Source organism: Crocodylus siamensis, chromosome 7 (genome assembly GCF_052110815.1).
Source record: "Crocodylus siamensis isolate JL-2025a chromosome 7, ASM5211081v1, whole genome shotgun sequence".
Taxonomy (NCBI): Eukaryota; Metazoa; Chordata; order Crocodylia; family Crocodylidae; genus Crocodylus; species Crocodylus siamensis.
The window spans coordinates 94,795,041-94,933,883 of record NC_143401.1 but is presented as its reverse complement, the minus strand read 5'-3'; the positions used below and the strand labels follow the sequence as shown (position 1 = coordinate 94,933,883).

The 138,843-nt window shown below is 47.4% G+C and overlaps 2 protein-coding genes across 3 annotated transcripts; one reads left to right on the top strand and one right to left on the bottom strand.

The window, feature by feature from the left end:
- Positions 1–1,027: 1,027 nt before the first annotated feature.
- ITPRIP (inositol 1,4,5-trisphosphate receptor interacting protein) lies at positions 1,028–24,979 on the bottom strand. Of its 2 annotated transcripts, none has more exons than XM_090057861.1 (2): positions 24,872–24,979; positions 1,028–3,362 (listed from the first exon to the last, which is right to left on the bottom strand). In XM_090057861.1, the coding sequence occupies exon 2, from the start codon at positions 3,347–3,349 to the stop codon at positions 1,700–1,702; it is 1,650 nt and encodes a 549-aa protein (XP_089913987.1). In that variant the 5' UTR covers positions 3,350–3,362; positions 24,872–24,979; the 3' UTR covers positions 1,028–1,699. The 2 variants fall into 2 exon arrangements, with proteins under 2 accessions (XP_089913987.1, XP_089913989.1); XM_090057863.1 differs by having other exon boundaries at positions 24,782–24,919.
- A 12,648-nt stretch (positions 24,980–37,627) lies between these two features.
- On the top strand, positions 37,628–113,485 carry CFAP58 (cilia and flagella associated protein 58). Its single transcript, XM_090057160.1, has 18 exons — positions 37,628–37,684; positions 40,098–40,379; positions 44,894–45,042; positions 46,293–46,449; positions 49,880–50,074; positions 52,974–53,111; positions 55,537–55,696; positions 56,708–56,790; positions 57,775–57,966; positions 64,289–64,450; positions 67,349–67,495; positions 71,441–71,581; positions 72,688–72,911; positions 76,222–76,333; positions 78,513–78,617; positions 104,020–104,139; positions 108,087–108,220; positions 112,294–113,485. The coding sequence occupies exons 1-18, from the start codon at positions 37,676–37,678 to the stop codon at positions 112,412–112,414; spliced, it is 2,631 nt and encodes an 876-aa protein (XP_089913286.1). The 5' UTR covers positions 37,628–37,675; the 3' UTR covers positions 112,415–113,485.
- Positions 113,486–138,843: the final 25,358 nt, after the last annotated feature.

The following is a 138,843-nucleotide window of genomic DNA, read 5'->3' as shown; positions in this document are numbered from 1 at the left end:
GACTTTCTCCTATGGCTCTGGCCAATTGCCCCTCTCCCTCCTGTCACTCCCTCCCCACTTTCTGTAGCAAGCCTGGGTGTAATGGCATGGGTAACGGTGTAGTTACACACTTGGGTAGTTACTCAGCAGCTCGTTGCAAATGGGTTCCTCTCTCTCACCTGGGACTCGTGTAAGCTATTAACATCGCTGCCCTGCCACCCTATATGTCTGTGTCCCACAACTCCCTCGTCCCTGGGGAGACAGCGCTGCGCAGCTGTCTACAGAGGTGCGGCAGTGATTTGTGCTTCAATCCTCTTTTGAAGGTCTGCTTAATGGCAAGCTGGATAACAAACTCCTACCAGGAGGCATCACCTTCAGGGTAGTAGGATCAAACCTATCTTCTGTGTCTGCCATATATGGGTCAAGTGGGGAGGTGCAATAATATGGGAATTATAGTAATCAGCTGTAGGATGGAACAACCAGTGCTATCCATGCCGCCAACCATGGCTGCGACTTCCTCTTCCAAAAGGAGAACAATGAAAACAGTACACCCAAGTTGAAGAGCTCTGCTTGATTAAAACATCACTAAAAGCTCATATGGTCATGCAAGACTTTCTCTCTCTCTCCTACCTGAAGGCCAGTAGTGGCTGAACATTCGCTACGGTCAGGTCTCAGATGACTGCAGGCCATGCAGCTTGCTCTACCTGACACTCCTAAATGCAACCCGCTCGAAGCAGCAGCACTAACGAGGTCTAGAAGGAGCCTTGTCTGGATGCAGGCAGATACCCCAGATTTCCCCTATGGAAGATAAGACAGACACGATGGAGGGAGTCAGACTGCAGCACTGCTGCAAAAACAAAGTTTGCCAGCCACCAGTGTGCTCTGCCCTCTCCCTTAGTTACAGCACTTTTACCTGCCCTGACCACATTAAAAATGCACTACATGATTTGTACTAGATTTTGAGATCAAGATCTACTCCTTTGGCATCAGCTTATTGCGACTGGGTTCATTTCATAGTTTTTTTGGTGAGTTCCCTCTTCTCATGTATCATCTGGTTACATGAAGAGCCCAAACATTTATCTCTTGGCATCTGCCGTTTTACAGTTTTGTGTCTTGGAGGAAGTATTTTTTTCTTTTTTCTTTTACATCTGGTTTCATCCAGAGCAGACATGGAAAACTGCCATGCAAATATATTCACCCACGCACAAAATCTACTCCCCTGGACATTATCATTATGACTATACAAAAGACTAATAATAGTACGGTAAGAATAACAGCAGTCACAGAGCTGTTGCCTTTCAGAGAAGAGGACTCTTCCAGCATCCTCTTTTATCTTAGATTCTCCTCACCATTTTATTATGTCCTCTTTAAAAACAAACTCAATATTTGGCTTGAGACGCTGAACAATTGCCAATGTTTTTGCAATGCAACATCTGTATAAATTACATCTGTTGCTTGTCACCACCACAGTCGGACTAGTGCATAGTAAAAAAATATATTCTGAGTTGCATAAAAAATAGCTAACGCACTGGTGGAGTAGAGACACTTTCACAGCGTGTGCTTTCCAGTTTCTACCCATTCTCTTTCCTCCCTGACTCTGGGTAAACTAGGCCTGAATTAGCTGCCATGAAAGGTGGAAATCTCTCACGTCAAAGTCCACTGCCTCGATAAGGCCTGTAAGCCTTGTGCATAGAGGACAAGTGTTTCTCAGATGTCTTGGCTAAAGACATTCTTTGTGAAGCCCGTTTGTGTGCTCCATGGGAACGTGCACCGTGTACTCATTTATCAGAGCAGATGTGTTCCTCAGCATCTCATGAAACGTATCCACCGTCTTCTGGTAAATGTCCCTGTGTAGCACAAACGACCGGAAAAGGTTGAGGGGCTCAGCCTTCTGGAATATCCCCGGGAAACCTAGCTCCTCTGGCACCTTACGATTTCCAATGAAGAAGTGGCATAGCTTCTTTTCCTGCAGGCTTTTCTCCAGGAATTTCAGCATGTCTTGCAGCCTGGCTTCCAAGTTTTCCGGGGCCCAGTCCTGACGGGGACGGGTCTGTAACAAATGCAGCATTGCTGTTTTCAGGTGATAGTTTGTGAGGCCGCTTGGACCCGAGAGGCTACATTGCTTTTCGTGCAGGAAGGAGAGGATCTGAAGGCAGCTGAGGTGGCAGGCATTGGCAGGCAGCGTTTTGGAGAGGGAATGGATGAACCGTCTCTCGTACACCGCGAACGTAAGAAACCAGTAAGTGTTGGAGGAGGGATCAGCTGTCAGGCCGCTGCGGGGAAAGTGGGAGATGAAGTAGACATCAGAGTCTTCGCACTGCACCACGGGGGTGATGTTGAAGGCGATGGACTTTCCAGACCTGAATTTTATCTTCAGGGCACCTGGGGAGTCCAAGAGGCTGAAGGTGAGGTCGAATTCGTACTTGTGGGATATTCTGTTCCAGGCCTTGGTGATGGCGATCTGGAACCACTTCATCACCTGGTCAGCATCTAGATACTGGGTGTTGTTAAAGCAGAGCAGGTCCTCCCTCTCGCTGTTGTGCCTGGTCTGGCTGGCTTGGCTATGAAGGAGGCACAGCATGTCTTCACCCAGCTTAGTCTTGTCGCAGATACAGCCTGCCACATCCTCATCCCTCCGGCAAACCCTGATGGTACCATAGCCTTGCTTATCTGGGGGGATGGAGTCCCCGGAGCACCACACCTGGGATCGGAAACGGTAGGGCTCTGGAGGGGTAAAAGGCACAATCAAGTCGCACACATATGGCTTGCGCACCCTCCAGTTTTCATACATGCTCCCTACCCCTATGCACTCCTCCACCTCCATGTCAGCATCCCGGTTACACACGCTCCGCAGGGCTTCCAACAAGTCGTCTGCAAAACCTTCCACCATCTCCCGCATCCGGGCCATCTCACCAGTGACACCCACGATGCACCTTTCATAGAAGTTGGTCAAGGTGGCCTTATTTGGCAGGGCCACCCCCTTAAATGCTTTCCCCAGGATGGCCATGTCATCCTCCTCACCGGCCCAGTCCTGCCAGTTCCCATCCTGGAAATCTTGCCTCCAGAGCTCAATCAGTAAGAAGACAACCATGGACATGGCGCTCCACAAGTCCCAACGCAGAGCATCCTCTTCGAGCTTCTCCTCCAGCTTAGGGGCCTCTTCCAAAGCCTTCTGGGTGGACTCCTGCCCTGCCATCTCCTGCTCCAAGCGTAGCTGCTCCAGCCGGAGGTTCTCCTCACGCTCCTTCATCCTCTGGATGATTTCCTCCGTGTCCTCGGGGACAGTAGCATTTTCTCTGGGGAAGAGGAGTGGGTGGTTGACAATAGCTGTTATCACCACCAGGCACACTCGGAAGATCCCTGCGGGCATGGCAATTCCTTCCCTGCAAGAGAGAAAGGCAGAACGGTCAGAAATGAAACAAAATCATTAATGCAACCACCCTTTGTCTTTTTTCCAAGTCTGATATTGTCACCTGCAACTGGGAGTTCATGAACAAATGCCTCAGCCCAGGAGGTTCCCTGCCAGAGTGCTGAGGGACTCCTTGTCAGAGATGTAGCTGTAATGAGGAGAAAAGCAATGGACTGCAGTAGCAGCCCAGGTCAGGGGCCTACTTGAACCTAGCAGATGCAGTGCTAGGCTGGTTAGGTCACAGCAGTTCCTACAGCGCATTGCATGTGAGAGAACGACATGATGACTATGGCTGGTACTTCTGACTCCCCAGCCGGGATGACTAGCAGGGTTGACCAGTGACAGCCTTTGCATAAGCCCAGATCAGGGTTCAAACTCACAACTCTGGAGTCATAGTGAGAAACCACTTTAATATTATCATAAACCATAGCCCGTCCAAGAAAGATGAGCAAGAGGATCCAGCTATAGCCACCCATGCTTCTGTTGTTCTTCACCCAATGTGACTGCTATTTGGGCATTAGTAGGCCCTCCCCACCCCACCCACAGGGGAGTGGGTGGAAACAGTGCCCTCCCCTCCTTTAGGAAGACCCCTTCCCATCTGAGAACAAGGTACAAAGGGTAGACAAAGAAGTGCTGGCAAGCTGCACCCCCTCCCTGTTCTGCAAGCATCCACTGCCACCCCAAAATGCACATAGACCTTCAGTGCCAGGTGTGAGGCCAACAGATTAGAGGCACAGCCGTGGGAGGGGTATTGCCATCTGAAGCACCCTCCATGTGGGGCATGCCAATGGCCTGTGGATATCTTCACAATCAAGCACTGGTCATTCACATCTGGACTGAGACCATGGTTACAGAGTTGAGTGCCTCCAGGAGGGAGGCCCCTAACAAACTCTTACAACTCAGTTGAAGTACCACAGCATCAAAATACAGCAGGGATCATGCTATGACACATCCCTTCCCAGTATACTGGCACCAGCATATGATAGCCCCTGAGAAAGTACAGGGTCTGCCACATCGCACCTTTTCATTGGCCTTGCTTTAACCCAAAGACAGATGGTTTCAAATGCATCATGCTACTTAAATTCTGTGCTTGCTATGGCTACTAATCTGGACAATCCATGAATACACCTCCCTGCCTGGATCTAGACAAACACCTCCCACACACATCCAGAGCCACGGTCCCAGCCCGCTTGCTCTTTTTTGAAGTGCCAAGGGCATCAGTGCAGACATGATTCTGGAGTACGTCCCACTGCCAGACGTGTGCCGCTGCTCGTTTACATGCCGCAGCATGCCAGCGTGAGCTGCTGCACGTTACCTCCTCCCCGCCTTGGCATGGTTGAGAGACCTCACATGATTCTGAGTGGGCTTATTTGCTTTATTCATGATAAAGTATTGGGTTCCCAACCTGCATGCATGGCCAGTGCCCTTGGATGTTATTTGTTTCACAATGTACCAAGACTCTGTTAAAAGAACATAACCTCTAGCTCTGCTGGGCACAATCCTATTGCTGCCGGGGCATCTACCCAGCACTGTTTAGGTCTCTTGGGCCACATCCACATGAGCAGGGGCGTGTGTTTGCAGCAGCATATATAGTAACGGCACGAATTTGTGCTGCTACTTTGTGCTACAGTGCATGCCTCTTCCCGGGGGCTTTGCACCGGGGCACATTGTCCCGCTGCTCCATGGTGGGGGGGGAAGTGGCTGCTGCAGAGCCCCCATGCTGGGCACATGAAGCTCCCATCTCGAGGCACGCTGCTCCCCAGGCAGCCAGGAAGCAGCCAGGGCTGCCTGCTCCCCCATCTCCACATTTCTCCTGGCACACACCATCTGGGTGTGCTTTGAACTGCTTTTTTATTAGGGTATTTTTGCTCCTAGGAAATCCCAGTAGCAAATTTTGCCCCAGCACCGCAAATTAGTAGCACTGTGCACAGTTAAATGTGCCGGACATATGGTTTGTGGCACTGCGGAGAGGTTTCTGGCACCACCCACCGCACGTGCCGGCATGTCTGGATCTGGCCCTGGAGTTTTGTTTTAGCGTAAGCTGTGCTCCAGCTGTTGAGGCTGCCAAGGTGACATTTTCTTTGCTTGGAAGTTGGTTTCTATTGGTGCTTAAATGTCTTAAACTCCCTTCCATGGCAAGACCATCCACTACAAAGATGATGAATTTGCCAGTAACTTCAGCTTCACAGTACTGTGAAGAGAGCTGCAGGGTGAAGGGGCTCAGTTTTGGGTCTGGCCGCACAGGAGAATTCGGGAAGGGCTTGGCCGTTTTAGTTTCACGTGGAACATTTTGAAAGAGACCTCTCATACATGTGGGCGCACAAGAGAAGGGTGTGCCCGGGAAAAGATACTTGTTATGAAAATTTAATTGTGATGAAAATATGTTAAAAAATGAAAAAAAAATCACGCAAAACCAGAGGGAATGAACTAGGTCATAAAACAGCTAGTGTAGCTCTACAAAGGTATTATGGTGAGCCCATCACCATTGTGTTTAGGCAACCGTAGTAGCCTTTTCTTTGGCATGAGAGGCTTTCTTTATGTACAGTTCACAAGCCGCCTATCTTTATGGTTCCTCAGGTCATAAATCCATCCCATGGAGGGAATCTACTTATACCGTACACCTTAGTCACTGAGCTTTAGGGCAGCAGAGAAAACACAGCCCAGAGAGCAGTCCCAGCCCCAAGAGCCCCAAGGCCAATGGTTGACGAGGACAATCTCCATTAGCCATTAGAAGCATGGGCCTGTGGAGCTGCATCCCATCCAGCAGCAAACACAATCACAGACACGCCATTCAGATCACTGCAACCTTTCAAGCTGTAAGACAATAACCTTCCATTGCAAATATACAGTCACTCTTCCACCCGTGGAGACTGTCTATACTTAGGTGATGCCATCCCTTACTAAGTTTCTGCTAGAATATTGTAACATGGCACCTCTACACATGTGCTTTACTGCTCATTAGTTGAACTTAATGCACAGTAAAGTGTTACTGTCTGCATGTGTGCAGTAGATTAATTTACTCCAGCACAGGATAGTAATTATTGCACTTAAATGCATGTGTAATTGATGTCAGGATTAGTTTACTCCAGCTCAAATTGAGCCAGAGTATATTCAGCTGCATTAATTGCATGTGTAGACATGCCCACAGGCTACCCTTGCAGCTCCACTCACAGTGAGCACCATTGTTGGTAATTTAGCTAGATGGAGCTAAGCACTGTTGTGGCTTTGTGCACAGTAGTCTTACCCCTCTTGAGATCACATATTACTTTACCAGAAAATACAGTGAAAACGTGCTAAATAGCCTTTTTGTTTGAGACCTGGCCCATGCCCTTCATTAAGGCATCAAATAATTAGTACCTGACTGGCTGCAAGCTTTTGAGGGCAGGGACCTTGTCCTTGCATATTTCTTAAGCCCTCCACGGTTAAACCAGCACTAATTGGCAACCAGTGGCCTCTGCTGAAGAGTGGGCTGGGCTGGGAATAGCAAGCAGGGGAGGGCTGCAAAATAGAAGGGCCATTTGCAGAACTATGCAAAGGAAGCTTACACAATACTCAAAACAATGCCACGGGCCGGGCCCTTCCCTCTCAGCGTCAGTACTTTCACTTGTGTTGCACCTTCTTTCGCACAACACTTACCCATGCAGCTTCTGGGGGAAAAATAACATTTGTCCCAGAATATCCTTATTTCTGCACCTCCCATTAATTAACCAGCTGCAGGTCTGGGAGCTGCCGTTATTCTGTGAGATTCATGCCCTAGTGTGGTTTAAAAATAATCAGAGGTCACCTTGTACCTTAAGGGTTTTTATCAGTTTGCAAAGGAAGGGCAGGAAATGCCGCTGAGTTCCTTTTTTCAGCACTGTGCTGTGTTCATTTTAAGATTAAAAATAACATGGTCATATGCCAGAGCCCGGGTGTCTGTCTTTGCAGGCAAGGTCTGCGTTATTAGCATTGGTATATTTGACTAACTTACTATTATGATTCTTAGTACTGGGGCAGTTGTAACAGCAGAATGATGCCGTATACCAGGAACTGCTCTACTTGTGCATGTCACTGTTCTACCAATGTCATTTAATTCATATTTATGCAAGGGGGGATTCCACTGCTTTCACTTTACCAGCATAGTTAAAGCCGCACAATTTTCTAGCATAGTTCAGACCTTAGATTACAAGTATTCCAGACTATAGTGGGATGTCTGGCTTTGATTATACCATAGCTTATTGCAGGATGGCATGAGTATCCCAGGCCTGCACCTCTTCACGTGCAACTCCTGTGGCTAGTATGGAGAGAGAACTATAGGTGAGGCTAGAAGCGCTACCCGCTAGTAAGACCACTCAATGTTTCCCACAAGATATTGGTGTATTCACCAGCTTTTAGCATTGCCACATTTCAATCATTTAAGCTGAAATGGTTAGTGTTCATCTCAGGTTTAATTTCTTTGTGGGGGAGGAGTTCAATCAAAATGGTTTAGCTTCGGAGAATGAAGATAGGGAACAATACATTGTTTTCTTATGTTAAGAAATTCTGGTAATCCATCTTGGGACAGTTTTAACCAGGGGTTTGAACCACGGATTAAGAATTTCACTAGGGAGGCTGCCTGTCAGAAATATGCCTTTTAATATGTCCATGTTAAAAAAAAAAGCTTGCCCAATAGAGCCATTTCCAAAACACCGTGGCGGCAGATGCTCAATGGAGACTTCTTAGATGTTAACATCTAAAATCTTCAAAGAGGCCATCTGAACTCAGCTGTTTAGTGAAGGAGACTGCCTTGCACTAGCCTTTCCCTAAGTGGTTGCTAATCCTCATTTTCTGGGCATCTCCGAGAGGGCACTCAACGTTAGTGGATCCTTTGAGTCTTAATCTTTCTGGGGAAAAAATGGGAATACTGTGTGCTCTGAGTTTAGCCCCACTCCAATCTGGAGAAACCTGGTTCTGCTGTAAAAAGCCTGGGTTGGAGCACGCTCAGCCACTTTGTGGGGCTGATCTACGTGTAGTCTAGTTCATGTTGGCAGGTGTAAAAAGTAAGGATGCTTGTGCAGTGGTAATGCTGGAATTTCCTAGTAGGTAAGGGCTTGATTTTGCCATCATAATACCCTACTGGGGGTAGTTTGGGCACAGTATGATTATATGTCAGTCTTTAAAGCATCCTGCAGAGGAAGACAGACACCAGTAAGTTCACATCATAGATGTGGAAGCTGCAGCATAGAAAAAGGAAGTAACTTATCCAAGGGTAGAAGGGCAGAGGCAGATGTCCCAAGCCTGGGTCCTGAGCTCTCTCTCCTGAGCCTTTTGGGCCCAACAGAGATGCAAGATGCTCGACAGAGCTAGACACATTCCTCTATGCACACGACAGAAAGCAAGGGAGCGTGGGCGTTTGCCAAGTAAAAACATCCTTCTTGCTCCACACCTGGGCAAAGCATCAGCCGTGACAAAAATGGAGGGTGTTTTTGTGATGCGAGCCTCAGACTCGATTCGCCTTTTGTGCAAATGCCACGGAGACAGATCGGACCAGTGATACTAGCAACCAGGACTCAGGCTTGGAGAAGGGCTCCCAGCATGAAACCCAAATGGGCTGCCTCGGTGCCGGTGCCTGTCACTGCAGTATTTAGACCAGGGGCTATGCGTTGTGGTCAGCATGTTTGTGGGAATGGTTTTGCAGAAGGGGTTGTTACCTTGCTGGGCTGCTTGCTCTCGGCCTCCTCCGGCGACCTGCGTCAGGAACCCATGCTGACCTTGCTGACACGAGTTTTATTTAGCGCTGTTGTGCATGCTGCGGCGGTGCTACAGTCTCCCCTGGTTACAGCGGCTAACTTTCCGCTAAGCCTAGGCTTCCTTCCAGCCCCCTGGCTTGAGCCACCCTCTTCCACACCACGGCGTCAGAGGTCCTCTCATCCAGAAGGGCACAGGCACACGAGACCGGTTCAGTCGCTGCAAAACCCAGAGCTGTAGCAAGACCCGATCGAACAGCCTACACACAGGAAGCTTCAGCAACGTGGGAGCTCCCTGCATACTTCCTGCTGTGCAACGGCTGCAACGTGGCTCCCAACCACCCACTGCACATCTTCCTGTCCATGCGGAGAAGGTGGGTGGCGTGGTGGAGGGAGAGGTCAGGTGCCTAGATGAAAGCCTGAATATAGGACTGTGGAGCTGGCTGGCTGGCTGGAAGCTATTTGAGCCTTCTCCCAGCAGATGCAGCAGCCCCGCTGTATGCCCGACGCTGCAGACAGACAGACACACGGCAAAGCTGCTAAGGAGCAAGACTGACTTGTGGAGCTGAAAGTTGCCTAAAGCTGCAGCCCTTGCACCCAGGGCTCCATCACCTCTCAACCTCCAAAGCCCACGACTCTTCTGCACACCCCCTTCCTGCTAATGGCGCTTTTCTCCTGGAGCTGCTCAAAATAGGCTCTGCTTTGTCTTGATTTACATTTTGCGTCAAGGGAAGCCGAGTGACCCTCAGCTCGTGTCCAGCGGTAGGGAGCAGAATTAGTAGACAATTCAAAACTGAACGCGAGGGAAGTTAAGAAGTGAAACCCTCAAATGTTGCCCGGCAACAGACTAAGTTGGAACAAAACCTCATTCACGACACCCTCAAGTGGTTCCCTGAAATCAGATTAAAGATGAATAATAGTGGCGATTTCATTGTCTTCTGTTCTGATGCACTAGAAAGACCCAAGATGTTTAGGAAGGTTATAGCAAGGTGGGAACTTTGTAAGTGCAAGGTTTCTAACTGAGAAATGCCATTTGTCAAGCCCAAGACTTCATAGAGACATGCCACTTCAATGAAACTGTCACCTGGAAGATGTCTCAGGTTGAGAACGGATTTGCTGGTCAAAACTAGGGAAGGAGACTCCAGAATAGCTGAAGGTCTAGTAGAGACAACACCCTGCTTGATTCAAACTACAGACCCGCGCTCCCACATCCCAGCTAACCTCCTCCGGCTTGCAGCTATTCTTGGATTTCTTTTCTTTTCATGAGACATGTTAAAACCTTGAAATTTGCCATAAAGCATAACTCTTGTTTTCTGGCCAGATCCAGTTATAACTGAACAGATTAGTCTTTTTTTAGGCATTTGGTTTATGGAAGGGTCCAAAAATAAATCGGGCCTACTGAAGTCTAAAATAAATGCACACAAAAGGGAGAAAGTTGCACATGGTGCTTCAAAGCTCAGGGTTAGTATTTTTTTCCCTTAAAGAAAGTGGCACTTGAACCAGTAATGTCTGAGAAGTGGTTTTCTAGGTGGTGAGCGTGCATCATGCAACAGAGTGGAATCGGACCAGGATGGACAATGAGCTCCCTCCCCATTCACCCACCTCTGCTCTATCAAGCACCCAATATATGCAACTTGCTAAGCACTGGCAGGTCTTCTAAGAGATCACGTGGCATTTTGCTGTGGCTCTAGAGTAGGGCGGTCATTGGTCCCATTTTATACTGGGCCATCCTGTTTTTAAATCCTCTGCCCTCAGGCTATTTCTAAACGAGCAAAAGTCCTCTTTTTCAGTTCGCTGGTGGAAATGCATGTCAATCATTTGTCCTTATGATTTTATTGGCTGTGCCTACAGGTAGGAAGTGCAGACAGGAGGAGTAGGGTTCCCAGCCAGCCAGGGAGGGAGGTGGATTTTTTATGGTGGTGGCCCCACCCCTTGCTACTGATTGGCCAAGGAGGTGGCAGTCCCGCCCCTCATTGCTGATTGGTTGTGGGGGGCCATCCTACCCTAGGGGCACGAATTCAAGCCTTGCTTGAGTTGTGCTTTGCATGGCCCCAGACGAAGAGGGGTAACTGGTCATTCTGGTGTAATGAGAGCCATGTCACCGCCTTGTGTGCGCCTGGGAAAGAAAGAAAGCAGCATGCCATAACAACGGGGTGTCGAGGTAGAGGTGGACATTTCCCCTTTTTGGGAAGGGAAGGGAGCCACTTGTCTATGGCCTGAGCTGATGATCCCCTAGGTCAGTTATCAAATCATAGAAAATGGGAGTTGGAAGGGGTCTCAGGAGGTCACATCTAGTCCAACCCCCTGCTCCAAGTAGGACCGATTCGTGCCAAATATAAGCTTTCATCAAGAACAGCACAGGTTTGATGATCGTAGAAACTTTCTATAGGTGAACAAACGATTAACTATTGCAGCACTGTCTTCTGAGTCTGCAAGCACCCACCAGAGCCTCCGTAGCTGCTCCTGGTCTTGACCAGCTGCAGGAAAAAAAGATGAAGTTAAGCCTGACCATTCCCCCTACTGTTATTCACAACCCAGTGGGCGGCTGTGACTTGCCAAAACGCACATCTGTATCATGCTTTGGCTTCTGAGGAAAGCTTGAAGCATGCCCTGGGGCAGATGAGTCCAGACTCCACCAAACAGAACAGCAGTTTCAAGCTCCCATTGCCAAACCATCCTTCTCATGTCAGGCAGGAGGTACAAGTCTGAGTGGGGAGACGGAGACGGGTGTTGAGGGTGGGAAAAGACACACCAGGCACGTCTACATGAGACTTTTACTGTGCAGCAGACTAGACTAATTATCTGCATCTATAACGTTGTGCATCTATACATACACCCCGATTAGGCTGGAGTAAACGAATTTACTGTATAGCAGTGCATGTATAGATGCTGCACCAGCTGGCTGGGGCATGAGGGTATGTCAGTGTGGGGGCTGCCCACTGGCTAGCCCCATATGGGCACACTGAAGCACCCCTGTGCCCCAGCCGGGCTCTCTGCAGCATGTTGAAGCAAAGTGGGCAGCCCCCAGGCCCCCTTCCAGTTGGGGCTGCTCTAACCCAGCTCAACCCGCTGCAGTCCCAGGCGCACAGGAAGATGCAGCACCTAGGGGCAATAAACTCTGGAGCAATATGCTTCAGAGTTTATTCATGTGCACTAATTGCATGTGTAGACGTGCCCACAGAGAAGTATTTCTCCTTTCTAGCAGCCAGGAATGGAGCTTCAAAGTTAAGACACCTGTTGGCTTGGAGCTTATGCAAAGGCAGAGAACATAGCTATACTCCTACTCAGCACCAATTCTAAGGGTCACCTTTAACTAGTGCAAACCCTACATGCTGCCCCTCTCCATCTATGGGTTACCCTGCTGCAGCAGCATACCAGGCACACAGAAGAGATGAGCAGTAAGCAGACCGATTGCTAGAAGGGCTCCATTTGGCACCATTTGTCTTTCCTTTTCTGCGGGGCACCAATTCATGGCAGTAGTGATGGGAAGCAGAGTACGGAAGAGCTCAAAGCCAAGTGCTGGCAGACTTCCAGCTGTCCTTGGATGAATGCTGAGCACCTTGCAAGGAGAGAGAGGCTAGAGGGAAGCTCAACCTCAGGCTCTGATGCTAAGGAGAGCTTCCGGCAATAGTCAGTGTGGAAGGTCATTAGGTCTCCGCTAGAGGGCTGCCCTGAGGACAGGAGCTAGTAACAACACCCCCCCAGTTCCCAGCAGCTACTAGTATGATAGTCTGTACCACGGCTGAGCAAGAAACAGGTTTATGAATATTTTTCAAATGTTTCTTTTTCTGCATTAGGAGGAACTCAAGACCTTCCACAGGTTCCTCGGTGAAAAATCAGAGTATTCACATCTGCAGAAAACCCCCTTACATTGGGACACTCAAGTGGGCAGGCGATACCTGGGTTTAAATCAACATTGTATGGCCTAGTTTGGAGGAGGGCCTAAAACCCTGGTCTCCTACACCCCAGGTGAGTGCCATAGCCACTGGGATATAAGTCAACCTCTCTCTGGCCAAGTGAACGTTTATTTATACGAATGCAACAGCTCCAGAAAGGACCCACTGCAGAACCTCTTACCTCATGGTAATTAGTGCACTCACAGGGTGCATCTACACAAGACGTTTACTGCAGAGTAGGCTAATTAGCCCCACAGTAAAATGTCTCCTGTCTACACACGTGCCCCTGTTAGGCCGCAAGAAACTAATTAACTCTGCAGCAGGGTAGTACTTGTAAAGACAAGTACCATCCTGCCATGGAGTTTTTCCCTCCACCACAGCGCATGTGTTGACACTGCCCTGGCTGGCTGGGGCACAAGGGTGTTTCAGTAAGGGGGTTGCCTGCCGGATAGCCCCGCAATGGAGCACCCTTGTGTCCCAGCCAGGCCCTCCGCAACATGCGGAGCTGAGTCAGAAAAGCCCCGGGGTGGCAGGCTGATCCCCTGGCCCCTGTGCCAGCCAGCACTGCTCTAACCCAGCTCAACATGCTGCACTCATGGGTGCACGTGTAAATGGTACACCTGGGAGCTTCCCAGGAGCAATAAAATCTGGCGCAAGTTTATTGCTCCGCATTAATTACACGTGTGGACATGCCCACAGGGTGGTAGTTCAGGCAGAGCATTTTAACTCAGCTTTCCTAAGGTGAGTGCCCTAATCACTTGGCCATGCTCATTTTGGAGTTCTGTCTGGTTCTGACCAGAAATCTCCTTGTAGATCTGAGAAACCCTTTGTGATAATAAAGCTTTTGCCAGCACATTCCATGAATAATTTTGGTTTCAGATAACCAAAGACCAAATTTTGCTGGAACATTTCTGGGTGGCTTTAGGTGAGCTTGTTTTCAGACTCACCCTGGGCCTTTGCCAGGAAATAAATTCCACACCCACCTCCTGTCTCTACCTCTGAGCTAGGAGATTTAAAACTTTCCACCTACTAAACCCCCGGTGCATTCTTCCAAGCTCCGATTAGAGAATCATTATCAGACTGGAATTAGCTTGCAGAGCTGCGTCCTGCTTAGACGTCTCACAAAAGCTGCTATATTTTAAGAGTGGGGCACAACAAGTCTTATCAGTAGGAACTCTCCACTTAAGAGCTGTGTCACGGCAAATCCGTCTGGCACGTCACAAAGGCCTTGGGATAAGTGTGGTGGCACTGGTAGCATGTATTCTGGGTCTGGGTGGTACGTCCAAACATACTTAAAACTCAATATTTACATATACCCTTTCCCACTTTGCCTACACCTGCCAGCTGGATCAGTCAAAGCAAAGCAGTACACATAGCATGGCTTCAGCTTCAATTTAAGGAGGCTTTTAGTACAGACCCCATTAGAATGAGGATTTCCCAAGTTAATCCATGTTAAAAACAAATGTCAACTCGAAGAGCGTGTCCCTGTAGGACAGACCCACTTGAGACAACAGTAAGTTTTAGTAGGTGAAACAACAATCAGATCTTTTGAACTGCTCCGTCAATAGTCTCCTTACAAAGTTCTGCCATGTCCATTTCACAGCTGGGGAAACGGAGGAACAGACATTTTAAGTGACTTGCCCAAGGGTACTACCCCTCGATGAAATAGGGGTAATTCACAGTGGTGCAGATTCCATTTACTGCAAGGTAAGAGCATGTCTACAAGCATTTACTGTAGCTAATACCTGGTAAAACCCTGCCTTCTTTCCCTGATAATGTTGTTTATGGAGTAAAAGGTAAGGTGTCCATGCACTAAATTGCTAAAGGACCCAGTCTGCAGGCCCACTAACTGGAGGTGTTATTTGCAGACTAGCTAGTTTGTTCCCCTGTGAAACACTAGAACGGTTTGCACCAAAACCGGCTTCTGGAGTCTCCACACAGCCAGAAACAAAGAGATGTCATCGAATTGTATGTGGCCACTTCCCCATCTCACTGAGACACTGGGAGGGTTATAAAGCTAAAGCATCACAGCCTCTAGAGTATGTGAAGAGCTGAACACAGGGGACCACAGTTGCTCAGCAGCTCTGCTGTAGATTGTCTTATTTTTTTCCTATAAGAATTAAATGAACAGAGTAAGAAAAGAAAAGAAAAGTAAAAAAGAAGTTGGATCCCTGTAGGGTTAAAGTTGTCTTAAAAGAGATCCCAAACATTAAAGTCCCTATGTATTATCATGGGGGTGGGGAGGGAAGGATGTGCTAAGTGGCATGCCCAAGGTCACATCGAATGCCTGTGGCAAAGAAGAACTTGAACCTGGATCTTGCATCTTCACTGATGGCCAATCTCCCTCTCCCCTTCCCTTTTCGACTCCCACTTGGACTGCAACACTCGCTCTGCAAAACAGGACAAGATTTACAAAAGACAGGAAAGACTCATTCCCCAACCCCTCCACTCTTTGTATTTACATCACAAGCAGAGGTCAGAGCACTGCCTGGGAAACTCCACCCCTGATTATTAGCTCCGCTCTGCATAACTACCTGCCAAGGGCCGTGGCCCAATGGCTATTGTTTTGCCATTTGATGGAGAGCGTGCTGCCTTTCGTGGAGCCTATACATCCTGCCTAATTCTCAGTGCCAAAGCAAGCAGTCACGTGGCCAGTGTCGGCCGTCCTGCTCCCGAGCTCTGCTGGGGAAATTAGGAAGTGATATATTTTTACTCCTCTAGCCACAGAATCGGGGTATTTGCAAGGAAGAGCCGATGTTCAATGAAGTCCCTCCTCCCTTCCCTAAACAGACTGATTCTGGTTAAACCACCACCAGCCAAACCGGTTCAAATGTCTGCACTCGAGGTGGACACAACCGAGTCCAGACGGCTCAGCTCCAGGCAGAGCCTTTTTTCAGATGATCCAGAGCCAGCATTTTGCTCACAGAGCCAGGCCTCTGTACTGGTTTGGATTTGGAGAAAAAATAAAGCCTGTATAAGAGAGACGTCTGGCTTCCTTTTCAGACACTTGTGCCATTTGGCCCAAACTCTAAGAAAAGTGCTACTTATTGAATGATCAGTCTTATCAGTTGGGGGGGAGGGGTGTCATCCTGGTATTTTTAAGTCACCGCTCGCCATGCGCCGCAGTGCAAAAGCTCCAGTCTGTTCTCCTATGCTGTCACCCTCGTCCTTTATCGAGCGAAGAGCCCCTAATCTTGGCCTGGGCTCCATCACATCTGGCGCTGCACAGATCCAGACCAAGGAGGCAGATGCCGCTCCAAAAAGAGCTCGCAAACCAAGCGTCAGACCAGACAGACAACAGATGGAGACGGACAGGCAGACAGGAAGGGTGCAAGGACGCAGCGAGACAGTGCTGGTCAGCACAACAGCGGCCGTCTCGGCAGGCCATCTGCCTAATCACTGTGGCTTCGTCTGGCAGTAAGAACCTGTTAGCTGCATTAGTCTCGAATCAGACGGGAGGCAGGGCAGATATGCACCTTGCAGACTAACTACATCAAACATATAGAGAGCAAGCATTGGTGAACCAGAAAGGACCGTGCCAGACAGCTTTGTTTCTGGAAAGGAGCCTTCTGAAAATGGCTCGAAGCAGCTCAGGAAGGCTTTCATAGCACGCGAGCACGTTGCCTGCCAATGCTCCCCACAATAGACGTGCAGGGGGAAATATGCACGCAGCTCCCACCTGCCCTACCACCTACCAAGCGGCTGTCGACACCACACAGCCGGGGAACAAGCTGGACTGGTGTTCGAGTCAAACAAACCGGACCTGTGGATGAAGAGAACAGCTGCAACAGAGCCAGCAAGAAATCCTCTGACCCACCGACCTGGGCAGAAGCGATCACTGCAGTCATTCCCACCTCCTGCACCAGCACAGGTGGAAGCAGATCACGGACATCCCTCCCCTGTTTTATTGGCTCCCCTGGGAAGGTGCATCTCTACCCTGCCTTCCCACTAATAACAATATATGCGGGGAGGGCGCATACACGCCCTGCCTCTGGGTTACGACCACGCTGGGATCTGCTGACGGCGTCTCTCCCATGTTGATGTGACACCCACTTCCTCCCCACCCTGCAGGCAGCGACGGATGACACATCCTGCATGTCGCGTCATCTGGCAGAGGAAGGGATGAGCTGAGCACGTGCGGAATATGCAATTATCTGCCGGTATCTCCCCACATACAGACAGAAGTGGCCCAATGAACCCGTTTTCTAAGCCACCAGTGCATAAGCAAGTGATGAAAGTAGTAAAGCACTGGGACGGGTTATCCAGAGAGGTGGTGGCAACTCCATCCTTGGAGGTGTTTAAGACCCGGTCGAGGGGCCTTAGGGGTAACACAGCCATCCTTAGGGACCCTGTCCCATGACAGAGCCTTGGCTGGGATGATCTAGTTGGGGCTGGTCCTGCTTTGAGCAGGGGGATGGACTAGACGTGACCCCCTGAGGTCCCTTCCCACCCTATTTTCTGTGGTCATACCTGTGTTGAGATGGGGCAGCCTTTGGCAGAGGGGTTTAACCTCCCACCACTGGATCTGTAGCATGATGCACCTTATCCTTTCTACTACTACCCTTCTCCCAACATGCTCCCTCAATTAATACTTAACAAGGAAAAAAAAAGGTAAACCAGTGAAAGTTAGATGTCCATAAGCTGTTACCTCACCAACAACACTTACCCTTTTACTTCCCTGGCTACATGGCCAGATTTTTCCCTATCTACCATCCAAGGCCATTTTTTTCCTTTTTAAGGTGTTTTTTAAAATTATCTCTCTTTCTCTCTCTCACACACACACACACACACACACACACACACTTTAAGGAATTCCTACACTGATTGGGGATTTTAAGATCACATTGGTCACCTCTGCATTAAAGGCCTGATTCAAAGCTGGGTGAAATCACTGCAAAGATCTTCGTTGTCATCCCAGGGGTTTGGTTCATAACAAAAGCAGGGACTCAGCACTACAGTGGTCTGAGACTTTCTACATTGTATTTAGCCCTGAATCGGGGACATGATGGCAGTGCTAGATCCGCTTGCACTAATTCTGAAGTTTGGTTAAACAGAGCTCACAATGAAAGGTGGGACTAGCAGCTTGCAAGTCACTGGACTCTCATTTTGATAACCATTTACAGCTGTTGCTCCACATTCATTTGACCTCTAGGGTTATTACACTGAATATCATAGTGAGAATCACGACTACAGGAAACAAAGACTTTACTCTGCCACCTGAAACCCCAGTTTTCACACGGTACAAAAACACCCAGAGAAGAGTCTCCCCTATCTTACAATCGGGTCAAGATCAGCTCATTGAAGTCCTGCCACAACTGACATGAAGGGTATGCGTAGGGAGAAGCAAGTGGGCAATCCTTCACGCAGGGCAGCTGCATCACCCCCCCTGTAATGAGGTGCAGGTCTCAGGGGCTGGATCCCAGGTGCAAAGGGTGAAGGGGATAATAGCCTACTTGCTGCAGGACGCTAGCTCAGCTGACAGAGATGATGGCCTGGGCTCAGAGGAAGTTAAAAGCTCCCAGGAAGGGAAACTGGGGAGAAAGAAGGAGATGGGTGCTCAGAGAAAAGCACAGGGACTGGTATTCCTCCAGGTCTGAAGGAAGTCCAGAAGTTTGATTTTGTGTTTATTCTTTGCACCCATACCTGTTTTGTTTGCTGTTGTGAGATGCTTTCCACATGTATGGTAAATGGACTGCCTTTTTTGAGGAAACTGGCTCCTGAGTCTGCTTAGGGGAGTATCGACCTGCTACACCCCCTTTCACAAAAATGCAAGTTCCCGAGTGGAGGTTCAGGCCCCAATACTGTATTATCTATTTAACTTTTCAACAGCTGGGCAGAACCATGTAAGCACTTCCAGAAGCAGAGAGCTCTTCCAAGGACTGTTTATAAATGCAAACTAAGAAAGCAGCACATGTACGTGCATGCACTCATACACTGGCTGAAAAGTGTATTTTGCTAATCTCTGCTTTTAAACCAGCTTCACCTGTAGAAGCCAGATGATAAAACAAGCAGACTTGCTGATACAGAAGGTGTCTAATCCCTGTGTAGCTAATGCAGCATCTTGCTTCTGGACCTGAGGCCATCAACTCCTGGGTAATTTCTGCCGGAGTAGCGGAAAGACAAACCTATTGCAAAAGGTCCCAGCTTATCTGGGAAAACTTGAAAAATTTCCCCTTTTGCATTCAGTTTTCTCCTCTTCCCCAAGAAATGCTTCCATTTTCCCTTCCATGACTGTTACAAATTTAATGCTGGAAAAGGAAGGTCTGGAAGGAAATTTTAGTAGGGTAAGAGATGCAACATGCATTGCTGTGGAAAAAAAGCACAGAGTCCAAGGTTGTGCAAGTGTTTGGGCTCTTGGGCCATGTGTTTCTCATTTGGGACATGTGTGTGGCCAACGGGAAAGCTTGTTTCCTTTATAACATGAGAATACAACAAAGGAGGGCTTTGTTTGGGAGCCAAGTGACAGGCCAGTGCTGCATTTAAAAGCTAATTGCAGTGCCATGGGAGTTATGAATCACTGCTTTAGGGCCCCCACTGGTGGGCATGAAATCCCCACTGCCCAAACAGCCTATGTGCTTGGCTAGGGAAAAAATACAATTGTACAACTCTGGGCAGGAGGTGAGAATACAGCAGTTTGAATGCATGGAGGGCTGAGCCAGGGACCCAACTCCAGAAGCCTTGGTGATGCTGATCAACCACCTTCTGCCTTAGCGTTTCCTTCACTAATTGCTCTGGAATTAGATACATAAGCAACTCCATTTTTGAGACACTGCAGCAGTTATTGGATCTTTTTCTTTTGCATACTTTATTTCCCCTCTACACATCATTCATGTTGCAGAGCCACACAACTGCTTTGTCACCGATGCTTGCCAGGTCCTCATCCTGGGGATGTGGGTATGCTGCATATGTAAACTATTGGGTGCATCTCCTCTTTGGGATCGCCAAATCCAGCTGGGCCAGACATGCACAACTTGCAGTAACATTTTATCATCTTTCTGAGGAAGTCCCAGCCGGCTGATTGTGCTGAGTCCTTTAGGTGAGGCCTTAAGCAAAGGTTCTCAGCTGATGTTAATGCACAGAATATCACTGTCCCCTTCCCAGCTGAAGATCAGCTGGGCCCTAAATATACACACCCCAGAGCTATTTGTGCAAAGAGCTAAGCTGAAGTCTTCCCCCTCCAGCCGCAGGCTGTGACTTCACAAGCAGTGCTATTTTGGTGAATTCTCATGTTTTAGAAAATGCTTTCTAAAAGGGTCAGTATTAAGATGGCTAATTTCCAGTTGACATCAATGGGAGTTAGGCAGCTAAACCCCTTGACGATCCTGACCTAAACAATTTAGGAGCCCAAGTCTTTGCTTTTCATTGGGGGGGAGACTACCCTGGATGCATACACGTGCAGCCCTCCACAGATAGAGCCATACCGAGAACAACAGCATAAATCAGTACTCCAGTGTCAAGCCAGTAAGCCTGCGCGTGTGCCATTCATTCTGTCCCGGTACCCACAGACAAGATGTTTTACTCGATTGTATCCTGCAACAGTCGTCCAGTCTTGGGTACAGCCGCACATACCCATGTGACATCTTGTCACACTTCTTCTTTCCTCTTCATCATGGTCCATTGGATCTCTGCTGAGAACACTTTATAGCCTCGTCTATTCTCTGCAGATCAGTTTTTGAACCTGATGAGCACTGACTCCCCCACGTATTAGTAATTGCATGGGGTTTGCTTTCTGCATTTGATTTGCAGCTCCCCACCATCCACTGTAACACTGGTGCCCAACCTTCTGGTCCCAACAGCTGGATGAATAACATGGGGTCGCTCCACAGGCTGGATACCAGGTGGAGCTGGCACATAGGGTTGGTCCAGGGGTGCAATCCTGCATGCCCAGATCCAGCCACACACTGGCCCGAACCCATGCATCCAGAATCAGCCATGCTCTGGTACAGTTAGGTGTACAGGGCCTCATTATTTGGCCCTCAGGGCTCCCCATGGGTCAAGAAGTTTGGAAGCGCCAACTAGTGCAGTCACTGCACCAAGTTTCTATACCACCGGCGAGTCCCCACAAGCCAGATGATAATCAGTAGGCTAAATCTGGCTCAGGGGTTGTGAGTTATTCAAGGAGAAGAGGCAGAATGCACAGATCTGAGAACCTGGGTTAGCTCATGCATAGGTGGAAGACCCTTCATTACAACACCAGACCCTACACGTACAACTCATGAAGGCAAACACTGAATTTATATCTAGTGCCCATCATGACTCTACAGGTTAGAAACTGTACTGAGAGCGCCCAAATTCTGCAGAAATTAGTATCTGGCCTCTATTCTTGCCAGGGAAAACATCCTGCCTGCTAACCAAGTAGACTTTTCCATGTACGTGTATGGCAACTTAGGGCAGAAAATGTTCTGTCACTGCCCATGTTGAAAAAGTATCTTTGCCCCTTGCTAACGTTTCACCGAGATAAGTAATATGCTGGTTCAACCAGGAAAAAAAAAACAACCTACCTCTGAAAAGGGGTAATAATTAAAATGATGGGGAGGAAAAATGTTGGCCCTGGCTGCACGTGGGAGGAGGGCCAGAGGCCAAATCTCATAGCTTTGATCTTGGCAGGTTGGAAGATCATGGAAAAATGCTTTGCTAGCACCAAAGAGCCATATTAACCAAAGAGCAGGGGCAGACCCATCTACAGATGTGAATCCAGCACCAAGCAGCCATCCAAGAGCAAACCCTGAGAGCACCAACCTCCCCCTCTCTTCTAAACCCACAATCGAAGGCCACTTCCAAAATGAGGCCATTATAGAAAATCATTACTGATACGCCAAATGGGCTCTGCCAATTCAATCCAAACCACACTGAGGATTAGACATGGGAAAGGATCGTTACTGAAAACCAAACCCGTGATGTTTTCCTTACAGCATGGCATTTTAGAGAGTTACTTACAGTCGTGGTTGACCATTCCCAAAGGAAAGGTCTTCAAGTGACATTTACTTTTTCTAGATCGCCTTAACTCGGGAAACTAAAAGGCTGCCTGCAGATCTCTAGACAAGCCCTTTGAGGCCAGGTTCGCGGGAAAGGGCCGTCAGCCCTGCCATGCACTTCCCTCTTGCTTCAGGGGTCCGCTAGCCTCTGAAACATGGCCTAACCCCCACCTGCTTTATTGAGGCCCTTGCCTCCAGGGTGTGATTTCAAGGCAGGGTTGCTTTTACTGCTTTGTTCATCTGGTCTGGGTTGGGACAGCTGAGCATTGCACTCAGCATCCAGGGATGCACCAAATAAATTGCTTTCTCTGCAGTTTCCCCATCCTGGCACGCTCCCCTCGGGCTGCCCTGCTTTTGGCTACTGGCCTCCTTTCCCATACCTACGCTGAAGAAGCATGTGGGCAGAGCACTTTGCTTGCACAGCTGAGCTGGCATCTTGGCGTTTGGCTAGATGTGGAACAGGTGTCCCGGCCTCCCAGGGCAGCACCTCCACCCACAACACGCCCTGTACCTACACACCAGGATCTCCACCTTCCCGCACCACCCAGCAATTATCTGCCGTGCTGGAAAGCATGCAGCCCGCAGCACGCACAGCGCTGCACTATTTAAAGGGACGCATGGACATAAATCACGACAGAGGAGATTCGGGTCCCTCACTGCGAGAGCAATTAAGCACGGGGACAAACTGTCTACAGAGCTTGTGCGATCTGTCACTAGAGGTATTAAAAGTGCAAGTTGGACGAACACTGTCCTGGATTTTTTAGATCCTGCCTGGAGCGGGGAGAGATCCCATCCAGCCCTTTTGCTGGAATAATAAAGGCAAGGGGTGCCCCTTAGGCTATTTTAAGGGTAGGAGTGTTTGTGCCTCTCCAGCCCTTCCCCTTGCCCCACATACATCACAGCCCCCAAACCGACAGCCTATACTCCTCTGGTCTTGAGTAGCAGCGAGTGCAGGGCAGGATACATCACTAGTGGAAGGATCTGCATGGTTTCTGTCGCAGAGCAGCCCCCTCTGTCCTGTACAGGAGCCTCTCCTAGGGCTGTCCTTTTACAGCAAGGCTGGCTTTACAGGACTACCACAGTTAGGAGTGTGTGAATAGGGAGTCCTACCTCCAAACCACAAAGCTATGTCAGCAGAAACCTGGGTTTGGATGCAGTTCATATTGGCAGGAGAGTGCTATGGCCACGCTCGCTTGCTGTTTGAGACAACTGAGAGTATTTTTCTTTGCTAGTATAAAGTTGCATCTCCACTATGAGCAGCCCCCGGGGCAGCAAGCCCTTTTAAGTGCAGGCAAACCCGGAGAGATTGGGAAGGGCTTGGGAAAACTGGTTCTGCTTTGTGGTGGTTTCTGTCTTGTGCTCGCACCCAGCATCCTGTGTTCAGCTTCACGTGCTCTGTGAGCAGGAGATGCATCCAGGAGCACAACTGTAGACACAGTGCGCAACTACACTATACTTTGCAGTACAACCACCAGTAGCAATGGGAACTTTTCCCTGGGTGTCTAATCCCCTCCAAGTACACGTAGAAGGCACCATGGAAAGAGTGCCAAGAGCAACACAACCACGTTTTCACTAGTAGGTCCACTGGTGCAACGATGACGGGAAGACGCCTTCCCTTTCCAAATTCTAGCACAAAGAAAGCCCCCAGATGTTGCCACCAATGTTTTGCAGTGAAGCATCTCCCGATTTGCCCTGGTGAGCGATGCCAACATATTTTAGAAAAAAACAAAACGCACACAGTAATGTTCTTATAAACACGCAGTCCCCGCTGCCAACCCGTGCGTCGCAATCCCCTAGGAATCTAAAACAGCCTGACAAAAAAAATGTTGTTAGTGGTAAAACCCAGCCAGCCCTGTGCGACCTGAACCAAAATTTAAGCTTTCAGAGCATGCCGTTCACATTGCTACCATCTGACAGCGTCTGTGGGCTCCTCGATGCGTTTTGTATAGACTAGGCATGGAGGATGAGACGTTATGCACTGGGACTCGGAGCCGACCGAGGTTTCTGCACGCGCTCAGCTTTGTGCGCTGCCAATAAACCGGCTTCAGGCTGGCGGCTCGCAAGCACGCTTCACCACATGCACTGAGTTTGCAAGATGGGGTCCCACTGGCTGCTGAGGGGAGCGGAAACAAAAAGACCTGATGGTTTGGTCGCCGCTGGGAAACTCTGGCTGGCTGAGTCACATGTCTGGGGTGCAAGTCACTGTGATAGTTTTTATATCCTAGCACGGTCAGAACGATACTGCATGCAAGTGCGGTAACAAACTTAATGCAGTTAGGGACTGGGCATAAGTTATATCGGCAAAAGCGCTTTTTGGCCACTAAAAGCTGCATCTTTCTGCTAGAAAAGTTTGCCATTATAACCGCACTGGTGCTGCTATCCCACCCCATCTCCTCTCCCGCAGGCCACGGACACGGTCGCTGGGAACTGAGAAACGCCGTCCGTAAACCTTTAAAAGGCCAACAAGCAGCAGCCGCCGTCTCGCCTCGGACACAACCAGCCCCTTGCACAAAAAAGCGTGACAGGGCAGGCGTGCGGAGAGGTGCGGAAGCAAAGCCCATGCCGACACAGGCCGGTGTTGAAACTTGGCTTACGACAGCCCGGTCCGTAACCAGCCATAAAGATGGAGGGCTTGTATTTGTGGCAGGTCGCGAACACGGCCGTGCCCCCAGCACCTCCTAAACATGCACGCCCGTGCGGGTTTGTTAGCCCCCCCGACAGCAGCCGTAGCCCCATGCACGGCTCCCACCAGCGGGGAGAGTTCACCCCGAAGTCTTTTTTTTTTGGGGGGGGTGGGGGGGGAGATCTGATCCAGACCTCAAATGGCAGCACGGGAGGGGAGCAAGTGGTTGCGGGCAGCAGGCTGCGGGAGGCCGGCCCCCCCCGCCCGCGCCCCCGCGCACTCACCGGGCCCGCGGGCGGTCAGCGGCGCGACGGGCCGGGGGCTGCTCGGGGCAGCATGGTCCCTGCGCCGCCCGCCTCACTTCCTCTGAGCAACTTTTTCCTCCATCTGAGCACGCCAAAAAAACACCCCCACAAACCAACTTCCCGCCTCCCGGGGCCCTCTTAAGGAGGCGCCGCGGCCTGCCCGAGCGGCTGCGGCCGGGCCCGCCCAGACGCCCTTAAAAGCGGCTCGCTGCCCGGGCCCGCGCCCGGACCCCCCTGCGTCCCGCCGCGGCGCCGTCACGCCCCGCGTGCAGAAATATGTGTATACATTTATATGTATGTGTGCGTAAGTGTGTGTGTATAAGTATGTATGTGTTAGACCTGTCTGTGTCCTCTCTGCTTCCCCCGACAGCCCAAAACACACCTTTACGGTGACACCGTTCTCATTCCTGTCACAAAACCGCACCGCGCGCCCGTGCCCGTGCACCTGCCGGCCCATCACCATCACCTTTAACCCTCACCCCTGTGCAACCCTCTCTTCTCCCAGCTTCCCTGCCTGTTTCCCCACTCCTGTCACTCGTCATGGTACCCACCGTCATCATGGGGGGACCTGCCTCTGAACAGCGTGTGCCAGTCCCCTGTGATGTCTGCCATCTCTTCCCCGTCATAGCACCAGGACCTCTCTGGCAGCCCGCCGCGGTGTTCAGGAGGAGGCTCCTGGCCTTGCACAGGGAGTTCCCGGAGCAGGAGACGAACTGGTCGGCGGAGGCCGTCAGGGTCCCTCGCTGCTTGGCCAAGTGCCCACAGAGAGCGGCCTCCCTGGTCAGGGTGATGGCCCCGGTCCGTCACACCCCCTGGCACACGGACAGTGCCAGAGGAGGCCGATTGCTGCCACCTTCCCCCAGCAGGGTTGCCTGGGGCAGCTTGATGAGCCTCTCTGCCCCGTGCTGGTTTTCCACGCCCGCACAGGGAGTGCCAGTTCAAGTCTCCGTGCGCCTTCTCCACGGCCTTGTGCAAGATTTGCTCCCTTATAGCCTGGGTAGTAGGTCCACAGGCAACACAATGTCTCTTGCCCTCGGGGCGGGGGGCAACTGGGGCAATTTGCCCTGGGCCCCTGCAAAGCGAGGACTCCCTGCCTCAGTTCCCGTGTGTACCATTGTCCCCCGTCCTGCGACATTGCCACAAATCTTGGGATTTTTTCATAAAAAAAGAGGAAATTGATGCTTTTGGGTGTAAGGTGACACTCGATCCTTCTCCACGTGTCGTCGTGATGTTGTGGGACCCGTCCCTGACCACAAAGTAAATATTGCACCTCGCTGTGCGAGAACAGATGCTCGTTTGAGGCTGGCGGGGTGTTGCGTTGATGTGCAGGGGGAGTCTAAACCGCTCCCGGGGAGGCGACGCTGCTTTTTCTCCGGGCAGCCATAGAGACAGGAGTGATCGGGCTCAGGACGGGCCGAGCCGAGGGCCTGGGCCGAGCAGCCCGGGTTACAGGGCGCGTTGTGAGGAGAGAAGGAGTGGGGAAGGTTTGCCGAGGGATCGGTGCCAGACCCAGCCTGTTCTTGCAGAAAGACCTCCCGGGGAACGCGTTCGAGTCGTGACTGAAGGTCAGCGCTTTGTCCTTTGAATGAATTTGCAAGAAAATAATAATTAAAATGATATATGTTGTTGTCTTTACATTTGCCAAGGAAAATAACAATGCTAGACATAGCACGTGTTCAGGTTCACGTATTTCCCCACTTCAAAAAGTACTTAATGCAAAGTGTCTATAAAAGTCTGACCCCCTAGGCAGGGGGTCGGACTTGATGATCTGTTGAGGTCCCTTCCGACCCTAGCAGCATCTGTGAATCTAAGTCTTGTGGGGGGGCGGAAAAATATTAAAGTCCTTCCTGACTGAAGAAGCCTGCGCTCCAAACAGCAAATCTTGCTTTCAGTATTGCGGAGATGACTTGCTCTCTTCTGGCCCTTCAGACAGCGGCGGTTGATTACTAGGCCCATAAGAATACGAACAGTCTCACAACGCCCTTGATCAAGGGGTTAAAGGCTAAACATACAAGTTTATTCTCCACCAACAGTACGAAGACTGTCCTCCTTCCTCTGTCTACTCTCTCTGCAGTTACTTTCTTTTGCCTTTAACAGGGGCAGGGTCTGCTTATCCTCTGCCAGACCCGCAAGCCTGAACCAAGCACAACCCAGCTTATAGAGGTTTTATGAGCACCTGCTAAAATTTCCAGGCAAGGTCCCACTGGAGAGTCATTTTCTGTGGCAGGTACCACAGGGAAAAGGCCTAGGAGTGGGGTGAGGCCAGGCCTTAAGGGAGGAACCCCTCCTTCCTGAGTAGAGGCCACAACAAGGAGACCTGGGAGACTGAGCCAGGCCCCAGGAAAGTGGTAGGAGAGAGAAGCTCTGCTGGCAGGAGTTTGGAAATTGGAGGTGCTCAGGAGAAGCACAACCCGATTCCTATCCCCTTATCCCTGTGTAAGAAAAAATGAAGCACACCTATCAATCTGGGGCATCCAAAAGAAGGGAGACAAAGGAGGAAAAAAAGCTTGGGATGGAAAGGGGAGGCAGGCACTGGATCGGTTTGGCTGGGTGGTGAAAGGAAACGAGGAAGGTGGTGCAGGTGGCACACCACTTGCAGGGGATGAAGAATAGTCTGATCATGAAAATATTACAAAGGAAGCAAGCAGTGATGTAGGAGAATGTGAAAATGAGTCAGGTTTGGTGGTGCAAGCCGAAGGAGACATAGCATCAAATGAGAAAAACTGGTTTCCGGATCTGCGCCTGAGCTGCACCAGGAAACGTACTCTAATGACCCAGGCACCTGGGGGCGTCTCGATAGGTTGCAAAGGGATCTGATTGTGTCCAAGGGCCCACCACCTGAACGGGCAAGCTTCCCATGTGATTCCTCCAAACGGTCATTCTCTACATCTGTTTTCTGCAAGGCTGTCCAATGATGAGAGTGGCTTATTTGGAGCCACGAGGCAGCTGTCCTGTTCTGCTCTCCATGCTGTCTCTTCCGAGATCAGAACAAAAATCAAGCCCTTTACCATTCCAGTTTCTGCCCTGGGGATGTGAATGATAACTGGAGAAAACTGTATGACAAAGTGAAGAGTCACAAGTCACAAATTCTGGTCACCTGTAACATTATTTGGAGTGGAAAGATCTTGCAAATGCTCTTGGCAGAAAAGGACCCATTGATAACGCTGTTGAAAAGGGTATACATTCAGAGAAGGAAATGCGGCGTAAAGTGTTGCGAGGTCTGGTTGACGTTACCCTGTTTCTGGCAGAGCAAAATTTCTACCCTGGAGCTGGAGGACTGCGGGTTGTTCCTTTCTCCTCCACAGCTCATCAGTAAATACAGAAAAGATCTGAACTGCCACCTTGAAACTGTTACGGAGCATCGAATGGCTGGGGAGTGAGTGCACGCACACTACATGTCCTGCCATAGTCAGAATGAGTATTTGGAGGTGTGTGCCAAGAAAGTGCTAAATATGATTCGTGAGGAGGTGAGAAATGCTCGCTACTATGGACTCATCCTAGATGGGACACCTGATGTCTCGCATACTGAGCAGTTGGTGTTTATCACGAGAGATGTACATGAGAGAGATGGAAAATGGGATGTGCAGGAACGATTTCTGGAAATGGTGGACTGCGATCAAGAGAAAGGAGGAGCAGATAAAGGAAGTACTGGCAGAGTGTAAGGTAGAGTTGCAGAACTGTAGAGGCCAAGAGCATAACAATGCTTCAGCTATGTCTGGGAAATACCAGGGTGTAAAAACTAGGATACAGGATGAAAATCCTCAGGTGTTGTTTTCACCCTGCAGCAGTACCCACGCCATGGAGAAGAGCCCTGAAGTGCAAACTTATTTTGGAAATGTACAGAAGCTGTATACTGTATTTTCATGTAGGCCTGCAAGATGGAAAATTCTTCAGGAAACTGCAGGACTCGCTCTTCACTCTGTGTCTACAACTAAACGGAGCTCAAGAATCGATGCTGTTCGCCCCCTCGTGAAAAATCCTAAAGGGATGTTGAACTCTCTCTTCAAAACAGAGGAAGAATTGGATGTGACAGCAGAAACCCAGGCTGATGTTTCAGGTCTCACTGAGTGGATGCGATCCTTTGAGTTCACCCTTCTGACTACAGTGTGGTACAAGATGTTGCAGTCCATCAATATCTGAAGCAAGCTTGTCCAAGGATCCAAGCTCACCATGGAAGAAGGGGTACAACATGTCAAGAGCCTCCTGGACGAAATTCAACGGTTGCACGATTCCTGGCCAAGTCTTCTCGCGGAAGCTGGGGTTAGGTATCACCACCGAAGTCAGGAGAACACATGGATGAATCCGAAGGACAAAGCATTTCCACGATGAGCCAGGCGATACAGGACACACCCTCTCTTCCCCTGAAAATAAATTCAGGATTGAAGTGTTCATCACAGCCATGGATATGCTCCTCTCAAATCTCCGAAGCCTAGCTGAGACCATGGGGAAAGTCTCAAGCTTGTTCTCACTCATACTTGACCTACCAGCTGTTGCAGAGGATGAAGAAATTGCCAAGCTTGCGGAGTCCCTGTCTACCACATACCCATGAGATGTGAACAAGGATGAATTTCAGGAAGAATTTGGCCTGTTTTACAAAGTCAGGTTGAGCTTCTCAACCCGGTTTATGGCTAAGGTGTAGAATCTGTGTTCCCTCAGATATGCATTTGCTTGAGCATGCTCATTGCCTTGCCAGTCTCTGTTGTCTCCAGGGAATGCACTTTTAGTAAGCTTAAGATTATTAAAAATTACCTGTGGTGGTCAGTGATCGGGGAGGATAGGCTGAGCCATTTGATCATGCTCTCAGTGGAGAACGTGCTTGCAAAGCAAATAAATGATGGTGATGTAACTGATGACTTTGCATCCACAAAGGTGAGAAAGAAATACTTAAACTTTCCTCTTCTCATTTTGTTCTGGAGTTCCTAACTTTGTAGCATAAGTTTAATATGTGTTTCACTTGCAAACTGTTAATGTCATTTTGGCTTAGTAACCTGTCTCCAAGGTAAATTCTCTCTGCCTAGCCCTCCTTGCCACGGGAACAAGCAGGGAAAGCCTGCTTGTTCCCACTTCCCAGGGCAAGGGAAGGAGGAGCCACAAGTGAGAATCCTCACATGATGCATGCGTGCAAGAATTCTTGCACATGGTCCCACAGCTTTGTACACACGCACGGGTCCTTGTAGGGGTCAGTGGTGGGGCCCCCAACATCACACCTGCCCCAGGCCCCGTAAACTCTCTGGGCGGCCTGCTTGCCCTTACCACCTCCTGCATCTTACGGTGGTTCAACAAGGTCGCCGGGGCCTTGTTGTGCAGTTTCTAGTTGTTCCGGACGCATTTCAAGACCGCATAAAACCATGGTGACTCCATGGTTTGCAGGCTTGTGCTGGTCATTTTGGGCCCATCAGTCTTTTGTGCAGTGCAGCAGACTGAAATAAGCAGCAGACCTGTTCAGACAGCTGTGGGCTGTAAGACATAGTTCAGAGGTGGCTAGCTGTGTTCATACGAAATCAGGCAAAAGGTGGTAGAACTTGACCCCATCATGCCCCTTTGAACCAGTCAGTCTCTAAGGTGCCTCCCTGCTTGGTGAAGCCATGGCCACAGTTTGAGAACTGCTGTGCTGCACCATGCTCAGTAAGATCAGTGTAAGGTGCTTGGCGAGAGACTTCGTTAGGCTTTCAGAGAAGCAAATTCAAGCCGGACAGTATCCATGCCTGTGGAGTCAATGGAGGCACAAAGCTCAGTGCAGTGGGGATGTCATCCATGATGAGGATATTTAGGTGCTATTACAAATAAAAATAACAATATTCATAACAATCTATGACACTTCTCAATACGAAGAAAGGAACCTGGCCACATGACTCAAGTTTTGGGCCAGTTTCCCATTTATTATCAGTTACAGTGGAAAGGGGAGGGCTTCCTTTTTACTATTAGCACCCTTCATAATCCACTATATTGCAATGCACTATATTTCCTCAAGCAATTAAAAAAACTGCATCAAATATTGCACAGGCTTTACAAACAGAAACAAGGGGCTCATTAGGGAAGTCCAACAACAAGCCTGGCACCTGTGGAAGAGACCTTAATGCAGCCCTCTAGCTATCACCTCTTCACTAAATGGCTGGAACATACGGTTGCCTTGTTGGTGCAGACAGAGGGATTCACATCATGGACAAAGAAAGCAGGAGCAATAATCCTGCTTATTTCAGGCCTCCTTACAGTTCTGAACTTAATATTGCAGCTGGCAATGAAAGCATGGCTCAGGGTACAGCAGGATGGTGTTGCAGTAGTAAATGGAATAGCCTTATTTTTCTGTCTCTGTTTCCTTGGATGCTGGTGTCTTCACCAAGTGCCCCGCATCACCCACTTCTAGCATCAGCACACATATCCTTGCATCATGCACTGGTCCCTTACTAGAGTCCCAGGGCTGATATTTGCTGCTGCAGTGAGTGGCCCAGGGGGCAGATGCACAAGGAGGATGGGTTGAGGATGCCATCAACCGCTGAATTTTTCGTGATTCTTAGCTAGGGTACAAACAAACTTGCGGTAAGCTCAGGTCACCTTCTTCTGCCTTCAAGCTGGCCATCTGGTGTCCTCATCTTCCCACTTCTACCTGACCTTCTAAATATCTTAAATCTTGGTGATTTTACAGCCTGTCAGATATTAAAAAGGGGAGGTATCTTTTTATAGGGTCTCCTGGGGGACAGAAGTGTCAAGCAGTGAAAGATGCCAGGCTAATTTATGACTAAGAAAAGGTTTGGTGGCAGTGAGTAAGGAGGCAAGGGAATAACATATGCATGGGGAGGGAGGGGAAATCAGAGACCGAGACAGGGAGGGGATACAAGAGTGAAGAGTGGGGCAGGTGGTTCTCGCTAGTTAGCAAATGAGAAAATTGAATCGAAGTCAATATAGCACCCCAGAGGGAAGCTAAGTGGAGCAGAGGTGGGGAGTCTGGGGGGCATCCAACATATAGGGTCCTACATGAGTTGCTGCTGCTTGTGCCCCCCTTGATCTCTGGTGGGGGTACAGGAGTTGAAGGGGCGCTGCATTTTCTGAGTGCAGTCCCTTCTTCCATGAAGTAATGTTCCGTAAGGAACACAGCCAGCGTGGGAGGCGATGATCCCTAACAGATTCTCCCCATGCACGTGGAGGAACCCATTTAATCCCTTTTTGCTGTGGCGCTACCCCACCTGCACTGCCTGAGACTGCCGGTCCGAGAGGTGCAAGGCCGCATGCTCCCCAGTATTCAGTGAAGCCCCTGCCGGCCAGAGAAAGGCAAGGAGCTGCCTTTCTGCATGGATATTTGGGAGTCTTCCACAGAGACTGACCAAACACATGCCTAATCCCAGCGGAAAGAGCCCTGATCTTGTCTGCTTTGACTTGTGTCAATAGGGGCTTTTGGGATCTGAGTCAACGAGCGAAGAAGGAAGGTGGAACCTGGTACAGCTATAGCGTCAACGTCAAGGCTGTTTGGTTGCCCTTCAGACAGACATTTGCAGTCTCTTGGTAGCTTCTTAATGAATGGTAGGTCATGTTTGTTGTCAGGATGGGACTCTTAACTTTACTGGGTGACTTCCAAAGTTTTTATTATTATTTTTTTTAAATAAGGCTTGCTGCTGTCGACAGTGTATAGAATAGTACTTCTCAGCCTCACTTCCTAGCTGGCCAGGTTCTTCATTTGGGCAGACCTACGCAATATTCTAGCAAAAAGGCCATTTGTTAGCTATTGTGGACTGTTGCAGAATGAGTAGGAAGTGTCAGTTCAGGTTCAAATGAATTGGCGGTCACGTCACAAAATGAACATTTAATTTGGAGATAGCAGAAATGAGATTTAAAAAAAAAACGAAGTGAGAATATAAGCAAAGAATCTACAACTTTTATTCATGGCTGGAAATAACCAAGTCCTATGTAGAAGTTTCCCTTCCTTTTAATGATTATTTTATTGTTGCAAAGCTGATGCAATTACAGGAGAGCAAGGTGGATTCTAGTCTGCCATGTGCATAAACCCCCGAGTGCTACTAGAGGTGCTGCATGTGGTCATGGGGATGTGTTTGGACATCCACGTGGCTGCAGAGCTTGGGTTGCTTGCATTAGAAAAGTTGTTTTGTTTAGTAATTTGAACAAATTTCTCACCAAGCCCTGTTTTTTGTATTCCCATATATCCCAGCTAATCCCCCATTCATCTATTTCAATTATTGCCATGAATAAAATGAACAGAGCGTGTGCCCAAAATGGAACCTCAACCACCACTGCATATGAAATGAGGTTATTACCTCTGTAGTAATGACTAATGCTTGTATCATGCTCCAAAAATGTAAATAGCAGCCTGGGTTGAGTAGGCTTGTTTTTTTGGTGGTAGCCCACCATACCGTTGTGGAAGCAGAGTGCCACCTAGTGATGTTTTTGCATTGCAACCATAAGGTGTAAAAGAAAATAGACAAACATCCTTCTGATTTCCATTGTTATTTCTTCTCATTATTATTTCACAGTGCCCAAAGGGGCAAAGCACACTTTAATGAAGACATGGAACATCACGGTTCCTGCCCCAAATTGCTTCCCAGCTCCTGGGTGATGTTCTGAGAAGATTTTACTGTATTTATTTATAGCTCTGCAGTAGCCCATAAATCCTACTGTCAGTAAATAACAGCTTATCACTTTTATGCCAGTGTAGTTTAATTGTGGCCTTAATTACGTCCTAGGGGCTGTGGCCTCCAATCAATCAATAAGCAAATATTTCTATTCCAGTTGCCCTCCCTCACTGAGTATATTGCATGCAGACGCGCACTTGCACGCAAGAGTCGCAGAGAGAAATGTCCTGCACATCTCTTTTATGCAGTTAGGGAGAAGTAGCTAGTGAATCAGCTGATTCTATCAACTGATCATATAATAAATGACTGATATTATCTGAATCAAGCCAGTGTTGTTACAGGAGGAAACAAACCATAACACTTCACATGAAATGAAACACTTGCACCAGGTTTGTCCCTGGGCTTAATGGAATTGCATCCTCACCAAGACCAAATTGGCATCTTACATTTTTTTTATCTGTTGTCAGGTCAGACATTTGACTCTTAGGAGCATCGGTTGTTTCGGAGGGAAACGAATGGAGGGAAACATGAACAGTTCATTTAAATGCTGGAGTGAGAAAAGATTGCAGAGGCCCCCACCAAATGTTATGATCCGAGACACCCTTGTGAACATACAATAAGAGAGAGTCCAGGCACAAAACCCTGCAGCTCAGATAGACGAGGCTTGAGAAACAAGACAAGATGCAATGTCAGCTCTTTCAGACTGGGACCCTCTTCCAATACATTTACATGGGACCTGGTGTCATAGCACTTGATTGGGGCCTCTAAATCTACTAATAGTAAATGCTGCAATTATTAGTCCAAGGTTATGCAGTGAGTGGCACAGCAAGGGTCTCATTTAGTTTCTAGTTCAGTTCCCAGGTTCTGGACTACGCTGCCTTCCTTTATAACACACTTTTGGACAAAAAGTTTAATGCGATTCCACCCAAAAAAACTGTTAAAAGAACATGATTATAATCAGGAACACTATGGGCACATTATAGACATGCCTTTAGTAGCTTGTGATATACAGGGAGTCAGAATACATTGACTAAGAGCACATCTTGGCCTTAAACTCTGTGAAAACATGCTTGATTTACTGCATGTTGTAGCAGGCCTGCTCTGAAGACACAGTGCTAATTTTCCCATGGGCTTTTGTTTGTGCTCGTTACTATAGCATCCCAACGCCTCACAAATATACTTAATATTAAAAGGACCTTTTATCAAGTGAAGAAAGGAATGATCCTGGTAAGAACTAAAAGCCGAAGCCAGACAGATTCAAAGTAAAAAAATAAGATGCGTTCTTTTTTACTAGCGAAAGCGACTGACCCCTGGAGCAGGCTATCGAAGTGGTGGGGGACTCTCTCTCTTTGGAAACCTTCAGATCCAATCAGAAAGATATTTGAAATTCAAATCGCTGGGCTCCGCAGGGGGGTAAATGAGTAAAATGTAATGGCCTGTGGTAAGCAGGAAATCAGATTAGATGATCTAGGTCCCTTTTAGCCTTAACTCAATGAACCGCATGGAACTGGGTGGCTATAGCAGGGATGGGATTCGTTCCTCCTCGGAGGTGTTCGGGGAGCCTTCGCCACGGCACCATCCTCTCTCTTCCTCACCACGCACGGTCCACTTTCTGCAAGAAAACGAGGCAGGAATGAATGGATTCATCCCAAGATGAGGTCCTTCCTGTGCACCGAACGAGGCAGGTGTCCGGTGAGAAAGCAGAACGTGCTCAGAATACACCTGCAGCTGACGGGCCACCGTCATTCTGGAATTTCCCGAGTGCCGAGTACTTGAGTTTACCACCGTCGTACCACTGAATTTAGTTTTTTGGGAGAGTACTTTTTCCCCCTGATAAGTCAACATTTAAAAAGCAGAAACTCCATTACATGGAGTCATAATGGTGATGGTGAAGTATTGGAGCGGGTTACCTAGAGGGGTGGTGGCATCTCCATCCTTGGAGGGCCCAGCTCGACTAAGCCTTGGCTGGGATGATGTAGCTGGGGCTGGTCCTGCTTGGAGCAGGGGGTTGGACTAGATGTGACCTCCTGAGGTCTCTTCCACCCTCATTTTCTATGGTTCTGTAATGGCCAACCCCTGGGACCACAGCAGGATTTGAACCACTAGCTCCAACACGCAGGCCTCTGCTATCTCCGCTGACAGAGCAATGGCTAGACATTCTCTAGCAGACTGGGACTTGAGAGGGATGAGGCTCACACATATTTCACACATTTCACACATATCTGGTGGCAGGAGAGGGAAGCTTGGGTTCCAGTTCATGTTCAGGAGGGGAGTGCACCCAGTGGTCACAGCCCCTCTCCTGATGGTCACCGCACCCCGAGGCTCGGCCCCCGTCTGCTCTAACCGGTCTTTGACCTACTCCAGTTTATTATGCACCCCGACTCACGGTCTCGGGCCCATGTCTTCTTCTCAGCGGCTTTCTCACCCAGGCAATCGGAGTCTCCCTTCTCACATCTTTCTAGTAGCACTCCCTCCAAGCTCCACGTTGCTTCTAGTCTCAGACTCCTTGCCTAACCAGCCCCAGCACCCGTGCCTGGCTCCTTGCTCTCTCTTTCCTTTCCCAGGCAGTCCCCAGCCTCCTCTCCTAGACCTTGACTAGAGTCAGGGGAGAGGGAGGAGGAGAGGCATCTTCCCCCTATTTATGTCCTTCCTTAACTGGCTCCTTGCAACAGCCTCCCTTCCCAGGGCCCTCATCTGATCTTAGCTTTCATCCCCTGCTCTCTCTCCCTGCCTCGGGAGCTCAAGCTCTTTTCACAATTAGTCCCATTCCCCCCACTGACAGTCTAGCAGCTCATTACATCGATCTCCCTTGCCCCACTCCTATCTCCCAGATCCAGTCTCCTGGTCAACCTGTTTTCAGTCCTTCTCCTAGGTCCCGGTCCCCTCCCCAGCTCCATTTCCATGGCCGGCTTCCCATCCCAGCCTCTTCACCCAGGGATTTGTGGCTTGTTCCCTTTCCTTCTCTGCCACTGGTTCCCAGCTCCTGTCCCTTTCCCAACCAGTCCCAGCCCCTGTCCCCGTCCCTGTCCTTTTGCCTTTCAGTCCCTGCTGGCTTTTCTCTTTCCCCTCCTCTAGTCTCAGCCTCATCAGGACCTACTCATTCCTTTCCTTTCCCCAACTTTACTTATTTCCTTTCACAACCAGATCCCATTGCTGCCTGGGTGCCAGGAGGGCAATCATTGAAACCAGGTCTGATAAACCTCATCACAAGTCGTGTTTTACCTGCAAGAGGAAAGCAAATGCTAGCGGGAGCACCTGCCTTGGCGCTTCCAGCCCATGCTGTGAGGGCTACAACAGGGCAGTTTTTCCTTTTATTTTTTACAGAAGGAGGCACAGGTGCAGCTGCCTCAGCACGATGGGGCTGGAGCTCGCTCAGCGGGGACATCGTCTTCCACGGGTGTGCGATGCTCCCAGCCGCCTTACGGAGCAGGGGCAAGCCCAGTTTCTACCAGTCTTATAACTCGGTCCAACGGGGACATGTCTGGAAACAGCTCCCGACACGAAGCCCAGCTCTTGCCAAACAAGTCCGCCCCTGCGGCGTGGGGCTGCTCCAGCATCTCAAAGAGATAAAAATAAATAAATGCAGGTCACCTGAACTGTTTAAAGAGCAACACAGTGTATTTTTTTCCTGCCCCAGCTCTTGCCAAACGAGCCCGTCCCTGCCAGCATGGGGCTGCCACAGCATATCAAAGTGATTAAAAAAAAAGAAAAAAAGAACTGTTTAAACAGCAACACGGTGTGTTTTTCCTGCCCCAGCTCTTGCCGAACCTGCAGCACGGGGCTGCCACAGCATCTCAAAGCCATTATATAGATATATAAAAAGACCAGTTTAAATAGCAACACGCGTTCCCCGGAAGGGGCAACCCAGGGGTGGCTCGGACTCCTGGCCAGGAACATTTCCACGAGAGCTGTTAACACTGGGCTAAACTAATCACCAGCAAGCACACAGGGCTGGCGGGAGCTTTCCAGCCTCTCTCTCTCAAGCCAGTTAGAAAAGTAGGAGGACGAATTAAATAATGCAATCACAACGCAGCAGCAGACACGCCCATTTCACAGGCGGCAACACCGAGGCCCCCGCTTCTCCACGTGGACTCCTCGGAGCCCGGCCCCGCCCCCCCCCGCCGTGACGTCACGGCCGCGCCCGGGCCGTTGCTCGGCGACGCGGGGCGGCCTGTACACAGCCGGGCTGCCCGCGGCCGCAGCCATGAGCGAGGTGAGGCCCGGAGCCGGAGCCCTCGCTGCCGGCGTGTGCAGGGTCGGGGGCTGCTCTGCGGGAGGGGGGTGGGGGCAGCAGCCTTCAACTCACTGCATTGGAGAAGGCGAGGGGGGCAGGGGTCGCATCCAGCGCGCCCCCCTGCTCCCCCCGGCACCAGCTGCATCCTCCTCCACCTGGGTCTTAAACACCGCCAAGGGTGGAGAGGCCGCCCGCCACCTCTCGGGGGGGCTTATTGCAGTGCGTCACCCCCCTCCCAAGTTCTGGACCCAACCTCCGCTTTCCTTGCTGCAGCCTGCGCCCATTGCTCCTTGTTGCCGGCTGCCGCCACTGAGAACCGGTCCTCTTTGCAACCTCCCTGTGGGGAGGTGAAGGCTGCTATTCAATTGCCCCCCCACCTAGACTTGATCAGCTCAGGAAGGTGACCCCCGTCCCCTTGCACCCAGAGCCCTGCAAGGGGGGTGGCAAAGACTTTCAAGCTGCGTCTTTCCAGAGGCAGTGACGACAATTTCTGACCTAAAAACAGTAACTGTGAGTTTGCCAAAGAGGGTGGAGCGGGGGCAGACAACACAGCAAGGAGCAATGGGCTCAGGCTGCAGCAAGGGAAGTGGAGGTTGGATAGAAGGAAATACTTGTGAGAAGGGCAGTAAAGCACTGGAAGGGGTTAGCTGGAGAGGTGGTGGCACCTCCACCGCCGGGGGTGTTTAAAACCCAGGTAGGCAAAGGCCTGGGATGATATAGCTGGAGCTGGTCCTGCTTGGAGCAGGCGCTTGGGCTGGATGTCAGCTCCTGAGCTCCCTTCCCACCCTCATTGTCTGTGATGTAATTTCACAAAGACATCTCCCAAACATTTTTACAACATTTCCCAAATATCTAACTTCAGCTTCCCTTATTGCAACTTGGGGGGGCACATCAACTTGCAGTAAGAGACACTGAATTTAGATATTAGGAAAACATTTCTCATGAGGTGGGGAGTAAAACGCTGGAACAGGTCACCCCAGAGCGGTGGTGGGAATCTCCATCCTGGGAGGTTTTGAAGACCAGGCTAGACAAAGCCATGGTGGGATGGTAAGAATAAACTGCAGGAAATAATTTACCAATCTAAATCCATAAATTAAGATGTTAAGCGTCGAATGATGACACTGATTTAATCAGTCATTGTTTGCTTGCTTGTTAGCGTCTTTCAAGATGCAGACAAAACTATTTCTGATGTAAAAACAGTAACTGGAGTCCGAGATGTGAGTTAGGCTGTATTTAGAAAAGAATCGGTTAGGGATACTGGAATGAGCTAACAGGATGAGGTTTGGTGTGGACAAGTGCAAGGTGCTGTACCTCGGGGAGGGGTAATTCAAAGCACAAATACAACATGGGGACACCTGGCTGGATGGCTGCACTATGAAAAAAAAGACTTGGGAGTCTTGGTAGACCACAGACTCAATACGAGTCTGCAGCAGGATGCAGCCGCACAGAAGGCAAATGTGGTTTTGGGATGCAAAAAAATAAAAAAGAGATCCTTTCCAACAGCTTTTGGCCAATACAAGATCGTTCCCTACATTACATGCTAGAGCGTTCCCTCAGCCGAATTTTAAAAGAGCTAAGTAATGGACTTTCCACTCCTGCGCTTCAGATGCTATTTCATACTGCGCTCTTTATATTTCCTTTCCTAAATTTCATCCCACAATTCCTACATGGAGGATTAGGAGCCGGTCTTCTAGTTGAGTTTGGCATTGATTTATCTTCATAATTTAGCTGGTTTTTTTTTTTACCATAAGCCATCCTGAGCCTCTTGTAGGACAGGCGGTATGTAAATCTAATAAAGTTTGGATCCAAATCTGAACTTTTCTAAAATTCGGAGGGTGGGTGAGAGCCTGGTGTTCCCGTTTCTAATGTCAGGTTGTCCAGGTATCTTGAGAAATATATGATCCTCTCAAGCACTTAGGCTTGATAAAGGAGATGAATCCTGTTGGTCTTATTCACTAAGTTTTCTCATTTAAATAAGTTGTTTGGGGGAAGGCAAGCTGGATGAGTGATTTGAGCTGGCAACCCACGTACCCGAGGTTTGGGACCGCAGCGTGTCGGTACCTTCTACGCTGCAGAGCAGAGCAGAGCAGAGATTCCCGAGCCGGCTTTAACCCCCTTAGCTTGGGGCACTGGCAGCAGTCTAACTTCAGCAGCTCCAACTATTAAAAGGGCAAGTTATTTCAGTGACATTTGTAGCTATCTACTTGAAAAACACGTGTGAATTCATGTGGTAGAGAGGCAGCTGCTTGCAGGGAAATTTTACTCATGGTTATTTCGTGTAGAGCTGTCATACATTCATTAATATATTGCTCTTATTTTTTCTGATAATCTGTGACCCTACCTAAGATTCGAACTCCTTTTGCTAATTGATTATGCATCTCACCTCATGCAGGAAAGGTATGACAAACTGTGCATAGAAGAAAATGCCTTTGAAGCGCTGGAAAAAGACTTCCAAGAAGTCCTCAATGAACTCACGGGGGATAGAAGTCTGGAGAAATTCCGGATTGAATATGAGAAGCTCCACACGGTTATGAGGAAATCCTATGAAAATGAAAGGCGTCTCATGACAAAATGCAGGGAGCTGAACGCTGAGATTGTGGTGAATTCGGCTAAAGTGGCTACGGCTCTAAAGCTGTCTCAGGATGATCAGGCGACAATATCATCGCTTAAAAGGGTAAAGTTTTTTATATATATATATATATATATATAGCTAACTGTAAGGAGGAAATACTTGTTAGACGAAATGGTTGTGAACCAGGGAAGAGCTTTCTTATAAATGCCATTCTGAAAAATGGGTGTTCAAGTGGACTCAACGGAGTCCTGCTATCTTCTAATTTCTGCTCTATTCCTGAGGTTTTTTTTGTTGCCTTAGCACATCTCTTAACCTTTGTCAGTCATTTTCTGCACTCATTTATACCAAGATAATATATCTGGACTCGCTTCACTTATTTCTAAGTAGTTACCACATCTCTGTATCTAAGGGTTCCCCATCTCTAAAATATCGATCGCATTACATACTTTACAGGGACTCTTTGGAATGAATTAGTGAATATTCCTGAAGAGATATATACATGTTAAATATTACCAGAACCTGAAAACTTTACTTGCTTGTTGCAAATACGACTCTTGCTTGGGGAAGCACCATCCGTTTCTGTAAGATGTCATCTTAAAATAAAGTTTGCCCTCATAATTGCAAACACCTTCCCTCCCCACTTTGAAGTGTGATTGATCTCAGTATAAACCAGGGACCGTGCATTCTTATGGAGTCTGCAGAAAGACCGCTCTTGTGCCTTTGCTGCAGTCCAGAGTTGACTTCACCTGCAGCCAAATGAAAACTTTCTAAAATCTTCCTGGTTTTTGGTAGTGCTAATCAGAAATTTGCGGGGCAATGATGAAATAGATACGACTTTGTCATGATTTTTGTCAGCTTCGCTCTGGTAATACGTGACAGAGCTCTAAGTAAGAGTGGCAGCAAAGGCGAACTGTGGAGTTATTCATGAGGAAGAAGACTCAAAAATTGAAGCTGGGGAGACAGCAGAGTTGCAGAGACATCCCCAGACAAGTGCTGTAAAACTTCAGAGGAGCAGCAAGTCTATGTCCTAGCTGATGTCAGGAAGCATGAGGCTTAGGGGAGGTACAGAACAGCAGCCCCCTCCTCCTTTCCTTGTAGCAGCCAAGAGGCATTATGGTGGGATGGGTGCTTGGCAGTATGTTGCTGCTGCATAGGGTGTTCATTAAAAAGCATGTAAATACTCTGTTTTAAAGTACAGGGGTTTGGCTTTTGGTTGGATGCATAGTCCCATTTTGGCTATGCTGTTTTAGACGTGACTATAATAATGTTAAAATTGTTCTAGCCATGTCTTTGAGAAGCTCTTCTGTTACTATAGATTATTTTCAGCACTCCTGCAGCCTCCTGCTGTTTTCCTATCTGGAAGGGAATCTCATGCCAACTGTAATCTTTTACTGTAATTTGCCAACTGGTTGCTTTGAAAAGAAACGGTGCATGTGCATAATGCATATTGCTGAACGGGTTCAGACACCAGTGCAACATTTTGTCTTTACTCAGTTAAAACAAACAACAAATAAGATTCCAGCGTGTCATTGCGTGTTAAGGAAAGGAGAATGACATCTCTCATTTTGAAGACATTTTATCCCAATGGCACCACTGATGGTAGGATGGGTCATTGAGGTAGTGGGTTCAGAACTTTTGCCTTCTACATTTACTGGTTTGAATCCCAAAGAAGGCTGAATCCCAACAAGCAGAACCTTTTCTATGGCCAAGTCCTTTTAAAAGAAAGCTTTGCTCTGAGGCAGGAGGCTGACTATACAGAACAGATACTCGGGAGAGGGGACCAGCTCAATAGTCATCAATAGTCTTTACCATGTGATAGCTATTCAGTGCTTCATTTTGTCATTTCAGTCCATTTTCTTGTGAACACTTCACATAACAACCCCTTGTTGACAGTCACATTAGAGAAGCTAACTGCTGGCTTGAACCACAGAGAATGAACTCCTTTCTTACCGCTAAAGATGTCACTCGGCCAGGTGAGGGCAGAGGGCCACTAGCAGAACAACGTGCAGGAGCTTGTGCTGGTCTTGCTGTGGCAAACAACAGGATCTCGCTGTCCAGGCCATCAGTCCAGCACAGTATTTGCGTTCAGTCTTTGAACAACCAAATTGCTTCTGTTCGTTAAGGAACAATAAAACGAAGCAGCCACAATTTATGAACTGTCTGCTTGGCGCTTTCCAGAAATCTTTCCCACAAATTTTTCTGAATGATTATTATTACAAACAGCATGTGTCTGTCTGTCTCTGGAGTTAATTATACAATAGACTGCAGCACATTTTTAAGTGCCAAGCTATATGCTGTAATTATCTAAAAGATTCTGACACATGCTGCATTCTCGCAGTCATCGCTTTCTGTGAGTAATAAGTGATTTAAAAAAATAAAATAAAGGGTTCTATCATCAGAAGTTTACTCCCCTTCTAATCTCGACTTTTCTGCCTCCCTCTGTATTTAAAAACAAACACCAAGAACTAGGAACATTTCTGTTATAGCTGAAGTCAATGCCAAAATCTCATTCAGGATTTCACCTGTTAACTTAAGGTCCTCGAACTGTGTGCAGGCAAATGCTGTTGATTTCAGATGCTTTGTGAAAGCAAGTGAGAGCACTGTAAGCAACTTGCTATAACCATTTCTTCCAGGTGACCTACAGTCACTATTTATTGAGTGGCCCCACTGAAATCAGTGGGCCAGGTATATGAATCCTCATCTATCTGAATACAGTTTGCAAGTTCAAGTCTAAAGACCCAATTCAACTTCCATTGAAGCCAATGAAAACATTCCTCACATGATGGATTGATTAAAATCACCAATTCTAATTGCAATTTTAATCAGCCAGTATGAAACCTTGATCAATTTTAATTTAGTTTGGAATTTGCATGCTTTAGTATTTTCCTAAAAAAAGATTGCTTTTCATCATTGGTAACCATTAAGACACATCTATTTGCATCTAAATTTGATGCTGCTTTTGCTAACCTGGAAGATACACTGACTCGATACACATTTATTTAAGCAATTTTGTTGCTTAACATACATTTATTCAGACTCTTAATTTTTACATTTTTATTATGTTAGAAAATGGCAAATGAGTCATTTCTTCTTTACTAGATGATGATTGTTTTTTTTTTCCACCCGTGATTAGTGTTGAGCTACATTTGGATAGAATTTGGAATTCAATTAAATGTAGAAAAACAGCATTTTAGAATTTATTTGGTATTCATTAAATCTACCTTTATTGTGCGGGAAATGTAAGAGAAAAGTGAATTGATTAAATGATGTTTTGCATTTAGAAATAAGTTATTAATCAAAAAACACATCTTGTGGGTTAGTGAATTGAACTGAATACTTGCAGTCACCATATCCTTCAAGATGTAGACTAGCAAGTCCCATACTTGCACGCTTGCTTTTTATTCATAGATGGGAGGAAGAAAACACTGAGCCCTCTAGTTTCGTTGTTGTCTGTTGTGTCCCTCTTCCCTCCCCGGTAGCTGCAGACAATACGGTTGTGCCCAAATCACTGGGCAGTCTTAATGGTTTTGAACTGGGGTTTAACTGACTATACGTGGAAAGCGTAACAGCCACATTGCACAGCATGCTGTTGAAGTAGACAAACGGGAGGGAAAAACCCCAAAGTAGCATCTGTTCCTCACCATCCTAATTGCAGTTGTAGTTGATACAAACTATTCATTTATCTCAAGTAAATAAAACATTTCAAGATAGAAATATGTGTGAGGCAAGGATGTTTGTGGGTTATATCTTACTGGACCAACTGCACGCTTGGGATGGGAACTTGAAGAAGAAGGCACTGCTTTTGAAAGCTTGTGTAAGCCATCCCATCAGTGCTGTTAGTCCAATCAAAGATATCATCCATAAAGATCCTTTCCTGGATTATCATGGCTACAGCATCACTTCAACATTATAAAGACAGAAGTATAATTTTGATGGCCGTTCAGCAAGCTGTATGAGTTTTCAGCCACAGATTTTCCAAACCCCCACAAAGCCAAAACCCCACAAAGTGCACCTATCAGGGAAAATGTACCATGTTCTGTGGTGGTACAAACAGCTTAATTAGCCCTATATATTTTATAAGCAGTAGCCAAATTGGGTAGTCTACCGGGGAAGAAAACTAGTGCAAATTTCAGCATAAAAGAACACAAAACCGTTCCTTATGGAAGAAGTTATATCTTCTATTGAACCAACTCAGTGGTTTGTATAGGCAAGCTTTTGGGTATCACAATCCCCTTCTTCAGGCCTCAGAGAGAGAAGCAGACATAACTGAGCTAAACAGATGCAACAAAAGGTTGGTAAGGAGTGTCATAATTATCTGTGAAGTGCAGAGGTTAGCCAGTATCAGGAGGATTGTAATGAGCCTGTCCTGAGAAGCCTGAAGAAGGATCCCATGATACCAGGAAGCTTGCCCGTGTCTGTACCAGCCACACCATTGGTCTAATAAAAGATGTCACCCACAAGAACTCTTGCGTATCTCCTGGACCATCATGGCAAGAGCATCACCCCCATGCTCACAAAACCTGGAGACCTTAATTAGCCAAGGTGAAATAGAATCAGTTTTCTGTTCCTTCTTAATCCAGTGTAATTTTTATACTGTTTTCCCCTGTTGTCCTCAGGAGATTGAAAAGGCCTGGAAAATGGTGGATGCTGCCTTTGAAAAGGAGCAGAAAGCAAAGGAAACCATTATCGCCCTGAAAGAGGAGATTACCAACCTGACTAAATTAGTGGAGCAAGGATCTGGGTTATCGCTGGGGCAAGAGTACAAGTAAGTCACCCTCCCAAGGGAGAAGGATGGCCTAATTTCATGCCCAGTGCAATCACTGTGTCTCGTGCTGCATGGCCCTGCACTTTGTGCCTTGTGTGATCACTTATTCTGGTGTAAAGTGAGTGGATATCAGAGTAACAAATGCACCTTTTGCTGGGGTAACTGGCTGTGTAAAGTGTGCGGCAAAGTGTTCGGCAAAGTGTTCAAATTTAGCGAGTTCACTTAGTATTGGGTCAGGCCCAGAGAGATCGAACAACATAGAGATGATTTGTTTTCCCAGGGTCTGCAGGGCTATCTTGTTGGGAAACATGTCTAATTTGAGTGGCCGTGTCTGAAAACACATGCGTGGGTGAATAGCACCAAGGTTCAGGGACCTGGGAGCCAGGAAACCTGAACTCCTTGTCTTCAGATTTGCTACAGGTTTGCTGTGCAGCCGAGGACAAGTAACTTCTGTCATTCACTGTGCTCCTCCCTCTCCTTTTTTATCTTGTATATTTATATTGTAAAGTCGTCCAGACAAAAATCGTGCATTTATGTGGTGCCTGTCACTAGGAGGTTCTGACCTCATTTGGAGCCTCCTGTAATACAGTATAACGACAACAGATCATTCTGTGTAGCTGCAAAACTGCAATTGGACTATTTAATTGGAATATTTCCAATAAATTTAGTGTGTTCAGGATCAGGGCCTCAGGTTGCCTGTGCCTTTGAAGGTGGGGCAGGGAGGGATCCTAATTAGAGACTAACTGTTCAGAGACATGAGAGCTTTTGTAGCCAACCACTTGCTTTTGTCAGTTCATGCGCCTCTGAACTAGTTAGTGTCTAAGGTGTCCCCATGCCCTGCTTTCTGCTTGACTTCAGGTTAATGTGTCTAACGTCCTATGTGTTTTTGGACAAGAGAGTATGTTTTATTTACACGTTATATCTTCAAGGCATCATCTGTGTAGGCAGACAGATTTCAAGGAGCCTGGATATAGCAGTGTGGTGAACCTGGAAATGAGTATAGAAATAGGGTGGCTGGATGAGTTTCCAGTACCAAGAGTTTAGATTTTGCCATGGTGGTGACCTTTTAATGAGTGCTGTAGATAGATCATATAACATGATTGCTAGCTGCAGTGGACTAATTCAAGAGGAGTTTAAAATGGAATAGGCAACATTTAAACTCTAATTAATTGCAAAAGAGCTTGTTCTGGACTCAGAGGGGATGCAGGGGGTCTTTGATACTGCTCCACTATTATTTCTTTTTCTTTCAGTATCCAGGATTTGCTAAAATTTAAGGAAGAGGTAACAAAGGAGCGAGACCATCTCTTGTCAGAGGTTGTGAAGTTACGTGAAAGTCTAACACACGCTACAGAGCAACAGCAGGAAACAGAGAGTGCAAAAACTGAGGCAGAGCAAACCATCACTCAGGTCTGTGCAGCTCACTGGGTTGCAAACGCAGGCTTTGTCCAGAACTGTTCCCCCACCTCTGCAGTTGAGAGCTGTGCTCTTCCCTGTCATTTTCCATTCCCCACCCTTTCAGGGCTGCTCAGCAAGGGGTCTGTCATCAGTGGTTGTCATGTTTTGCTTTCTTTCCCTCCTGTATTCTTTGCCAAGCTGCCTGTTATCTACTGACTTCTTCCTCAGCTCCCATATTCCCTGAATTTGGCTAGAGCCTCCCATATCCAAGTTAAAATTCCCTCTCGGTTTTGGCATGGCCCTCCTTGCACTGGGAACCTCCAGGTCTGCAAGACAGGAACGTCAAATGTAGGCCTGGAAATGCCCCTTTGTGTTACCAACTCCAGCCCCTTGCCTTCATAGCCAACCACATCACACGGTCCTTTTCATAAAAGGATCGGAGTACCTCTTCACACTACTTAGGAATTTTCCCTTGCTGCTCCTATTTGGAGCCTATTCTAGAGCTTCGCTCTGCTCCTGATCAGTTCTTTCCTATCCTAAATTTATTCATGGCCAACTGATACCTATTCGCTTTGGGACATTCTTGCTTTTATCTTAAGTTGCTCTTTTCCCTCCTTGGTGCTTACCCCCACTTAAGTATTTATGGAGAGCAATCCTATCCCCTTGAAGTTTATGTTTTGTAAGGCTGAACAAACTAAGCTCTTATAGTCCCTCGTGAGAGTTGCTGTTCATCCCCACAAATGATTTAATGGATAGATCTTCTGTCCCTGAGGGGTCACCAGCTTGGGTTTAGCTCTCTCTTCCTTCATATGGTAGTTGAACATGTACTGGGTTGGAGATCAGTGAGAGGATTATTTGGAAGTGAGAGAGCAAGAAGGCAGGAGGAAAGCGGGGTGGGAAACTGATATACAGAATGGGGAGATATAGTTGGAGAATGGGAGGGGAAAGAAAATGATACGAGTGCAGGGGTGGAGAGGGAGAGCAGGAGGGAGAGGCTAAAGACAGATGGCATCATCCTACTTGCAGTAGACCTTATTAGTCACAAACTGGAAAGCAGGCCTGGGCTACTGCTTGGCACAAGATGTAAGGCACTCAGGTTACCCATCTTGAGCAGAGAGTTGGGGCTGCAAAGCAGAGGAAAGGTCAGTATCTCTGCTGGTCTGAGGGAGCTGTGGAAGGGCATCCCTGCCACAGCAAAGGGAGATCAGTGAAACACCCATCAGACTTTACTGTCATTTAAATCTTCCCATGTAACTTTTAATGTTCCAGCATTTCCTGAGAAAGATCTTCTTGAGCTCTGAATCTTACAGAAGGTTTTACTCTTCATGCAGTCGACTCCCCATGTCTCCCAGCTCTCACCGTAGTTACATCCCACCCTGCAACACATCTTTACATTCTTCACACCCACCACCTTTTCAAGATCTCATTGAAGGGCTTGTCTGTTCTGGCCATCTTTCATCTACACAGTAGCTGTTAGAAACTAAAAGCAGTGTTTGTATGCTCCTAGACCATGCATTGCCATGGAGGAGCAGTGTCTGAGCTTGCATCAGATCTGAACTTGGAGCATTCAGCAGAGCTGCCGGGAACCATAGTGATGTTTGCAAGCATAACCTATGCACAGGGGAGAAGAATAGGTCAGATGTGGGATCTTCATGCAATGGCTGCAGCCCATGGGAAGGGGCGCTGCTGTCTACTATTGCAGATCCTTGTGCTGGGAGAGCACCGTGGTCTGTTAGAGGTTGGTGGGAAGGTGGTGACATGGGGGGCCATACAGATAGAAATGGACCATAGAGATAGAAGGGAGAAAAAGTGAAGCTGCAGCAAAAACCTTTAAAAATATGGTGTGCTTAAAATAGCACCAGATCTTTGGTTCACTGGCTGTCTTCACTGATCAATTTAACCATTAACTTTGATATGAAATTGTGGGCCACGTACTGTGCTTTTGTCCTCTCAAAAGCACAGCTAGTCAGGGAGGGCTCCATCCTCAGCTCTTTATTGTCATATCTAAGGGGAGCGGCAGTGGTGGCTCTCGGTAGCTTTTCTGTTGCTGTTTCCACTGAGCTAACTGTGCATACAGTTTAGAGCAGCCACAGGGCTTGTCTGCTCTATGCTGGTGAGAATGACCCCCTGTAAAACACCCCATCGTAACCCTCCCCTGTCTCTTCATGGTCCTGACACACCCACCCATGAAGATCAGATACAACTAGAGCATTTACACAATGGGTTTTCCCTTTAAAATATTATATAAAGAAGTAGCGTGTCAGAGCAGTTGTTAAAATGAATGTTAGCTTGATGGTCTGGTTTCCATCTCTTGCTTTACTCTGTGTGTAGCAAATGAGTTAAGAATACCTTCATGAGTGATTTACAGTAGGTGAATACCCTCGTAGCACAGCTCTGAGCCTGAGTTCATTTTTACATTGTGACCATAAACAGAATAGCAGCAAAATTACAAGCCCCCCTGCATCTCCACGAGACTGCGTTCTCATCTGGCCCCAGGGTTGAAATCATTGTGTTTGAGCTGCAGGACTCATTTAGTTAGGGCACCACATCTTTGGAACTTACTTCCTCTGTTGAGTCCATCAGCTCGCCCCGTCTGTGGCTTTTGGCACATGATGGTTGATACCGCAGAAAACCTTGCAATCAAATAAAAGAACTCGGTGGCTGCGTCTGCACGCAACGCTTCAAGTGTGGTAGCCTAATTCAACTGTGCATTAGCACAGTGGGAAAAACCCATGCTAATGCACTCATGCACAGTAGATTTAGTCTGCTATGCGTGAATGGCACACAAAGACTGTTCGTTTGCGCTAATGCGCAGTAGTGCCGATTACGGTGCATTAAGTTAGCACCTGTTATTTCAGGGCACTTACACACATGTGAGGAGCTTGCTCCTATGCACGGAAATTCAGCATGTCAGAGCAGGCTTAATTAATCGTAAATTGACTTGCTTGGGCAGCCTCATGCATCACATGTATCCGTGGCGCTGTGCACCTCCACGCTGAGAAAATATCAGTGGTGTGCTTTGAACTGCAACATATTCGATGCGCTTTAGTTCAAAGTGCGCCATTGCCATTTTCTGAGCTTGGAGGCCCGCTGTGCTGCTGAGTACATGTGCTCCTGATGTGATGCTAGGTGCTTTTAATTAGCATGGCTCACTAATTAAAAGTGGCCAACACTACATTGGGAGCACGTGTAAAATGGCCCACAGATACTAAACTTAATGCGCCATAATTATGGCCCTGTAGATGCCCTCAGTTCCAAAAATGCTGATTTCTGTCCAGTCAGTAGGGGAGCAGATCTGACATATTCCATCACTTTTCCATAAAAGCCACACACTGCCACTAAAAGCTCAGCACAGTAACAGGAAACTGTATGCTGTTTGCCTACTTAACTGGCAGACAAAGCCCTAACAGTGCTCTCCCCACCCGTCATTATATGACTGCAGCTCCAGCAAGAAATCCAGATGCGTCAGAACGAGGCATCGCGGGAGTCTCGGAAGAAAGAGAAACTGGAGAAAGAGCTGAAACACCTCATATCCGACACAGACAGCAAGAACACTGAAATCAAGACGCTTCAGCAGCATGTGCAGAAGACCAGAGAGGAGCTCCTAAAATTGGAACAGCAGCTCAAGGAGCAGAAGGTACAGTTGGTTGTTCTGTTTCCTCTAACACGTGTGTGTGCACGCTCGCGCACGTGCACCCTCCCCCCATTCTGTGGGTAAGGTTAGGTCTCAATACAGAGGAAATTAAGTTGTTCTTCTAGCATTTTCATAATAGGACTTGAGAATGCGGAAGTGATCTTTCCATCACTGGATGGATTATTATATCATCGGACATTTATTAACTAGAAGTCTCCATTGGGTTTGCAATGTGTTGCGGAAAGGTATTGGCATAGGATTGTCACCGGTGCTCCAGGAAGCCTTTTGGTCATCAGACCAGGATGCTGTGTCTATGAACTATGTTCTGCTTCAGACGCTTGGGTGCATTAGATTGGTATACTCAGCTGAGCCTGAAGGAGGTAGGTTTCCAAATCCCTGTGCAATTTGTTGGGATTAGAATTGGGTATCTTTGAAAATACCAGCCTGGGTGTCTAAATACTAATTTAAAGAGCAGCACATGATAGCACAGTTTTATTTTTTTATCTAATGAACATGCATCTTTTTCAGACTTTAAGGCCTTTGCTTTCCTGTCTGTTATGTGATGATGATAGTAGAACTCTTCTTGAAAAGGCAATAAGTAACGAGGAAACAGCAAAGAGCATGTGTGACCTAGTAGCCAGAACAGGAGACCAGCAATTTAGTATTCCCTACTCTGCCACTGCCTTGCTAGATGGTTCGGGGAAAGTCTCTTAGAGCCTGTTCCTCTCTTTCCCCATCTGTCTAACGGGAATACTGAACTTTACATCTCTCTCAAGTTTGCTCTGAAGTTTAGGTAATAATGGTTGTAAACATCCTTGGATAAACGTTGCAGTAGAAGTGCAGAGAATGGCCTTCATGATTCTTTATGTTGTTTTGAAGTCATTTTTCTGGGAAACTCCTAAAACAGTGTTTTGCAACTAGTTTGTATCTTTAGGTTTTCAGTCCATTTCCCCCAACTGAGATGCCTCCAGAGAAGCAATTTAAGCACATAACAAAAGAGAGTCAATAATTGTAAAGCAATGTTACCTTGAGGAAACTTTCTCAGGAGTTGCGTGTATCTTGCAAATTCATGGTTGCTTTCTTCCCTTAGGTCCCTAAATCAATGTGGGTAGAAGCCTGTGACAGTTACTTTGTTAATTCAGTATGCGGTATATATATCTCACATAAAGAAATGGAGGAAGATTTGACTCTTTCTCTGCACAAGACTGGGTTTGGTGCAGCCCACAATGCAGCTCCAGGACACACCAAATGTCATTCAGTTTTGTTAGCTAGGATATCCCCAACTCCAGCATGCTGTCTCCTGCCTTTCCATAATATAGTAAAACCCAGATCACTCATATTCACATCAGGTCACTGATTCAAGGGCACGGCTGTTTAAAGGTGTGTACAGAAGTGCTCAGTGAATGTTTTACAGCTCTGTAATTTAGAGCACTTCTTATAGCACTATGAAGTTTCAGTGCTCTGAAACATGACAGAAGTTCAGTGTTTGTGGGGGAGAGGCGTGGGGAGAGGGGGCTTTGAACCTCCCTGCAATTTTCAACTCTGGAAAGCGCTCTGCAGCTTCCTGGGGCTTTTTCACTGGTCAGAAACGTGACCAGCATACAGAAGTGATTAAAAGTGCCAAAGTGCTGTAAAATACAGCGCTTCAATTTTAATACCTCATCATTTAACAAGGGTTCATTTGAAGTGCCGTACCCATTTTTAAAGTGCTGTGAAGCCATGCGCTTCTGTTAAGTCACAGCAAGAAAGTGCTTTAAATGGTGAACAAAGCAACTTTTGTACACACCTTAAACACAGTTTCTACTTCTAAGGGCATTTTTCAGTCCTGTGCAGCTTTTTGCTGTGGCTGTGTATACACCAGTTTGATTTACAAATCCTCATCTTTGTATAGGTTAAGGACCTATTCATTATCTCAGTTCTCCTGTATTGGCACCTCCTTGCTTTAAGCCCCTTCTAGGATTTTTCAGTTTGGGATGTAAGGAGACCACATGGGGTGGCACTTCATAGCACAGGTTGTTCGTTAGTCTGAGAGCAAGAGTCAGAGAACCACAGGAGCCGTCTGTGCCCTGCAGGCTGAGCAAACAATCTTGACTCTTTACTGAGTCAGAGACACTGCTCTCATCTTTATTCTGTGTTCCCACCATGCATTTGAGTAGGGCAGTTCACCCCTCCCCTTTAGTTTTAAACAGCATGACTTTATATATTGACTTTATCAGTCTGTCACACATGGATGCTTGAATCCAAAAATACGATGACAGTTTTTTCCCCTCACTTACGAAGTAATATCTGCCAAGGGAAGTCCCATCAAGCAGAAGAAAAGACTGGCAGTTCCAATATCAAAATATATGTTCTCCATATAAACCTTGAAACTGCTGTTCCGGGCTTTTGACTGAAGACGGATTAGAACGGGAAACGGTTGTGCCCTGATGTCAGCAAATTTTGCACTCAAGGAAATGTTATAGCCATATTAATGTGGGATTTGCTTGCGAAGATATAGAGCTCCCCTGGTCCTCAGCTGATTAAAGCTGTTTGAATCTCCTACTCATTTGCAATGATTACAGCGCGGCGTTGTTGTGGATGTGATGCCTGCCAAATGGCAAACAGGCATTAAAATATTTATCCACCACCTGTGAGGGAGACTTACAGAGCTCCCCCCAACACCAAAAAAAAAAAAAAGAGGCTGGCTGCAGTGTTCATTAGAAGTTGTCATTTCCCTTAGCCATTGAGCATTCGTCCTATTTCTGAGCACATTAGTCATTTCATCAGGGATAAAGTGGGGTATCTATCAAAGCAGGTCTTTCCCACCCCACCCTGGGGACGACTCAAGGTGCTGCCTATGTGCATATGTGCATGGCGTCGTCAGATTAAAAAGAATTAAATGGCTTGCTCTGTAATCTAACAGATCCTGAACGAGAGAGCTGCCAAAGAGCTGGAGCAGTTTCAGCTCAGAAACGCCAAACTCCAGCAAGAGAATGAGCAGCACAGCCTGGCCTTTGAACAGGTGATGCAGGAAAACCAGCAGAAAACAGTGGAGCTGAAAGTAAGTACTGGGCACTGTTTGGATCACTGTGGGGACTGGCATCTTGTCAGCGGTCCCAGGTGAAGCAGGGGTAACCCTGACCAGCACTGGGAAGGGGAGTCTAAGTGTTTCAAGAATAGAGTTGGCCATCCAGTTGTTCAGCCTTTCTTCTCCGTCAGCACTATGCAGCATCCAAGCATAGCGCTAGCTTGTGCCGTGCGGCTGGAGGAGCTGCCTGTCAGAAGGGACATTCAAGTAAGTGCCTGACCTCGTCTGGTCATTAAGGATGCCATAGTAATTTTCATGTGGATAAAGTCTTTCTTAGACTGTCAAACCTGTGGGTGTAAAAAGCTTGTAAAAGCTGTGCCTCCCTTTACGGTTTTTGTAGTGATTAGCACTCTCCAAGTGCTATCAGAAGCCAACAATAACTAGCAATAATAACCGTGCTCCAGCCAATTTCCAATACACTAAATCACCTCCTGCATATTTAAATGTACCTACCCTTCAACATCAATTGGAGAAGCTCAGCACAAATAAATAAACTAGTGTTTACTTGCTGATACACACAGGTTTCTTGTGCTGTTAAATAGCTGTTTTCCCCATTCTAGATATGGCTGTATTTCAGCGGTGAGGAAAGGGATCCTCAAAGTTTTTAAAGCCCTTTGAGAGCCTTTGGGAATAAAGAGCATTGTATAGGTATTAGATATTATTACTGTATGTCTGCTGGGCCATGTGTTTTGTATCCTGTGACATTGCTGTGGTTACAACATTGGTTACGTTAGAGAACTGGACAGAAAACCAATAGCTTATCAAGCTTTACTAAAGTACAACCAATTCCCTTGAATAAAAGAAGTCAGTTGCTGATAGAGAGCTTTTGTTCAGCCGACCCTGCTGGTTAAAAACAATGAAAACAAACCACGAGCAGACATGTTAGAAGATCAGCGCTAATGGAACGGAAAGATCCTACCGTATTTTGGATCCACCATGAGATTGCAGTGTAGGAGTTTTGCTTTTCGGTTGTATAGCCAGGTACACTGGAAGGACATTTTTATTACCCATTAAAAAACCCCAAATGACTCTGTCCTCCAGGTTAGCCAGCATGATCATTATTTCCAGCAATATCATCTTCGTGTAAAACTTTACAAGCAACACATTCAAATGGGAGGCAAGTACAGGACTCTAAGGAGTGAGGAGGGAGCGAGGAGGAGGATTTTAGTTTAACAGCCAGATCCTGATTTCAGTGAAAGTCAGTGGAGCTCATCACTATGTCAGATCATGCACAGCGTGGAAATGCTGGAAGATGCTGTCTGGTTGTTGCTTCTGCATATTGAGAAAGTACATCAGAGCCCTAGTCAGGGAGCAGGACCACACTGCTGGAAGCATTTTAATTGCATCCTAGTCCCATAGTATGCCAAACAGCTTCTGTGTTGGGTACCCGCAACTCCCAGTGAAGTACATCTTGTAAACCTGTTGCAGCTCAGTGTTGGTCAGTAGTAGTTGAGGGCAGTCAGTTCCTCACAGAGGTACTCGCACATCCCGATACTGGGCTTCCTAATAATGTCTGATTCTATACAAAACAGCGGTTGCTGACATGGATGGCTTAAAAATACAATGGTGATGCTGGAAGCGTTTGTATTCATTTCTCAGTAGTTGTAGGGACTATTTCTGTTGAATTAGGTAAGTTTAGTGACTAATGATTCTGGTGTCCGGGTTGTAGGCATATTGGTCTAGAGGAAAAGGCAGTCAGGACTCATAGTAGAGATGCTATCTTTTATTAGACCAACCAAATTTTTGCAGAAATATTTCTTTCATTGCAAGCTTTCGGGCACAAACGCCCTTCATCAGGCATTGGAGAACAGATCGTGAAAGTTCTCCTGGCTCGAAATGAAAGTTCATATTTCATACGATTTCACAGAGGAGTCAATAGATGGAAAACTCCTCTGGGCAGGCAGTTCATAGCTGGTATGGAGCCTCTCACCTCCTGCGAGGACCTGTGATGATGCAGATTACCTTGAACTAATGATTAGTACCTGTAGCATTTCAGCCCAGAGTCTAGATCAGGCCAACAGTACGCTGCTTACAGCAGTTACCAGTGCCTTGTGTTGCAAAGGAAGGCGAAGCTGCTTGCATCGGGTCTGCTGAGCCCATTGTGTAGCGCCGCGCATGGGTTGCACTTGGGGATTCTTTATTGATCGTTTTATGCCCTGAACCATGAGATGTGATTACCCTTCTCATGGCCCTAGCTGGCTTTGTTTAAATTGTTTTTAATAACACTGCAATTATCCAATCTTTTTTCTAAATCCGCCCACGGTATTTCTCACTGTTACCTCTTGCCCCGCTGAATGCTGTAGATTACCCATCTGCTGAGGAAAACAGTGTTTCCTCTTTTTGGCTTCTAAACGAATTGCTCTTTGTTCCCCCTTCATTGCCTCTTGCTACCACTCAGGTCAGAGAGGATGAGGTGACTCAGATGCATCACGAAATCTCCAAACTGTCCAAGGCAAGGGAAGTCATCCAGAGGAAACTGCGCGTTGCCGAGGAGCAAAAGGTTGAAGCAGAACACGAGAGGGATACCCTGAAAAATCAAATCTCCGGCTTAGAGAGAGGTAGGGACCTACACATGTCTTGGATCCACTTTGGTGAAGGTTAATTCAGTGCATGACTGTCACGGTCATGGCCTTTTGGTGCCCAGGGCGGGACCGTGGGAATGGGGGCTGGTGAGTTGCTTACTGAACTGACTTTACGCACAATACATGAATTCTTTTGTGTCACAAAATGAGGCCAGGTGTCTTTAATGTATGCATCTCCGTGACTATGAAAGCTGATGCTCCCTCTCATAGACTACAGCCAGGCCTTTTACTGGGAAGGAGGGCAAAACAAAAGAAGTGTTGCTGAGCATTGGAAAGCATGAGTATGGTAACAAATATCAATATAGCCCTTGGCAACTTCGAAAGTTTGTTCCATTTCCGCTCTCCTGAGCCCAAGCCTTCACAATATCACCTGGACACTTATTTATTTTTCTGTTTTGGTTTAAGCTCATCTCTTTTTACTTTTTAAATGATCCTGTCTTCTTTACATGTAGATGAAAGGCTAATCTGGATCTGTTTTCAGGTGGAAGTAACTCCGTGGAAAGGAGTAGAGCTGCACTCTTTAACAGCAGGACTGGATTTAGCCCCGATTGACTGGTACAGCTTTGAAGTCTTAGGCCAACATTTTCACAGGTGATGAGTGCGTTTACACGCCCTCACTTTTGGGTGCTCAGTTGGAGGCTTCTTAGACAGACTGGACTGCTCAGCACTGTCTGAAAATCCAGTTCCTTTATGTTGCCTCAGATTGGGTGCCTGAAAATGGAGGTTCCCAATGTGACCAGTCATTCTTGGAAATGTTGCTCTAAATCTCAGTCATAAGTGCCAAAATCTCATGCATGTTCCTATTTGGATAATATTAAATAACTCTTTTTATACATTGTTGAGGTGGTGTAATAGCTGTGATGGTCCAGGAAAAAATCCTTCTCTCTCTCTTTTTTTTTTTTTTGCAACTTCCACTGCCCTATCTCTTTATTTTTCTAGCTGTAGAAGTCAACCTCAGGGTTTTTAATGTTTTTATCTTCCCTTTAGAGTTGGAGGTTGCTAAAAAGCAGGCAGAGACTGATAAGAAAGCTATAGATGAGCTTGTAAGAGAAAGGGACATATTAAACAAGGTAAGCTTGCACCCGTAACTTTGGTAAACAAATAACTTGCCTTGAGAATGAGATGTCTATAGCTTAAACCATGCAGAGAACTGGCAATACAAGGAGAAGATGATGAATAATGGCCATCAAGCTTTTTCTAAGCAGCTGCTTACACTCTGTTTTTTTTTTCTGTGAATTGAAACAGCATTATTACCTGCAAACACAAAAGGGACTTCTAAGTATTAGCATATAAAACAGCAGGGAGTTCAGAAGAGTTAAGTGCTTTTGCCTTTATTGCAAACCTGTTATTTGGTATTCTAAGGAGGTGATTACATCTCTGCTTTTTATATTGACACCATATAAAGTTTAATGTTAATCTAGGCAAATTAAAGCTGTGCTAGTAAAAATAAAACCACACCAGTGTGTTCACTTGTCCTATATTTGCATGTCAGGCTTATGTTTTTTTAACTCCAACCTTTCCTGCCTCCTTTGTGATCCGTTTGTTGCACTGACCATTTTTCATGTGTCCGCAATTCTCATATTATATGAAAATAGCTTGTGTTAATGGTAAATTAACCAGAGATTGGTAAACGTGACTCTAAGAGGTGATTCTTGAAATTCTTGTTCAATTTACAAGTTAAATTTGGCAACCAGAGAATGAAATTGGAGGGTGTTGGGGTCCATGGCAACTTCCCTGGCTTTTTCTGGTATGATTTTAAGCCAGGAGTTGTTCCACTGCCTTCACTGAGTCACTTCATAAGCAGCAGTCCTTCTATAATGCAGAATTAATATTCCAGCTTCCATAGCAAATGTAGAAAAAGTGCTTCTGCATCCTTTAGTGACTCTGCCCGAGTCCTGGAGAAATTCTCCTGTTTTTGGGATTGGCTGGCCTAATTCAACAAAGTGACTTGAGGGGGTCTGTAACCCACTGCTGCAGAGGCTAATGTTTGCCCTGGTAGGTACAGTACAACTTTCTGAGTTGCTAAGATCTCTGCCTTGGGATTCTCTTTGCAGAACTTGCTTAAAGCTGCCAGTGCCACACAAAAGCAGCTGAACCTGGTGAAGCTCCATGAACAGTCCAAGAGAAACTTGGAAGAAGAAATCCAGAACTACAAGGATGAGGCTCAGAAGCAGAGGAAGATTATCTACCAGCTGGAGAAGGAGAGAGACCGCTATATCAATGAAGCTAGTGAGCTCACCCAGAAGGTGTGGAAGCGTTCGTCTGCATGCACGGTTCCTTTTTCTCTGTCATATAGAGAATTATAGAGTCATAGAGAAGTCGGGCTGGAAGGGACCTCCAGTGGTCATCTTGTCCAACCTTCTGCCTTAGGTAGGATCATCCCTATCCAAATCATCCTATAAAATCCATGACCTACACTCTACACAAGACTGCCATTAACCCTGAAACAATATAGACCTAATGCCCTAACCTGCCACAGGTAAAGCAGGGGTCCCATGACAGCCAATGCCTTGCTGCTGTGACATGTTGTCGATATATGCTCTCTGTCTTTTACTTTCAAAATTGGAAAGACGTGTATTCCCTTCCTGACTTTTTAGTTGCAGCTAATAGGTGCATCCTATCAGTGGTCTTCAGAGAATATCTGGTGGGTCGCAGTGAAGGCTGGTCATTGCACTCAGCACCACTTTATACGTTAGTGCTGTATTTTAGGCTAGCGCCATCTACTTTCTCCCTGTTCCCCCATGCATTTGAGAATGCTTCCAGCCATGTTTGTCTTCTGTTAACTTTTCCTCATTTTATTCAGCTGTGCTTTGCCAGCATGTCCTGGGGAGCATAGGACTGAGCATGCCCTCCCCATCAAGTCCACTGCAGGGTTGGATGTTCACTAACGAGTCCACTTCATGCTCATCTCCAGTGCCTACTCTTTGTCTTCAGGAGGCCTGAGGGTGGGCACCAGGGATGAATCTGGAGTCGCCCCAGTATCAGGCTCCCAAGGCCAGAGTGCGTCAATAGATCTGGGTGTGTAGGGCACGCTCAGCCCTGTTCCCTCTGGTCCTGTTCTCTCATCTGCTGATGTGGCTGAGACAGGCCCAAGGTGCACCAGTTCCAAGTGGGAGGTCTAGTGAATGTGCCCTTGGTGAGACTCGAGGTCAGGTGTCCTGTTGGGATCTGGTTGTGCATCTACTGCATATCTCTCACCAGCTCTGGCTCAGAGCTTGAGACTTAAATCTGGGTTTCAAACCTTGTTCTCCTATATTTGTTACACTGAAACCATGGGGTTGACCTTTTTATATTTAATTATATCTCAGGGTGCAAACAGATGGTAGTTTTATGCTGGTATAACATACATCCGTTTGCTTACCCATGTAAAATGGAGGGTGAGGGGTTTGGTTTAAGGCTGAATTAGTCCTGACTTCCAAATCAACCGAGCCGAGCTCAGTTGTTCAAGTCTGCATGGCTCTACCACTGGGCAAGTCTCCTCTCTCCCAGGCCCATCAGCTTGGGACTTTGGATACTCCCGAAATCCATGGCAGGCATCTTATGTGCAGGCCCCCAGCCCAAGGACGTTGGAGTTTGGATGCCTCCTAGTCATGCTTGCTCCTAGCTAAAAGGGGGAAAGCACAAACACAGTCCTCCATTACCACAAAATTGTGCAGTCAAGTTTCCTGCATTTGGGAAACTCCTAAGGGTCACGCTGCCCAGAGTGCAATGGACAGGTCTCATCCTGGGAAAACCTGTTGATCGTGGTATTGGTGCAACCCATCAAAGTACGCTGGCGTCTGAAGCAGTGGAATAGAAAGAGAGAAACAATCGGCTCTCCTAGGTTGTTGCCTGGATTAGGCCTTACCATTTAGTGAAGGAGTGCTGATAATAACCTGTTTGCATTGAGCAAAGGCTGCCTTGGGAGCAAAGGCTTCAGCTGTGGACACACAACACATACACTAGTATAACTTGCACTGGTATATTGTTACTCCTGACTGCCTGAGAGGTAACTTTATCTTGAAGTGGATGTGGGGCTGTATGCCCTGTGCCCCTTCCACCCATGTACTTATACTGGAGTGCGTTGTGTGTCCACACTCTTACTCTTGCATGGCTTTGTTTAATCTTCAGAGGACCCACTACTGCAAGCTAACAGCACCCAAGAAATCTGCTGGGAGCTGAGGATGCTTGGCATCCTCTGAGGGGCTCAGCACCACACAGGATTGGACCCTTTACTTGTAAAATCACCTCTGAACATCTGAATGCAGCCCAGCCTATTATACCTATGTTGTTTCAGTGCATCTCTGCAGACACTCTGCAGAGAAACACTGCAGAAGCATTTGTGTTGTATTCATTGCCTCGTATTAAGTGCAGCCCTATTTCTGAAGGTGTACTTAGGAGCATGATTGTAACATGTTCCATTAATTGCTGAAGATCACATTGAAGAGCTCTCCAAGAAGCTCATTGATTTACTGGGAAGCTAGCTTCAAGCTGTTTCAACTTGCAAGTTATTTGCTGCCTTCTCACTTTATAATTACCTTTTATAGCTTTGTGCGTCCAGTGGCTTCATATCTTTGAATGATACAGGCCCCCTTGTCTGGGTGACCTTGTATCATTTCTCAGGAATAATGTTCCTTTTAAGTGAGATCTGTCTTCGTTCCAAAGTCATATTTTACATCATCCCCTTCCCCTCTCATTGCATCTAGTAGGAGAGGTAGGAGGAAAGTATGGCTAAGCAGCAAGTCATAGCAGTAACAATGGCCAGGCTCTGGCTTTAGGACCATTCATTTCTGCTCAATTTTTATATTTAGGGTGAAAATACCGTAAGTTTGTTGGGAGGGGGGAAGAGTGTATGGGATTGACTCTGGAGATCTTTGGGTACTGATGCAAATTACTTGTAAGCCTTGACATTTTTTAAGTCCCTACCCCAACACCTCCCTGCCTGGCATAGCACAGTGGGAGGGGAAGTCCATGCATTTCTTCGACCCTCTCCCAAATGTCCCTCAACCACCTTCCAAACCCCTACATTTCCCCACTCTCAGAGCCTGGCAGTTATGCCTGGCAAAGCCTGATTAAAGGGGTGTTGTTCTCACTGTGGTGGAGCCTCAGAAAATAGGATCTGGCTCTAGGGCTGTTTGTGTAGGGGGCCCTGCACTGTGCCTGCCATTTTCCTGGGGATTTTTTTTTTTTTTTACTTATTTGATTTACTGAGGGACAAATCCTGACTCAGTCTGTAGCTACAAAGGCACTTACTACTCCAGGACCCATGCTGGTCTGTTTTACAAGTTGCACAGGTTGCTCAGACCAGCACGCAGGCAGTCCCCGTGTCCAGCTACTCCTTGGTTTTTGAGGGCAGAGCCGAGAAAGATCGGAAGCGAGACTGGTGCATGCAACGATGCATAGACCCATTGCCTGTGCTTGTCTGCAAAGAAATCTGTGGAGCTGTGGCAGCTGAGGGAAAACCATCACACTGCTTGGAGAGGAAGCTTCTTTCCCCATAGGATTTCCTTGTGGCCTCCCACAGCTCTGTCATCCCCTTGCATCAGCCATTAGAAATAGCCTAGGGAATTAGAAATCGCTTGGAAATAGCCTGGAAATAGGCTCCCAATGTGGTGCACCCTCAGAATGATGGCACAGCACCTGTGCTGTCTAGGACCTTAGCAGCTTGCCCAGCTGATGCCCAATATCTTTCAGATCCCCTGGTCATTGCCGGGCCAGATCCCCTTGCTGTGCCACTGACCCTAAGGCAGGGCCATTCATTCAAGGTGCGGTATTCCTGTTTCAAAGCCATTTCCTATGAAATCTATCTTGCTGGGGTGATCTGATCCCAGCTGACTTCCTGTCCCTTGGGCAGGGGGCTGGACCTGATGATCTCGGGAGGTCCCTTCCAACCGTAATATCTATGAATCTGTGAAACCTATTAGCAAGCAGTTGGATTAATATCATCGTTAGAGCAGTATCCAGGCTGACGAAGGGTTGTTTTAGAGTGAAAAGTTTCCATAGACTCACTGTTGGGATCACTGGGCTTGATTCTTTGCTCCTTTTTCTTTTTTAGACCATCCATTGATTTCAGTGGCATTACTTTTGCTTGACAGGAGCGAGAGAGTGAGAATTGGGCCCGTTTCCCACGTAGCCTGTAGTAGTTTCTTCCCAATGTGAGTGGAGTGCTTCTTGCATGAAAAAAGAGGCTTTTATCACCTGAAGCTGAATTACTGGCACCTCTGCTCCCTTTTGCAGCTTCAGATGTGGAAAAGCACACCGTTGATTAAGCCCTTCAGTCTCGCTTGTCATTGCTCCCTCCTCGTGCTGAACTAGAGGCCATGGAAACAGATCCTCTGAAGTGTTGGTTTTCCAAAAGCCCATCATGAGTTTGACATCACATTCAGGGAAATTCACAACTCTATTTCCTTTTTAATATGCTTTGTCTATAAGATGCCCGATGCTGTGATGCTATAGACCTTTAAGACCTTTATAGACCTTTAAGTCTTCTTGAGACCTCACAGTGGTTAGGTGGAGTGTGGATCCAGTGTAGCCCTCTTAGACAGGTTAACTGAGCTGAGCTAATTAGGAAGTAAATAATAGCTAAATTTACACACAAGAAGGCAAGGTCATAGAAGAAAGCTGTCTAAAGCGGTCTGATATTTTATGCTAAGAGGTGGCCACTTTGTGCCCAGCCCTGACAAGTGCCAGATGCTTTCAACCCAGTTAGAAGGTGGGGGCTTAGCCCCTTAGAAATTGGTCTCTGGGCTACATCACACATGCCTTTTCTGTATTTCTGACGGGGAGATGTTTGAGGTTCATCGTTTCAGAAGCAGCACTGTCAGCATTAAAACCACTGACACCAACTTGGGAAACTTAATCCCAAAGTTTATTGGACTTGCATCGCCTCAGGTCGGAGCAGGAAGGTGACAGATGCAATGACCTACTTTTGCATCTTGCTTCAGCCTTGCTGGTCACCAGACTATGCTGTAGATTTAAAACATGCCTTATTGATTTTTTTCCCCTCGCTCTTATTACTATTGGCAGCTTGTTTTAAAAGAAAAAAAGAGGCAGGAGCAGATTATAAACTGGGACTCTGCTTTCATATCGCGTTGTAAGCGGTTTCTGGGCTCCTCAGCAGTCGGCTCCAAATGTGCCGGCAGTCCATCCCCACTGCTGTAATAAAACTTTCTATATTTAGATATGCACTGTCTCCAGAGCTGGTTGGAAGGATCTGATAGAATAATCAATTAATTAAGCTCTTGCCCCATAGCTAGCCCCCTAAAGACCTCCCAACATGCTCACCCTGCTCTAACATTTACAGAGGGGATGACTATGCTGACAACAAACTCTGCTGCTATTGAATATGTGCTCAAACATGCTTGGATTATTTTTTCCTTTGACTTCACATGAATATAAATTCCACTTGAGCTTGAACTACTGTCTTCAAGGAAGGGAGACACAACTGGTGGGTGTGAATTGTAGTTAGAAATTGCCATGTATTCCTGCTATGAAGCTACATTTTCCTTGTTGTTTTTATACCCCTTGATCTTTGTGCTGTCATTGAGGATGGGGTTCTTGTCTCCGCTTGCACGACAAAGCTGGAAGCAGATGTTCCTAGCGTGCGCGCTTCCCCCTCTTCATTCTCCTTCCGTACAATATTTGGTGCATCCTTGCTGGATAACCACACAGCTCTGCTTGCTTTTGCTGATCTTTTGTAAAGCTTTTGCTAGCAAGTGGAAGGGGCTGGTTTTACTTAATGCATCATTAAAAAGCCCAGCCAAAATCATCAGGCAAATCACGTTTGCTGTCGCTTCTATTCTGTGGGATTTGCTATTCCCATTGCAGTGATGTGCTGCCAACCTTTAAAAAAAATAATAATTAAAAATGAGTTTAAAAAAAAAATTCTTACAAAAAGTCACTTTCTACCTCCATTGTAAGTGGGTGTGATCTTCCTTGGGCAAAATCTGTCCCGCTCCTACAAAACCCATCCACTCCCATCCCTTTCAGTCCAGCAGACTTCCCTGTTTCCGGCCAATCACAGGTGCTCCTATGGGCAGTTTCCTGCCTGCCCATTTACAGCAAGTGTAAATACAGTTTATTGGTTTCCCTATTATTGTAATCACCCATAAAAAATTGGGATTGTATTAATTCCAAAAACGTATTGTTCTATATCTAGTTGTAAGTTGTTGGAACATATCACACACTTTCTTTCTGTTTGCTAGATAGGTGATGGATGACCATAAATAACTTAGTAGTTTTCCTCTGACCTCTGCTTTGTCTTAGTCTTTTAAACCTGTTTATTGTCAGGGCTCTCGATAGTCTGTTTTTTATTCTCCCATCTTAAAGCACTTGTGTGTTTTTATGCATTCTTCTTTGATATCTGAGCCAAAGCCCTGGCATCATGTAAAAATCACATTTTCCCCTAAATCCGCACCCTAGAAAGGTTAAATTTCCCATTTGGACTGAGCTGATGGTGACTGTAGCCACAATTTTCTTATTACAGGGATTTGCAGCTGTCATCCAAGATAAAAATCACAAAATTTTATCCCACCCTAATAGTCTTGGGAAGGCAGCTTAATCTTGTTCATTTCCTACTTTCCACTCCAGGTCCTCCAGCACATGGAAGATATCAAAGTGCGGGAAATGCAGATCTTTGACTACAAGAAGAAGATAGCAGAGGCCGAGACCAAATTAAAACAGCAGCAGAACCTGTATGAAGCTGTGAGATCAGACAGGAACCTGTACAGTAAAAATCTGATTGAAGCTCAGGTACAAGACTACATTTCCCCCCCAGGATTTTTACTTTTTTTTAAACTTAGCTTTTTCTGAAGTGAGAGTTAGAGAAAGGAATTTGCGTGGGTGATTTATACGCACAAGTGCATGCATGATGGCAGTTTGTTAGGTGGCCATTGCGTTATCCTGACATTTGGATTGGGAAATGGAATTTATTGTCCTCGTATAGCAATATTTCACTGCTCCATAAAGACCCTGGCATACTGGTGACACATTCATGTCACTCCTTGTCTTTCCCCTGCCTCCACACTTCTCTGCCCTCTGCTAAGTTTGGTCGGCACATGCAGCAGACATGACATAATGAGAATGACATCCCTTTCCCTGCTTCCTACGTACACACGCTGCTGTGACTCATGGATCAGAAAGCTGTAACAGAAGAAACCCTTTCAAGGTGAAGTAGCAATTTTCTGGCAGACTTTAACATTTCCATCTAGGCTGGAAGTTTTGGGAAGCGTGACAATTCAAATTCCTCCCAGCCACGCTTTTCCCTGCATGTCTCCTGAGCAGTATGAGAAATGATGCAAACCACTTATTTAAAAATATGCTGCATTATTCTTCAGTAATGGCTGAAATGCTGGGGGGATCCCGGGGTATGCTTCAGGGATGTGAGCAAGGACTAGAGCCTGGGGTCCTTTGAGAGAACAAGGAGATACATGATAAACCTAGAGACTAGGGTGTAAATTGACAATCTGACTCAAGGAAGGGGTGCAGTGCAGGTATACTATCCCAGGAGGGATGCACCGTGCCTAGGGGCTTCTGAGTCTTGCATGCCTCCCCATTTAGTCTGGAGAGGAGTAAGTGACACTGTCAAATAGCTTATATGCTCCCTCTGTGCATCCTATGAGCTATTCCGGCTACCTCTGGTTAGTGGTGGAGCTAGGGCTCCTGTCATTCCTAAACTTTTTCTTCCCGCACAAAGTTTCAGACTCACTGCCCCAGCTTCCCTCTGCATGTGGAGTTACAGTGGGAAGTGGGAGTGGAGGCCCTGCCTGCTCTTCCCTGCTTCCCTCCATGGGCAGGTAAGGGCTGTGCTATCATAGCTCACAGCAACAGGTGAAACACAAGTTCAATTGGATGATGGACGTCTATGTGTGTAAAGTGTCCACAGGAATAAGGATGGTGCATGGTGAGAACCCAAAATGACTTTTCTTTTTTTAACTTTTTAAAGATATGATAAAAACTTGTCACCCAAGTTCCTTACCCACTTCTAGAGAACTGGCAGCTATGACCTGAGATAGGCTAATGCATTCAATTCTTCTGTTCAGTAGGGAAGAGGCCTCACCATATTCTGTGTATATATACAGTCCTTGCAGGGGTCTCTGCAGGATACTGCCTACTACAGAGGCCATTTGCTTACCCCTTGCAGATTATTTGAGGTATAACTTGTGTTGAATGAAATATTCTGTGTCAGACGACAGCTACTGTGAGAGCGTCCTTTTGGTTATAATGACACCACTGGACTGTGTGCAGCAATAAAAAAAAATACTCATTCATAGTTCAGTAGCAAGCCAGCCAGCCATGAAAGAAAAAAATTGGCTTGTCTTAAAAATTATGCAAAATTCTCATTCTCTTGGGGAGTAAAATAAATTGGCAAAAACTTGTTTAGATAGAGCAAAGCTGGCTGCAGGTATTTTTGGATTGCTTAATAAGAAAAGGTCCCCCGTTAGCCTGCCCTGCCCACATTACTTGTGGTCTCCAGGGCGTCGTAATCTCCAGCTCAGTAAAATCTCCTAGAAACGGATTTCTTGGCTGGGTTTCAGCAGGACATATTTGCAAGCATGCTTTCAGCTTCGGGGTCCTTTCCAGCCTCGGGAACTCATGTGTTTATTTAAATATGCAGGCTCAGATTCTTGTCTTCTGCAAATAATGTTGAGGCCTCTCTGTCCTCTCCCATTTAACAGAGCAGAGATGCATTTGGGTGTGGGCCTGAGATCCAGATTTTAAAATACCTGGCCTCTTTCCAGAGTATTGCAGAGATTTATGGGCTGTCTAGCAGACTTTGCATTTCATTTATTCCTGTAATGTTCTTATAACAAAAACTTTATGTATGTGCACACGGGCAGTCTCAGTGACATCATTATTACAGTCTTCTCTGGCTTATTTGATTAATAAGTACCAGAGCTCCGAATAGGGAGTTTTGTGGATATAAAGCATGTTCCCAACTTCCCCAGAACACACCCTGCTTCATGTATCTGCCAAACATGCATGGCATCCACTGGTCTTTCCAGCCATTTATGACTCTAACGTGTGCTTGTCAGTGTTATTTCTGAAGGGTACCGTGACTCGTCACCTTCAGTCTCACGTGATTAATTCTGTCCTTGCCAGAAAACCAGCCGGAGCTCAGAGTTGGAGGACTTGTATGTTAACTAAAATCTTATTGCAGGAGGCACGCCTCTACCAAGTGAATTCACACACAGCGAATCTGCTGGTCTTTCATTCTCTGCCATGATTCATACCATCACTATTGGTCACAAAACAAGAAAGGTGTGAAAACAGAGGGACAGGATCAGAATTGGGATAATAACTTAGATCACCTGTTTGGGCTTACGGTGTTTCCAGTGCTCTAAATAAATAGCTTATTCTTCTCACTGTTAAATCTCATTATTGTTGTCAATGTTCCTTTTCATTGTCTGCTTACTGCAAAGCCAGGCTAACATAAACAGCAGATTGTCATTTTTAATGCTGTAGCTTTTCTTCTGTAACATTAAAAGAAATCTCAGGAAGATGGGGATCTCATTAAGGATTGTCTCCTCTCAAGCACGGTGGCTGTATTTCCTGTCCCAGTGTTCCTTGAATTACTGTGTGCAACATTGCTTTATTTTCTTTTAACCCTGTTTGTGAAGAGTTATGGGGGTTTTTTTTGGGTCCCATTAGGACGAGATCACAGAAATGAAGAAAAAGCTCAAGATTATGACCCATCAAGTGGATCAGCTGAAGGAGGAGATCACGACCAAAGAAGCTGCTCTTGTGAAAGTGCACCTGGAGCACCAGCGGATAGAAAAGGAGAAGGAGTCTTTGAAGGTAAGAGTTATGACTGGTAGGAGGCCCTCCAGCATTTGCTTTGAAGAAGAGGACATAGTTTCAAAGATTGGGTGATGATCACTCTGCTGTACTCTTAAAGGACTACTCTGTACCTGAAGCCCAAGCTCTCAGCTGCCTTAACCGTCATTATTTACACAAGTCTTTATGAATTGGATAGAAGAGGAGTAGGTCCTTTTATTCCTCCATGCCTACAACTAGATTCATCAAATTCCATAATCTCTTTTCCTCTCAAAACTCCATCATTGTTTCTACAAGCTCTTGTTTGCTTGCACGAACACAAGCTTTTGTTGCCGCAATGACCGCACCAACCTTTTTTAATATTGACCCATTGAATTCCTGTTTTGATTGCCTTTAACTTCTCTGTCCATAGCTTTCAGTGCTAACACAGTGCTAGCGCTTTTCACAGCCCTGTCGTGTTGTGTGACCCGCAGACACAAGCCTGCTGAGTACAGGGCAGTTTCTTATGTGTTGTCTTCTCAGAAAGACACTTACTTTCCTATTGTGTATGATATAAAGCAGGAAAACCTGTGTTAAATCACAGGGAAGTGGAGCTCTGAGCTCTGGTTCTTTTACTCAGCACTGACTGAACCCCCGCCTGCCTCTGACTGTATGACGTACTAAATGTGCATTGATAGCTTAACCCAATTTGCTTCTCTCTTCCAAGATTGTAAAGGGTTAGTGTGTCCATAGCAGGTCATTTTTATGTCTTCACTTAGCACCAGAAAAAACCCCCTATCCCCTGCCACTTTTCACAAGGCTTTCTTTTTTTGTCAATTTATTGCTATGCTCCAATGACTCCTTACATTTCCAGCCACTGTCAGCACATTGCGGATATGACAGAACGTCAATAGAGCTTTGTAAAGAGGTGATGAATTCGAGTTCCTCTACCTGATCTGTCTCCAAGTTGTTATGACAGGGATGGAGAAGTCAAACACTGCCTCATTTTCCATGTGCTGCCTTCTGCCTTAACTAGTCCCCAAACCTGTCTTGTCATCTCAGAGCCATCCTCCATCAATTTGACAATCCCCCTGATTGCTGCACTGTTTTACCCACTCAATTATTTACTAGCTAGTGTGTCCCTGAACTGACATCATATTAGTGAGTGGCTTCAGGGCATTGTGGTCTTTCACCTGATTGTCTCTGCTGCAAGCAAGGGTAAAGAACTGAGAGGGCTGACTGGCACAGGCACAAAAGAGCCCAATTATTCCTGTAGCACAATGACTTCAATTTGTCCTGCTTGCACTAATATGAAGGAAGCAGGCTGTTTCTGAGAAATCACTTTAAATTTAATTGTGTAACATGGGCAACTTAGACTCGCTCAAGTGCTTTTCTTCAAGTACTGGGTTTATGCTTGGTACAGCCAACATAGATGGCTTACCCAGAGATATTTTACACGTATGCACCCATGCTGTGTATCTGACACCTAGAAGAGCCTTAACGATGTACAGCTTCTCTGGAGGGTCCATACAAAGAGCGGGTGCTGAGTTTCCTAGCACCCCCGGGGCTGATCCCAGGCAGAAATCCCAGCAGAGTAGCTTTCTTGTGGCGTTACAGCATGTTGTCTCCAGCCTCAGATGGAGATCGGTTCTCACAAAATTCCCTCTCCTGAACACTTCAGCACCTAATCATGTGTTGGTTTGAATCGGTGCCAAATCTTGGCAAAAGTTCAAGACAGTTTTTAATTCCTGCAAAAATGGGTTCTCCCTTTTCTAATATTCTGGGTAAGAACCTCATTTGTCTTCCAAGGCACTGTGCTAAACCCGTTGAGGGATCCTGCCCTTTAAACTACAGGCAACATAGCTAGACGTGTATCCTATACTCGTATTTTTCTGTCCAAAAAGTCCCAGAACTGTCACTATTGAAACCACTAATCCCAAACAGACTCCTGCAAGAGTTTGGAGGGTCCCTGTGTGCCTAGCAGTGGTTAGATTCATTACTGTACTTGGCAACCCAGATTTATATGTACTCAATGCACTCTAGTGTGGGGATTTGTTTATGTCGGTGTTTGCTGCCAATGTGTAATGCCACATCTTGTTTACAACTTATATCTTCTGTGACATAAGGGGAATGCAGAAGTTTGCTGTGTTAAAAAAAATAGCATGCTGCAGTGCCAAACGCGCGAACAGTTTTACATTTGTAGACAGCTTTTACAGACTGTTGATTGTATTTTAATATACAGTGGCTTACGTTTTTGTTCCACTGATGGATGCAGATAAGCATCCTGCGCTGAGTAACAGAGATATGAATGTTACACGTAAAAGTTTTATTAAAGGAAACAAGAGCAGAACAAGGTGTTTCACTATGATGATGGAATTGTTGTTCTGTCGTCTTAAATTATTGCTTTCACCTAGTCTGACGCTCTTTCTCAAGAGGCAACTTGAGCATCTCCATTTACTGCGATCAGATCTTTGCCAAAGTTTTTCTTTTTCTAGTGTGCTGGCTTAGAAGCTTTTGAACCTGCATAAGCAGATCTTCAGACAGCTCTAGATTGCCTAGAAATGCTAGAAATCTCTTTCATAATCTGGCAGGATTTTATTGCCTTTTTTCTGGGTCCAAGTGTTGAATTTTACTGTGCAAGCCAATGAGATGTGAGGAGCTGATCAAGTCACAGATGTAGAGCAGGTGGATGGCATGTAAGTTCTCTCTACATAGCTCTGTAATGGCATATCACTCCATTTATTATTATTTATTGTTATTTAGCTTAGGATGATACAGTGGTCACAGAGCAAGGAGAAATATATTCACAATTTTATGTCCAAATTTTGCAGCCGGCTGATTGCCTGAGGTGTCGTGTTGTGCAGATCCAGTGGAGGTCTGTTAAATGCAGAGATAATGTGATTTAAAGTTTGAAAAGGGGCACTACAGTCACAGTTTGGTGAGCTAGTCCAGCCCAATCGATATAACAGATCCATGTCTGCCATGTCCTGTCCTGATTCGGTTTAGAGAAGACCAAAGATATCTAGGGAGGTCAAAGCCAGCTGGGATTTGGAATAATAATTTCTGTATCAGGGGGTAAATTCAGCCACTCTTGGATCCAGGCAGCTTGGATGTTAAATGAGTCTTGCTTGAGGCAAATTGCTGTTCTCCACGTGGGATGTCTAGATTTTAATTTTGGCCATGGTGGGTTTAGAAGAGCCTCATGTATAGGTGGCTGTGGGTTGTTTTTTATTTTAGCCGATAATTTAGTTAAGGCATTTTTCCTTCTTAATGGGAGATGATGTGCATTACTAAGATGTATGTTACTATCACTCCTGATCAAGGGCATCCCCTGCTAATCCAGTTTTCCCCTGCTCTCTAAATTTGGCCAAAGCACTGTAATTCAGATTTTTAGAGCCTTTTTCTATTCCATGCCTGACTGCCACCCATTTCTGCTTACGTTTGTTAATCCTGACATGCAACACCCCCTGTTATTTCAGTGCTGGTCATCATCAGTTCATGCAGACAGCTGCTGTGAATTGTCCGAGGTATCATGGATTATCCTCCTTTTAACCACTAGAATGAAATCATCAATCTTCTATTAACTTGTCTCCCAAGTCAGCATTGGACCTGCGTCTCCTGTGCTGTAACAGTAGCCCAGAAACAACTGAATCCTCCCACCAGAAACATCTTTCATTTTCCTTTATTTCTATCACACAAAGCACCCTGAATTACAAAACCAACCATTACTACAAATATGAAAAATCCTTTCAAATTTCTCCTGGGCATAACACGCACGCCAGAAATATCTGACAGGTTTTTTATAGCATTTTTTACGGCCTTTGTTATGTGTTTGCTTGCATTACTTATTTGTGCTCAACAACTAGCAAAGTCTGTACAACTTGGGGAACTAAATGGAAGTGCAAGGCTGTGTCTAAGTCCTAATCCTAAATTACGTAGTGGGGAGTTATTACTAAACACAATGTACCTGTACCTTTGCTTCTGCAGGCTGAACTGCTTAAGATGAAACAACAAGCCCTGGAGACCAAGCACTTCATTGAAAAACAGGAGGCAGAAGAGCGAAAACTCTTGAAAATAATTTCTGAGGCTGACACTGAGAGGCTGAAGCAGAAGAAGGAATTAGACCAGGTAAGAGTCTTTACCAGAGAAGGAATGTCTCCTCCCATCAGGCCATTGCAGCTTACAGGAGCTAGGACCTTTTTCCAATATCTCCTCCCCTCTTATTGAGAGCCATGAAAGTTGACATCACCCCGTTGAAGCAAACTTGTCCCTGTATTAAAGTCAGGGGAACTACAGGTGTTGAGATTAACTGGGCATCTGACCCGACGCTGCGGGGGTGGCTCTGAGCCTTGTCAGTCTTTCAGTCACCAATAACAAAATCATATTTTGATGCAAATGCTCCAGACTGGGAAAACTGCATGTAATAGGCTGCTTTGCTAATGAGAAAATTGCCTGGCAGTGGGGTAGGCAGTTAATCCTTTTAGCCCGGGGGTAGCCAAACTGTAGCACACATCACAAGTGGTATGGTCAGCTTCCATAGGCAACTGGTAGGGGGACCATGGGGGGGGCATGTGCCCCCTGCAGGGCTGTTGGCAGCTTCTGCAGGTGCTTGCCAGCCCCACCCCTGACGCTGATGCTGACACCGGCTTCCACGGGTGCCCCCCCAGACTCAGGAGGCACCAGTTGCCTATGTCAGCTTCTGCATGTGATATACAGCAGACTGGGGAGGGAACAGAGAATATAGAAACAAGTAGGTCAGGGAACAGAAGGAGCAATGGACCAAGGAGTAGGGGAAGGGGATCATAGTGGTACTTGGTGGGGGCATGGGGCTTACCTTGTAGCATGCCTCCCGAAAAGGTCGGTCCCCATATTGTTGCCCATCTCAACTGCTGTCAGTGCTTTGCTGTTAGCAGCCCTGGACCTGACTAGGTCCTGTCCATTTTAAGGCTGCTGTTAAAAGCAACCAGGTAAGGAGCCTTAATAAGGTGCAAACAGCTGAGAGCAGACTGTTTGCTCCCCACCATGAACAAACAGCTGTGCTTAAATCAGCTTAAACTGCATTTGAGATTGAAACCAGTGAGATTTGGCAAAGTGCTACTGCCGTTTGCATGATTTAAATGGTTGCTCGCCTTGCCCACAGGTATGTTATTTGGACTATAATGTGCAGTTACTAATGTTTTTTGACTGGCAATTACCTAATGACTGCAGCTTGGGGCTTTGCCTGGCACCCTCAGGTTATCAGTGAAAGAGACATCTTGGGATCCCAACTTGTTCGGCGCAATGATGAGCTGGCTCTCCTTTATGAAAAGATCAAAATCCATCAGTCCATCCTGAACAAGGGGGAGATCCAGTACCGGCAGAGGGTAGAAGATATCCGGCTCCTCAAGCTGGAGATCAAGAAGCTTCGGCGTGAGAAAGCAATTCTTGGCAAGAGCGTGGCTAACGTGGAGCAACTCAGGTAGAAAGACAGAATAAATCTTGCCAGCGGCTGTAGCTGTGACATTGCATTTGAGACACTGGAGAGACCTTGTTTTCACATGTGGGAAAGATTGGTATTTGCTTGATCTGACTTCCAACACGGGTTCGTTTCGGTTCAGAACCGGCTGATCAGTCATTAGGGAAAAAGGGAGGAAGGGAGGGAGAGAAAAGACACCTGGACCAAAATGAATGCCATGTCCAAACTTTACCTTGTGCCGTGAGTTACTAGTTTTACAAAGCCAGCTTGACAGACAGTAGTAGAAAAGGTGTTCACAGTTCAGTGACCACTTCGTGGTTTGGTGCCCAGGGCTTGCATTAATGGGACTGCTTTTTATTAGGCAATCTGTGGAGGACGGAGACCATTTGACATATTTATAACAGACCACCATACATTTTCAGCACTCCTTCTGCCTAGATTTATATGCAGACTTGATCTGCAAGGAAGATTGAGCTAAATTTTCATTGAAGGTTGTGTGTCTTTAAAAGTGAAGCTTTATAGCCCCGGCCTGATTTAGTTCCTCGTACTTTTGCTTGGTATTTAAATATCCTTCTTTTTAACCATGCCATGTATGAGGCATGTTCTCTCCTGCTGGAACGCTATGCTAATATTGGGAACTTCCAGAGGAAAAGGGCTCTGTTTTCAGCAGGTAACCATGCTCCACAGCTCCGAGAGGGAAGTCCTGGTCTGTCTACCCACCGTCACAGCAATGTCACTGCTGTGACTTCTTTGGGCTAGATCTGCAATGTGAATTGACTCCACTCGGATGATTTCTGTGGGCCTATACCGAGTAACCCTAGCTGGCAATCTGGCTGTTGATTTCATTGGAGTTGCACTATTTTGAGTGATATAAAGAGAGAGAAGAGTTGAGGTGTAGTACTGATAACTGCAGTTTGCATTCACTGGCTGCAAACAGGGGCAGGGTTGGAGCCTGTTGCCCCCATTTATCAGGCTAGAAGCCTGTTCCTGTTTGAAATGCAGGAAGTGTCCTGAAGTGTAGCACGGTACCCGTCATCATGGGTGGTTCAATTCTTGCTAACTACAGCAGCGAGCCCTACTTTAATAAACTCTAAAACCTTTGCAAAAAGCTTCCTGTCAAAGTTGTCTCTTTGTCACGTGCGTGACTAGTTATCTCAAACACAGTTCTGCCATAAACAGCACGGTTTGGGAATGGACGATGCATTTTTCCCTTTCTACCATTTTATCCCAACCTACAGTGGGAGGATGAAGACTGTAGTGTCAGGCTCCCTAAATAATAAGCTGAGTTCAACGTAGGGTTGATGGCATCTTGGCAGGGAGAAATGCACTGTGGGGGCTGCAAATAGGAGGCAAAATAGCCAGTACCACCCTTTTGCTTGGAGTATGAGAAGCTGCAGGAGCCCAGGACAGGCGATAGGGGCAGGATCCCACGGGTGCAGTACATGCCTACAGCAAGATGAGTTTTCACCATAGCATTTATTCCATTTTTAAGCAGCCTCTGCTTTGGAAAGTGCTTTCTGCAGCATGGCGGGGGATTAGAGTGAGGAGGTGTAAATGACTCCTTCCGCTTATAGTTTTACACTAATCTGTTTTGTGAAGTGGTGTTATTACTACGCACAGCAAGGGCTAAGATTGTTCCTGTATAATCAGAAGAAACTATATTAGCTTGAATGAAGATGGTAAAAGACTATACTATTGCATGTTGGGGACGGAAGTAGATTATAACAACTTGCCCATACGATAATCTTACCAGAGGGTAACCCTGTTCTCCAGTCCACCCCAACCTCCTGGGCAAATTGAAGCTAATAGTGGATGACTATCTGTTCTCCTACAGGGAGGAGAATAAGAGGTAACAAAGCTTCTGATCAGCCATTCCCTATGCATACGGAGCCCCACAATGGGGGAATGGCGGGGTTATGTTTCATTTCAGTTGTGTATCCATCTGTGGCAGCAAGCATAATTGGTCTTTGGAGGAAATGACCAATGGAAACATTGGATTCTGCATTATATTGAGTCTTTAAATCAAAACTGGATAGTTTAAAAAAAGGATGCTCTAATTCAGGTGTTTCTATTGGCCTCTGTCCAGGAATGATTAGGTAAATTCAGTGGTCTGTGTCATGAAGTAAGTCAGATTAGATGACCGCAGTGGTATCTTCTAGCTTTAAACAGCAAAAAGATAACTCTATACCCCAGATGCTTTGTGTGATTATATTCCCTGAGGGCCAAGCCTTGTGCCTACCGCTCCTCAGGCTGTGGCAGGTTCCCTTCTCTCAGGGAGATCTGTACAAGTCCTTTGTTGGGCGGAAGAGCAGCAGTCAAGCACCAAAAGGTGCAGACCTTCTCCCCGTGCGGGAGCAGAGCACCATGTCCTGCTCAGCGCTTTTGCTTTCCTAGCCTGCCAAAGGGAGGTTGAAAGAGATTGGGAGCAGGAATCAAGCTTGGATTTCCTGCAGGGGATTGGCCACCTAGCTGGATCGCTAGAGATGTTCCTTCCCCTGAAACCCTTCCCAGACAGTCTGCTGAACATCCTATGATGAATATTTAAGAACACCGTGAGACCGACATGAGTGAAAATGACTTGTCAGGCACAAGTTACGGGGCTCCAGGCAGGTGTAATTGGAGGAATTATTCCAAGGTTTGCGCTTCCTAGGACATCAGACAAGGTGATCTTATGGGCCCTAAGAGCTGTCTTTAGGGACATATCTTTAATAACATCTGCATCTCTGAAACACCTGGAAAACTGCTGATAGAAATCTTGTATGTGCGAAGTAGTGGTTTCAAAGTGGTTCCTGCGGGGGGACTGCAAAGAAGATGGAGCTGGACTGTTCTCAGTTGGGGCAGACGACAGAACAAGGAGCAACAGGCTCAAGTTGCAGCAAGAGAAGTTTAAGTTAGATATTAGGAAAAAAATTCTCATAGGGGGGTAGTAAATCACTGGAACAGGCTACCTGGAGAGATGGTGGAGGCTTTTAAGACCCAGGTAGACAAAGCCTTGGCTGGGATGATGTAGTTGGGGCTGGTTCTGCTTTGAGCAGGGGGTTGGACTGGATGTGACCCCCTTCACAACCCTCATTTCCTGTGATTCTTAGTAATTTACCTTGGGAAGTGCTGACAAACTCATCACTTGAGTCATTACTGGACAAAGCAATAGACAGTTTATTATGGGGTGCAACCACGTTTTGGGTTCAGGAGGATGATTGGATGGCTTCCACTGCTAAAAATCTTGCATGCTAAAAAAAGATGAGCTAATGCTCAAGCTGTTGTGTAATGTCTTTGTCGTGGGTCATGCGGTTCTTTTTGCTCTAATCTAAAGGCAGGAGGTTTATCACATGCAGAAGGAGCTATTGAAGGAGCGGACCCATTGCCGAGCTCTGGAGGAGGAGCTGGAGAACCCCATGAATGTTCACAGATGGAGAAAATTGGAGGTAACATTTTAGCCTAGTTACTTCCCAGAGCTTGTATTTCCAAATCAATAACACAGCACAAAGCACATTTTCCTTAATGTTATGCAAATTAGCATGTGGAGGGGCAGGCAGACTGAAATTTCCATAGTGCCAATGGGATGGTTAACTGCTGAATGGCTTCCTCACACAATGCAATCAGTGTTATTTTTGTGTTGTTTCCTCTATATAAAATTGCAAAAAGGCTTTACAAAAAAGCCAGCCAAAAGCTAGAGAGAACAGGAAGGTCTTAAGGTGAGGATTAAAGAGAAGTGGCTCACTAGCACGAGTGGAAGGGAAAGGAGGAGAGACTGATCCACTGAAGGTATGCCTTTTCCTTCATCAAATCCCAAAAGTCCTGTAGGATGAAAATTCCCAAGGTGAGGGTCAAAAGAGTGAATAGGCCAGGTGGAGTGGAGAATGGCTGGGTAGGACGTCACATCTGTGGGTGGTGGGACAGGGAGGCAAAAATACCTGTGAGTGTCCACAGTAAACTGTGGGGGTAATGCAATGTATGTTGCTACATAAGCAGCAAGTCTAAATTTTTGCACTACCTGAATCGACCAAATGAAAGCAAAAAAAAAAATCTGTTGGCCATCGACAAAGTCTGTGGGCGTCAGCTGGCACCGTTGGGTATATCACAAAGCAAATTAGAGCCAGCTGAGATCTCTCTTTTGTACAGGCATTGATTTCTGATCTGATGCCAAGGGTTGCGTAGCTGCCCGAGTGAGTGAGTGAGTGATAATGTGCTAGCCTCCCAAGAAGCCCAGCTGAAGATTCTGGCTGCACTGATTAGCACGTTAGTTAATTTCTGATCTTTCACTGCCGAGTCTGAAGCTGTATGGTAAACACAGGGAGGGGATAAAATATAGGGCACCAAACTATGTGAAAGTGGTCTAAACACAATTTCTAACTTCTTAGGATTAAAAAAAAAAGAGAGAAAAATCAGGTCAGTCAAAAAATCAGGTGTGGGAGATAGAACACGGAGCAGCATCTTTCAATTCTAGGTCACCGGTTTGGATCTGGGACGCCGAAAGGCCGGCAGATGGTGACAGCTAGGCGGGACGATTCTGATGGGCTTTTGGTCTAATTCCTAATGAACAAACTTCCCCATGACAAAAGATGCCACTACAGTTACGAACTGACACCAACCTCAGTAGCGGCCTAAGATGGGTTCAAAGACTAGGTCTGTGAATAGGTCACAGAGGTCAAACTATGTGAGCTTTTTTATATCTTACTGGTTTCTCCAGGTGCTGGGCTGAGCTGTGGCAGGCGAAGGAGAATGCAGACCCATGGATGGAGTTTGCACTTCTCCATGCATTCGTATATTTTAACAGCCAGTCTCTTTTGTGAGCACTTGATTCAGTTTAAAAACGTGATGCCCTGCAGTTTAAGGCACTGGATAGGTGTCTGTGTGGGGCAGTTTAGGGTCGGACTCGGGTTAAGGTCCCTTCTAACCCAAATATCTATGAATGAAAATCTGTGCAGGGTGTGGACTTCTCTCGATGACCCCTGTGGTCTCTACTGACCCTCAGATCCTTTGGTTTTTATATCTCCGTGAAGGGAAATTCCTTGTGGCCCCTTTTATCTCCTCCACTAGTCCTGAAAAACTTCTGCAGTCCCCGTATGCTTACCAATCCCAGACAAACCTTTCTCTGGCCCAAGAGAGTAGTTCAGAGCTGCCTCAGAAGCTCTTTTCTGTCTTTCTCTCAGAGCTTTTGCAGGATGCTCTCAGAACGACTTCTCAATGCCTGTGCTCCTTCAGTCAGGGTTTCTGCTGAAGAACAATCTCCAGTTCCCAGCCCCTCTTTTGGCTGGAAATGAGCTTCGTGCAGTCTCCCAGCCCTTGCCAGCTGAAGATCAAGCTGCTGGAATCCCCCACTCTCACAATTAGCTTGCAAGGGACTCTTGGGGTTAGTCCTATTCAATATTGACTTATCATGACAGATCTCCCATGGCTTTTCATTTCAGGACTGCTTATATCCATGCTTTCTTTAACCTGTTTAGACTGCCACTGAGAGAGAATAAAACCCAGCAGCTCATATTTTATTCACTCTCGTTGGAAACATTTTAAGGACACAGGACTGTGCTTTTCGTTTATAAACCGAAGGCATAGCTTGTGAGGCCTAAGATTTCTCTCTTTTCTTTTGCTGTTCTTGGTTAGGCCAGCGACCCAAGTACATATGAGCTCATCCAGAAGATACACACGCTGCAGAGACGGCTCATCAGCAAGACCGAAGAGGTGGTGGAGAAAGAATTGCTCCTTCAGGTACCTCTGCACCAACTTTTCAGACTCTCGGGGAGCACGTCTGGTCTGTCCTGAGCAAGCAGCCAGCTCAGGCGTGCTCCTCTGTTGTTATCTTCCTTCTTTCTAAATTGTGGACTTTGCTTGTTTGTCTGTGTGTCCTCCAGGCAGCTGTAGATGGCAGCACTGACTTGCATATAGGGACCAGATATCACCTGATTAGTTTAATTTATACCCCAATTTATAGATAACTGAAAAATAAACCAAAAAAATCTTGTTTTTATTCTATTTGCAACATAGATCAGCTTCCAAATCAGCATAATTGCCTTGGGCAGGCGTTTTTGTCCTTTTGATCACGTAGCTTTGACCAGGATAGCGAAGAGGATACCTGTTTGATTTCATTTGTGTTTTATCTGCTTTTTGGTTGAAAGATTCCAGTGAGTCTGCATGTTCTGGACATGTTTTTGGGGTTTTTTTTTTTTTTAACTGTGTGTTGACCTCACTAGCGTTTCCCTGAACTTTGACAAAACATCATTCCTGCTGTCGTGATTTCCATTTTCCATAACCTCGTTGGTACCAGTGGATTTTCTATTGAAGAATTTAGGGAAGATGACATCTCTTTGGCCTAAATGCCTCTATCAGAGATGCACGTATACACACAAAGCTTCTGTCGACTTCAGCAACAGCTCTGCACAAAGTACTGAAGACCGAGTTTGTCCCTTTTTATCTGCACTCTTTGGCAGCGATGGCTTTGTAAGAGAAAAGGGATTGCAGTTTCATTTGAAGGTAATGCAGAGCATATTGTCATGCCACTGCCTGGGGAAATGTAGCCTTTACCGCCTAAAACTGAAATTACATCCGTAAAATCAGATACTTGAGCCTAAACAAAATGTAGCAAATAGCCCCAGAGTTCGTTTTACCTACACACAAACCCAGTCCTGCCTCTCTGCCTCAGAGGTACTTATGTGGCTCCCATTAATGCAGGGCCTCGTGATTTAATGTATTTATCCTCACAACGACTTTGTGAAGGTGCTGTTGTATCCATGCCGTTTGCTTCCTTGGTGCTGTCAGGGAGGGATACCACTAGGAAACCCCAGTCACCAGCTCCTGCTCACATGCACCAAACCCAGCAATGCTGTGGGAAAGCTGCTCTGGGGTCTATGTCTATGAAATCTATGAAATCTGTCTCTATGGGAGAAGCAGCCAGGTTGGCTTCACTGCTGCATGTCTGGGTTGGGCACATGCAAGGAGTGGGTGGGCAGGGCATGCTTAGGAGCGCCATGGAAGTAGTGCAGATGCACCCTAAATGACTTGCCTATGGTCTGATGGGAAGTCTTTGGCGGAGCAGGTACTTGCACCATAGCTACTGCCCTTATCATTGCACCATTCTTCCTCTGTATCATGCAGTCCTCTCACTGGCACCTCTGCTCATTTTAATGATCTCCCTTAGACAGAGGTCGGGGTTTTGTTCACGTGCAGATTAAAGCATCACACTCCAGGATGCTGATCAGGACCTGTATGCATGCAGCGTGTGGCATTGTTGGAAGGTGCAACTAGTTTTCTTCTTGGAGCAGGCCTGACTTTAGCATGCTGGGCACAAACAGTGGAGGAGGCCATTCGGGTCAATGGCAATTGAGGTGTTAGCATCATGGAGCCACAGATCAGAGTGACACCAGAGACAGGTGGCTGATATTAATCAGCTGTGCCCTCCGTCTTTGCCCACTTGGATTTGTTGCACTGATGGCCGTGGTTGTCAACCTGGATCTGACTGGTGGTTTCCTTTTGGTGAACCAGCACGGTGGGCTGCAGTGGCTGAGGCTGATGTTCTTAATTAAGTTGTCAGGTTCTTCCCTGACTGTCATCCAGGAAAGAAATATCAAGGAACCCACAAGGAGACACCAAGGTTTGAGACTCATTGAGATATGCAGGGGAGGGCTAGTTAGGGAGAAGAGAAGGATCCAGTGGGCCAGCGAGCCCTCCCTGTTCTATTGTGCTGTTTGTTGATGTCCATGCCATTCATTTCCGTAATATTTGAGCTGCTTCTGGTATTACACAGCATTCCTGAGCCATACGCAAGCCTGGACTGGGGCTAGAGGCAGGAAAAGGTTTGCATAAGGGGTCTTTCCAGCAAGAGAGGGGAGCATCTCCCTCTGGGTCAGACCATAGAGGGGCAGTGTGGACTATGATACTGCACTGGCCTGGGACTCCAGAGACTCTGCTGCTGGCCTACTGAGTGACTTTGGGCAGGGCACTTGATTACTCTCTGCCTCAGTTTCCCCATCTTTAAAATTCTCCCTCATTAAATTCTGATGACAAAATTTTTTGTGTATGACCTGTGTATGGGCTTCTCTTGAGAACAGAAAGTACGCAGCTTCCTACGGCTTGTGAGTGCAGCTGAGGGATCTTCCAGCCTCTAATGAAAGGGATCTTAAAAAAAGAGGTGGTTGTATCACTCTCCCGATGTAGGTGCAGAACTTGCCCTCTTTCCCCCCTTCTAGCACCAGGGTTCAGGCCTCCTTATGAGCAGGGCACTCATCTTGGATTTAGGGAAAGGGGCCCGATCCTGGGTAAGTGGGGGCAAAAGCAGCACCTCACCTCGCCTTAAGCTGCTCTCTTTTAGCTGCAGGGAGCCTCACTTACTCAGCCTGCAGTACAGCCAGTGTATGCAGACCATGTACAAAGCACTCGTCCCTATAAAGTCCCACCAGCCATATTTTAATCTGGATAAAACCCCTGGTGCTTAAAGGTATTTGACATGTTGCCACCTTTAGTTATTGTTCCAAATTGCCATGGTTTCCCAGGAGCTGCTCTTGCCATTGCAAGAAGAAATGAAGCCTTTTGTTGATTCCTGTCACCAGCAGAATCTTTTTTATATTACTGTGGGTGGAAGGTGACAACATGGGAATAAATGGATCCCTTTACGCCACAGTTGTAAATGCTATGGGCAGACTCACCACTTCCAAATGAAGGTGAGGTTTTTATGGGTCTTTCCTTGCAGTCAGGTCAGTTCAGATTCTGATCCCTTGCAGGAGAGTGTGAATTCTTGATGTCTTGATATTTTGCTCTTAACTTTAATTTCTGGGATACTCAAAACTGGAGACTATGGTCTATTGACAGTATCGTGAGGTGAGCCTGCATAGAGTCCAATCGCTTTTAGTACATGCGTTGCATATGGTCAACTGTACGTTTTCTCTGAGATTTCGGCATGGGTGTGTTGGATGGCTTAGATGAGTTTACATTAATACACCGTCACAGTGGTGTGGCAGGCTATACTTCATAAGGAGTATACTTATGGTGTGGTGTGAAGGGCTATACTTCGTAAGGAGGAAGACATGGATAGGCTGTGAAGCCCAGTATAAAAAAGCCTGGTGTTTCAAAGCCTCCCCTCTGTCCAGAGATGGATTAGCAATCTGCAGAGTCAGGAGAGGGGCTCCTTTTGCTGCATTCTCAGAGCAGAAATGTGGATTTTATTTTGTTTGTATAAACATCATTCATCTCATGCACACTGCAGCTCTGCCTTCCCCCAAGTATGCTGGCCTAGCCATGCAAAACACTGAGTAGGGATTGTCTTTTGGGGCTCACATGAGCATATATCGGTGGCAACATTTCTGATTAAGGACCCCAGAATATGAATGCATGTAAAAAAGGTGCCTACTCACTCATCAGGTCTGCTCCTGTTACGCATTTGTTCATACCCATTAAATTTAGCATCCAAAATAAGCTTTCATCCTGACTCCTGTTGCCAGTGCATCTCTGAGCAGGCTGCCTACATCCCATCCTAGCTTCACATCATCAACGGAGCAATTAATGAAGGTTCAACTAGAGAATCTTTATTGCTAGCGGTATGTGGAACAGTCAGAAACCAGCTTGACTCTCAGTTTCTCAGATTTTAATTTGTCAGCAGAGCAGGTTTTGGTAAGTCAGTTATTTAGATAATAATATGCAACACCATGATGCCATTTTGAAGCTGCTTTCCAGAGTAAAGAATACTATACTCTGAGGAACAGAAAAAAATGCCTCTTCTTTTGCTTAATGACTAACTACCTCCCTCTTCTGTTGGCTTGTACATAGCTTGCAGCCCCACTTCTGGGACTGTAATCTATTTGATCTCATATGTTAAGCAGGTTTAAAGAAACCCAAGATTTAATGTTAGATATAATGTTTAGATTTAATGTTAGAGATAATGTCAGTGACTTAGTATTATCACTCAGTGCCTTAACATGTTAAAAGCCAAAGAAAAGTCCTTTCACATAGTCTAGGACCTTGTGCAAACATGCTTGTGGACGTTCAAGATCTCATTGCACTTTTACTAAGAGTACGGGATATTATTCCAGGTTTGGGCATCTTTCACAGCTACTTTGTCATCTTCTGTCCAGCTAATTTCAGAGGTATTTGTTGCTGGTCATGTAGCATCACTGTGTACTGTGGTAATTGTAGTGTGTCACTTAAGAGATGAGTCAAAGGTCTTTGTGAACATATGTGCTGTTTAATGTAAAATGCTTTGAATCTTTCAGGACAGAAGGTGCTTTATAGCCAGAAGTAAGGTAGCAATATTCTTTTTAAGGAAGTCCAGGACTCTGGACTCTGCCTCTCCTCCCCCGTAGTCAGTCGGTGCCCAGCCCAGCCCGCCCCCACCTCCAGCCATTGCTCAGGAGGAGCCAGGCCAGGCACGTGCAGGTGGGATGGTGCCTGGTCCATCTGCCCACCTTCCTCCTGGACAGCAGCAGCGGTGCCTGCATGCCCGCCTGCATGGCGCACCATGCTGTTCTGCCTCCCTCTCGGACTGCACCCTGCAGCCCTGCAGTTCTGGGACTTTTGTTCAACTTTTGTTCAGGACCAGCCTATGGAATCTGGCACTGTCCCTCCCAAACTGGGGGTATGGTCACCCTAGTCCAGGGGTGGGCAAAATATGGATCCATCCCGTGGCTGCCCCACAGTGCTCCACATGGGACCGAGTCCTGTCTGCTCCCTCTGGGGCAGCCCTCACTGCACTCCTACCTGCACCTGCCGGCCTGAGCCCCGACCAGCAAGTGCAGCTTCTGGCGGGGCCGTTCCCAGTGCAGCTGCAGCTGACTGGGTGCTGCTGTGCTCTCCTTGCCTTGTGTCCTGCTCTTGCCTCTGTAGCGCTGCTCCAGCCAGAGGCAGAGGGCAAGGTGCAGCTGGGTGGCTGCTACCTCAATGCATGGGGCTCCAGCTGCAGCTCCTGGCTGCCTTCCGCCCACTCCATCTGCCTGGCCTGATGAGCAGCCACCTGTGGGTGGGCAGAGCAGGTGGAAGGCAGCTGGGAGCTAGAGCTGGAGCCCCCCATGCTGGGCCAAGACCTGCCCCCGGTGAAATGTCTTCTCCCCCCGCAACCTGGAGCAGGAGCAGGAGCAGGAGCAGGAGCAGGAGCAGGAGCAGGCAGGGATTCCACGTGGATTGCTGCAGGGGCAGCCGTACCGCGCTGCCTGGGTGAGCCCTGCTGCACCCTCCCCACCACCGCTCCTTCACTCCCCTCACCCTAGCTGGCTCCCAGGTACCCCCCCCCACGCACAATACCATTCCCACCCTAGGGGCATGCAGGGAGTGGATCATGGCTCAGCCTGGGCTCTGGCCCCGAGCTGTCACCAGCCTGTGATGTGGCTCCCTGATCCCCACCTTGCCTGCCCATCTAGCTCCCACAGCCCTATAGGAAATTTTGGCATGGGGAGTGCTGATCCCACCCTTGACATCTCATCAAAAATTCCTATGTGGCCCTTGGGCTCAAATAATTGCCTACCCCTGCCGTAGCCATAAGACATGTTTACAGAGCTACTCCAGAGAGTGAGTCTAAGATAATGACCAAAAATGTAGTAGCTGAATAAAATAATAGATCCGTTAAGAAAAGGTTTAGATAGGGATGATTCTGCCTCAAGCATAGGATCGGACCTCTTAGGGCTCCTTCCAGCCCTACTCTTTTATGAACCTGTGAGCTTGTAGGTCAGACAAGTCCTTTAAGTGTATGGAACTTAACTGCAAAATGAGCAATGATGTGCAGGAAATTCACAGGGCAACAGAATTACCTTGTTAGGATTATGATTCGTGTGGCTTTAGGAAATGATCTCATTAAATGTGAATGATGTGTGGTTTTATTTGCTTAAAATTTAGTTCTTTCCCTTCAGAGTGGACTCATTCCCTAATTTGATTTTACTACTGAGTGGAAATCTGCTTTGTTCAACTGCATACCTCAAAGTGGGTAACGGGGGGAAGATTCCCATTATACGTTCGCTATCAGTCATCTCTGAAAATTGGTCAGGCAACAAGAATGTAGGCACATGTTCAGTCAAGACCAGAGGTTTGGGGAGAGAGAGAGTAGGAGACATCTGGATGTTTCCTGGAAAAAAAAAATCCTCTACAATTCCAGTGGCAGACAAGGTTCTTTAGGTGAATCTGATATCTTTTATTAGACCAACTTAAATAGCTGAAACTTCCTTACCTGATGAAGGTTTTGAACCCGAAAGCTTGCTTAATAATTGTTTTCCAACTATTTAAGTTGGTCTAATAGAAGATATCAGCTTCACCCAAAGAACCTTGTCTGCCTATGTCCTTAGACGAACATGGCTACAACATACACCCCTGCTACAATTCCTGTCTCATTTAAGTCTAGTGTGTTTTAGTGGAGTGCTGACTGTTATTTCAGGGCTGTGAACAGTCAGAGATTGGGACTTGGGGAATTAGGACCCTATCCTAATTAGTGTAATTAGGACCTCCCTGAGTTTCTTAGGATTTAAGGTCAGAAGTAATCAGTAACTTCTCTATCCAACTTCCTGTATATTACAGGTCAGGTTTCATCCAGTTTCCCCTTATTGAGCCCAATGACTTTATTGAAACCAAAGCATCAGCCTTCAGAAGGACTGTGCCACAGATGGAGAGAAAAGGAGACACTGAAGTGTTGCTGTTGCAGCATAGTAGGCTGCATCCTCAGGTGGCATAAATTAGCATTTGTGTTGATGTTATTACTGAACATAAAGAGAAACTGTGATCAGTTGGGTCACCAACTGTCCTATGGACAGTCTGTAAAAAAACAAAAACAAACAAACAACCCCCACCCAAAGTAAAAATGATTGTCCATAAAGTATGTTAAAAAAAAAGTAGTCTATAAAAAACTAAGAAACAGTGAGCTTAATTGAAGATTTGTCATCAGGATGAGACCAGGAGTGTAGCTCTGTGCCCTGCAGGGAACTCTCCATCTGGGCTTTGTGATCCACAGGAGCCCACAGAGTCCCCTCCTCCTCCTCCCTAGCCATATGCTGCTGTGCTGGCCCTGCCTGTAATGGCTGCTTGGCTGCTTGTCTTGAAGGTAGTCAGGGCTGCATGACCCTGGGAAGTCTGAAGCACGAGGTAGGATGGAGGGGATAGTGTGTGGCTGGCATGCAGCTATAGGGCTGAGAGGGGGGAGATGTGATGAGTAGGGGTCTGTGCCAGGATAGGGGGAGCAGGGCTGACAGGGGTAAAATTGGGAAGTGGGCTGTGGCACAGGCAGCATGGTGTGGGAAAGGGTTTTGATGTGGAGGTCAATAGGGGACTCCTGGTGTCAGGGCAGCATAGTGTAAAATTATTGCTGCAATCAAGTAAGATTGGATTAAAAGTTGGTGTTAAATCCCTAAATTTGAATCCAACTCTTGCTTCTGTCATCCAGGGCCTGGCAGGAGGGTTACGTTTACATTATGTGAAACAAATGTAAGTAAAAATATGTGTCAGTAAAATAGTTTGGTTGTTGGTACAAAGTCTGTAGATTGTCAGGAAAAAAAAAGATTATTCTTGGGTCGTCAACCTTGATGATCAGGATTGATCGTCCAACAGCTTGGAGGCTGGGCTTTTCTCTGAGCTTCATCACAGCCTCCCCATGTGACGTTGGGCAAATCACATAGCCCTCTACACCTCGTTTCTCCATTTGTACAATAAGGGTAGCAGCGCTGCCCTGCCTCCCAGCATTATTGTGTAAATAAATTCATGAAGGACTTTGAGGTGCTCAAATTTCGTGACCAGAGAGCTGTTTTACATTTACCCTTCTAACTTAACTCTGTTCTGTTCAATATGGGGAGTGGAGCTAAACTACCAAATGGAGGGCAAGCTATTTAATTTCAGCTGACTCCGAGTCAAAACCAAGACCACCCTGACCTCAATCATCAAGCTCCAAATGCTGTAGTGTATGCTCATTCAGAAGCAGACCTTGAGGCAATCATTGACATCTTTATTGAGGCATACAAGAAAATGGGACTGATGCTTAACGTTCAGAAGGCAAAAGTCCTCCATCAACAAACTCTTAATGAACAGTTCTCAGCTCCGGTAATTCAGATTCATGGTAAGAGTCTGGAAAATCTTGAGTATTTCCCATACCTTAAAAGCCATCTCTTGCAGAAGGCTGACATCAGTGACACCTCAAATTGGCAAGCACAGCCTCAGATACCTGAGGAAATGGGTGTTTGAAGCTGACAACATCATATCTGAAATCAAGCTCATGGTTTATCAAGCAGTTGGCATCCCCACTTTACTGTACAGAGCTGAGACATGGACAACATACAGGAGACATGTCAAGTCACTGGAGAAGTATTGTCAGTGCTTCCCGCGGAAGATCCTTCACATCCAGTGGGAAGGCAGACACATCGACATTAGTGTCCTCTTGCAAGCAAACACCGTGAGCATCAAGGTGACAATCATCTGACATCAACTTCACTGGACCAGCCATGTCATTTTCTGTCTGACTCCAGACTCTTGAAGCAAGTTTTATTCTCCCAGCTCAGCCAAAGCATACACTCAAGAGGAGGGCAGAGAAAGGGCTTCAAAGACATCCTGAAAGCCAATTTGAAAAAATCCAACGTCAACATCAGCTCATGGGAGACTATTGCCCAGGGCTATTGCCCAGGACTTCCCCATGGGGGAAGAGTCTGCTGCAAAGATCTCAATATTTTGAAACTTGCAATGACTACAGGAGATGGAAAAGTGGGAGTGGCAGAAACAGTGTGTTGAGGACTGAATCAAGAACCCAGAGCCACCTACCTTGCATGGAAACAGACTCTTGTTGATCCCAGATAGGTCTTGTGAGCCAACTTGAGACTCGCAGACAAGACAGTCATGGAAGACATTCATCCTTGACTGCGAGGGATTGCCGCTGATGCTTGCAGTGAGTGAGATGGGAAATAACAGCCTTCGTTGCTTCAGCCTGGTGATTTTGTTCCATAAAGAAAAAACACATTGGAGACTACAATGCTGTGTGCCTTTAAGTGACAACATGGGGCTAATCCTACTTCTCTTTTACATGGGCAAAGCTCCAAAGAAGTTTTCTCTGAGTAGGGGCTGAGCCTGAGACTTAGGATGTGTTTCCACACATTTCTTCATGTGAGTCCAGCTCTCTTGAAAAAGATTTCTTAAACTGCAATGTCCAAAGTTTAATGGAGCTGGTTTCTGCTTGGTCCTTAATTGCAGCGGTAGTGCCGACTGGATGGTGCATTGTGCCGAACACAACAGGGAAGAGTTTGGCCAGTTGCTGCAAAAGAGATGCACTCATCAGGTCTTTCTAGTGACAGCTTATCCTGTCAGGCTGTGGTGCGTGTTCCTATTTCTGGCCTTTATTTCAGTTTTCTGGTTCAGCCTCACTTGCGTGACTGTCTCACCTGTTCTTCATGGTTGAGATTTACTTTGGTTGGTTGGTCTTCACCAAGTTATGTATATAGGAACATGCCTGTTCATTTGAGAACAGGGCCCTATTTGCATGTGATATGCAGGGTCGATGGTCTTACTTGCTTTGGTAAAACTATCTGCAGTGAGATCTGGATAGGTTACAGGAGTGGGCTGACATAAACAGGATGCGTTTCAATACTGACAAGTGCAGGGTGCTGCACTTGGGCAGTAGTAACCAGCAGCACACTTATAGACTGGGAAACTCCCTTCTTGAGAGCACGGAGGCAGCAAGGGATCTTGGAGTCATTATTGACTCCAAGATGAACATGGGCCGACAATGCGAGGCCACGGTTGGCAGGGTTAACCGGACCTTGTCGTGTATCCACTGGTGCATCTCAAGTAGAGCCAAGGAGGTGATCCTCCCCCTCTATGCAATACTGGTCAGGCCACAGCTGGAGTACTGCGTCCAGTTCTGGGCGCCCCATTTCAGGAGGGATGTGGACATCATTGAAAGGTCCAGGGGTGGCCACCCGCATGATCAGGGGACAACAGGACAGACCCTACAATGAAAAGCTGCGGGACCTAAAGCTGTTCAGCCTTCACAAGAGAAGGCTGAGGGGGGGACCTGGTGACTGTCTATGAACTCACTAGGGGGGATCAGAAGGGTTTGGGGGAGACACTGTTTCCCCCAGCGTCCCCTAGCATGACAAGGAACAATGGACACAAATTATTGGAGAGGAGGTTTAGATTAGACATCCGCAAGAACTACTTCACAGTTTGGGCGGCTAGGAGCTGGAACCAGCTTCCAAGGGAAGTGGTGCTGGCTCCTACCCTGGGGGGCTTTAAGAAGAGGCTTGATGCCTACGTGGCTGGACTCATTTGAGTCCAGTCTTTTCTCCCGCCCAGGGAAGATCTGCAAGGTCCCTTCCGACCCCACTTCTATAATTCTATGCCGTTCACTCATAGAGTCTCTCATAATCGCCTTTGACCCACAGTAAAGGACATACAGATCACCCTGTCTCTATCAGCTTGCCTATACTATAAAGAGTCTGTCATTTCAATAGTTTGGATGCGTGCTTTGCATTTGGTGCAATTTACAGGTGAATTGCAGAACCCTCTGCTAAAAATCGAGTTACCTTTCCCAGAACCTTTCGTGATGTATGTATAAGAAAAACCTCTTAAAAAGAGGGGTTTTCTGCTTGGCTTTGTTAAACATTAAAAAGGATCAGGTTCTTTTCAGCCACTGCTCCCTGGAGGATTTTGAAAACCTTGGAAAGCTTTGGATTGCAGCATTATACCCTGAACGCGAAACTTGCAACTCTGGCAGTTCTCAATTAAATGGTTATAGGCCATTGAGCTGTTTGTCTTTTCTGCACTACCAGCAGCCCCTCCTAATACAGGATATACTGGCAACACAGTCTTTTGGCCATCATGGCTTCTACTAGTTTCCCAAGCAAAATTAGTTTTGTTGGCAAAAAACCCTTTTTTGCCAAAATAATAACGTAAGCAGTTCCCGTGGGGCATGCCTATGTCAATCCAAAAAGTCACACAACTCACTGACAAAGGTAGGCTGGCAAAGCTTGTAAGTGCAGATACAGCTGGACCAAAATACAAGAAAGCAAGCAGGAAAAAAAATCCCCCACTTTATTTCTCTCTTTGAAAAATGACAAAACATTGAGACTGCTTTTTTTTGCATCATAAGAGGAAAGTACAAGGTCATTTCTTGACCAAGTGACTCTGTCTGTAGGCTGGTTGTATGGGTTGCAGCGGTGTTACACTTACCTATGGGGGGGATACATCAGCCCCTCATCTCTTCTTTTCCTTTGCGGTGGCGATCGAGTAACGCAGAAGAAACTCGCTGCCCCGTTGCACGCGCCGCAGGCAGTTTATCAAAAGCCGCGCACAGAATTGCCTTGTCCCAGTTACCGGTGATCTACGCGTGGGTTTAGAAGGGGATTGCTACTCTTTCTCGAAATGAAAACTCATTTGTCCTCATGAACTCTGGCTCTGACACCATTCTAAGCCAAGACCAACAGCAAATGTCTAATTACCAGCACCGAAGTTTTGATGCATGGCAGCCTGCTGAGCTAGTGCCGTCAAATTAATTTCTCCCGGCGCCTTGGCTCTGACGGGAGCCGGGGTCTCCGATGCCATATAGCGAGTGACATATGGAGGTACTTCAGATATTGAGTCATCCTTCAGGAGCACTTTTTCAGGTTCTTTCTTCCCCGTGACATCCTTTTTATTTTCCTTTCTTTGGGCTTGGCACTTTGGCGGCTCCGTTCAGGGACTTGACTTTTGCCTGTAGGTTGAAATGTTTTGCATTTCAGTATCCTGTTTTAGGTTAAAGGATTGGAGCATTCATTTCCCCCTTTTTTTTTTCCAAACGCTTTGTATCGTAGGATGCTATTTCTGCACAATTAGCATCTCTTGAGAGCCCTTTGTTTTATCGCTGCAACATTGCCTTTTAATTAATCTTTCATCCCCTTTTTGCTTCGACAACCACAGGCCCTGATTATGAAGTCAGTGGGGCACTATGGGGCACAACGGTCCACCCACAAAGAGTGGCTTGTAGGATCAATGCTCTAGTTTCCTACAGGCCTTAACTCCTTTCATATGCTAGACAGCGGTAGGTTTACAAGGCAGCACATTTCTTAAGCACAGAGAGTAAAAGGCTAGTAGCATCTCTGTGGGAACCTCACCTCTAAACCCCAAGGGTTAAAGTGGAACTGTGCCAAAGCTGTGCTTTCATGTTGGCTTTTTGTACAGGAGTGAATTTTATCCTGCAGGTTTTACCCTTGTGCATTCAGAATAGGCCCTCTGGTACATTAAGTTTGTTGTAGTCTTTCTAATCTCAATCCATCTAGAGTTGGAATAGTGATGTGCTCCAGAAACACACGGCATGATAAACTGCTTTTAAAACCATGGTGACATTTATGTTATTTTTCTTCCTTCAACATCTATTGCAGTCAAACAGAAGAGAATAAAATCCTTCCTGGAAAATAGCCTTTTTTGTTTATTTAAATTGCACTTTTAAAATCTAGGCAGGAAAGGTAATGATCGGTTTAATGGCATCAGGTGAAGATAATCAGCTGCTTTTAACAATAAGAAAATTGCTTTCCAATAAAACCAAATAGTGCTAATATATCTGGCACGAGGTGATGGAAGGCAAAGCAGATTACTTAGCACCCAAACAAAACATTTTTTTATGAAGCGTTTTCTCAGTGGAACAGTTTAGTTCTTATTGAATCTTTGTGCAATTACCTCGCACGCACAAACCACACTGATTTCCCCATGATAAATGTTTTTGGGCAGAAGCAGGATGCAAATTTATTTGAGAAATTAGGATCACATGGATCAGAATGACAACACGGGGAATCTTTCCCATTTTTAACTGATCCGACGGCATTTTACCTAGAAATATTTTAGGTACAAAGATGCCATGTACAAGGATGAGGAAGGTGAAGTGAGAGCAAAAATGAATCTGGTTTAACAGTTACAAAGCCTACATGAAGACATATACCTTTTAATGTTTTTAGGGGAATTCATGGATTCATTTGAGTTGAAAGGAAATTCTAGTGGGTGGGTCATCAGATGCTGGCTTTCTGCACCCTGCAGGACTGATTTAATCACACCTAAGCCATCCTTGATGGACACGTGTCAAATACAAACTTTGTTTTGTGCATTTTAATATATGTACTCTTAATTCATGAATGTTAGTATTCATGGGAGAGTTTGATAGCTCTGCCTATACTACACTGTATTATAGAGATGTTCCCCACCCAGACCAAGTGCTTTTGAAAAATCAAGGGCCAAAAGCATTTGTGAGAGCTTTGCTTGAATGAAGCATAAAGGAAACGCTCAGGGCTTTGTCTCACTAAATAACAAATAAACAGAATAAAGAATAAAGTTTACTCCTCAGTCTTGCGTTCAGGCATATGTCTGGGAAGGAAATAAATCTGCTTTTCACCCCAGGGTGCGGTATATTAATCAACTAGTTATCTCATTAAGGAAAGGTAAATGAGTCATTGAACTGCCTGAATATGTTTGCAATGCATAAAGTTGGCAGTGCTGTTAGCAAGCCGGGGTAGACAGTAAGCCAGTGGTTCTCAACCGTGTTAGACTTGAGGCCCTCTTGGAAAATGCCAGCTCTTTGCTTTCCCTCATTTCTTGACTACAGAAACACAACAGAGCAGTTCTTCTGTTGCAAAGAACTCAGAAAGACCACAACGGGTCTGCATGTTTTTGATGCTGTGGATTCCTGTTTGATACCCCTAGGTTTATCTTGTGAATTGTGTTGTCATTTGTACACCTAACTGTGGTAATGTAGTTAAGGAGCACTTGGAGGGGCTGGATGAGTACAAGTCAGCTGGCCCGGCTGACCTCCACTCACATGTTAGAAATATTATTAAAAATGCTTTATGAATAGTGTTGTTAGAACAGCACAGCTGGCAGCTCTCCCTGGCGGGAGGAGGAGGTAGAGGAGAAGCTACCAAGGGCTCTTTGTATTAAGGTATCACTCTCTTTGTTTTGCAAATTTACTATCTCTTTGTTACAGTAAAGCATATACTCCTTAGTTTTCTCATGCAGATAAGAGTAATTGCAATTTTTAATGATCCTGTCCTTGGGACAGAGAAAGTTGAACTTTTGGTAACCTAAAGCGCTTGCTAACCATGCGTAATCAGCTAATACATATAAGCCTATCCGCCCCGCATACTTAAGTAGTTAATTATAATGCACATGGGACGTGTGAAATGACGTATTTACATATATGTTTGTATGAACCGGAAATGAGTTGTAAGAGTTCCTGCTTCTGCACACGTGCTCAGGAGAGAGGGGATAAAGCCTGCTGAGAAGTTTTCCCCGTGGGCAGAGTGTGGTCTTTTGTCTTCGCTCTGACCCTATTTGCAAATATACCTTTTGTGTTGCTAATAGCGTGTGTCTGAGAGTTCTTTGCCTCCTGAGAAACGAACCGCAGCATTTTTGCTTCACACAGGTGCTGAAGGAGTTGGCCAGTGTCATTGCTGAGCCGCTGGCACGGCTGTTTGAGCTCTCACGGTGCTCTGGACAGGTCCCTGAGGACTGGAAAAGGGCCAATGTGGTGCCGATTTTTAAGAAGTGGAGAAGGGATGAGCCGGGTGACTTTAGGCCTCAGTCAGTCTTACCTCTATCCCTGGGAAAATACTGGAAAAAATCATCAAAGAGCATATTTGTGAAGGCCCAGCAGGGGAAATGATGCTGAAAGGAAACAGCACGGGTTTGTCGCAGGCAGATCCTGCCTGACAAACCTTATAGCCTTTTATGACCAGGTCACACACTGCCTTGACACAGGAGCGGAGGCTGATGTCATCTACCTGGATTTTAGGAAGGTCTTTGACACAGTTTTGCATCTTAGTCTCATAGGGGAGCTAACGGGCTGTGGAGTGGACACCTATACAGTGAGGGGGGTGGCAACTGGCTCAGGGACCGCACCAGAAAGTGGTGGTGGACGAGTCGATCTCAGCCTGGAAGGAGGTGAGCAGTGGGGTCCTGCAGGGGTCAGTCCCTGGACTGGTGTTATTTAATATCTTCATCAGTGATTTAGACAAGGGTGTGGTGAGCACCCTCTCCAAGTTCACAGATGAAAGCAAATTATGGGGCAAGGTTAAAACACTGGAGGGCAGGGAGCAGATACTCGCATGGTTAGTGGTCTCCAGGAAAGACCCTATGAGGGGAGGTTGAGGGATCTGGAGCTCTTCAGCCTTCACAAGAGATGGCTGAGGAGTGACCTTGTAGCCACCTATAAGTTTATCAAGGGAGGACAACAGGGAATTGGTGATGCACTGTTTACCAGACCGCCCCAGGGAGTAACTAGGAATAATAGGTGCAAACTAGTGGAGAGTAGATTCAGGTTAGACATTTTTTACAGTAAGGGTAGCCAGAGTCTGGAACGGGCTTCCAAGAGAGGTGGTGCTGTCACCTAACCTGGAGGTCTTGAAGAGGAGGTTTGACAGTCACCTGGCTGGGGTCATCTGACCTCGGTCCTCTTTCCTGCCTGGGGCAGGGGGTCGGACACGATGATCCATTGTGGTCCCTTCCAACTCTACAATCTATGAATCTATAATATTATATCCACAGCATCCTTAAAGGGATCTCGTGGCACCTCATGGCACTGAGGCACCCTGTTTGAGAATCACTGCTGTAAGCAACCCAGACCCTGCACCCCACCAGGCATTTAGCAGCCCACCCAGGCAGCCCCAGGGGGTGCTGTTGCCATGGAGGGGAGAACCAGGGCACCCCCCCAGCTCAGGGGCCACTTGGCCCACCAGCAGTTCTCCCCCCAGCTGCAGGCAGGTTCTGCCAGGAAAAAAAAAGGATCAGGCCCCTCACTGTAGCAGTAACAGAAAAATAAAACCCCTAAATTGAAATGATGGGTTTCAGTTAAAAAACCATTTCAATCTAGGGGACATAGAATACAACCCTAAGGATTACCCCCCATCATGTGTACAAGTGCCCTATATGAACACACAAGGGGAGCTTAAGAGGGAACAATTTGAACCATCAGAGTTTGGCTCAGGTTGCAGATAATCAAGGAGGAGCTCTGATCTATGCATTCATAATTGCAAAATTGCTGTACGGGTATCCTTGATTTGTTGTTTTCAGTAGCTTCTGTCCTCTTCCAAGGAACATCTCTCTATTCGTAGAAATAAGGGTGGAAAGGACCTCAAGAGATATTCAGTGAGACACTTGGCCATAAAAGGGAACTTTTTTCTACCTCTTACATACCATAGATATTAGGGTTAAGACCTATAATATAGATGCTCAATTTTGGAAGAACCCCACATAATTCAGAACCCAAGTCTAGGGTCTTTCAGTGAGATTTAGGCTCCTAAATCATGCAGGTGAGAGATCTGGAAAAGGATTGAGGTGCCCAAGGCTGCAGATGGGTACCTTAGGGGGGTTGTACGTGCCTCACTTCTCATGAAGTCACTTAACAGACCAGAGGTAGAGCTGATAAGAGACTGGACTCTCTCCACCTGCTGAACTTCATCCACAAGCTACAGGGCCAACATTCATTTACAATAGAGCCTTGCTCAATTGCCCTTGACTGGTCTGCTTTTATTATCTACTGGCATCATATAATGATGTTGTAACCCAAGTTGAAATGCAACATGGTAGTTTTCAAGCCAGCATGATGTTTGCTTGAAAAATGGAAATTTTTTTTTTTGGCTTGAAATCTTGGTTGTAATAATGATTAGCCCGGGAAAAAGTATCGCAGTATCTGCCTTGTTGACTTACTTATTAGGATGTTGAGATTCCTTGTGGGTGAGACTTGCATCGGTCTTCCCCGTCTCTCCCACAGGACAACTTAAAACAAGATTCCAGTAGAGGAAGATGAAACAGATTTGTTTAGCTTTCTTCAGCCAAAACTGTGTCAAGCTTCATGCACCTTGAAGGTGGCTGAAATAGTCAAATAAGTCCATGCCTTGCCACCACTAATTCTCAGCTTCAGAGGACATGTCACCAGATCTCTCTCCTTCTTTTGGCTGTGTGAACATATAAAAAAGAACAAGTGTTAATCCGTTCTTCATTTTATGCAGCGTAAACATTGCAATGACAGACTGACATCAGCACAGAGCCACTGAAAAGCTGGCCTTGTATTGCTAGCAGTAAGAGAAGTACTGCCAATATTTTAGCAAGAGGCTTCTGTATCATTAATTTGTGGCCCATAACCTGTTATGATCGCTTTGTCCGTGTGGCTAGTGAACTTGCAGGGAGCAGAGCTTGGACTACCTATTAAATTTGTTTAGCCTGTTTGAGCAGTGGTGACTTCTCACCCATGCCAAAAGGGGGAGGCAACACCACCTGGTAGAAGAAAAATAAAGACAAGCAATTGGATTTCTCTGGAACTGTTTATACTTTGTTCCTGAAACATAGTGATTTGTAGTGTTAAGCATGCCTTACCTGGAAGAGGGTTCAGAGTGAAGCCCTTAAAAGAGGCTCTAAGGTATTTTCTTCGCTCATTAAATTGTTTGGAAAATGCCAGTCATTTTGGTGCAATCGGCTCCCTTCCAAAGGAAACAAGTTTGTTCCTCAGAGGCGCTTGTATCAACTGGAGGGAGAATTTGTCTTAGGCAGGGCTAATTTAGCACTATAAGAAGTGGTGCAAATTCATCCCCAACATCCCTTTCAATTTGGGGAAGCAGCATTTTCACAAGGAGCTCTGGAGCCCTTGGCTGCATGCCTGTACTAGCACTGCTGCATCCCGGAGGAATGTCAGCTTCGTTTCAAGCCTAAATGAGCTTGTCCGGTGCACACCTTGCCCCCCGACTCGTAAAGGAAGGTCAACCCGATGATATGAATACAAACTGTTTGAAGAACCTATTGCCGGCAAAGGGATTTGCTGAAGTAGACAAGAAAGAGCATGAGCTTTTGAAAGGTGTTTATCGAGAAAGTTCAGATTGCACGTATCTCAGTGCTAGAGGCAACTTTCTTCTATTGTTACAAAAATCGTGAAGGTTACCATATGCTAATTTCTCCTATGCCTCATAAAACTCTTAATCATAGACATCCTGAGCCAACCGCTACTGTATTATCCAAAAAAAAAAAAAAAAAGCAGGCAGCTTATGAAGGTAAAATGGCTCTGACTACATATATTCTTATTTTAAACCAGATTCCAGCCTCCTATTTAACATCTCACAGCAGGGATCACAACCCCTCTCGGAGACTGCACTGTTTCATGACATCATAAACAAAATGGCTCTGGAGTTCAGCACAGCTTTGACATTTTGGTTATAATGCCAATAAACAAAAAAACCCCTGTGGCATGTTGATTGACTGTTTCCTTCAGCAAAGCTGCGTTGAGCTGCATTGCGTGTACAGTTGTGGTGTTTTCTACCTCTGACTAATTAAAATTAGGATTTCCAGTTAGGTGAAGTGTTTTGGGGGTTGTCACTGTACAGGAAATTGCACATTTTTTTCCCCCTCTACATCTTCATCTTTCTTTTCTATTTCTTTTTTGCTGAAGGCGGTGGAGCTTCTGTTACTGGAGACAGGAGCAAACGCAAAGGAAATTTACTCTGACTGATTTCTTCTTCTTCTTCTTTTTTCATGAAAGGATGCCCTGGGTGCATATGAGGGTTTTTTTTCCCAGTGCCAGTTAAGTAGGCAGATGATATGTGGAAAGTATACTAGTTATAGGTGTTGAATTTCTAACCTGGCAGACACGCATGCAAAAATGAGAGAACTGGGGCTTTCTGGCCTGTTTCTGCTGTGAATACATCTTCATTAGATGTAAGATCATCTATCATCCCCCGTTAAGAAAAATACACTAGGCTAACTAATGAGTAGGGTTATCTCGAGAGTTTCCCCAGTGCCGTCGCGGGGGAAGAAACCGATGTCAAACCGAGCACATTTTTCTTGCAGCGGTTCACCGTGGCATGGCTTTCTGTGCTGCTACCTGCGTGAAGAGGGCAGTTAAGAAGAGGGCAATTGTAAAAGAAGAATCAGGGAAGGTGAACTGCCTGGGAATGCAAAGGAGCCTCGCTCAACAGGCCTGTCATCAAGGGTCCTTCAGCCAGGCAGGAGCTAGAAAAATGAGCAGCTCTGGGCAGCAATAAGTTGAACTGGGAGAAGCAGCGCTGGTGCTCCAAGACTGACTCTGCCTGGCTGCGGATTGAGCAAATTGATGACTAGATGGGATCCCAAAGACTCAATCCCTTGGACCTTGCCAAACACCCCAGCAGACCAGACCTGTGCAGAAGAAATGATTTCCTTCCATTCAGCCATTGCATGGCAAGCAGGGCAGGGGCACTGTGGCATCTGCCGAAGGCAGCACCTCATTCATATTCAGAGGAAAGAAACAAAACCCAGCAGAATTAATGGGACAGAGACTTAGAGATGCAGAAACATATTGTTATGGCTTAGCCTAAAGGCAGATCTGTGGGCTCCTTTGAGCTCTCCTGCAAAACAAATCTTGACTGGCAGGATTGTTCTAAAAATATTTCTCAGTTTTATTTACCCAACTCATACAGCAGGTATTAGCAGAGGCACTGAAATCCTCTTTGGGATGCCTGGAGTCTGACTATCCCTCCTAATCCGAAACTCCCCATGTGCACGGCGTACATGCAGTGGACGCAGTCTCATTGCCCTACTATAGCTGTGCAGGGCCGGTTGTTACTGTGGGCTTTGTCTGGGAGCAAAACCTCTCCTGATGTCCATGGGAGATTTGCTTGCACGAAGACTGAATAAAGAGTCAAAGACTTCAGCTATCTGGAGAACGTGCATTGTGCCCCCCCGCGAGAGCTAAGCCGCGGTAGCTCTGGAGGTCAGGGAGGCCTGGTGGACCTTACCCTCGATTCCCCACCGGGCAGGGTGCAGTGGCACTGATCCACTTACTGGAGGGGCTGGTGTCTTTAGATTCCCTACAACTTGGGTAGGAGAAACTAAGGTTTTTTGTCTCCACTGCAGCAGAAGCAAACCCCAGCTGACACGGCTCAGAGCATGCCCCAAATCGTCCGGTCCAAATCTGATACGTTGTTGAGTCCTGTTTGGCTATTCAGTGGGGATGACCATGGAGCATCTTCCTGGGTATATTTCTGTGTCTGGAGCTGGGGCAGAGGAGGAGGCAGGTGGGGCATGCCCATGGCTGTCCTGACCTGGCCACCAAGCTGTCATGGCATAGACGTTCCCTAAATCTTCGCCGTGGAGCAATGCAAATGATGACTGTTCAGTGGCACAGAGCAGTAGGCTGGCAAGAGACCAGGAGAGGGCTACTATGTCTGTGCTTTTATGGGTCCAATGGCTTGAGCTCCATGTACAAGGGAGGCGAGGAGTCCTTAGCTGCTGCTTCAGATGTTAGCTGCAGCACCGCACACGTTGCACCCCTGGCCTTTCTGTAGTTGGATGGCTGATCCTGTCCAGGGGGTTGGACGTGATGACCTCCGGAGGTCCCTTCCAGCCCGACTTCTCCATGATTTTTTGAATTCGTTCTCACCAGGTTTCATAGTGAATCAGCCTACGAAGGGACCGAGAGTTAGGTATGAATGTCATCTACTGCTCAAAGAGCCATGTAGAGCTGCCTTCTGCGGTAAAAGTCTAGCTAACGCAATGGCACAAGGCGATAGATACCCTTTGGGAGTGCTTTTTGTCAGCGTAGCAGCCACCACTAGCTGGGAACTCCACAGAGTCAGCGTACCAGCGTACGTGATACTGCCTGTAGTCTACACTGCCTATTCCCCCGCCCATTCATCCTTCCGCCCTTCCTGCACGTTGGGAAAGTCAAGGTCCTTCCTCAGTTTTTTCTGCTGCTTCATTTTTTGTTAGGCATTCCCAAATTTGTATGTGTGGAGACAACTCTACCTGGTTTGAGCAATGTGTTTTTGCTGATAATATCAGATGTACCTTGTAAAACCGACTTAAATTTATTCTGCTTGCAGCTATTTTTAAAGTAAATTGAAAGGTAAATACTGTAAGACGTGATACACAAGTCACCTTTTTTTGCATCCTGGGCTAAAATGTCAGGGAATTTAGACATGCCAACCTGCGCATACAAACTTCTGCTGATGAGGAAAGAATTAAGCATCCAGGATTTTCTTTTGATGTTTTGCTGACATATGGTGCTCCTAACCCAGTGACAAATGAATTGAGTAGATTTAAAAGAAATGGACAGTGCTTAGCAAGGAAGGACAGGATGTGCATTACATGGCAGCTGGTTCTGCCTCTGCTGGATTATGGAGACAATATACATTGGACAGCTAACGAGTCTCTGTTGTATAAGATAGATTCTCTTTATAATAGAATTGTACTCTTTGTCTGTAAATGGGGTTATTATACACACCATTGCACAATGTTTGAAGAGCTCGGTTGGCTCTTGTTGAGGGTTTGGAGAGAAGTAAATTGGAAAACAATTGCACATAAGACCTTCAGTCCATCAACGGCTACATATTTATCCAAATTACCAGTGCTCTCTCCCAAAATACAAGTCTGCGATACATTCAGGGATGGAACGTGAATACTGACCAGCCAGATTTTGACAAGGCAGCTTTTTAAAGCATGCAACAAGTTTGAAGCCACAGGAGGAAAAATAGTAGAAGTCCCTTTTAGCAGCACAGTGAAACTCCACTGAGATAGAAGTATCACATGCCTATCATGGAGAATAATTCATATTGCACCAAAGACGGTGATTGCACAAAAGTTGTTCTGTGAGAAAATCACTTCCTAAGGGGTTTCCCCCACGTCAAGGATTCAACATCTAAGGAAGGTCAGGACTTTCAGAAGTGGCTTTTGATTTCAGTTGCCAAACTCATGATACCTTAAAAGGCCTGGTTTCTAGAAAGAGCTCAGCTCTCAAAATTAGACCCGTTGGCAAAATTTGGCACGACTTTTGAAAACCCTGCTTATCACCTGTACCAATCTGAGTGACGACTGGAGAGGATCGTGCCATGATTACATTTTGTTGTTTGGCAGCGGTGAGCGTTGTAGCTCCATCTTCGAAGAAATAAATAGGTAAGAGGAAAAATCTTCCTGAGCCCTCTAGAAGTGAGGAAGAGGAGGGACTCCCGAGGAAGTGACACTCCTGAGACGTGCTCAGCTTGTGAATCAGACATAGAGCTCCTTCTTTTACTGCCACGCCAGGTTGTGAGCGGCCAGGGCTGGGAGTCATTCAGAGTCTGGGGGAGCACCTGGGACCAGGAGCGTGCAAAACCTGAGTGCTGGGTAGCCAGGAGGTTTGCCCGAGAAGCCGAGTCAGAGAGCCAGAGGGTCGAGCAGAGCTCAGAGTCAGAAGGCAAGGTGGGCCAGGTGGCCAGGAGATGGAGCCGCAGGCCAGGTTGAGGAAGGGGCCTAGTTAGGAAGCCAAAGGGTCACGCACAGAGTCCAAGTACAAGCCGGGTCGGGTAGCCGAAGACGACCAGTAGAGGCACAAGCTGGGAGAAAGTTAGGAGTTTATAATGGAAAAAGTGAAGTCAGCTGGTAGCAAGCAATGGGCAGGTGCCTAGGGCCACGTAGAGGAATCTGACCACCTGTGTCTGGCCTGCATGCTCAGCTGGGAAGGTGGCAGACTGGGATGAGTGGGCAGGCTGAGGCCCCAGGTTTGAGGCTGCTGTCTGGCATATGCTAGAGGAATGCAGATCCCTCTTACCTGTGCCACTGGTCCCATTAGCTATAGAAGAAACCCAGTAAAAGAAGATGAGACGGTAACCACGGGTGGCACGTAGACCTAATAGCAGTCTTCATCTACCTGAAGGGTGGTTCAAAAGAGGATGTTCTCAGTGGCGGCAGGTGACAGGACAAGGAGCAATGGGCTCAAGTTGCAGCAAGGGAAGTTTAAGCTAAATATTGGGAAAAAACTTTCTTACAAGGAGGGTAGTAACGCACTGGAACAAGCTACCCAGAGAGGTGGTAAAATCTCCATCCTTGGAGGTTTTTAAGGCCCAGCTAGACAAAAGCTTAGTTGGGACAATCCTGCTTTGAGCAGGGAGTTGGACTAGACAATGTCCTGATTTTCTATGATTTTAAGTGAATTCTTTCTCCCTTTTTTCCCCTTTTCTTCTTTATGGAGGGCTTTATGGAGGCTGGTGGTTAGAGAACGTGGCAAAGGACAGGCTCATTTTAAAGCCACTAAGGGTAGAAAGAGGCTCAGCCAAATGAAGTGGATCGGCTGTGCTGGGATGTGCTTCAGGACTGCCGATCCACTTCACTGAGCAAAACACACACCGCCCATTGATCTTATGGGATAATGGGCGGTGTGTAGAGACGTGCCCTGGCAATCTCTGGGGTGAGCAGGCGGGGAAACCCCGGCTTTCCTTGCTTGCAGAAATGCACCCTGGAGATTGCACTGGGTCAGGGTGGACGCTCCAGCATGGTCCCGGGGCGGGGGCCATCACTGAGCTGATTGGTGTCTCACTGGAGTGCTGACAAATCCGCATGGGATCCCAAGTGGGGGAACCCAGGCAGGTGCTCCCGGGCTTCAGGGGCCCGATCCTAGACACACTGGGAAATCCTGTTCCTGAGGCACGTGGGATCAGGCCCCTGAAGTCCCAGGCATGCCTGCCCAGGGTGGCTGGAGAGCGCGGGCAGTTCTGCACTGATTGTGCTCTCCTGTCATAAACCTAAAAGCCCAAAAAGCAGAACATATTAATATCATCTATGCCCCGGATACAAATTTTGGGCATTGGTGGCACGACGAGGAGTATGGATGTCTTTCTGCTTGGTCTTTGTGCTGCCATAAAATTTTCGACGGTGGCACAAAGGCAATGTCTGCTTCTACCCTGATACTCTCATGTCTTATAGGACCTTAGCTCACAGCCCTGGCCTTTGCTTCCCTGGTTCCCCAGCTCTGCTCGACATCCTGGCTACTTCTGACACAGTGGATCATCAGACCAGTATAGCCATTTGGCACGTTCCTGTCTCACCTGTTCTTCTTTTGCTTTCAAAGACACAAACTTGACTCTGAAGTTTCATTTAATACGCACCATTGTCAATTCCAGCTGTTCAGAAATCATGAGCTGCATTGTCCCCCTACTTTACCTCCCTCTAAGATTGGCTTAAAAATCCTGGGGCATTTTCTCTTTTTTTAAAAACCAAAGTTTTGCATGTCTTTTTTTCCTCGCATTTTGATTTTTCCAGCCACTTGCATGCATTCAGGTCACACTCTCAAGCTTTTCTCTAAAAGCCCCAAAATTAGAAACTTATTTTTTTTTTTCAAATGAAAGCTGAGATTCTCTTAGAAACACAAATGCCAGTTAGCTGGGATTTTAGGGTGAAAAACAGACTCATAAGGCTTACAATAGACTCGTGAGAATTAGGAGAACCAGGCAAAAAAATGAAGTGTTCCAACACAGAAGATACAGAAGAGGCATCATTCTGTCTCATTGTCTAACAAGCTAGTGGCCCTGGTTCATCTTTCCTGGCATTATTATTAGGTGAAATAATGAGAAATCATTGCCTGAAAGGGCTGAGGTACATACTGAAATGTGCAAAGCCCTGATATAGACTTTGCCTAATGCATTTATGACCTCAGAGAACATAAATTTACAACCTCTAAACTTAGTTGGAAGCAGCCTTTCAATAAGGAAAGCCAAAGGCAACAGCAAGGTGTGGCCTTTCTCTGGGATCTTATGCTTGTTACTTCCATTTACCCCATGGGTCTTGTCGTAATGTGGGGAAGAGGGCATGTACGGCGAGGAAAAAAATACTCACTGGTTGTTACGCTTGTCATGGTTATTTCTAATCTCCCTTTCTTCCCCCAGCATCTCAAGGGCTCACTCAGGTGGGAGTGCCTGTTGCTTTCTTATATGTTTATTTGCTCCGCAGGATTGTTTTGGAAGAATACATGGGCGGACTGGCTCTTTTACACGAGCCTTGGCTGACGGCTCTGTCGACTGCTTACTTCTTGGTGGGCGGAGCTACGATACTTAGTAGAACGCAGTGTAGGGGGTATGAGAAGGAGGACTACAATAAACACATTTTCTCAAAATTAGTTTCCCCTCACCCCGAGCTACATTTCTATTGGCTGTTTTATCCTCTCTGTGGCATAGCTTGTTTGCTGACAACAGTGTTTAAGGATATTTATTTCTTGGCATGACCTAGCTGGATATTTTTCTTAATGAGCTCTCCCATTGCTATCACAGCAACTTCAAATACGTTATGGCTGGCGAAGCAGAGACCGATACACAAGCAGATTTGTTTCTGCAAATATCCGCCTGCTTCACTTTGGGTAGACTGATGTCAGTTCAGGTAGCACGGGCACTTCTATGGCTAAGAGCACATGTGCAGTGTTTTTTCTCCTGTTTACCTTGTCTCGTAGGAAAAGGAAAAACTATACGTGGAACTGAAGCACATCCTGGCTCGGCAGCCTGGGCCTGAAGCAGCAGAACAGTTGCAGCTCTATCGGCACACTCTCCGTGAGAAGACTAAGCAACTTAAAGTAAGAAACGCCCTCCATGGGATTACTAGGAAAAGAAAGTCTAGCTGAAAGGCCACCATGTTTGTAGGACTACACCATTGCTTAACGAAGGGAAGTTGGGCCACCTCAGCAGTGTTTTGGTGACAAGGACCTGGCCTTCAGGGCATTTGAACACATGCATGCACTATGGCATTGGGTGCTTTTAGAAGCACCAGGCTCTGCAGTTCGTGCAGTTGTATAGGTGGCGAAAAGTGCATCAGCGCGAAGAAAATGTTGGTAGTGTGCGTTTGAACTGAAGCATATTGAAGGTGTTTTAGTTTAAAAGTGCACCACCACCGTTTTGTGTACGTTGATGTGCATTTTGCCACTTATACAACTGCATGCAACACAGCGGACATCAGCTTGCGTGCAGGCTCGATTAATCCCGCTGGATCTCCGGTGCATCATGGGATGAAAAGGTATGTGTATAAATGCCCTGATACCTAAGTGGAGTTGGAAAGAGTTAAACATGCTTCATTATATGGGGGTGTAACAGGGTGGTTTGTCCCTTTGAGAGGGAACAGTCAGCCTTGTCGAGGAGGCCCAGGTGTGGGGCATTTGGATAACGAGGGAGTGTCCCACTGGGAGCCTAAAACACCAGAGGAGAGAGCAGACAGGGAACAAACTGGGAGGGAGTGGTTTTCATCAAGGAAGGAAGCAGGCAGTGAACTGAACCTCTTGCTGCATGGAGGGGGAGATGCTGTGCTGAGGTCGGAGCAAAAGGGGTTCTCCTCCCCGTGTCAGAGACAGGACGGCAGAATTTCGGGTTGCTTGTTTTGCTGAAAAGACTGTGTTTTATTTGGGAGGACTGGCTGAGGAGCTCCTCGGGGAGCAAAAACCCACCTGCAGAAGCCAGCGGGACTTATAGGGTGCCTGAAGAAAACTGTCATTCTTCATGGCGCTTTCACTGCTTCCTGGCGGTACAAGCAATAATATTGCAATCCAATAAAGTGGAGAGCAAGAGAGAAAAGATTAGAAAGAATACTGTAAGGGCAAGAAGAGCAACCTGTTAAAATCGAGACTCTTTCTAAACTATACCTTGGTTTCAAAAGATACCTTCCCTTTCCTGTGATGTTACTTTCCTGAAAGCTTTCCATGCAGCTGCACTGCCAAAGGGCGACATACTTGTGAGGCATGTGCAAGCTTTTCTTCCTTGAGAAGCCTTCTCCTGAACCAATATTTCTGATGTTATTCCAGAAAAAAGGACCGTTCATCTTTTCCCTTTGTGCAACACTGGCCCAAGAGTCAAAACTCTGCCCACCGCAGGGTCAAAAAGATGTTGACGTCTTGTGAGGGCTTCAAAGAACAATAATGATAAAAGGCTGAAAATACTCATTTACTCGGAGAGATGAAAGGAACTGGATAGACGTGGCTTGATTAGTCAACAGAGGAGCTGAAGAGGGCAGCTGGGAGCTATTATATTCATTGTCAGAAATGAAGAATTAAAATGTCCCAATTAACAAAAAATGGCCCGTCATTTAAGCAGCACCTCTCCCAAGGATCATCTGCAACTCACCTGCTTCTATTAGCCTTTGGGGACAGATCAATAGATAGGCCCTCTCTTTTGGAGTAGCATCTTATAATAAAGTCTAAAAATGGCTTACTCTGTAAGTACTTGCCAACTCCACTGGCATGTGAGGTGCACTTATTGGTCTGCACTCAAAGGGCAGGTAGAGAGGTGCGTAGGTACAAAGGTCGGGTTCAGAAGCTGACCTCTTTATCATATATCCGCAGATAGTTGAGGCCAGAGCGACCATTAGATCAACGTCATATTTAATCCAATTTTACAATGTATTGAGCCCAGTAGCTTGTGGGTTTGTTTTTTTTTCTGAATCAGATAGTCCAGAAAGGCATCGCATCCTGATTTGGAGACCTCACAAGACAGACTGCCCTTGGTACTTTATTCGGATGTTTTTGGTAGCTGTAGGTAGAGTCAGGATCCCATTACATGACATTTCTCCATTCTGCAACAGCAGGTAGTTTAATGCTTGTACACAAGCATTAACTCTGCTTTCTGTAGGAAGGTCTAAAATGTTATTTTGCGTCTCTGTGCCAGGATAGACACGTAGAAGCTCTTGTACTGGCTGTGAGCTTCCCAGTCAGTCTGAGAAGATTTTTTTTGGTAACATTATGATTATTTGCTTCATCAAATGAGGGGAAAAAATTTAAGTCCTATTACAATATTAAGGCCTGATATTATTCCTAATGCGCGTTCTGCATAGACATGCTGAGATGCCACCTGAATTTGGCATTAGGCTTAATTCTGGTTTTTTTTCTAAACAATCGAGATATTCTAATAAGCAAGTTCAAAACATTTCCGATCCCCTTTTACCAAGCTAGAGGAAATAGATGGAGAAGCTATTCCTAAATCCTTGATGTTTCTCTCGCAGTACATACATCATGTACATTAGTTTTGCATCTTATTACAGGGCTGACAAGAGTAATCTGTCTTAACCCCTTGTCATGAAAAGGCAGGATTTCTTGGTTCTGAAGAGCCGCTAATATATCATGGAAAACTGTGCAAGCATGATGTGCAGAAGCAATTCTCTTTATATATCCCGCATTGCTTTTCCCTTGTTCTTAATTGCGTGAAAGCCGAAGCCATCTCCTCAGAAGTTCAGTCACTCCTCTAGTGCCTTTCTCCGCCGAAGTCGTCTCCCGTTCACTGCATCACAATTATGTCTGCACAAAGTACGTATGTGTGAAAACTGCAAGCGCAGATGGACCCTCAAAAAACAAAGAGCCTGTTATGCATATCTTCTTAGATATGCATAACAGGCCTATCTTCTTAGCTGTACAGAAGAAGGGGGGAAGAAATGCAGAAAATGTAAAATAGAAGTAGCACTTCTGCTAGACTGAAGGTGGTTCAGAGTCTTACATAGGGTTCCCATTGGTCTTTAATGTGCAAAATTGCTGCCGCGTAGGTGTTCACTTCCTCATGCAGAACGTGCTGCAGCAAACAGGCGTGTGCACCATTTTGTTGTGCCAGGCCAAGCTATTTGTCTTCCTGAAGAAGGAGAGCACCATGGACGTGACCCACTAAGGTCAATGGATTTAAAAGGCAGTGAATTCGTGCCCTTGCACGTAATGCTTGATGCCATGTTACCCATGCGCATTTAATTGCTTTCTGTCATCCAACGGGTCTTCATGGACAACGCACATTACGCAATTCTTATTTGCTTCTAACAAGGGGAAACTCATAATGTCAGACTGAAAACCAGTGCTTCTGAAGGTCCCAAAAGGGTGCACAGGAGCGGTCCATTAGTGTTACTGGAACAGGATAACTTTTCAGATATGTCTGAAATTGCCCGTCAGCTAGAAACATTCATGATGTAATGATAAAGGCAGATGGTGGAAAAATTCCAGAGTAACATTTGCTCTAGCCTTTGAAAGTCTAGACTCCAGCCAGCCCATTTCTGGCTGGGAAAGAGAGAAAGCACAACTCTAATTGCAAGCGGTTAAGGTACTTGGAAATGTCCAGCTCGTGTTATACATCATCCCTCTCAGCTCCCTCTCATTATATTGCCCAACTTTCACATTAGGAACCACAGTTTTTCTCCAAACCACACAAATCTGCCATTACTGCTTTACTTCCACTGCTATAAATTTTTTATATAAATTGTACAATCAAGCTCCTGCAATGCAATGAAAAATTACTTGGGCTACCAACATGAATCTCATGCTCTTTGAAGATCTCCTACCTTTTCAGTTTTTATGCCCCTCCTTTTGGGTCCCAGCAAACCGAGTGCTAGCACTGCTCAAAAGAAACACAGTACGGGTCAGACATTTTACTCTACCCCCAGGGCACAGCCTTAGCTCTGTAACCTGTCTTTAGAGGGGCAGAGGTTTTATCAGATGTGAGAAAAGGGAAAGAAATAAGATACCCCTTTGTGACGCTAGCACCTTACTTTTCGCTTTTGGTTTGCTAGGTTTTGTCTTCTGAACTGAACATGTACGAGTCCCAGAGTCAAGAGTACAAATATGAAATCGAGAGACTTGCCAATGAGCTTCTGGACGTCAAGAAGAAATACCTCACTCAGAAGCGCAAGGAGCAACAGGCCAAGTAAGGAATAATGATAGTTATGTCTGCCCATTGATCTGCATATCCCTGCATGTGGAGACCCTGCCTAACCACTGTACCCTGAGCGAGGACATTCGTTATGGAGGGTTATCTCACTGTCTGTGCTAATTCTTCACGATAGCTCCCTTGGTTTCCTTTGTGTCACTTTACATTGGTCTTGGCTGGGTTTAGCTACCTACTGTGGTCCATGGTCCATGTGCCTTGTTCTCTTCTGAAGCCCAGTTAAACTAGTCTGGGTTATTGACGTCAATCAGGTGTTTCTTTTTGGTAGGGGTATGGACACAGAGGAGTAACCAGCCATCTCATGGGCATCTGGTGAAGGTTTCCTCAGCACCACTCAAGGCATTTTATAAAATGTAATAAGCTGCAAGAGCAACCCGGTGAGGGCTGTCATTTTTTCTAAAGGCGGCAGCTGCTTGCTCATAGCGTTAGGATGAGGTGTCCCCAGGTGCCACAGAGACATGGGAAAAGCCACAGTAGTTGGGACTGCTTGAAGATTTCCTCCTGACCCCAGATATTCATTGCTTACCATTACAGAAGAGAAGACAAATCTCCTGCACTTCTTCCCATCACCTCCTGTTGCTGCAACAGCTGTGTCTTTCTTCTGGCATTGCCAGACTCCTCACCCTGCTGTACTTGCATCAGGGATCCTTTCTGGTTGTTTCTGGTGTTTGAGGGGTATGTTTTGGGCAGTTTGGTAGGTAGTCTCCCTTTGCAGGGCTGGTCTGCACGACTGGCTCCTGCTGTGATAGCTGTGCCGGCAAAGCATGCTCATGGTGATGTGCTTGTGTTTTCTACTAACATAGCTATGCTGTCTCCCTGAGAAAGATAAGCAGACAAAAGCTGTCTTCTATCAGCCTGCCTGTTTTTATGTCAGGGTTTTTTTGGCAGCGCTGACCTAGCAGACATAGCCATGCCAGGAAAAACTTAGTAGTGCTGAATGGGCCTCCATCTCAGTGCGCAGCTGCTGCCCTCCATTTTCAGCAGTGGTTCAAGTTGAGATACCTTAAAGGGGCCTAATTTACAGAGGGCAGAGCCTCAGTGCATTTGGAGAATTAGGCCCCATGCTTGATTCTCCCTGGCAAATTACCAGCTCCATTTGGAAATGTTGGGATTTGATTTTCCCCACTAAGGAGAAGTTGCAAGGGGACTGCATTTCTGCAGTTGGATGACTTCGGTTGTAGTTAGCTGTCTTCTACATGAGCCCGTCTTCTAGCCACCGCTCTTCTCCCCTGCCTGTCACCCTGTGTCGTGCACCAAGAACCCTATTTTTCCTTTCTGCTGAGCGTAATTCTAAATGGATGGCATCCATCTCTGCCTTAATCATATTTCAGAGAGCAAACAGCTCTGAAGACTGAATTACCAAAGTAGTCGGTGATAAACAGTGACCTTTGTTCATCTGCAAATTGCATAATGCTGCCTTGATGTTTGGAATTAGCAACAATTGTTCACTGCTAATGGCCTTCCTGCAGTTTTAGGATCAATATGTGAGGCTACCATAATATCCCGAGTCCATTTCCAGCAGCTAAGTGTCTCTTGACAACAGCTTTAATGTCTGCATTGTGGACCCTGGTTTCATGTTTCCTTCCCTGCATTAGAAGAAGAGAAATCTAGTCGTGTTTTGCTGGATAATTTTTCCTGGATTTAATTTCCTGTTACGACTTAACTGAAAAAAACACACTGCTCAGGACATAGCTATTTGTAAGAAACAGAAAATGTAACGTGGAGCAATTGTACATCTGCAGACCCATGCTGCAATGTGGAATTTGGTCAGTTGATGCCAAACCTACCATGCAAGTTAAAGAGTTCATGCTAAATTTATACCCTTTGTATAATGGTCCATGAGGCCTGCTGGAGCCAGGTGCAATTGCAGTCCCTTGAGCAAAGGATCTGTTTTTTGGTAGCGACCCTGACCCTCAACTCTTTTGGCCCTCTTTTGCCTCCTGCATCAGACAGCTGTACACCAGGGCCCTTCCCCTTGGGCATCTCTAACTCACCTTGTAGCCTCTGTCTACAGGGTCCTCTCTGCTTGGTAATACCCCTATGGGCATGGCAGTTTCTCCTTTTCCCTAATGCCGCATCGTGCCTTAAAGCCACATCCTGGCCTTTCAACACTGCCACAGTTGCTCCAGATTTAATCGATCAAGATCACGTGATCCTCATCATCTCTGGTACTTCTAAGTGCCAAATAATTATTAACTGCTGATGCATCTGTGCTGCTGTGGGAAGTGACAGCAGTGTGTCTGATATAAATGCAGTGGTGGATAAAAGCGGATCCTGTAGCTGCAGGAGCATTATCATTGCTGACTACCCGGTTAAGCTCTCTGGAGCGTCTTCAAGAGGTGCCCTCTCCTGGCAGCTATTGACTTGCATGAGACCGGCCTGTTCAGGGACTGAAAGTCTTGCATTTTATAGATGTCCAAGGGGCAATGACGGATGACTGAGTGGCACAGGGTGAGCTTGCATCGAACCCCCTTCCCTTATTCTCTGCCTGACAGCCTTCCCCAAAAGCCCCCTTCCTGCTACACATTGCTTTTCTGCTCTGTTACCTCTCCTGCTCCTCTCCATCACTGTACCCCTAGTTTGATCTCAGCAGATCAGTAATGGAATATGGAGCTTTTAGTTACCGCCGTGCCACTAGTGTGACCCTGCAGCCCTGCCCTGTATGCACATCTGCTTTGACTGCAGTCGGTACGGAGTGAAAGGCACTGCCACCTGACAGCAGCACAGTGATGCTGTTTGAAACAGTACCCAGTGCACAGAAATCAGTAGCAAAAAGCATACCGCCCTAATTGGCCCCCTTGCTGGGAGTCCCAGCTGGGGGCTAGAATGAATGTGGAGTCTGGACTTGGTTCAGGGTTTGGATTGAAGTACAGTGGCAAGCGGATGTTATCTGTCTAAGTGAAGCATATCAGTCCTCGGTGCTGTCAGCCTGCCTTCTTTCATTAGCCCTGCATTGACTTCATTATAATCACTGAAAAGTGCTTGTGCATATTCACATGTGTCTAAGCCCATCTTTGCTGATTTGCCCACTTCTTTATGAATTAACCGTGCAACAAGAAACCATTGCTTGCAGTGTTAAAGGGTTTCACTGAGCTCGTTCCTCTGTTTCCACAGAGTAATGGGGGGCGGAGTGGAAATGCAAGCTCCAGGAAGCCATTGCTTTCACTGGGACCCCAACCTAGGAGTCAAGAGACAGGGTTGGCGTACGCAGCAGGGCAGAGAGGAGATGTTCAAGCCCTCACCTCTTTGTGCCTCCGTTTCGGTGCATGCTGGTCTCTCCTGTGAAGGGCCAAGAGATCTGCTGCTACAGTAAAGGAGCACTGAACAATCTCCAGCTTGATTTCAGATCTCTTCCTGAAACCTTGAGGCACTTCACAGTAAATTAAAAAGCCTTTTCCTTTGCATTGTTTTGCCGTGCAGACTCTGCAAAGAGGGATCACCTAAACCTTGCTCCATTCTTTTAGGGCCACCCAATTCAGGCTGTCACGGGGCAAGGCATGTCGCCGAGGCTCTGGATGCACGTTCAGAGGAAGTGCTGGTTTTTGCCAAGTAGAAGAGCCCGGGTAATTACCAGTGGAACTTTGTTAGGATTTGAAGACAGATAACCCTAGTAATTCATTAAGATTCAAGAAAGAAAAACATTCTCCCCATCTTGCCTTTGATGCGTGGAGCTGATTTGTTTGAAAACAAATGTGTACTTGGCAGAATGGGCCAGTGATTAGAAAACTGAAGTCACAAAGCTCATGCTTATTCTAGATCTAATGGGATGTGCGGACCATTTTTGAGGGGAACATTGCAAGAGCTCATTTATTTCTAATTTTTAATAATTCCCCATACCATCCATAGGCACATAATTAGATCCAAACAGACACCCAGTCTTGGCTGTTTAGCCTAACAGGCTTTAATCAACACATTTTTTAATGATCTCTTGTTGCAGCAGCGGCATCAAAGACATTTTGGAGCATGCAGGCTTGTTCCATTTGAAAATATCATTGTTACAGCAAAACACATTGCACCCTTTTTTTTCTTCTTTTCCCCTCTTTTCTCTGAAGGGAGAAGGAACGAGCCTTGGCTGCCATGGAGCAGGACTCCCCTGTGCAGAGAATCGACGTTCCTCGCTTCACAGGTGGAGGCTTCGCGCTCGGCAAGCAACCTCCCAGGGTGATGGCCTAATCTGGAGTCATCTCTGCAGGTCTCGTTCCCTGCTTGTCCTGCTGAACTCAGTTTATCTTGGGGTGTTTGAGAACTAGTTTTAAAGAATAGACCATATCAAACCTTCCCTTTTGAGATCATTGCGTTGTGTTCATCTGAGACGTTTACTCGCCAGCCAGCACGGCCGTAATTATGTCATGGAAACAAATTCTGGCCCCGATGGTACCAACCTCACATCAGTAAAGTTGCAAAGATGCAACATGCACTGATATTTCTTCCCTAATCCTGCTCTGAGGAGCGCCGCTGTATCCCCTTCACCTCCCTCTGCAACGTGCACGTGCTGGTTATCTATTTTTAATGACTTAAGTCATATAAAAGAAAGGACACAAAACAAGAAGGAAAAAGGAATAAGTGGAAGCTTACACACTGTTTTAGGTTCAAATAAAATTGACAGCTCTTTGCTCAGGTACACCTATGTGACTGCTCTTCATGCCAGTGCTATATCCTTTAGTTTATTCGTTGTTTGCTTCAGCTGTTGATAAAGATTGAGGAAGCTGCTGTCCGCAGTGCACATTAAAGGGTGCAATTTGGTTTACCACAGTAAGTAAACAGTGACATAATTATGTCTTTTCAAATAGGTAGACTGTAGATGCTGTCTGGAACATATCTTTTTCCAGCATAAGTTGTTTCTCCCGATTCAAATACGGACATGAAACGTGGAAAACTTTTGCACTTTAATTTGTATTGGAGGAGAAACGGGGAATTTTTATAACTTTAAAAAATTGTTTTCACATGAGCCCTCCAACCTTTTCAGCCAGAAGAGATTTAATTATCATTCATTAAGGAGTGATATGACAAAGTCACGGCACGAGGTGCTGAAGTAGAGAAAACTCTCGAGCTGTACAATAAAATGTTTTGAAACTGGTTTCTACATGGAATGCTCTCTCCCAGCCGCGGGGATAAAAAAAAAAAACTAGTCCAAAGAGATATGCTGATAAATATTTCATATAAAAAAGGAAAAGAAAAAAAAACCTTTGCAAAGATTTTGATCTTTGCTTTGGTGGAATACATAATTAAATATTAAAGCAACTGTGGGAAACTTTTAATGGAAGTGTTTAATTCAGAGGAATCAGGTTAAATACGACAGGGATCCACTTAACGGTTCCATCAGGGACCAGAAGACTGAGTCATCAGATCTATTGTATTTTTCCTTTTGTTCCCGAAATAGCTGTTGTTATTACTTTTTCTCTGTCAAGTGTATTTCTGTCACAGTATCATTCTGGGGGAGTCGTGTTCGTCTGAAGCTTCTTGTCTTTTGTGTGTGACATTTCCTGATAACTGCAATAATCCAATCGTAGCAAGACCAAAATGACTGACCTGGAGGGATGGAGTCTGAGAGTGTCTCGAGCAGGGTCTAGGCCGTTCGCATGAAACAGGTCTGTGTTGAGCAGCTGGATTTCCGGTAGCTGATAGAGAGCTAAGCTTGGCCAGTCTTACTCACACCGAGCAGTAATTTTACTCCGGTAGTCCTAGGCTGTTACTCCAGGAGAGTGCAGCTGGGTGCACCCCGGGAGCCTTATCTGAGGCCGATTTAGGTCAATGAACATCTTTCCACTGACTTCAGTTCAGGAGTGAGAAGAGGAAATGGGGTTATAGCAGAGGACTCGGAGCCAGGAGGAAGGGGCTTTTCCCAGCTCTGTCCATTCCTATTTCTGTAATCCTGCATAAACACACGCACAGAACAGTGAAATGTTTTGTCCTATGTTCACATCTTCCAGCTTCAGATATGTAGGCCCCTGTGCCCTTAGCACCATTGCATTAGGCACTTGCTTTCAGGAGGGCTACATTTGCTTGTAAATCTAGAGAAATAGGAAAGTAAATGTTTTTACAACCAGAGACTTCTTGCCAGAAACTTTTATCATCATCAGGAAGTAAGTAGCTGCAGCCAGCTTCATTTACAGCGCCACAGAGTCCTGGAGCCATTTGTAGGTTCGTGCATTAAAACTGACTGCAGCACGCCCACCCCTCCCCAGAAAACAATAAAAGTCAGGGAGCTCGAAAATGATTGTAGTTGCCTGCGAACCTTTCTGATGCACAAGCGCTTTTAACACCTGGCCATCTGGCTTGCCCAGCCGGAAAAAAAGGGGCATTAATGGAAGCATCATTTATTCACTTCATCCTGCGTGGCGAGCAGCATTTCTGAAGTGCTCCGTCGCGTTGTGCAGCTGACTGGTGTTAATGCACCCCAGCTCTGCGTAAGATGCAGCCCAGAAGAACCGTGCTTTTTGCTCCTGCAAAAACACGTGAAAAGATAGGCATGTAGGGCCCAATCCTGGCCCCCTAAAGTCAGCAGAAGTCTCTCCTCACTTTAATAGGGGCTGGATTATGTGCGCAGTAGCCTGTTATGGACCCTATGGAAGGTCTCTTTCGGTGGGTGTAATAACCTATGGTTGGTACTGTTGCTCTGCAGGCATTCGCAATGCTTAAGATAAAACCAAGGTGACAGCCTTGGCCCTGATTCTGCACATAGATGGAGAGGTCAGTCTCAAGGGCATCAGGGCCCAAAACAGGCAACACATGCTATAACAAAAGCAAGCACAGGAACTCCTGAGACCTGTTAGCAACAAGTGTCCACAATGCACAACACCTGATCCTTAACGAGGGTCTCCACACACTATCACAGTATGAATAATAACTGTAACTAATGCCAAGTGTCTGATGCTTGTTTTATATCAGAAGCCAGGAACTCCTGAAGTCAAGGGGGTTTCACAGCTGGAAAGGAGATCACAGTCACATGCTGTAAATGGGCTGGGGCACTTTGAAGTGGGGAAGGAGCTGGTAATGAATGGGAGATGTTCCTAGCCTTACATAAGGCCTGGTGGGACAAGGGCTTGCACGTGGTGCACTGGGGCAGGGCAGTCAGTTTAGCACTATGTTCTACATGGCCTGCAGGGTGAAAGGCGAGAGGCAGCATGACCAGGAAAAAAGGAGACTGCAGTAATCTATAGGAAAGATGATAAAGGCCTTAAAAGCCTGGGGAGGAAGAGAAAAGACATCCCCACTGCCTGACATGGAGCGAAGCGTCACAGCAGAAGCACCCTCTGCGTCGGAGCCACTGGAGCAGCAGTCGCCAGGTGAGTCTGTTCTCGTTTGCACGGTGAAATCTGTCGTCAGAGCTTGGTAGCACGGATTTCTCTCTGGGCTGGTGTGTGCTAAACCTCTTCTCTGCCTGCCGAGCCAAACAGCCCTGGCTGTCTTGCATGGAGTCGCACGCTTTTGTTCCAGGGCTGAAATTTGCTACCTTATAGGTTATAAGGCAACACAAAGGAAAAAAAGATGCTTTTGGGGTTTTTTCCTCCTCTTTTTAAATTGTATGTTATAGGAAGGAAGATTACTGGAGGGGGCAAGAATTTGGGATTCCTAAGCAGTAGACCCTATCTCCCAAATGACCCCAGCTCTACAACTGAAATGCTGGCGCCAAACCAGGGGCATCAGGTGCGTGCCCCGTGGGCTGGATCTGGCCTGTGGAGTCCCGTTGTCCGGCCTGCTGGGCTCCCAGAAGCTAGGGACAAGGCTGGCCCCCGAAATTCAGGACACAGAGTCACTTTGGGGCAAGCAATGGCTGTATTAACCCTTGCAGCTACTGCTTACCTTGCTGCCTCTGTCATGTCCAGATCCAGCTCGCTAGGAGCCCCACGGGCCAGATCCTGCCTGGGGCAGAGCGAGTTTGACACCCCTGCTTAAAATTGTGCCAGTCTGTATTCTAGCACAGGGATATGCAAGCGTTATATCCGCATGGGTGGCTGAACTGGTGGGTCCTCTCCTAGGTGGAAGTGTTTCTAGTTTGTCCAGGTCTGGTTGGGTTGCTCTTCCATTTTCTTGCACCTTAGTGTGTGAATCAACCCACAGGGCTCCTTGCAGCATGTGGTGCTCTCCAGCCTGTGGATGGGTGTCAGAATCTGGCCCCTGCCACAATCTGGTGGCAGGGTCCGGGCTTCAAAGTGCGGTGTCTAAGCAGTGCCTGCAAAATCTGCACAAGCAGATGAGGACATGCATGGACTGTGGGACACGGCGTACATTTCTGCCTTCTCTGGGGCTCACTGGTGGGGGCTTCTTAGAGCTGGGATCACACGAAGTCTTTTGGTCCCACAACTTCCACTGAAGTCAGGTCCCCTTAGCTTAGCAGCACTTTGCCAGGGGGGTGGAGTCTAACACTGGGAGCATCTACACATGCATTAATGCGGCTTTTCTAATGCACGTTACATGTAGTACCTCCAATGTAAAGCTCACCCCAAAGTGATTTAGGAGGAGGAGCAGTCTCTAGCTATCAAGTGACTGTCACAATATAGGCACCTCTGGGGAGCTAATATCTTTTTTCCTTCATTCTGCCTCTCAAAAAACAGGTCCGTGCTTTATTTGGGGCGGGGGGGTGGTGTTGTATGCAAGAAAATACATTAACCCCCATTGCACCTGAAAAAAAGCCAAGGCAGGGCTCCTAAAAGTGGCTTTGGAAGGAAGCAATGTTGTCTGGCTAACACGTTACGTCTAAATCTTGGAAGCTCCTGGATGTGCAGTAGACTTTGAGTGACCTCGGGCATTTGAATCCGCCTCTGCCTCAGTTTGCCATTGGAGACACGGGCATGGTAACGCTTCCTTTGCCAGCTTTCTCCATCTCAAACGTGCGCTCTTTGTGGTACGAACTGCCTCTAAAGGCTTGTTTTTAGAGGGGTAATTAAGCTAGGTGAGTTGAGGCTTTATGAGGCCCTTTAAGTAATGCACATTGTTTTCAGAGCTGTAGGTCCTGAAGGACCGCCTGGTAGGACCTCGGGGTGAGCGCGCACAGCACCTTGCAGAAGGACGGCACAATTGGTTAGGCCTGAAGGGTGATAAAAATAACAGTAACCAGGAGTGCTGTATTCCGATTAGTGCAATTGCTTGGGAGACGTGTATGTTTTTTGACAGGGAGAAAAATAGTTACGTTTGCCAAAAAAAAAAAAAAAAAAGCCCTGACATTTGTTGCTGAAAACCAAAATTGTTTTGCTGAGGATTCACATTTCATTGGGAAAACAGCGTTGATGGGAGCGTTTTGCTTAGCTCTGGTGGACAGCCAGAGCTCTCAAGCTGAGCTGTTCACATTAACTCTTGGAGAGTCAAGTTTTCCGACACGGACGCGCTTTAGACGGGTGCCATCTCGGAGCGGCTGAGCAAGGTCCAGTAGCCGGGCATGTCATTGTGTCCTGATTTCCAAGTCACAGTTCAGTCTGTTCCCTCCCGCCCGATCCACTGAGATTTCAGTGTTGTTGCTTGGCTCTATTCCATCGCTACAGCTTCAGAAATCTCATCATTGGAGTTTGCATTCAAACTGATAGTGCGTGCGCCTTCCAGAAATTACCAACTCCCTTGCTGCTTCAGGTGCAGCAGAGGGAGGAGAGAGAGACCCGAGATGCATTTCATTTCCCCCCTCGTGTCTAGCAACAGCTTTCCTTCATTCGTTTTGCTGTGCGCCGCGGCTCTGAATACAGCTCGGTATCAATAACGTAAAATTTCATTGCTTCAAAATGAGCTGCAAACTTTGAAACAGTCTTTTTACACGGGCTGTCGTACGATTCACTGAAGCAGAATATTTCGGGTCACGTGCAGTATAGCACGCACAGTAGGAAAAACGGCTGTGTCGAGTTGGATCCGGGGCTGTTGCTAGAGGGGACAGATCCCCTGAAATGAACGGATTTGCGCCTCTTTACACCTGCTTGGGCTCTGAAGCCCTATGGCTACATCTAACCCGGTGGAACGCCTACCCTTCCCTGTTGCATGATGCCCTGACAATACATCACCCTTCAGACTTGCCTCCTGTTGTAGCTTGCCTTTGACATTAACACCAATGTCAACCATGCATAATCCTCAACCAAATCTTTCTAATTCGGCTGTGTTGGGGTATTCGGACCATTGTCTCATGCACTGTACATGAGTAAGCCTTCAGGCTGGGGACTGTGACTGTGCTTTCAAAGAGCCTGTCCTGTTAATATAAAATAACTTGGGACCCTAAGAGTATGGACAGATGAACACGTTACCCTAAGTTCAAAGGCAGAAGGGATTTACTATGTAAATATGGGATTTACTATGTTTACAGCTGTTCTGTGGTTAGCTAGTGTGTGTGCGCGTCTGCTCCTAGCTCAGCTGGGTAAACTGTCCCGGGTTACCCTCTCCTGGCTGTGGGGCAGGAGCAGACGCTGGAACAATTACCGAGGACTAGCTGGTGCGTGGGTCTCTGCATCACCTTTGAACTCAGTATCGTGCATACATCTCTCTCTCTTCCCTAAGTCTCAGGGTCGTTTTGGAAGATGTCTTAGGCCTTCACCTGGGTAAACCGTTCCCCCTTCCCTGCTAGTGCTGAGTAAATCGAAGTGGAAAAAGTCAAAGGTTTGGCTCGAGTCTCACCTAGCTCTTCAGGCTAGCGTGGCACAAAAGGCACTGATGTGGCCAGCACTGGGTTCAGCTGCTTTTGACACCCCTGCTGAAATGCCCAGGCCCCCCATTTACAGCTGGGTCAGCTGGGAGCGGACCAAGCATGAGCCTAGGGCAAGGCTGGGATTCACCCTTCTGGGGCTTAACTACCCTGAAAACAAAATAGAAATATCGAGTCCCAGGGAGCGGGTGGGCTGCTTGGGGAGGGCAAGACCCCAAGAGACCTAACTTCTGTTCCTGGCTGTCTCATGGACTCCCTCTTAAGCCCTCTGTGCCTCTGTTTCCCTTCCAGGGATGACTTGCCTACCTCTCAGTACTGCTGCAAAGCTGCTCTGGTGGGAGCAATAGGTAAACGAGGGGCCCAATCCTCGGTCAAGGCAACATTACCTCCCCTGAAGTCTGTGGTGCCACATCAATGTACTCCGGGGTTGACCTGGCCCCATGTCTTCCTACCTGTTGGTACAGCATCCAGCACAGCAGGGCCTGGCCAAACCCACAGCCTGTGCGTGCCGGCGTCAATGTTAGCATGCGTGTGCAGAGCATGTTAACACGGAGTTTGTGTCTTGGGGGACATGGACACTTCCCTGTCACCGCCCAATGCGCAGGGGACGCAAGTGCCGCAAAACCCACCGTCGCTGCTGCTCTGGGGGTTGCCTGCTTCTGCAGAAAGTGCAAAGATCTGCACGGGCCACGGACATCTGACCTTCCCCCTGCCACGCTGCTTTCAGCTGGTGACCAAGGCCTGGGTGGATGTACCGTGGGGGCAAGCCGTGCTGCGGCAGCCTGCGCACGCTGTTCCTGTTTTGTGCAGGAGCAGATGCCTGCGGTTTCCAGCGCTGTCAATCAAGCCCCCTTCACAAGCACTGAAATTCAAATCGGGCCCTATCAAGGGGAATTGCGTGCCAGCACTGCTTGTCTGATCAAGAGCTTCACCTCGTGCTCTCGAGGGAGGCGTCTTGCAATTTACTTCGGTGCTGGGGGATGGCTGATTTTGCTGTCTGCCTTTATCATCCGGCAGCAGGGAGCTAAGCCAGCCCTGAGCCGCGCGGCACGCGGCGCTCGCTTGTCTCCTCTCTCGGCAGCCTCCTGACTTCTGTTGCTACAACCGTAGCAGAGTGGCCAGAGGTTTCCCCTGGCGTAAAGCAAGAAGCACCTTCCTGATGGCCTACGCCCTGGCCCCGGGCACGCACCTGTGCGCCGTGAGTTGCAACCCGGATCCAGGGATCAACGATCCAGGGTTCAAGCGTTTAGGAAGGTGAAGAGGGCCTTCCAACCCAAGGGTCTGATGAGTTGCCCTCCTCCTTTTCCCCTTGACCCAGCTGTAAATGGGGGCTTGGTCGTGGAGGCACCGGCTGTGAAGCGGACTGTGTCCCCTGTATGTGCGGTAGGCTACCGAAACCAGCTTGCCTCAATCGACTCAATGATGCTGAGCTCGTGATGCGCCCCACAGGTCCCACGCGAGTTCTTCCACTCCCGCTGGGCTCGGCAGAGGACTTGGTGACGTGGGACAAAGGGAACATGGGACAATTTTTGCTCGGTGGGGGAGCAGAGCAGGCCTTTTCCTCCAGCAGCCAAGGGAGATGGAGCGATGGGGCTGTGTCTGGGTTTTTTAACAGACCCATGAAGTGGAGCACTGGAGCCGGCTTCAGACCCACAAGAAGCTTCCCCGGGAAGCACTTATTTCTGCAAGGGCATCCTGCCAGCTAATGATGTCTCACAAGGGGACTTTTAAGGGGCTACTTGTTTGATGCCGCTTTCAGTGAGATCCCAAACCCCAGGCAAACTCCATGGGTTTTTTTGTTGGCGGGGTTTTTGGTTTTTTTTTTTTTTGACTTTTGGATGGGTTTGTTGAATGCTGTTCCTGCTAGGAGGCAACGGTATTTGAAGAACAGGCTGTGCAGCAAAAGCACTGAGGGCTCAACCCTGCTCTCGGAGCTGCTCGGTGCTGGGTACTGAGACCCACCTGGTAGATAAAAGAGCAAAATGCTGCTCTTACCCCGCAGGGGATGCAGGCCATAGCCCTGCCCTCCGCTGGAGCGAAGAAGTGAGATAAAAGCAAAGACAGTGCTACCAGGCGGCTTCTGAGCATTGTGATTGCAGATCAAAGTGGGATGAAAAGAAACTCTTGCACTGGGGACTACAAAGGGTTAAAGGAGAAGGGGAGCGAGCATGCGCCCATATCACCAAAGGTCCCGGCTCATTGTCTCTGTTGAATTACAGCTATTCGTCCAGGATCCTCAATATCCCACTGCAGCTAAGTGCATCCGACACGTGCTAACTCTCCCAGTTTTGTGACGCGGCCAGTGTGCTGAAAAGGTGCGAGTCCACAGCACTGGGAGGTGGGAAGTGGCTCCCAGCACTTTGTATTGAGCTTGCAATGCTCTCGCTGAAGGCAAGGCTTTTGGTGCGATGGATGAGGTGCTTTTGGACATTTCACTAGGCCTTTGCACCTGGCTGCACCTTTTGGTGCCTGGATAACATTTAGCTCCCGTTCCGTTCCCTAAACCAGTGGCGCTAGGGCAGAGGAGATTGTGTGCACTGCACAAAGCCATGAGAGTAATAATACTAAGTCTTTGTCTTCCTCCAGTGCCTTCCCTTTACCACGCTCAGCCAACATTAATGAAGGGGGCTTCCCAACAGCCCTGCCAGGGAGGAAAAGTCATTGTTCCATTTTATAGATGTGAAAACTGAGGCACAAAGGTTTACCCCAGATGTGCAGCCAGGCATAGACCTCATTCTTGGAAGCGTTCCCGATGGGCCCATTCAAGGTGTCTGGCCCCCGTCACTGTAGTCTCCTTAACGAAGCCGTCGACGAAACGTCCCTGTGAGATAGAGAAGTGGTACGCCCGTTCGGCCGATGGGAGACCGCCAGTGACAGAGTTGGTATATGACTTTCCCCTAGCCACACAGAAAAACGCGCGGGGTGAGGAATGCGAGTCTCCCTCCCTAAGCAGGGAGCCATATCTCTTCAGCAAAGAAAAAGCAAATACATTATTCCATTTTGCAATGCCAGCTGACCCACTGCTGGATGAGACACGATATCCTAGGTCATCTCAGGCCTCCCAGTGCTGGAGGCTGTCAGGGAAAAGGAGCAGGGGACGGATCAGTCTGGAGAGGCCCTGTATAACTGTGCTCCCTGCCCCTGAAAGACGTCGGCTACTGGGCTGGGCGGACCTGTGGTCCAACCCAATCTCTTATGTTCTTAAAACAGCAGCTGCAAGTTCCCATTGAAGGTTCAGACATCCCTGATATTTTTCTGTGCTGTTCACTCAGCCAAAGCCAAAGCTGTGTGACAAGCACCGGCTTTTGGTTAGCTCCTTTTTTTCCAACACGCTTACATAAGGCGTTTGGGTTGCAGCGGCCCAGGCGGCACCCAGTCTTTTGGGTGCCTGCCCCTCTCCGTACAGCTTTGAGCGTTGATATCCAGCAGGCGTATAGGCAGGCTGGTCAACCTGCGTGGTATTTTGGGCTCTGGAGGTGTAAATGCGTTTAAGCTGAACAAGCCACTTAAATAAAAGCATTGTCTGCTGCTCCCCCTTCAGTGTTGCAGGCAGAAAGAGATAAAATAGCAGTGGTAATTGTAGTGATGGAGTGTCGCTGGCAAATAATAAGAGCACAAAGACCATTTCCAGAGACAGATGGAGTGTAACTCCCCTGTAATTTCTCTTGAATCATTTTTAAAGTCATAAGGCCTGAAAACCAATTCAGGGCGAGAACAGCCGGGAAAAACACGAAGGGCTGGAAACTTTAACAAACACTAGAACTTCATGAAGTTTCCAGGCTTATTTACAGACAACCTCTTCTCCAAGCGAGCGACTTTCTAGGAAATGGGAAGCCGTAAGCTCAGCCATGGGATACAGGCTTTCATAGGGACTCGAGCCAGTGCCAAATGCCTTTGGGCATGCTTGCAGTACAGACGGCCGCAGGAGCATAGAGACAGTTTTAAACAAGTTTCCAAGGTAGGTATTAGGTACTAGGACCTAGGGGCATACAACAGAGTGATTAGGGAGCAGGTATAAAAGAGCCTGCTTTTTTCACGGCATGTGCAATTTGGCTGGTGGAATTCACCGCCATGGGCTGTGGTGGCAGCTGATCATTTAACCAGGTTCAAAAGGGGATCGGACAAATGTATGGAGGATAAATCCATCAGCGAGAGGTAGGCAGATAGATGCAGCCTCCATGGTATGATTTTCTAGGTCTCTGCATGCTGAGAGGAGAGGGGCAGGGGACGGATCACTCTCAACAGACCCGGCTGCCAGCATGATACTGGGTTAGATGGTTTGGGGTCTGACCCCATATGGCACATGTGTGTCCCCTCTCCCCACCTTGATAAGAAGCTCATGTAACCCGGGCGGTACTCCAAGAGGTACCCCTCTCCAACTGAAGGGATCAAAGCAGGAGCACAAGGGCTGTGGGAGGTGCAGGGACTCTCCTCCCCTTACAGAGCAGAGCCAGACCACCAATGGGGACTTAACCATATACCTTTTTATGCCTGTTATGTTCCCAGTATTAATCAGAGGGTATAGTGGACATTACAATGCCCCAAGGGGGAAGGATTCAACAAAGGTTAGATACTTACAATCACTGACAAAAAACAGGGTTAACAAAATATAAAACACAAACAGCAGAACAAAGAATACGGGGTTGGTGAAATAAAAAAGGCACAAAATGCAAAATGTCAAATGACAAGGAAACGGCTTTGGTACCTGGAGGGGGAAAAACACAGTGGCCCCTTTCCACTGCAAGAAGATTTGCTTCTTGTTATCTCACTCACCCCCAGTCACCTCAGCTGGGACTCGAACCCAGATCGCCCACACGGCACTGCTCCAGCCTGCGAGGGGTCTTGACCGTCCCAGAGCCCCGGCCTCAGTCGAGCTGCCTGGCCTCTGCTTGGAGGAGCTGGAAGCAGAGCTGGGACCCCCTCAGGTCACTGCTCAGATCCTGGCTGGAGCGGGGGAGCCTCTCCTGCTGGCTGCGGCCTCTCCCAGGGGATCCTGGAGCCCGGCGGGGGCCTCTCCTGCCAGCCGCACGCCGCGCTGCAGAGGGTCCCACTGCTGCCTGCAGGCCCTGCTCTCCCGGGGCACTGCTCCTGCCTCGCTGGCTCAGCTCTTGCCAGCTCTGTGAAGCTCCTTCCTTGTTGGCCCTGCTGGTCTCCCCTGAATCAGCCCACGCTGCCCCTTTTATGCCCCTCCAGGTGGCCCAAGGGGCCAATCAGGGGAGATGGGGGGTGAGTCTCTGGGGCCTGATTGGTGCGGAAAGGGACTCCCAAGTCCTCCAATCATCTTTTGCCCTTTCAAAACCCCTGGGCCAGGTCACTTGGATGTCGGGTACCTTGAGCAGTGTTAGTGGCAGCGTGCCCTGTCACAAATAAGCAGCTGTGCATGTGCTTGTTCTGTGCTCCTGAAACGCGGGTACATTTTGCAGGGGAGCTTCTACGGCTGGTAAGGCCAGGGAGGCTGCTTATGAAAGTGGAGCAGTAATTGCTGTAGCAGGGGAGGCTACCCTCACACCCTCTTCGGCTGGCACGGCGCGGGTTTAAAATCTGGTCTGTAGCAGGTGTCATGAAAACAACCCTCCCGTCGCCCAAACGGTGCGATTGCAGCCTCCCCCTCTTTGGCTGCCTCCGACCGAGCAGGGTCTCTTCCCTTGCCTTGGCAGGGCGGCGAGCCGAGGCTCCTGGGAGGGGGGGGAAGTCTGAGAGCAGCGCTCGCCCAGCGACAGCTTTTTTTTTTTTTTGCAAGGGCCAGTGTAATAAAAGGCAGCCAGCTGAGTCATGGGGTTGTAAATGCTGTGTTGGACTGGGGTGACACACAAATCACTGCACAGGATTGATAGCCCTTTTATGAGCTCGCTGTCTCTTTTATTTACTATGCAGATCTTGCAACAAAAATCTCTCTTCCTCAGTCTCCTTTCATTCCTTTCTTCACTTTTCAGGCTACCGGGGACCATTAGATCATCTGGTCCAACCTCCCCTGCACCACAGCTGGCCTTAAACATTCATTCAGTTGCTCTTGTCTTGAGCTCAGTATTTTGCAATACCCAGTCTTGACTCGGACGCTACAAGAACTTTCCACCTCTGTCTTGGGGAGGGTTGAAGCCACCTAGGGAGTCCTGCCCTATCTACATAACTACATAAGATACCCCGTCCTGTCTACATAACTTTTCCATGGCAATGGGTGAGAAGCACAGATGAGGGAAGCAGCAGGGAGACCAATTCCTAGAGAAACAGAAAGAGCCCTTGTAGGAACTGCTGTGCCTGATCCGTGTGTCTCCTGCATTTGGCTCTTGTTTCTGGGCAATCGAGACAGGAAATGGGGAGCACTTGGGCTGGTGGCAGATGGGGTGGACTGGATGGCTGCTGGTGGGGGGGTAGGGTAAATCTGTGGGTTTGTCATGTGGATGATTGGGTGGGTCTGGGAGCAGCCCTCAGGAGCTGCCTGGACATCGTCTGTCCTTAGGCACATCTCTTCTGCACCTCCCCTCTGTGGCTTTTACTTGGGATGCATAAGAGCTTCGTTTTGTGTGATGAAAGCATTAGGGCACTGTGATTCTGTCCAAACTCCAGGTGTGTGGGCATGGACGGAGAGAGGGGTGTTTGGAGAGAGGATTTGGAGAGCAGGCAGGGGAAAAAGAGAAGAGGGGGCCAAGCTAGGGCAAGAGATAGAATATGCCAGGAAAGGACTAGAGGAAGAGAAAGAGGGGAGGGCATAATCTGGTTGAAAAATGCAGAAGGAAGGATGGAAAGAGATATGAGGAAATGAAAGAAAAGGGCCAAATCTGCTCAGTGAAGCACAGGCAACTCTGCTGACTCCCGGCGAGCCAGGGCCGGCGTGGGCCTGCTTGTTTGCTTGTGCTCTCCCCTCCTGTAGCCCAAGCCTGGCCGTTCAGGACCTGGTCACACTGGCCGTGACGCCCGACTTCTGACTGGGGACTCAGTGGGCCCGTCTATGCATGCATTTATGCTGGCTTAAATGTACCGCCCAAATGTTACTGCGCAGTAAGGCATCTACACGTGCGCTACTGCGCAGTAACTAATTGGGCTTGAATTGGATACTTGCATCACGCAGGCATCAGATTTACACTCCAGTCGGTGTAAGTCACCACATTTACTGCACAGTACAGGCGTGCCCATGGAGACGCGTGCCCGTGCTGTGCAGTCATTTCAGTTGCTGCGCAGATGTGCACGTGTAGACGGGCCCAGTACAGAGTAAAAGCAGGGAGGCGGAAGATGGGAATTTAGGGATGCTCAAGCTTTTGTGCGGTGAGTGTTGACCCCCAGCATTGCCCCGTGCGCTTCTCTGTGGTGCGTGCTAACCCGTTCAACTGCTCAGTATGGTACTGTGCGGTGAGCGCTGACCCCCGGTGCTACCCGTACTGCTTGTGTGTACCCATCAGAGTATTGTTCAGCAAGTCTTTGTGATAAGCGCTTCGCTCGGGCCCAGGTCCTAATCCATGGGTGTCATTTAGAGGTTGCTGCTGGTGTCTGCAAGAGCAACATTTGGCCCTCCGAGTACTATCCAGCTGTTTTTTCCTGACAAGCTCTCCTCCGGAGGAGCGCTCAGCAGGTGTTTGGGATGAGGTTGCACTCGCTGTACAATATATTTTTGTGTGGCAAATACTCAGCTGAGCTCCTGTCCACCCGGGCTGGTAGAGAAGGCTCATCTGTTGCACAGTCTAGCAGCAACGAGGAGAGAGCAAGCTCACCATCAGAGCCCAAACCATGTAAATAAAGGAAATTAAAACAGTAAATCAGAAGGATAACTGCAATCAGCTGGGCTGGCACAGAAACAAAGAAAGACAATGCTGCATGGAAAAGAAGATGGCATTTAGGTTCTCATGGTGAGCGAGGGGATGGAGTCAGGCTAATGAGTAGCAGGACGAATTTGGGATGCAAAGCCTGGGACTCGGGGGACACCCGCAAGGAACATTTGCATAATCTTAACATCTTCCTTCTGCGCAAATCCCTGAGGTCTCCCTCTTCAAAATTTCACAAACTCTTTCTTTCAACACAGAAATAACACGGTCTCACCACCCCGCTCCCCTTCGGTGCGACTTCCTTTGTTGCAGTGTGCATAGGGCAGGGACATCGGGACGGCTTGGCTTGTTAAAGGGCATGTGATGCACGCTCTCGCTTTTGTGGGTCCACTGCCGCTCCTGGCACCGATCTGGTGGCGTGTGCCCTGGTCCCTTCCTGCTGAATCATAGTTTCATAGTTTCTAGGGTTGGAAGGGACCTGAGCAGATCATCTAGTCTGACCCCCCGCCATGGCAGGAAAGAGTACTGGGGTCAAATGACCCCAGCAAGGTGTTCATCTAACCTCCTCTTAAACACCCCCAGGGCAGGAGCCAGCACCACTTCTCTTGGTGAATCGCTCCACTGAAATGCAGCGGGAAGCCGGCTCCCTGGGCAGGAGCTCCAGGCCAGAGGGACCCCTACTTTGGGGCAAGCTGGAATCGATTGCCAGTGCAGGCTTTTTAGCATGTCTCTGCCTCTTCAAAGCAGATGGCCCTGCTCCAGTGCCACAGCCAAGATCTGCTAGAGCTGGAGCAGAAAAGCCACGGGCATGCTCTGAAGCCTTGCTGCTCTTGGAGCCAGGCTTCGGGGCTAGACGTGCCCTCGGTCTGACCCAGTGCGGTACTGCTGACGTGCTTGCACGCATGCAGCCGTAGTGAATTCACCCCTATCCCTGTGGCCAGTGCAATAGCTGCCCCAGAAGCATCCCAAAATGGAGCACATCACAGGCAGGATGTCACTGGGTAGGGGTGGCACCCAGCTCCCGGGTCTGACAGCTGCAGTGAATTTTTTTTCTGTCCCTCCCCCTATGACTAGAAAAGTCTCCTGTTTCTCCAGGGAAGCGAGCGGCCAAGCAGCGGACCAGGGCTGCCCTGCTGGGGTCCCAGGAAGTGCAAATGGATGCGGAGCCCAACCAGCGGTTTGTGCCTCGGCCGCTGAGGCGCGGGCGCCGCGGATCTGTGCAGAATAGGTCGTTTGAAGCCAGAGAGCAGCCTCATTTGCATGGGCAGTGGCATTCCCAAGCAAGCACAAAAGGGGCCTTTCTCCCAGGGTGTTGGATGCTGCCTGTCAGCCCCCTCCAGCTGCAGAAATCCTTCCTCTGTGTCCGCAGCTTGCCCTGCCAAGGGGCAGGCCTCGCTGCCTGGCAGCTGGCTCTGCTGGACTGCTCATTTCCCCCTCCGCCCTGAGCAAAAGGGCTCTGTGAAGGGAAATGGCTTATGCCACCCCCATGGTGGGGGGGATTGGTAGCCCTCCTCCCTCCCTCCAGGTGGTGGGATGCAGCTCTCTTATGCTGCGTTATTAAAGGGTTCGTGCCGTCAGCGAGTCCCCGACATTTCTGCCGAGTGTGTTTTCTGGGGCACTGCAGCACTCGCTAGTCTAGGGCAGAGCCGAGGTAGCGGTGTCCTGCCCTTGCCAGGGGGACGAGGGAGGGGGTAATTTAGTTCGCCGCAAAGACAGAAGCATCTTGTGTATTGCAGTCTGTAACAGAGGCCGGCCCTGATCTGAACAGCTCGCGGTTTTCGATGGGTGTCGGTGGGCACGTGTGCTCGTGCATCCGCGCGTGACACGGAGGGGATGCCCGCGGCACTCGCAAGCGACATTCACGGCCCTCTGAAGGCTTCCCCTGTGCCTCGGAGCACGTTATCGCTGCTCGGGGCAATCCCCCAGAGGCAGGGACGTTCGCCCAGTCTTCCCTTTGGTTTTAGCAGGGGGATTTTAACACGGCCGCCTGCATCCAGCTCCACTTGGGCCTGGGTTTGAGATGGTCCAAACTTGCTTCGTGTGAAGATGCCTCGGGGTGGTGGTGGGGGAAATGCAGAAAGGACAGCTGATTCAGTGGCTGGGTCTCAGATCTAGGACACCCAGTCTCCGTTCCTGCCCTGGCCTCGAGCCAGTCCCTTTGGATGTCACTGCAAAGCACAACCCTGCACACCCACTCCTGCTCTCCATCCACCAAGCCCAGAAAGGAGGCAGGGGAGCTGCCTGGGTGCACCCTGCTCTGACCCCCAGACCGAGAGCAGGGGAGGCAGGGTGGGGAGCATTGCCAGGGGACCTTTGCTGCCTCATTTCCAGGGAGTGGGAGGGTAGGCAGGGCTGTGCTTCTGATGGCTGCACTCGGGAGCCCTGCAAAAGCAGCTTAGACATGCCCCGAGATCCAGTGCCTGGCTTCCAGGGGAGCTGAGCCCCTGGATCGGTTTCTCTGTGCCCGGGGACCCCATCCCACCTGTGAAATGCAGGGAGCAGCACTTCCTTCTTGCATGGGGGTGTATGAAGTTGGTAGCTCTGGGGTAGCCTGGTAATGGGGGATATAGGGTCCTAGGATGGAAGCTGAAAGCTCAAAGGCTAGTCCCCAGGACCGGTCATCTTGGTACGTTTGGAGTGCATTTACTGCGATAAGCACGCAGGATGGTGCGTCCATCACTTCCCCTGCTGCACGGGACCAAGACCGTCCTGCCTGCGTCGCAGACCCCGGTCTCTGTTCGGAGGAAGGAACTCCTCTTTTGCTCACCGGGCAGGGCCCAGGCTCCGAGAGACGAGTCTGCGTTGACCCGCAGCTGAGAACTGATGTCTGCATAGCGCTTGGCTTCCCTAAATATTGGCAAAGCTCAAGACTGTGCCTCAGGGGGCCTCCTGCCCATCCAGAGCGGCACTGTGGGTAAATCAGCTCTTACGCTCGGGCTGCATTATCCCAGAAGCCACCCGTCAACTCCAGAAATCAATAGCATTGTTTTCTGCCAGGAGAAAAAGGTAATACTGTTAACGCAAACCTTCTCAGCAATCTCTTTTCCACTCAGGTGGCAGGGGCCTCTACCTTCGAAGCAGGAGGGCCAGAGTTCAAACCCCACTTCCTCCATTTAATTTCTCTGTGGCAGTTGCATGATGGTAACCGTGCTGTTTTTCGATACCCAGGGCCTTGTTACGTTATTAAAGATGAGAAATGACTGCAGCCTGTAACAACCTGAGGGGCTCGCTGTCCCAAACATCTCGTGCAGGTGTACCGAGCTCCATTTGCTGGGGATGTCATTCTCGTTAATTAAGCTGAAAGCGGCGTTAAAGAAGCAGCTGTTGAAGGCAAACAGCTCTCCGGCATTGCATCATGCTCAGAATGGGAAGTACCCCTGCAATGAGGAAGCCAAAAGTGATACTTTTTTTTATTTTTTCAATTTTATTTATTTTATTTTGCTGCATTTTGCGAGTATCCCCTCCGGGGCTATATTTTTTTTGTTTAATACCTAATTCACTTTTAAAGGCAGACTCATTACTATTTCGGAATACTGCAAAGGTTTTATTATTATTATATTTTTTAATACAGCAGGCATAAGCAATTTTAAAGCACCGCTTTACCATATAAAATGATCTTCCCTTATGATTCGATGCTGATACTGCAGTTTGATTTATTCTGGAGGACTGCAGCGAATGGCATAAGTGCTTAAAAGATCATTATGTTTGTGATGGACAGACATAGAGTAGCATATGCATGGCACATATTTAAGAGGCATCTCCTGTGTTGAAAGGCTACTCTTACCCTGCAGCCAAGATTTTTTCTTTATGAAGGATCTACTGGTAAAACATATGTCAGGATACAGACTGCAGAGCATATATTGATTTTTGTGGCCCCAGTTCAGCCGTCCAGGGACCTTGCACTTCAGTCCTATCAAAATCAATGAGTTTCACGCGAACCTATTTATCTACGGCACTGAGAAACTCTAACACCTTGCGGGGAGAGCGAGCAAATTAGCAAAAGCCATAATCTGTTTGTGAACAGAGGGGGAAAGAAAGCAATTGCAGTTGCTGAAACAAGTTGTTCGCTGCTAGGTCTCTGCACCAGGCAGGTACCCACAGGGATGGGCTGGCCCCTGCCTGTCTCCGGTGCTTTAGGGTTAAGAAATGGCAGCTGGAGACAAACCTGGCTAACACAGAGATGGATTTTGCTGTGGGTGCAGGAGGACGTGCAGCTTTCTCAGCACATGGTCACAAAGGGAACAAAGCTCTGCAAAGCATTTGGGAACGTGATGGGAAAGGCTCCCCTCTCCACTGCTCGTCCATCCCCACGGGGACAGGGCCTTGCTGACTGCAGAAACCATCCGCAGCCTCCTTGGTGGTTCCTGTTGCCCATTGCCATCGCTGCTAATTTGCTCATAGCTACAGGTGGAAGTGGCTGCATCTCTCTGTCATCCTGTACCTGCTCAGGTGGGTTATAATCCCTTTTCCCATCGGCCACAGAACGGGGTCCTTCCACTCTGTTAAAATATACAGCAAAGCAGCAGCCAGCTTGGACAGTTCGGTGATAATCAAAGACCACTTGAGTAACGGAGGTTGGGAGAAAATCTTTTGGCCCTGAGGAGCTGCTCAGGTGATAGATTCCCATCTGGTGAGCTGTGGATCCCTTTCTCACCCATTCAAACCCACCTGTCGACCCCCAACCAACTCTCAGTTGCAGGCAGCTAAGTCTGGAGATCTTACAGCAAGTAGTACGAGAGCTTCCCTCTGTTTTTAGTCGCCCATAATTGGATTATGCCAGATCCTCCGCTGCAAACCACCTGTCTTCACCTCTCCCCCCCTACAAACCTGCCCCGGGGTTTTGAACTGAAGATGACCAAGTCCAAGTTGGGCACTAAAGTTTATGGATGCGGGAGCACTCTGGGTCGTTCTTCTGCTCTTCGTTTGGAAAAATCTCTATTCAGATGAGGCCTAGACAAAGAGCAGGCTTTCCTAGGTGCTGGTGCTGGAGCGCCGTTATCCTGACAGATGCCGGGAGCCTATGCCTAAGCGCGCTGAGTCTCTGCACCGTTATGAGCATCTGCTTTGTGATGAGGCAAACTTGGCCTGGAGTCGTTACCCGTCCTTCTAATAATAAACTTTGAGCAGCTTTTAGTCAATAACATAACTTTCGTGATTTTATGTCGCATAACTCAGAGGGAAAGCATCACTGTCAGTGTTATGCGAGGTCTCTGTGCTTCCCCTCATGAGGGGAAGGCTAGTTTTATGCCTCCTTTTTGGAGCGGGGCTTGGCTCTTTGTTTTCTGACTGCTCCACATGTTTAATGTGCCATAAAGCATAGCTAGCTGCATGGGGCTAGCTATCAGGCCCCATAATGGTCTGGTGCCTATCGTTTCCTACCGCTGGCTGCAGAGGGTGGCTCAGGGTGGTCCCTGGAAACTCCTCCAACAGCGGGACCGTCAAGCCGTGGGCTGCCATGGATGCTAACAAGACAGGACTTTCCTTCCAACACGAGGGCCCGCTTTGCAGAGGCGCTAAGGCCCCGAAGCCCCAGGGTGAAGTGAACAGCAGCTGCAACCCCTCATCCCTCCTGAGATTTTTATTTGAAGTTTCCTAAAAGAAAAGTTTTCTTTCTTTCTTTTTTTCCCCCCGTGGGAGGTTAAATGGCTCCGTCTAAGTCTTCCCTAATTTTCTCTCGCTGTCCCTCTTAACGATTTCTCCCCCGATTCCCCTGGCAGACTTGCTAACCACTGTGAATCTACTTAAAACCCCCTGTCTGTAACCGAGGTCTTGGCTTCTCCTATCTTATTTCTCAGTTAATTTCCAGCCTCGTTTTTGCCCCTTGGATAAGCAAAGCGCAACACTGTGAAAGTAATTATTTCACCCGGGTGGGTGTTGGGGAGCGGGGGGAGGCGGTGTGACCTGTGCGCTCGAAGCCCTCGCCGAGCAAGATCACAGAGCTGGGGGCTGCCTTCTCGTCTCGTACGAAGACCACGTAAACAGCAGAGCCCGATTTCTCAGATTTGGCCTGGCTGAACCCGGCGCGTTACGGGAACAGGGGTCTGTGCTGGCCGTAATTATGCAAAGACCACAAAAATCTGTTCAGCTAAGTGTATGGATGGGATGTATAGATGGGAGGTGTGAGGTTATTTTATATAGCGTCGGTGGGACCGATATTATCATCCCACATCCAGTTCAGGTGTTCATATTTAAAAAGGCGCACGTAAAAAAAAAAATGGAGGTGATGCACAGAAGAGCGCAAAAATTATTGACGGGCTTCCGAAATGCCTTGCAGTGAGAGACTAAGGGAGCTCAATCTACTTAATTTATCAAGAAGATGAGGAGCTAATTTGCTTACAGCCCGTAAGTGCCTTCGCAGGGAGAAAATGCCAGGTACTAAAGGGCTCTTTCATCCAGCAGCGAAAGGCATCACCGATGGCTCAGGGAGTTAAAAGCCCGAGATGTTTTTAAATGACGAGTAAGGTGCCAGTTTTTAACGGTGGGATTGATTAACCACCAAACCGCTCTCCTGGGGGAGCAGTGAATTTTTCATCGCTTCGCATGTTCCCATCCAGGCTTTCTGGACGATATACTGCAGCGAGACGCGGGCTATGGGCTCGGTGCTGGGCCAGCGGAGCAAAGCGTTTTGGCTTATGACGTGGTGGAGGTCAGGCCTTAAAAACCTCTGGCAGGCAATGGGGTATATCAACACAACCTGTCTTGGCTGCTATCTGCTTTGCCCGATCGTACCTGTAAGAGGAGTTGCAGCAGGACTGAGCGTCTTCCAAGAGGACAACGCAGCCCAGTTGGGGAGAGATCGGCGCCCGGGTCCCCAGGTGCTGGAGAAGGGCTGGCACGTCTATACATGGTTCAGGGGACTGATTATCCCAACGTGCCTCTGCCCCACAACTATGGGACTCCTCTGCGGGGGGGATTTTCTGTCCCTTATATGAGGCTTTCCTACATGCACGGGGTAGGTTAGCCCTTCAGCGACTGAGAGCAGGCTCAGTCCTTCTGCAGGGGTCACTTCTGTGGGAGTCATGTCCTATATTTTATACTGATGGGCTGCAAAACGCAGAGGCCTGAGTGGTGCTGTTTGAATGAGCCCCCACAAGTCTCTAGGGCTTGGAAGCACAGATGCTCCTCATCAGGGTCCCAGCTGAGAAAAAAGCAGGGGAGTCTTGTTCAGCTCTGAAGTGGAAAGTGTTGAGTCCCTCCAGGAAAGGTAGCTGAAATCTTAGCCAAACTTCTGCTCTGAGCCACTTGTCGTTTCCTCCTGGCGTTGGCTTGTCAGGCCCATGACTCAGATCCTCCAAGGTCTGATTTTGGGGCCAGCTTCCATTCCAGCCCACGGGGCTTGAGGCATCCCAGGACCTGGGGCTATCTTTGGTGGAAAGATGAAATGCGGAAAACCCAGGATGTGCCATTTCCCCTGAGACCGGAAGCAGGAATCACCCAGGAAGTCTGGGGTTCCCAGGCTAATTTGGGAGACTTGCTTCTGATGCTGCAACTGGACTCTTGAGTTTCTAGGTGACCCAAGCAACGTCTTGGGTTCCTGCCTTACTCCTTTAGAGCAATCCATGGAAAAACGGGCACGATCTGTAAAATCATGTCATGCAAACGAGGACGAGGAGAGTTAACCCCCTGCTTGCCAGCGACCCTGGCACGGCATGTGCTCTCGGCCCTGCAGATTTTATGAACCGGTGTTTAGCTCCAGCTGCAATGGCTTGGTTATTTTTCTTTCCTGCTGCTAGCATAACTCAGTGGAAAGTCTCCTTTAAAAGCAAAAAAGCACCGTTTGGAGCTGTTTGCATGTTTATTTTGGGCGTATCCACTGGAAACAGGAACCTAGGACCGATTGAGACGTCTCCTGCTCTTGTAGAGCCCTGCTTTTTTGCAGTATTTCAGAGAATTGTAGCGACATGGCCGTTATTGGAAAGGAAGGACAAATTCTTGGCTGCCGCTCCTCAAGGTACTTTAAGTTCTGAACAAGCTGTTTAAATACTAGGACACCTCACACTTACCTTTTTTATCGTCTTTCCCATTCCCAAGGAGGTGAGACATTTAAGACTTTGCTCGTGTCAGAAACCACGTCAGCAGTGATCTGTGGCAATATATCTAAGCACGATAAATCCTAAAGAAACAGGTTTGCCATTTAGGGGGTTCAAGTTCCAGGTGAAATACAGGGTTGTCTCTCAGAAATGCAAAAAAACCAATTAATGAAAGCATACACGTGGCCAGATCCACAGCGGGTAGGACGCAGGGCAGCTCTGCTGAGGTCAGGGAAGCAATGCTGATTCCCTCCAGATTAAAATCACTTCCCAGAAACTCCAGAAGGGAAGGAAACTTGCTCAAAATTAAAGAAGCCGAGGTGTAATGAAGTGAGGGGTAAAGAGCTGGATCTGAGCTGGGAAACGAAGAGCAGGAATAAAGGGTCATGCTCCCACATGGATGATGGGATCCAGATTGGGAGAGGATGTATTAGAGGGGAAGAATGGCTAGGTGGTGACATGGGCAGCAGAGGTGCTTTGCAAGACACGTCTGGTCTGCGTCCCTGCCAAACCGGATCCCAAGCTGATCCCTGTCACTGCGGGAATAAGGAGTAGCTTTACGTTTCTGTCCTTTCCTCGGCTTCACCTTAACAAGCTCCAATTTCTTCTGACCGTGGGCAGCTCTTCGATGCAGGACTTGATCCTCTCTCGCATTTCCTCATGGGACATCTCTCCAGCACAGCTTTTAAATCAAGCCCAGGTGTCTTTTTCTAATTCCAGGACTCTCGCTCCAACACGAACGATGGACTTTCTGTAGGCCTCACCGGAGGATGTTCTTTGGCCTGTGGATGCAGGATGTCAAGCTGGATGGTGACAAACTTCATGAATCATTTACCCTCGCGTGCATGAGACCCTCATGTGCCAGATTTGCCATTGCAAAGGGGCCATAATCCCAACGGATTTACCCCGCAACAAGCCTCCACATCTCAGCTCCTGTCTATCCCAGGCTCAGCCTTCGTTTCCTAATTTAAACCAGGCACACACAGCTGGCTTCTTTCTCCCCGTTCTCCCCCCAGTCTTTTCCATCGGGACTTCAGAAATCTTCCCTTTAATGCTTCCAGTGAACACTATTGTTTTCCCCTGGCCTGTGAGCTGCCAATGAAGGATTACAATCTCGAAGAAAGTCAACTTTTCTTGGTGGCTTTCTAACTTTAGAAAAAAATGCTTAATGCAAGAGGACAAATTATATGAAAAATGTAGTAGAGCTGGGGAGGAATCTTTTTTGACCAAATGTGTACGGTGGAAAATCTGATCATTGAAACGTAACCATCTCACCAGAAGGGTACCCGGTTTAACAAACTTTCACTGGGAAAGATTCATAGATCCATAGATGTTAGGGGCTGGAAGGGTCCTCACAAGATTATCAGGTCCAACCCCGCTGCACTTGGGCAGGAAAGACTGCTGGGGTCAGATGGCCGTAAGAAAGTCAGCATCTAGGCATTTTTTGGAAGATTTCCAGGGCAGGTGATTGTACCATCTCTGGGGGGAGTCTGTTCCAGACCCTGGACAGTCGAATCATAAAGACAGTTTTCATTATGTCTAATTTGCAGTGATCTTCTAGCACTTTGTGTCTGTTGTTGCTTGTCTTCCCCTGGGGTGCCTTGGTGAACAGATGCTCCCCCAGGCCGTGATGCACGCCCCTAATATACTTACAGGCTGCCACCAAGTCCCCTTTAAGTCTTCTCTTCTCCAGGCTGAGCAGTCCCAATCTTTCAGACCTGCTCTCCAGACCTCTCGTCGTGCACGTGGCCGTTCCTTGGCCTCTCTCGAGCTTTTCCACGTCCTTCTGGAAGCGCGGCGCCCAGAGCTGGACACACTGCTCCAGCTGCGGCCTCCCCAAGGCCAAGTGGAGCGGGAAGATAACATCCTTAGTCTTGCTTGAGACGCATCGGTAGGCGCACTTGTCCGGGATGAGTGAGATGCTAACATCTGCACCTTGCTCTGCTTTGCTCAGACTGGAGCCTTGGCCCTGGTTCTCTCGTGTCCAGCAAAGCGCCCTCCTTGTCTGTTATAGGGCGGAGAGCTTAGTTACCAGCTCTTCGTGCCCAGCTGTGAAAGGCCACCGTGCCGTGCGCTTTGGCGCGGAAGGGGATTTTTTCGGACACTACAAATCCTGTGCAGCAATGAGAACATTTCCCTCTGGCTGATAGCCAGTCCTGGCTTATTACTTGTATTTATTTCTACTCTAGCGTAATGCTAAATAACCACAATAATAATCCCTTGAAGCTAGGGATTAGTGATTTTTTTTTTTCCCCTGTGGTTTCTCTCTCAACAGGAGGCTCTGGGAAGCCAAACTGCGTCCGTTTGTGAAGGTAGGAGGTAGGCAGGGGAGGCAGCTGGGACGAGCACGCGACCAGAGAGGCCGTCCTTTGATGGTCGGCCGTGGATTTCAGCCCAGCTCAGCTCTCCGGCCTGGGACGTGCTGCTCCAGGCAACGCGGGAGCACTGTGACAAGCACTAATTTTGAGAGATTGTTCTTTGCTTGTGGACAATTACATACCAATCTCGGCAGGAATCTGAGCATGGCTAATTTAAATGGCCTGGCATTTGGCTATTCAGGCAGGAATGTTTTTTTTTTTTTTGATTTGTTAATGCTATAGAGCATTTAACCTGCACAGCAAGAGTTCAAATGTTCTCCTCCTCTCCTCCGGCTCCATTATTACTTGGGTTTGCACAGCAAATGCAGGAATGAAATACATGGACACCAACGCTGCACACAATTAGTGGGAAATTGCCCTTTTACTGTCACTAACTGCACCTGTTCAGCGGCACCGGTCACATTTTCGAGCGTGGGCTCTTTTTTCGGAGGCCTGATCCTGCCCGGTTCTGCATCCCCTCGCTAAGATGCTGAGCAAGATGAACTCCCCAGCCAACAGCCTAGTCCTCAAGGGGAGCCGACGGTGTTCAGCACCTCAAAGGGTCGGACTCCGTAGGGTTCCTGCGGGGCCACAGTGTCCATAGCAAGCCTGCGACGGAGCTGAGCCGCGCAGGACTTTGTAGTCGCTCCTCGGATACAATGGGAAGCGGCAGAGAGGCAAAATGAGTATGGGTACAGGTGTGGGTTTGGGGCTGGAGGCGCAAATTAGACATGAGAGGTTCTAACCGAAGCCTGAACAGACCCGTGCTTGTCAAATGTAGCCTTGAGATACTACTCATCCGCATGTCAATATAATATCGCTCTTCTTGCTGAACAATGCGGCATGGAATAGGTGTTGGAGGGGTATTTGTTTGTCTTCCCCAAGCATTTACAGGACTCGGCTGAGGTCAGAGCCCCCTTCTGCCAACTGCTGGACATCCCCTTGGAGACTTTCTGAATCAGCAGTGTCAGGCTCTGCTTGATGAGGGTTGCTGGGCTGGTCTGCGGGCCAGATCGGGACTGAGCCCCTGCCACAAGCAGCACTCATGGGGCTGGGTCCAGCTTGCATGCTGCGTGCCCTTTGCCACATGCAGCCTGTACCCTGGAGCTCCTGGGCTGCGTGCAGTGCTGGGTCCAGCCCATGTGCTATGTGCAGAGCAAGCCCAAGGGCTGACGTGCCCTGCATGGGGTGGGGACAGGCCACATATGCTGCATGTGGTTCAGGGGGCTGGCAAGGGGCACGTGCTACATGCAGTGCCCTACCAGCCCAGCCCTGCATGCTGACTCTGGTACAACCTGATCCGGACTGATGCAGAGCCAGGATGCAAAGCCATGGGGTCAGTCCAGAGACCCGCAGGCCAGACACATAGCTCCGGGGGCCGGTTCTGGTCTATAGGCCGTGTGTTTGACACCTCTGGCCCAAACAGACAAAGCAATGATCAGCAAGTTAGGTAAAGCTTTGCTTTCCCTTTCCCTCCAATCTCACATTTGCCTGCTGTTTTCAAGGTGCTCTTCCTGGGCTGGACATGAGATGCACAATGTGCCTGAATCCCCTTTCTGTATTCCCAATTCCCAATGCGATTTCGAGCACCATGGGGTCTTGTGAGCTGTGATCCTAAAGCCGTCTCAGGTCGGCATTAGAGTTTGAAGGGAGAAAAAGGCCCGAGCTCTGTTCCCCTCCCCAGGCTCTGAGATCAATGAGGTGGGACCCATGGTACAAGCTTTATAGATGGAGGGATACAAGAAGGGTGAAGGCACAGCTTTAAAAACGCTCTAATGTTTGCAAAAGGCAATTGGGACTCGTAGTAGAGATGATATCTTTTATTAGACCAACAAGGTTTTTGCAA

Excerpts from the sequence above, each read along its gene's own strand:
- ITPRIP (XM_090057861.1), bottom strand. The coding sequence starts at position 3,349 with ATGCCCGCAGGGATCTTCCGAGTGTGCCTGGTGGTGATAACAGCTATT.
- CFAP58 (XM_090057160.1), top strand. Across the intron at positions 50,075-52,973 it reads AGCAGCTCAAGGAGCAGAAG|ATCCTGAACGAGAGAGCTGC; the intron begins GTACAGTTGGTT and ends GTAATCTAACAG. Across the intron at positions 71,582-72,687 it reads AGAAGAAGGAATTAGACCAG|GTTATCAGTGAAAGAGACAT; the intron begins GTAAGAGTCTTT and ends TGGCACCCTCAG.